Source organism: Schistocerca gregaria, chromosome 4 (assembly GCF_023897955.1).
Source record: "Schistocerca gregaria isolate iqSchGreg1 chromosome 4, iqSchGreg1.2, whole genome shotgun sequence".
Lineage (NCBI taxonomy): Eukaryota > Metazoa > Arthropoda > Insecta > Orthoptera > Acrididae > Schistocerca > Schistocerca gregaria.
Genome location: NC_064923.1, coordinates 386,740,791 through 386,884,969, shown reverse-complemented (window position 1 = coordinate 386,884,969; position 144,179 = coordinate 386,740,791).

Below are 144,179 nucleotides of genomic sequence, written 5' to 3'. Positions count from 1 at the left end.
ACTTACGCTAAGGACAACACACACACGCCTATGCCTGAGGGAGGACTGGAACCTCCAACGGAGGGAGCCGCGCTGACCGTGACAAGACGCTTCCGGCCGTGACAAGACGCCCCTGACCTCGCCGCTACCCCACGCGGCGCCTCGCAGGTTTTGACAGGTGCTCACATTGTGACTGGACAGTGTAGTCTGTTCTAACACACAGACTTTTCAATTCTTTTTTTTTTCGGTGATGTTATACTTTTGGCCGGCTGATGCGACCGAGCGGTTCTAGGCGCTACAATCTGGAACCACGCGACCGCTACGGTCGCAGGTTCTAATCCTGCCTCGGGCATGGATGTGTGTGATGCCCTTAGGTTAGTACTTTTGGTTCCATTCAGTCGAAAAGCGCGTTCTTTGTGGAAGTGGAGAAATTCGTAGTGTAGAGGAGAGACATTCGTTCGTTATTCGACCTCTCTGCTGAATGGGCTCTGCCAGGCGACACGCCATTGACCAGTGACAAGGCACCTGCGGAGCCAGAAACCGCTGACACCGCACCGGTCACGCTCCAGGTGTAAAAGAAAGAAAAAGGGGCCCATCACAGGAGGAGTCTGGCAGCACACATGCTTGCATTATACACACGCCGATCGAGCAGCGTGCCCGACTTCCCGCGTTCTGCATTATAGGCAAAACCGGGTTCACCGAGGCGACATGCAAACGCCAAACGCAAGGCTGGCGGCCACAGCGCTAACGAGCGCTGCCCACGATGAAAAGCGTCACCCCAACACACTGGAAAGTCAGTTAGACAAAATATCCACTTAATTTTACTAAACCATCCAATCTATCTGTTTTATTATGCTGCCGGGTGTGTTTACGTAACGGTACTAGTCGCGCGGGGTTTTCCCAACACCCCAAAAATGAGGTAGCTATACTTAATGAACAGCTCTTCAGAATGCTATCTCGCAGTATAAGAGTGTAACTTCTATGTTACTAAAGCATCAAATTACTTTTTTTGCAGCACATATAATATTTATTACAATTTTTTAAAACTATTTATTTATGGCATTCCGCATCCTAGTAAATAAATACCGCCGTACTTCTGTACAACAGGTTTAAGTTTTATATCTTCACTCCCATGACAAACTGCGCAGCGCCTGCGCTTATATATCCTTTGTTCAGAAGATGATACAATGTCGCTGTATTCGATTCACGCCACTTCAACACCTTTCTCCCTGACATGTTTAGGAGTGAATGCATGCTAACTTGCGCGCGATGGAGTTTACTGATGCTTTTCCTGTTTTACGTAAGAACTTTCTTCAGGAAATCCCCTCATCGTTGTTACTTGGATATATGATAAAGGTATTAATGGCAGCTATGTCAATCATTCGGAAAACCAGGACAAGTGGCAAGGTCTAGTTCTCCTTGAGATTGAATAAGTAGCACACATTTACTACATTGTGTCTACTCGTTCTGGTCTCATTGTACACTGTTAAAATTTTTGGTTTCTTCAGATCCGCAATATTAGTGTCAATGACATCGTCATGATGCAAAGATAAAACTGGGGGGTAGCGTTATGATTTGTCCTATCTTTTTCGCACATACGAAATTGTGAAACTACTCTTTCTAAAAGTTCCTACTTTTGTCAGTTTCTTCCTCAGGAGTTCTTCAGCCAGAGGGATGGAACAAAATCAGTACTTAAGTGTCACATTTCGTCCTGTCCCTTCGATAGGCCGTACAAGTCTGTTTAATGTTTCCTTAGGTGAGTTTGACTATGCACAGGGACCTTCTGGTTGTTTTACAATACAGACTTCCATCTCCACAATGTACCATGTTCTTGTATTGTACAAGCTGAAAATCTTCAATCAATATTTGGCTGCCTTGTTTCGTATATACTGGCGAGAATGACATTTGCCTCTAAATGCAATCAGTTGTTCATTACCGTGATATACTCAGACACAGTATAATTATTGTCACAGTTCGATAGACAGCTTGTAGTTCAAGCACTTCACTGAACGCAACTAGGCGTTAAAGCCCTTTGCGCTGTGGTTTGTTTCGAATATCATCCAATCTCAAACGGCACAACAACAAACGAAATTGTTGCAAACGCATTGATGGATGAAAAATTTGATTCCAAAGCCATTTCTATCCTTTAAGTTTTCCAGATTTTAGTGCCCTTCTGCGTAACGCCCGCCCGATAACAGCAGAGCCAGTAAAGATTTGATTTCCTCCACAGCGGTTAATTTAGCAACACGGTCTCTTGAGATATTTGATGCATTGTGCTGCATGTTAAGGTCTGTGTACGATGTAATCATTCTAACATTAACCTCATTTCTAAATTGTGAGAAACAGCCTACAGAAATGATTGCAGTCTTTGTGACAGATTTCATACCTGGAAGGCGAGTTACAAGATTTACACTTTCAGTTCAGACGTTGCGACTAGGAGAGTTTTCAGCCATCTGTTATCTTTACCTTTCCCAACAAAGAAATCACACGCGCTTTACGGTCTACTGTACTTAGGCTAATTGCGATTATAGGTTGTCTTCATCCTCTATTTCATGTGGCTGTCATGAGAGGGAACTTCTTAACTGTCTGTTTCTTCTTCTTCCTCTTACTCTCCTGTTCCCAATACGTCTTGCAAAAGCTTCCTCACTCTTTATTGTTCTAATTCGTAAGGGTCCATTACTGAATTAACCACACAGAGTGACAACAGACAAGTAGTTGCTACGGAATTCAAATGCCGTTTTTCTGAACGCAGGTAACGTAAAGAGGCTAGCAGCATGCAGATAACGCCCCAAGGCATACAGTTGCATAATTCGTTGGAACTTGAGATTCCATTACACATTTTGAGTGAGGAGGTGATGATAAATTGGGATATTACTTATATATATATATATATATATATATATATATATATATATATATACCAAGTCCTCATACAAAATGTTGAAAGTGCCCACATGCCGTGACTTTCTGTTGAGTGTATCCTCGACAGTGTTGTTTATTTCGTGTGTAATGGCCCCAGTAGTCCTTGGTCTATTTTTGTTCATTCGGCTTATAAAATACCCCTCACAATAAAAAATCAGAGCTGGTTAAGTCATGTGATCGGGTATGGGGAGGGGGGGGGGGGAGGGGGGGTCGGTGGAGGGGAGGGCAGGCATTTATTTTTTGAGATTGTTCTGTCACCAAAGAAACTGATTACAAGTTGCATGGAAGTGTTAAACGTATTACACGATGCTCCATGTTATTGGAAATAACCTTCGGTAACTTCGACGTCATCCAGTTGCTCCACAAATGTATTGAAGATGCCACATAAATTGTAGTGCGCACGGTCGTATCAAAGAAAAGGGGACAAAAATACTGGTAGCTGACTCCGCCCACTATGAACCAACTTTTTCATCGTGTAGTGGTGTTTCGTGGACCATACGTGGTTTACACGAGCTCTGTATCTGCTGTTTTGTGTGTTGATATACCCTGACATATGGAACCATGTCTCACCTGTAAACTAAGTTATGGAGAGAATATCTGGACATTGAATACGAAACTCCTGGAACCATCGACAGTAACGCATTCTTATATCAGGATCTGTTTCTTGCGGTTCTTGCATCAAGTACACTATGGTCGGAATGATAATTTCTTCGCAGCTCTCTGATATCTGCCTTATGAAGCACATATCATCTGGCTCAGTCGACGCAAAGAGAGTAGCCAAGCGCCTCCAAATATTGTCAGTAAACTCTTCATTCACTGATAAACTGGAGACTAGAAGTCTACTCTGTAGGAATCAGCAAAGGTTTCGAAAAAGACTATCGTGTGAAACCCAGCTCGCGCTATTCGTCCACGAGACTCAGAGGCCCATAGACAGGGTTCCCACGTAGATGCCGTGTTTCTTGACTTCCGCAAGGCGTTCGATACAGTTCCCCACAGTCGTTTAATGAACAAAGTAAGAGCAAATGGACTATCAGACCAATTGTGTGATTGGATTGAAGAGTTCTTAGATAACAGAATGCAGCATGTCATTCTCAATGGAGAGAAGTCTTCCGAAGTAAGAGTGATTTCAGGTGTGCCGCAGGGGAGTGTCGTAGGACCGTTGATATTCACAATATACATATATGACCTTGTGGATGACATCGGGAGTTCACTGAGGCTTTTTGCGGATGAAGCTGTGGTATATCAAGAGGTTGCAACAATGGAAAACTGTACTGAAATGTAGGAGGATTTGCAGCGAATTGACGCATGTTGCAGGGAATGGCAATTCAATCTCAATGTAGACAAGTGTAATGCGCTGCGAAGACACAGAAAGGAAGATCTTTTATCTTTTAGCTACAACATAGTGGGTCATCAACTGGAAGCAGTTAGTTTCATAAATTATCTGGGAGTAGGCATTAGCAGTGATTTAAAATGATATGATCATATAAAGTTGATCGTCGGTAAACTAGATGCCAGACTGAGATTCATTGGAAGAATCCTAAGGAAATGCAATCCGAAAACAAAGGAAGTAGGTTACTGTACGCTTGTTCGCCCACTGCTTGAATACTGCTCAGCAGTGTGGGGTCCGTACCACATACGGGTGATAGAAGAGATAGAGAAGATCCAACGGAGAGCAACGCGCTTCGTTACAGGATCATTTAGTAATCGTGAAAGCGTTACGGAGATGATAGATAAACTCCAGTGGAAGACTCTGCAGGAGAGACGCTCAGTAGCTCGGTACGGGCTTTTGTTGAAGTTTAGAGAACATACCTTCACCATGGAGTCAAGCAGTATATTGCTCTCTCCTACGTATATCTCGCGAAGAGACCATGAGGATAAAAATCAGAGAGATTAGAGCCCACACAGAGGCATAGCGATAATCCTTCTTTCCACGAACAGTACGAGACTGCAATAGAAGGAGAACCGATAGAGGTACTCGAGGTACACTCCACCACACACCGTAAGGTGGCTTGCGGAGTATGGACGTAACTGTAGTTGTAACCTATGTTTACCGCTATGTCTGTTTAGTACACCACTTGTCTACATATTTCTTACAGTTGATAAAATTTCTGTTTTTGTCTCCTGAATATCCGTTGTGTTGTAACCAGTCTGTCTTCCAGTATACTTTAATAATAAAAACTGGCTCTCTAAATGTTTCTCCAAGAAGAAGACCGCTAACTCATCAGTAAGAGGATTGTGAACGAACCAGTAATTTGCTGGTTATTGTCACGTGGCCCGAACTACCCATTCACAGATTTCACAAACCGCGACCGACATGGCTACGACCGAACACGAGCCGAGCAATCGAGACTTTATGTCAGACAAAAGACCTCATGTGCAGAAAGAGCAATCATGTAGCGAAAAACGGGCAGTAATTCTTATTCTCTGGGATAATTAAAACCACCGTCCCGCTTCTATGAGATTTCAGAGGGAAATTATGTCCCACTGAAGCAGTTTTGGTTTATATGGACCGACCATGGAAGTTCACGAAAGTGGTGTACTAAGACATTTTAAAATCTGGGTTTCTTCCGTACGTGGGACAGGAAAAGTTTGTGTATATCATTGATAATTGGAGAGGGCATCCACATCTTCGTGGGTGAGAGGAAAGCGTGTAACTGCAACGAAAAATATATCCCACCATAGTATATTCCACTTTGACAGATTTGTGACGTATATTTTTATCGACAGGTTAAAATTCTTACGAAGAAAATTCAGAAGGGTCCACATTTGTTGAAGACTAACAGAGAAATCGCGTCCAGGGACGAGTCCATAAGACGACACTAATTAATTTTGCATCAATTCATGGCACCTGCTTTATCGAATATGATCAAATACGCATGATTCGGATCAAAGTTAGCTAATGGAAGAGAAACCGTTTTGAATGTAAATGAATAATGTTCTCCGGTATCGCACTTAAGAACGCCGTGAGCCTGCAAGACAGTATTTTTCTGAAATGTGCTTGGTGCAGAAAGACATAGTGATTCGGTATGTTTTTACAACATATATCATCGGTATTTCTGTTGCCTCATGACAAGCGGTGCATGCATTTTGTAATAATAACGTGAAAATTAAATTACTACAGCAAAATCGAATATTTCTTAATAATTTCACACAATGAACACTGTTTGTTGCTATTCTGTAAAATAAAATTGAAAAATGTCGTACTATTCTGATTAAAAGAAGCAAAAACACATAAAGGACTCGAACCTAATACCTTCAGCGTTGTAGCTGCAGACCTAAATCGCTGCTCCACACTCACATGGCTAACGTCACACGTATTACAGCACGCTGTGAATTTCAAGATCAATTTTCTCGAAAACAAAGACCCGTCGCTAAAAAAGCGGATAGCTTCATCCTGAGGGCAGGTCCCTTTACAAAGATTCCGAGACCCCCCAAAATCCGTTATTTACATTTCTGATGGTCCCCTTGTAAGATAATGGTAAACAGGCAGCCCCTGCACCAAGGTTAGATTCTCAAGAGGCCTTCTTGCATATAACTACAATCATCTAACACTGCGTCTTTTCTATATGCAAGAGCAAAATCCGTGAATTGCTTCATGGGAGATCCGACGGTATGCAATGTGAGACGTAAGTTCACCGACAAATTTTCAGAGGTAGCAGTATGGGCCAACACAAGGAAAGCTATCCAGTAAACATGGGCTCTAGAATGCATAAGAGCTATGAGTACTTGTTCATTTCCGCTGCTGTGAAACGCATGTCTTCTGCTGAACACGTGGCACACTGTTCATAAGATAAGCTTTTCAGACTCCATGTTTGCTTAAAAAATTTTTCTTGATTCTGTCGATGCTACCACCTCCGAAAGTTTGTCGGTTGAGTTCGTGTTAGCCCTGTATGGTTGAATAGTGTGAAAAGCGATGGTACTATGCTAGGTACCATGTAAGCTACGAGCCACAGTTGGATAAATAAATGTCCTCTCCACCTTGACCTGCGTAGGAGACAGACAGCTTCCATGAACCCAAAAACATTTTTAGATTATACATAATGGAAACGCTGATTATTTTAGTGATAATTAATGGTTTAAGTGACGTCGAAATAGGCCAACTTCACTGGGTTCTTGTGCTTATAACCCTGAATTTACAATACCTAATATGGAATGGGAAAGACTATCTAAATATTTGAATAAAATTCCAGGTCCAGAAAAATTAGACATTTATTGCTTATATACATATTTATAAGATCAGTAAATTACATTAATTGGATATCAATAAATCTAACGGAATGAAGAAATTAATCAGAAACAAACAATGATACGGTTTATTAATACAACATAAGGGTGGCAATTTTTTTTTTTTTGGGAATTTTGGTAAGATCTTATATGACAAACACGCTGAGGTCATCGGTCCCTAAGTTAACACACTACTTACTCTAACTTAAACTGACTTACGCTAAGGACAATACACACTCCCATGCCCGAGCGAGGACTCGAAACTCCGACATGGGGAGCCGCGTGGACCAAGTGTGGCAAGACCATGTTGATAACGTGTGGACAAATGGACTACATCATAATGGATTTTAAATACAAACTCAAATTTTACCACTACTTGTTAATTGCGTGAATTATTACACGTAACTGACCACAATATCATACCTAGTCTGAGATACCATATATTCCATAGCGGGTCACTGGTGAGCCACAAGAAAATTTACATGAATGGAATGTCGATTTAAGATTGCGTACCACCTCTGATCAGAGCGGATCAACCACATATTTCATGTTTTCCTCAGAAAATCGGTATTCACTGAAACCCGCAGTACATTTCCCGTACCTGCTGGTATTTTATCCTGCTGATCGGTCTTTACGGAAAACGTACGCAGCTTAATTGCTCTCACCTCCATGATAGGCGAACCTTGCACTATTAGTTGCAACTATTTTCCCCCCATATGAAACTGTGGTGTCACCGCCACCGCTAGACACCACACTTGCTAGGTGCTAGCCTTTAAATCGGCCGCGGTCCGGTAATATATGTCGGACCCGCGTGTCGCCACTATCAGTGATTGCAGACCGAGCGCCGTCACACGGCAGGTCTAGAGAGACTTCCTAGCACTCGCCCCAGTTGTACAACCGACTTTGCTAGCGATGGTTCACTGACAAAATACGCTCTTATTTGCCGAGACGATAGTTTAGCATAGCCTTCAGCTACGTCATTTGCTACGACCTAGCAAGGCGCCATATTCAATTAATATTGATATTGTGAATCATGTACTGTCCACAGCGACGTTCATCATTAAGGGATGAAAGTTAAGTATTCCACCAGCTACGTCCGTTGTCTCTAAATTCTAATTTTCTTGTCTTGTTCCAGACCTCACGCCAGCCTGCGTGAGCTAAATCGCGTGCCTTTCTGCCTCCTCCAGTAACACGGTGTTGGCTCTCCTGCTAACCACAATATTGGCGACGAGGCACAACCACGTTCTTATCGATATTGCCCTGATTTACTTGTGTAATGGCTTCGCCACAATCTCCAGATGTACTGTCCGAATTTTATCGCTTACAGAACCAGCAGACGCAGGCATTACTGGATGCCCTTGGACAGCTCGTCCAGGGTCAACGTGCAATGCAAAACGATGCGGCAGCCGGCGCTCCACCGCTAAGGTATCCACATCACGCTGTTCCACCCACTTTTCGACCTTTTGATGTTGCACTGGAAAGCTGGACGGAGTGGTCACGCTAATTTGGATTCCATCTCGCCGTTTACAGAATTCAAGATAACGAGCGGCTGCCATTTTTTTTGTCTTCGGTCGGCGTGCAAACGTACCGTGTGATAGTCAAATTGTTTCCCCTACGCGACGTAGCAACTCTGTCCTACGAAGAAATTTTGTCTGCATTAGATGCATATTTCAAAGAATCAGTCAATGTAGTTGCCAAACGGTATACCTTCTTTTGTACAAAACGTACGGCAGGTCAGACTAATCGGGATGGGTTGCAACATTGAAAGGCCTTACTAGGGATTGTGGTTTTGAGTGTCAATGTGGTCTCCCTTATTCAGATACTATGGTACGTGATGCAATTGCACAGAACGTTTCTGATGTTCGTGTATGGGAACGTACACTCCTGGAAATTGAAATAAGAACACCGTGAATTCATTGTCCCAGGAAGGGGAAACTTTATTGACACATTCCTGGGGTCAGATACATCACATGATCACACTGACAGAACCACAGGCACATAGACACAGGCAACAGAGCATGCACAATGTCGGCACTAGTACAGTGTATATCCACCTTTCGCAGCAATGCAGGCTGCTATTCTCCCATGGAGACGATCGTAGAGATGCTGGATGTAGTCCTGTGGAACGGCTTGCCATGCCATTTCCACCTGGCGCCTCAGTTGGACCAGCGTTCGTGCTGGACGTGCAGACCGCGTGAGACGACGCTTCATCCAGTCCCAAACATGCTCGATGGGGGACAGATCCGGAGATCTTGCTGGCCAGGGTAGTTGACTTACACCTTCTAGAGCACGTTGGGTGGCACTGGATACATGCGGACGTGCATTGTCCTGTTGGAACAGCAAGTTCCCTTGCCGGTCTAGGAATGGTAGAACGATGGGTTCGATGACGGTTTGGATGTACCGTGCCCTATTCAGTGTTCCCTCGACGATCACCAGAGGTGTACGGCCAGTGTAGGAGATCGCTCCCCACACCATGATGCCGGGTGTTGGCCCTGTGTGCCTCGGTCGTATGCAGTCCTGATTGTGGCGCTCATCTGCACGGCGCCAAACACACATACGACCATCATTGGCACCAAGGCAGAAGCGACTCTCATCGCCGAAGACGTCTCCATTCGTCCCTCCATTCACGCCTGTCGCGACACCACTGGAGACGGGCTGCACGATGTTGGGGCGTGAGCGGAAGACGGCCTAACGGTGTGCGGGACCGTAGCCCAGCTTCATGGAGACGGTTGCGAATGGTCCTCGCCGATACCCCAGGAGCAACAGTGTCCCTAATTTGCTGGGAAGTGGCGGTGCGGTCCCCTACGGCACTGCGTAGGTTCCTACGGTCTTGGCGTGCATCCGTGCGTCGCTGCGGTCCGGTCCCAGGTCGACGGGCACGTGCACCTTGCGCCGACCACTGGCGACAACATCGATGTACTGTGGAGACCTCATGCCCCACGTGTTGAGCAATTCGGCGGTACGTCCACCCGGCCTCCCGCATGCCCACTATACGCCCTCGCTAAAAGTTCGTTAACTGCACACACGGTTCACGTCCACGCGGTCGCGGCATGCTACCAGTGTTAAAGACTGCGATGGAGCTCCGTATGCCACGGCAAACTGGCTGACACTGACGGCGGCGATGCACAAATGCTGCGCAGCTAGCGCCATTCGACGGCCAACACCGCGGTTCCTGGTGTGTCCGCTGTGCCATGCGTGTGATCATTGCTTGTACAGCCCTCTCGCAGTGTCCGGAGCAAGTATGGTGGGTCTGACACTCCGGTGTCAATGTGTTCTTTTTTCCATTTCCAGGAGTGTATTTTGAAACTAGTCAATCCCTCCCTTCAACAAGAGATGGACATATTGGTTCGGCAGGACACACTTGACTTTGCTCAGGAATCATTTGAAACTTTGCCATCAGTGTGTCAGGTTCACCGGCCCGCCGGGCGAGCTGCACGGAGCACTAAACAGCCTTCGCGCCCGGCCGCTGCCACCAGGCTCCCAGCCACGTGTGCCGCGCTGGCAAGCAAATGCAGTGATCAAATCATGCCCGCGATGAGCTAGTAAACATTCGCGCTAGAATTGCCCCTCACGCCAAGCTATTTGCTTTTATTGTAATAACAAAGGACATGTTCAGAGTGTTTGCCAGAAAAAGCTCAGATCAGAAGCTCAAAACCGTTCCAGGCCCTTTGCTTCGCGCCGGAATCGGAATCGAACCAAGGATACTCAGGCTCGAGAAACTTCGCGCATTGAAATTCATGTAGTTCATTCCACTCCTCCCTGTGCCACTCTCTCTAACAGTGACTGTGTTTGTCCCAGAAATAGTGTGCGTCGACATCGCCGGAACTCCTGTCAAGTCGCAAGTGATTATGTATCAGTGTCAGTTCACGTTGCACGAGACAGTCGCTCTTGTCGTCAGCAGGAGAATAAAATTTTTGTAGACTTGGACATTGACGGCAAAGTGACACCATTCCAGCTCGATACAGGAGCTGCCGTTTCACTGATTAATCAAGACACGTACAAACTGGTGGGCACACCTCCGTTGCGTGCCGCAGATGTTAACTAGCTATTCAGGTCAAGAGATCCCTGTGTTAGGACAGTGCAGCCTTCTTCCAACATACAAAGGACAAACAAAACGTGTGTAATTTTACGTCCTTCGTTCTCTGCAGTGAACTTGTTTGGTTTCGATTTATTTCAGTTGTTTAACTTCTCTATAGTAAATCAGGTCCTATCAGTGAACCAGACTGTGCATTCAGACAGTGTTTCTCGTCTACGTGAAGAATTTGCAGACATTTTTGCACCCGGCCTCGGTTGCGCTAAGAACTATAAAGCACATTTGGAACTTAAAGTAAACGCGAAACCGAAGTTTTTGAGAGCGCGCAATGTTCCCCACGCATTACATGATGAGGTCGCAAACACGATTTGGAATCAAAAGTTGTGATTGAACGTGTAGCAGGCTTCTCTCTGGGTATCACCCTTAGTAATTTTGCCAAAACGATCCGGAAAGTTGATACTTTGTGTGGACTTCAAGGCAACAGTGAATCCAAAACTAGTGACTGCAACTTTTCCTTTACCCCACCCGGAAGATCTTTTTGACAAACTGTGCCCGGGTAAATATTATTCGAGTTTGGACCCCGCAGATCCGTACTTGCAAATACCAGTGGACAAAGAATCCCAGCGCGTTTTGGTGGTTAACACGCATCTTCGGTTGTATTAATTCAAACGACTGCCATTTGGGTGTGCATCCGCCCCTGCATTGTTTCAGCAATATCTACAAACTGTTTGTGCGTCGGTCCCTACTGCAGCAAATTATCTGGGCGACATTGTGATCTCCCGAAAGACGGAAGAAGAACATTTGGCCCATCTCAGAGCATTATTTCAGGTCTTGCAACAAAATGGTCATCGCTTGCGAAAGGACAAATGTGTGTTTTTTGCTCGGGCCTTGCCATACATGGGACATGTACTCAATGCCCAAGGCATACATCCCAGTCTCACCCACCTTCCTGCCATACAAGACTTTCCTTCGACGCAGAATTTGAAGCAGCTACAGAGTGTAGAATAAATTACTACCACCGCTATGTAGCGCATGCCTCTTCGATTTCAGCTCCGCTTCATCGCTTACGCAGTAAGGGTGTTCCGTTCGTCTGGACGACGGAATGCGAACGCGGCTTTCGCCGGTTGATATCGGCGTTGCTTTCCAATACTTGCCTTACGCCATTCGATCCTCAGAAGCCCCTCTTGTTGATCGTGGATGCATCGGATTTCGGGATCGGTGCTGTGCTTGCGCACAAAGATGGATCGCACGATCGCGCTATAGCCTTTGCGTCCATATTGCTCTCGTCTGCTCAAAGAAATTATTCACAGAGCGAGAAAGAGGCATTGGCTCATTTATGCGGAAACCGATGACGTGGTCGAATAGTTTCCGATTGATTTTCGTCGTGTAGCTACAGCCACAGCTGCCGACCCTGTCCTTGCTCCCTTTCTGCGTTTTGTTGCTACGCAATGGCCCTTGTCAAAGTCACGGATCGGGAACCCTTTGGTTCGACAATTTTTTGCTCACGTGGAGAGACTTTTTGTACGACGTGGTGTTTTGTTGTTGAGTTCTGATAATGATCAGTCCAGGGTCGTGGTACCACGTTCGTTACAGTCCTCTGTCTTACAGCTTCTTCACCAAGGACATTGGGGTATAGTGAGAACGAAACAACTTGCTCTTCAGAACTGTACTTGGTTCGGAATCGATGCCGCGATTACGAATATGTGCTCTTCTTGCAGGGTGTGTGCCGAACAACAATCAGCACCACCTTGGAAATTCTTTGCATTGCCAAAAGCCACTTCCCCTTGGCAACGCTTACACATCGATTTTGCTGGTCCATTCTGGAATGCTCGATGGTTGGTAGTGATAGATTCATTCAGTAATTTTCCTTTTGTTGTCCGGATGTCTTCCACGACGTCATCTGCCACCATCCAAGCGTTATCCGCTATCTTTTGCATTGAAGGTCTTCCGCAGACTATTGTTTCCGACAATTCATGTCCGCAGAATTTCAGTCATTCTGCAAGGCCAATCGTATTCAACGTCTGACGTCCGCGCCGTTTTTGCCACAGTCAAACGCTGCTGCTGAACGATTGGTCAGGATTTTCGAGTCACAGATGTTGAAGTTGAAAGAGTCGCATTCACGGGAGGACGCGTTATTGCTCTTTTTGTCCTCGTATCTCTCTCAGCCCCGAGATGGGCGCTCGCCGGCTGAGTTGCTCCACGGTCTTCATCATCGAACCTTGATGTCTTTGCTATATCCGCCGCATCAGGTTCCTGTGCAGCGGCAGACACCTGCTTTTGCTCCAGGCGACGTTGTCTACTATCGCCACTATCGAGGTTCACGGCGTTGGCTCGAAAGGCGCATTCTTCGCTGCCTCGGCAGCGCTTTGTATCTGGTTTTGGGGGCGTCTGTTGAGGTGCGTCGGCATCTCAATCAGCTGCGCCTCTATCGTCCCACGGGATCTGCCGCTCGCCGTCTGCTTTCAGCGACGGTGCCGACCGGTCAGCGCCCCGAGGACCCATCTACTGGCTATCCTCAGCCCCAGGTGTTACCGACGCTGCCTTCCATTTTGCACCATGGCGACGCGCCGCCACCACCGCCGCCGCCGCCGCCTGTTCTCCCGCCGGCGACGCCCGCAGTGGACGCGTCGCTGCAACCACCGGGCGCCTCCCTGGATCACGCGCCGCCGATCGCTTCCCGTGACTAGTTGTCCTCCGACATGGAACTCTTGCCCGCTCCGGACCATATGTCGTCTTCGCCCGTCGGGTGCCCCTGCCCGATGGAGGTCGACCCTTCGGCCCCTCCTGTCTCTCTACGGGCGCATACACCGCATGTTGGCGTGCACCCTGGAGCAAGTTTTCAGGCGTTTCCTAGCTCCCCGCCGTCCGAATGGCAGGGTGCGGGTGGCACAGCCTCGCCTGTTGTTAGGCTCCCCACCTCGTCGCATTCGTCAACATGGGGTCCTCCTCACGGCGGGCGGAAGTCTTATGCCACAAACGTACGCAGATTTGCGGGGGAGGAATGTGGTGTCACTGCCAGACACCACACTTGCTAGGTGGTAGCCTTTAAATAGGGAGCTAACCCGTGGTCTAGTGGTAGGGTCTTTGATTCATAAACAAAACGTCTTCGGTGCCGGGTTCGATCCAAGCCACTGCCTACATTTTAATAAAGAATCAGCATTGGCGGCCGAAGACTTCCGGCATAAGAAGTCAGCCTCATTCTGCCAACGGCCTTGTCAAAGAGGGCGGAGGAGCAGATAGAGGTTCAGGGCACTCTCTTGTCCTAGGGGTGGGAAAATGCCCCAAAAGGCAGAAGAATCAGCAATGATCAACGACATGAGGATGCAGAAGGCAATGGAAACCACTGCATTAAAGACACGTAACGTGTATCCACAGGACATGTGGCCTGTAGTTGGAGAAGTGTCATGATGATCTCTCCATTGACAAAAGATTCCGGAATAGTCCCCCATTCGGATCTCCGGGAGGGGACTGCCAAGGGGGAGGTTACCATGAGAAAAAAATTGAATAATAAACGAAAGGATAATGTCGGGGCGTGGAATGTCAGAAGCTTGAACGTGGTAGGGAAGCTAGAAAATCTGAAAAGGGAAATGCAAAGGCTCAATCTAGATATAGTAGGGGTCAGTGAAGTGAAGTGGAAGGAAGACAAGGATTTCTGGTCAGATGAGTATCGGGTAATATCAACAGCAGCAGAAAATGGTATAATAGGTGTAGGATTCGTTATGAATAGGAAGGTAGGCAGAGGGTGTGTTACTGTGAACAGTTCAGTGACCGGGTTGTTCTAATCAGAATCGACAGCAGAGCATCACCGACAACGATAGTTCAGGTATACATGCCGACGTCGCAAGCTGAAGATGAACAGATAAAGTGTATGAGGATATTGAAAGGGTAATGCAGTATGTAAAGGGGGACGAAAATCTAATAGTCATGGGCGACTGGAATGCAGTTGTAGGGGAAGGAGTAGAAGAAAAGGTTACAGGAGAATATGGGCTTGGGGCAAGGAATGAAAGAGGAGAAAGACTAATTGAGTTCTGTAACAAGTTTCAGCTAGTAATAGCGAATACCATGTTCAAGAATCACAAGAGGAGGAGGTATACTTGGAAAAGGCCGGGAGATACGGGAAGATTTCAATTAGATTACATCATGGTCAGGCAGTGATTCCGAAATCAGATACTGGATTGTAAGGCATACCCAGGAGCAGATATGGACTCAGATCACAATATAGTAGTGATGAAGAGTAGGCTGAAGTTCAAGATATTAGTCAGGAAGAATCAATACGCTAAGAAGTGGGATACGGAAGTTCTAAGGAATGACGAGATACGTTTGAAGTTCTCTAACGCTATAGATACAGCAATAAGGAATAGCGCAGTAGGCAACACAGTTGAAGAGGAATGGACATCTCTAAAAAGTGCCATCACAGAAGTTGGGAAGGAAATCATAGGTACAAAGAAGGTAGCTGCAAAGAAACCATGGGTAACAGAAGAAATACTTCAGTTAATTGAAAAGAGGAAGTACAAACATGTTCCGGGAACATCAGGAATACAGAAATACAAGTCGCTGAGGAATGAAATAAATAGGAAGTGCAGGGAAGCTAAGACGAAATGGCAGCAGGAAAAATGTGAATACAACGAAAAAGATATATTGTCGGAATGACAGACTCAGCATACAGGAAAGTCAAAAAAACATTTGTTGACATTAAAAGCAACGGTGGTAATATTAAGAGTGCAACGGGAATTCCACTGTTAAATGCAGAGGAGAGAGCAGATAGGTGCAAAGAATACATTGAAATCCTCTATGAGGGTGAAGATTTGGCTAATGCGATAGAAGAAGAAACGGGAATCGATTTAGAAGAGATAGGGGATCAAGTATTAGAATCGGAATTTAAAAGAGCTTTGGAGGACTTACGGTCAAATAAGGCAGAAGGGATAGATAACATTCCATCAGAATTCCTAAAATCATTAGGGGAAGTGGCAACTAAACGACTATTCACGTTGGTGTGTAGAATATATGAGTCTGGCGACATACCATCTGACTTTCGGAAAAGCATCATCCACCCAATTCCGAAGACGGCAAAAGCTGACTAGTGCGAGAATTATCGCACAATCAGCTTAACAGCTCATGCATCGAAGCTGCTTAGAAGAATAATATACAGAAGAATGGAAAAGAAAATTGAGAATGCACTAGGTGACGACCAGTTTGGCTTTAGGAAATGTATAGGCACGAGAGAGGCAATTCTGACGTTACGGCTAATAATGGAAGCAAGGCTAAAGAAAAATCAAGACACGTTCATAGGATTTGTCGACCTGGAAAAAGCGTTCGACAATATAAAATGGTGCAAGCTGTTCAAGATTCTGAAAGAAGTAGGGGGTAAGCTATAGGGAGAGACGGGTCATATACAATATGTACAACAACCAAGAGGGAATAATAAGAGTGGACGATCAAGAACGAAGTGCCCGTATTAAGAAGGGAGTAAGACAAGCCTGTAGCCTTTCGCCCCTACTCTTCAATCTGTACATCGAGGAAGCAATGATGGAAATAAAAGAAAGGTTCAGGAGTGGAATTAAAATACAAGGTGAAAGGATATCAGTGATACGATTCGCTGATGAAATTGCTATCCTGAGTGAAAGTGAAGAAGAATTAAATGATCTGCTGAACGGAATGAACAGTCTAATGAGTACACAGTATGGCTTGAGAGTAAATCGGAGAAAGACGAAGGTAATGAGAAGAAGTAGAATTGAGAACAGCGCGAAACTTAACATCAGGATTGATGGTCACGAAGTCAAGGAAGTTAAGGAATTCTGCTACTTATGCAGTAAAATAACCAATGACGGACGGAGCAAGGAAGACATCAAAAGCAGACTCGCTATGGCAAAAAAGGCATTTCTGGCCAAGAGAAGTCTACTAATATCAAATACCGGCCTTAATTTGAGGAAGAAATTTCTGAGGATGTACGTCTGGAGTACAGCATTGTATGGTAGTGAAACATGGACTGTGGGAAAACCGGAACAGAAGAGAATCGAAGCATTTGAGATGTGGTGCTATAGACGAATATTGAAAATTATGTGGAGTGATAAGGTAAGGAGTGAGGAGGTTCTACGCAGAATCGGAGAGGAAAGGAATATGTGGACAACACTGATAAGGAGAAGGGACACGATGATAGGAATTGAGGACGTAGGTTGCAAGTGCTACTCTGAGATGAAGAGGTTAGCACAGGAAAGGAATTCGTGGCGGGCCGCATCAAACCAGTCAGTAGACTGACGAAAAAAAAAAAAAAAAAAAAAGGCATTTAAATCGGCCGCGGTCCGGTAGTACGGTCCGGTAGTATACGTCGGACCCGCGTGTCGCCACTATCAGTGACTGCAGACCGAGCGCCGCCACACGGCCGGTCTAGTCTAGAGAGACTCCCTAGCACTCGCCCCAGTTGTACAGTCGACTTTGCTACCGATGTTTCACTGACAAAATACGCTCTCATTTGCCGAGACGATAGTTTAGCATAGCCTTCAGCTACGTTATTTGCTACGACCTAGCAAGGCGCCATATTCAGTTACTATTGATATTGTGAAGCATGTACCGTCCAGAGCGACGTTCATCATTAATGGATTAAAGTTAATTATTCCACCAGCTACGTCCGTTGTTTCTAAATTCTAATTCCCTTGTCCTGTTCCAGACCTCACGCCAGCCTGCGTGAGCTAAATCGCGTGCCTTTCCGCCTCCTCCAGTAACACGGTATTGGCTCTCCTGCCAACCACAACAGAAACAAAGTCCAACTGAGTTCCACTGTGCGCTGCAATAGATCAGTTTTAGAGTGATGTTTCTAGAGCAAGTCTAGTGCGAGAATCGCTGAGTAAGCTTCTCCTATGCATGGCAACATGTCGATGCGTTTTCTGAACTTAGTTCACCCAACTGAAAATGCGAGTATTGCCCTACCCAATGATTCTGGATCTGTACATATGTCATTGCGTTTAGCTTACGGATTCTATCAGAGAACGCTTCCACAGACTCGTGGCGCCTTAAACATTTGGGCCGTAGTGCGGTGAAATTTGGTGTTAATGGGCTACGGAAGCAGACAACCGACGTGAGTGCGTTTGCTAACAGCACGACATCGCCTTTAGCGCCTCCCTTGGGCTTTGACCATAGACGACTGGAAAACATAGCCTGGTCAAATGAGTCCTGATTTCATTTGGTAAGGGCTGATGATAATGTGCTAGTGTAAGGCCGATCCCCTGACACCATGGCCAAAATGTTGTTAAAAAGGCACAGTGCAAGCTTCTTGTGAATGCATAATATTTTGGACTTTGTTTTCATAGAGTGTAATGGATCCTCTGATCCAACTGAACCGATCATTGGCTGTGAATAGTTATGTTCCGCTACTTGGAGACCATTTGCAGCCCTTCATGGACTTGATGTTCCCAAATAACGAGCTATTTTTATGGATGACAATGCGCCATGTCAACAAGGTCGTGATTGGTTTGAAGGACGTTCTGGACGATTTGAGCAAATGATTTGCTCTGTCACTGAACGTTTATGAAACATAATCAAGAGGTCAGTTCGTACAAAAAACCCTGCACCGGCAACATTTTTGCAATTGTGGACAGCTACAGCGGCAGCATGGTTCAATATTTCTGCGGGGGACTTCCAATGAATTGTTAAGGCCATCCCACGTCGAGTTGCTCCACTAAGCTGGGCAGAACGACGTCCGAAGGAGGTGTTGCATGACTTTTGACACCTGAATATATTTTGATGCTTCGCAGTTCAAGTTAGAAAATGGATTAGGCTTTCTGATAAATTCATGCCTTTTATGTTTGTAAGTATACTTTTCCAATAATAATTATTATTTTTAAATATTATATGCAATGAAATTATTTAAATTATTCATATTTGATTCTACCCTAATGTTCCAGCTAATCCGATACTACTAAATCAAGATTGCCATGTGCTATTACGTGCTCACATTTACCAATATTATGTTTCATTGTTCATCGAAATTTTCTGTTTGATTACGACAGAAAGAAGCGTACACTCCACGGTCGACACAACAAAGATTTCTTACATAACTTTTCAAGGCAGCTAATTAACGTCTATTGGGTACGCTCATGATGTGTATTGCACAGACTACGCCGCGCTACAAGATTATTTAACTGTATTAATACATTTTTGGGGTGACGGCAGTTTCACTGACGCAAAATTTTATATTATTTTATTTTTTGACGCCAGAGTAATAAGGGCTGATGTAATTTTGTGCTTAATAATGATGATTGCTGGTACTGAGTAGAGATTTATTTCGTCGGTAGTCCTAAATATGTTCTTCTTGAAGTTTAAGCAGTTTACACAGGTGTGAGTTATTGTTGCTTGTTTATGTCTCCCTATACCCACGATTATCGTTTAAAGCCATTGTTTCCTCATCCCGAAATACTAGGAATCCTCTGTTCGCTGTATACTTTTCACTGCTTATTCTTGTTAACTCAATGAGTTGAATCACTTGCCAAATGTGTGTAATAGACATTACACTGGTTCTGCTAATCTTAAAACGAATTACAATTTTAAAATATAAATAGAAGAAGTAAATAATGATGATGATATTTGGTTTATGGGGCGCTCAACTGTCAGTTCGTTTCTGGAGCCGCTGGTTTGAGTTTTGCGATATGGCAGGGTAATATTACATTGTAACCACTGTCACATTAGTACAAAATTTCAAAACATTTGGATCGCGTAAAGTGTAGTAAATAGCGATAAACATGTAGAAAGACGCACTTGGTGAAATGTGAAGTTAATGAGAATGAGATTTTCGCTCCGCAGCGGAGTGTGCGCTGACATGAGACTTCCTGGCAGATTAAAATTGTGTGCCGGACCGAGACTCGAGCTACTGGCAGAAGTAAAGCTGTAGGACGGGGCGTGAGTCGTGCTTGGGTGGCTCAATTGGTAGAGCACTTGCCTGCACACGGCAAAGGTCCCGATGTAGAGTCTCGGTCCGGCACGCAGTTTTAATCTGCCACGAAGTTTCATGAAGTTCATAACTTTGTGTTACTCTCGGGCTACAACTTTCCTTAGATGAAAAGAAGGATGTAAGTCCAAAAAAAATGTAAGGTTGGCGACCCATAAGTCCTAGCGTTTTCTTTAAAGTGAAAATTTTGCGAGGAAAAGAAAATATTTTGGCAAAGCTTTTTACGTTATGCGGCTGTATGTTCTACAGAACAGTGTGTTTAGTTTATTATTCTGCTATTATACTTCCTGTTCTTTTCAGGTCATAGAAATGACCTGTCTAGTTGGCGGAAAAAGAGAATTTCCGAAACCTTCTTTTTTTGCGCTTAATGAAGGTTGCAAAGCCATAGAAATTGCTCTAGAGATTTGTGAAGTGAATGATAAAGAAGCGATAGCTCTTAGCATGACTCATAGTTCGTTTAAGGGATTCAAAGACGGCAATTTCGACCTCAGAGACTCACCGGCGGCCCATTCAGTTCGATGAGACGCTACTGAATCAGCTTACTCACGAAGATCCACGCCGATGCCAAGGGACTTTTCAGAGATAATGTAGTGCCCCCACATTACCTTAGAGCATCAGGGAAAGGTTCAAAAATTGAGCGGCCGGGTTCTACAACAACAACAAAAATCAACGAGGAACGATCTCCACCGTTTGCTTGGCCGCTATCGGTCCACTCATGAACACAAGCAATTTTTCTATCGAATTGTTATCGGCGACGAAAAATGACACTTGTATGTCAGTATGAAGCAGCACAAAGAGTGGCTTAGCCCCGACAGACGGACGACACCCAGAGCAAAAATAGATCTTCTACCGCATATTGCGCTCATTGAGGGGCCGGGAAGGTGTGATACACCTTAGCTTAATACCTTTATAGGAACCATAGAGTGAATACGGAACCTTACATCCAAAAAAATGCAGCCCAACAGAAACGACTTGATCGGAGACATGGCGTTCTTCTGCAATACGACAACGTCAGCCCTCACAGTAACAATATGACCAAGGAAGAGAAACCATTCAGACGTTTGACTGTGAAGTGCTGCAATATCCTCCGTGTTCTCTTGACTTGATGCTTTCCGATTTCCATCTATTTCTGTCAATTTAGAAGGCAGTGCGTGCCCTTCAGCCTGGAACCGCGCGACCGCTACGGTCGCAGGTTCGAATCCTGCCTCAGGCATGGATGTGTGATGTCCTTAGGTTATTTAGGTTTAAGTAGTTCTACGTTCTAGGCGACTGATGACCTCAGATGTCAAGCTCCATAGCGCTCAGAGCCATTTGAGCCAGTGCTTGCTGTTTCGTTCAATAATGACGTGAATTAAAGGCTTGACTGAACAATTTCCTCCAGTGGAAGCCAGGTGATAAGTACCGTCGAGGCACTGAACAGCTTCTTGAACATTGGGTAGGAATACATTAATGGTTGATTTGTTGTCCATTTCTTGTTTATTTTTGTGGATACCTAAACTAATACGTAAGCACCTAAACTTAGGCACCAAACCAATGTAAAAATCTCTAATTACTGAATAATTGGTTATTGGACCCTGCGGCGAGATGTATAATATCTGTTAACAACGGGCAAAAATTAATGAATCTCGTAAAATGTTCGCAGTTCGCAGTCGTGGACATATTTGCAAGATAAAGTAAGTATCGTAAGTTCATTTTATCAGGTAAGTTTGCTGCCATGCTTATTTTCATTTGTCCCTGTATAAATGCTGTTATTTTTCTCATTTGTCTCGAATAAAGAGTTTGCTGACAAAGTAAGTACTATGACTTCTTGAATTTGAGATATAGATATTTATGCTCAGCCACAGGTGTGTGAACGTGAGATAATTCGAACAAAATTTTTCCGACAGTACAGATTCCGTTACTGGAACTGTCGTCTCTTTTCTGCTCTGGATTTCACTGTCAGCGTCATAAGACCACACCTCTGAACTGCAGAATCGATGCTGCATTACAATCGTTTGCCATAAATCCGCTCTGTGGTTTACGTGTGCGATCCGCAGTGCGTTTCCGCAAACATAGTTCAAGCACAAATCTCCTGCATGAAGCTGTCTCCTGTGAAAATGGCTGCCCGTTGATTTCACGTCCTGAAAATTAACGACCCTCCTCGATTATACAACACGCATGAGAAATAAGCTGCCCCCGTGTTCACAGAAGTGTTCTATTTGCGTCATTATTTTCTCTGTAAAAAATGAGTGCCAATAGCATTTCGTCGCATGTTTGTGTCGACAAAGCAGCCCTATAAGTTTGTTAGGCGTTCGCTGTTCCGTTGACATGAGGAGGTGTAATACTCGTATATTTGAAAAGCAATCATAAGTACTCAATTACCGAATTCATATAGCGAATATTCTTCTTAATAAAAATCGATCTTCAATAGATGACAATTACTAGAAATAGCTCATGCCTTATTGTTTCTTGTACACTCACGAAAATGGGGAATGCTGCACTATGAACACATTTAACGAACACTACCAAACTGTACTACAGCATTTCCATACGTCTGAGATATGTTGGTTAAAATTTTGTCCTTAAGAGATATTATTTTCATTACACAAAAAGTGTGGTTACTGCAAATGAGGGATGGCGAGAGTTCGTTATGGCTATTGGCTGTGGCTAACTTTTTAGTTGGAGATTACAACATAGCATGCACAGGTGACACGCACACCCAGTTTATTTCCATCTCTCGCTCTCTGAGAAAGATTGAATCATTGCCTTGAAGAGACACACGAAGGCCATACTGAGTGACTGCACGGACAGTTGACTATTGTGCAATTCCAGCAGAGTGCATGGTGAAATGGACTCAAGAGAACAGATTGCCAAGAGGCTTCCTGAAGGACTACACTACGACTCGACCGTAGGATTGTTGGACTGGCTCTGATGAGTAGTTAGATGACAGCTGAGGTTGCAAGTAAAGTCTCACCATGAATCGGCGCATAGAAAAGTACTGAAATTTGGGAAGAGATCTCGAGTAGCCATTCTTCGTTTACAACTGAAAGCGTACATGAGGCAACAGATACTTGCACAGTGTGGAGTCAGAGAGGACTTGGATACTGAGCGATATTCAGTGGCGTGATGTTCTGTGGTGATGAGCCGAACTTCTGTTTGTGGTTGGCATATGAACAAAACGTGTCCATAGACGACTTGGTTGAAAGTCACAGCAAAAATAATAATTGTCTAGACCCATACTTCTCTAACTGCTAGAATATGACATGGGGAACTATTCGGTGTGACCACAGGACTGATTTGGAAATAGTCGAATGGAGGATGAATACTTGTATGTGGATAGAATAGTAAATCATGTAGTGATGCCTCTCATGAAAGATATTCAGTACTACTACTACAGGACCAACCTACGCCACCCATGGTTGAAATTGTCCCGGCAGTTATTGCAAGTGGTCCAGCATGATTGTACAATTTAATTTAATTAAGATGTTGGTTATTTAGATGAAAATATATTTAATATAGACTGCTAGAGTTTCATGACAAAAACTACAGTCGTAAGTTTTATCATTGTTATAATGACAGTTGGAAAGAAAATTATGTCCAAAATTTTTATCGGTCTTCACCTGATCGCCATAAAGTATCTTCACAATTCACTCATAAAAAGTGCTTCCATCTAATTTTTCATAAACAGAAGATGTGGCCATAGCATACAACATGAGCATGGAATCCATTCATTTCCTGGATTGCTCTTGGAAAATGGTTTAAGACTTCCGATACGCGGGTAATCCTCGTCCTGATCCTCTTCATCTTGAATGATCTTAGGAATGCCAACTTTCTTTCAGTGCTTTATTTGAGTTCCGTCATGTGATGTAGTTTTACCATTGTCACATTTTAATTTGTAAATGTTATCTTTTCTGAATTTCTTCTTTAATTACTTCCTTTTCTGTCTGTCGAGGCTTGCTGTTTGGTTTCTATCACTGCTGATCCCATGTTGTATCAGAAGCATCGCCTCTTTCATTTTTGTTTTTATAACTTCGAACCATCCTAAAAACAGAACGGTACAATGCCAATCAGTAAAAGCCTGACGACATTCGAGGCGTTTAACATATCGCTGCGAACGAGGTCACTAGAGGATGACTTTCGAAGATGCATGTAGATTTGATAGTTGAAAGTATATGTCCTTCAGCGTCCCAAAACTAATATTTTCAAATTTACATCATAATCGCTTTAGTTGAATATCTGAACGTAACATACGTGTTTCGGAAGAAAAGAAAAACAAAAATCAAATGAAATACCTACCGGTTTAAAATTAATACAGGACACAATTAACTTACATAAAAACTGCGTTTCATAGGATCTAGACATTCATAAAGTTAATTGGCCGAAATATCCGTCATTATGAGTACGAAGGGATGTTGGGATAGCGTTGTAAAAGAAGCTACAGAAATAAAAATATCTGGAAATGGTTTGCAGCTCAGCAGAGCCTGGGTCCCAGCCATCGCATTGTTTGAAGCAGGGGAGACGGATGCGGGACGAAAACTTTACCGTACTTAGCGAGGAAGATGGCACCAGTGATGTCATATCCATATATCCATATAACAACGAGGTCACTGCGAGAGGACAGCCATTTACTACTTAACAAGGCCGAGGAGAGCTCGGTCGAAAGCTTCTGGGATTTTAATCACCTGAGGCGGTTAGAAGTCGGAGAAGATTTTATTAATGTTAATGATGGGTTACTTTGACCATGTGGACCGACTTGGCCCTATTTAAATGGCTATGCTGGCCCATGTGCATACTGGAATTATTTTAGTGAGTTTATGGAAACGTTTTAAGCATATACCGTCGTATATAGCGTAAAAATACTCTTATGGTTGTACTAACTGCTTTAGTAAAAGTGTTGTCGTGGAGTGTACAACGAAGTGTCTTGATAAGCGAAATTTACTTTCACTAACAACTTAAAGTGCCTGGCGTTTCTCACTCGACAATTTAAATGCACCGACGCGTTTTAGGAAGAACCGCGGTGCTGTTGCCTTCAAACACCAAGGTAGGTGGCGTATTCTTACGACAGTTTAACGAATTAATCGAGCCCCTCTGGTAAGTGTGACCAGGAAGCCCCTCTACTTCCGTATCAGCCTCCAGTCAACAATCATTGTGAACTGATACGACATGTGTTTCAAGAGCGGCGCCAATTTCCGTGAGACGGAATGTAATGTCTCTTGCAGCGGTCTCTCCGCGATATTTTCAGTAATTTTATAAATTATATAACTCAGTACATATCTCGAAATATCTCTTCTTATCTTATCGATTCCTAAACTTTAATATACGATTATTATCAATGCAAAGTAGTTTCAAGCCCTATTGTTCCTTGGAGCGTGTATTTACTCCATGGAATAGCTTCTCTGCTATCTATGTTTTCTCTTATGAAAAGAATGAAGGAGATCTTGGCGATTAGCCCTGAAAGAGGGAGGATGTATATGTATGTATTGTTGAGCTAGTCGCCATCTTGATGAGATTCTGTATGAGAAGGAATTTAATACATGAACTAAACTAAAGTAAGTGTGTTCGCGTATTATTTAACTGATTATTATTGACAGTGTCTGCTTACTACGCTGTGTTGCACGGGATCAGTGGGGAACGTCTGATTTACACTGGATGAACCTGCCGTTTTGTATGCTCAAGATATCCAGTTTATTACTTCAAATAGGCTAACACGGTCTTACCAGCAGATCCCCGGTCTTCCCCATGTGATAACCGAAAGTTAATAATTATTACAAATGTTTTCAGGAGATCGACTGACAATTTTCGTCGCACTGAGACTTTGAAATTGCTTCACTGCCTTACGGAATTTAAGTTAAGCTCAATTTAATCAGGATAGACAAGCATTGAACTGTGTGAATGTGATAAGCCTGCTTTTTGAATGAAAATTTCTTAATATACGCATGTTTTTGCTATCCTGATCAGTGAATCTAAATCAGGCCGGTGTGAGAGAGGTTCCTTAAATTTTTAGATCCCACAAAAAAAAAATATTAAAATGAACTGCGCAAACGTTTTCCTTCAAGCCACTACGAATATACTGGTGAGTAAGAGGGTTACACTTCATAATGATGTTGACGGTCGGCATCAGTTAGAATGAAAAGGAAGTTATATCGTTTAATTTCCGATAATTCTATGAATATCTGTACACAAATTGATAAATATAAGACGGGTGCTTCTTAATGTCTTTCCATTTTCGTCACAGTACGTCTCAGGGATGAGGCAAATGATGGTATCATTCCACGATTATTAGCACAGTCGCTAGATATTCTTGCTTAATATTTATGTCATAGGTTAAAGGCTCAGCCGCTGTACCGCGAAACTAAAGATAAATTCCTCAAGACACTCTACGCGTAGTGGAGGACGCTACCTGAGTCAGTACTTGAACCTAGCGTTCCTACCTTTGTGTTCCAGTTGCGTATCGTGGCCGAGATTAACGACTGTCAGTATTTCTCTGTTATGTTTAATTGATCCAATTTTACTGCGGTACTGAAACAACTAAACTCACCTGTGGCGAAACACAAAGTTCTTTGATATATTTCCTCTTTTGCACTCAAACAGGTAGAGATTCTCCATTGACAAGCAAGGATAATGCATCATCAGTGAACCACTACATTTGTGGCTGAACTATTCTTCTTTCTCCCTACGATTATTATCAACAATCTCAATATCATATCTACTCTGATGTGTTTGTTCCATACTCAAACAGCTGCTGAGTATGGCTGATGCCTGTATTGGTCGAAAATGACGTGATAAAACAATAAGATAGGTAGTAATAAGGTTTCAATTTTTAGCTCGAGGAAATATTGCTTTTTTGTGCATTTGCAATCCTGCTACAACTGTGTGTTTGTGAATCTACAGTTCCTTGTCTTCAGATCGACGACTTTTCGAAAAACCATTTATGAAACACAATGACACTATTGCATACACAAATTCGCCGATAACGGGGAGCTTCGGAGAACTCCGGGCTGCGTGCAAAAGAAAACAAGGTAATTAAAAGTTATTCCAGATTGGAGCTGAAAACTACCAGTTGCTGCAGGTATTACATGCATCGATGTAGAGTTACGATCATGAAACGACAGCCAATAAGTACCGAGTGTGCATAAATCAACTCCTGTGTGGAGCTGGTCGCAAGGACATTTTGAGGCAGTAATAATTATAAAAAAAGTTGAGGGTGTGTTAGATGATGATGATTTCGGCTTTAGGAACGGTAAAGGTACCAGAGAGGCAATTCTGACATCGTTGCTGACATTCGAAGGCTAAAGAAAAATAAAGACACTTCCATAGGATATTTAGATCTGGGAGAAGAGTTTTACATCGTGAAATGTGCAAGTCGTTCGAAGTTTTGAGAAAAATAGGGGTAAACCGTAGGGAAAGACGGGTAATATACAATATGTACAAGAGCCAAGAGGGTATAACAAAATTTCTGGGATTAAGAAGGGTGTAAGACAGGGAAATAGTCTTTTGCCTCTAGTGTTCAATCTGTACATCGAAGAAGCAATGATGGAAATAAAAGATGGGTTCACGAGCGGAAATAAATTTGAAGATGAAATGATATCAAAGATTCGATTCGCTGATGACATTGCTATCACGAGTAAAAACGAAGAATTAAAGGATCTGCTGAATTGAATGAGCAGTCTAATGAGTACAGAATATGGACTGAAATCGAAGAAAGATGAAAATAATTAGAAATAGCAAAAATGAAAACAGAGTGAAACTTAAGAGGATGATGGTAACGAAATACATTTAGTTAAGCAGTTCTTCTACCTAGAGAGCAAAATAACCAATGACGAACGGAGCAAGGAGGACATCAAAAGCAGACTAGCATCGGCAAAAAGGACATTTCTGGCCAAGAGAAATTTATTAGTACCAAAGATAGGCCTTAATTTGAAGAAGAAATTTCTGAGAATGTACGTCTGGGGAACAGCCTTGTATAGTAGTGAAACACGGAATGTGGGAAAATTTGAACAGAAGAGAATCGAAGAATTCTAGATGTAATGCTACTGAAGAATGTTGAAAATTAAGTAGACTGATTAAGGTAAAGAATGAAGAGGTCCCCGACAGAATCGGAGAGGAAAGGCATATATGAGAAACAATGACAAAGAGAAGGAACAGGATTATAGGACATCTGCTGAGAGTACAGGGAATGACTTCTATGGTAGCAGAGGAAGCTGTGGAGCGCAAAAGCTGCAAAGGAACACAGAGAGGACATCTGCTGAGAGTACAGGGAATGACTTCTATGGTAGTAGAGGAAACTGTGGAGTGCAAAAACTGCAGAGGAAGACAGAGAGGACGTCTGCTGAGAGTACAGGGAATGACTTCTATGGTAGTAGAGGAAGCTGTGGAGCGCAAAAGCTGCAAAGGAACACAGAGAGGACATCTGCTGAGAGTACAGGGAATGACTTCTATGGTAGTAGAGGAAACTGTGGAGTGCAAAAACTGCAGAGGAAGACAGAGAGGACGTCTGCTGAGAGTACAGGGAATGACTTCTATGGTAGTAGAGGAAGCTGTGGAGTGCAAAAACTGCAGAGGAAGACAGAGGGGACATCTGCTGAGAGTACAGGGAATGATGCCTCTGGTAGTAGAGGAAGCTGTGGAGTGTAACACTGCAGAGGAAGACAGAGACTTGAGGAAGTAGATGAAGAGGTTGGCACAGGAGAGGAATTCGTGGTGGACCGCACGAAAAAAAAATAACAAAGTCATTGGCGAATAACTCAAGGAATTTTTGAAACAAAGTGTACATCGTTGCCAAGCTGGAAGCAGAAACTTCGAACTATTACTGCAAAAATAGACTGCTTTTGAGTAAAATGTTTCTTCCTTCGCAGTCTGCTATTACTGATCTGCTTGTTTGGATATAAGGCCATTTGTGGTCCCCGAACAACAGCAAAACCTGAAAAAAAAACTTTTGGTTTCATTATCAACCGAATGTCCCTTTCAGCAATACATGTTGGATATCTCACAGCATTTAATGCTGCTGTATATTGAAAAATAATGGAATGAAATTGAGTCTAGTACACGAGGCTTTATAAATATCAGAGCAAAATCTCATGAAACGAAGGCCGCCATGAGGGAGAATTTAAAGGTTGCGTAGCTTTGATCACGCTGCTTGAACAATTACTTCAAGTAATTCAGCTACTAATGGCGATTTTTACCCTAACAGGTATTAGCTGAGCGAAGTTCGGTTAAGTGTATACACTTTTGCACCTGTGCACATTGCGCTTTTACAAGACAAGTATACGTCTAATACTTCATTTCAAATTACTGAAAAGAAAATCAGTGAATTTATACGAAATAATCACCAGGATCCCTATCACTTGCGTATAAACTGCCATCTCTTCAATAGCCCAAAGCTACGGTTCATTAATAGAATAACTTCCTCACACTGGGATGATTTTGGGCTCTAGTGAGTCAATAGATCTGTGACGCAAGAGTTTCTCAATGCAATGGTACTTTTTCTTTGTTTTGACAAACTTGCCCTCCTCGCTAGCCGCACGGTCTAACTCGCTGCTTCCCATGGAGCAAGCCGTACCGGTCCCAGGCACGAATCCGCCCAGCGGATTTGTGTCAATGTGCAGTGTGCCTCGGAGAATACGAACTGGTTATCCTTATTACGCCTCAGTTACACTATGTCGGCGACTGCTGCGCAAACTCTGTCTCCCCGTACGCCTGCATCATAATTACTCTACCGCGCAAACATTTGGGGTTACACTGGTCTGGTATGAGACGTTCCCGGCGGGGTCCACTGGGGGCCGAATCCCACAATAACCCTTGGTTCGGTGTGGGACGGCGGTGGGTCGGATGGACTGCTGTGGCCTGTTGAGTCGTTGTGAACCACTGAGGGCTACGGCGGAACGATGCCTCTCCGTTGTTTCTAGGCCTCCGGTTCAATACACAATACACAACGCACTACCAACATACCAGAAGAACTAACTTCCCCATTGTCTGCAAACGTAAAGGACGAATTTCCACTTGCTTCTCAGAATGGCCATAGTTTTGAATTTCTCTTGGAGTGCGTCGATAATTTGTGCTCGTTTGACAAACGCTGTGCGCGGTGGTATACTGCTTAAAATGTTGTATTCGTACTCTGAAGGTGATGGGCCTTTTCCCTATGGGAATACCCTGATGCACTTTGAACTAATGCCAACGTAATTCCTATTTGAAGGATATTCCACGTACGCGCCTTGTTCTAGTCTATCTGAGCTCAAGCTTCGACACTATTGACCATAACGTCGACTAGTCGTTAAATCCTATTCCTCCACGGCACACCCATTCAATGGGGTAGTACTGTGCTCTGTTAGAAGCAATTGGCAACTGCTGAGAGGAAACTAGGCCTTGAAAACTGAATCTCAATTCGACGCTTGGTGTCACAAAGGGTTCGTTTACGATATGGGGAACTCTACTCTGTCAGTGAACAGATTATTGCAACACGAGGAATAACAGTGAGATCAGTGGAACTTCTTGGCAGATTAAAACTGTGTGCTGTACCGAGACTCGAAATCCGGATTTTTGCCTTTCACCTCCTCCATTCTAAGCAAGAAACTATTGCGGCTTCATAACGTGCTCTGGGAGAAACGAGAGCAGTGCAGGCGCAGGACTCATAGGTAATTGCCATAATGCAATACCACTGTCCCTTCCACTTGCGACAGTGTGACTCATGACTGTGAGGGCGTACTTTGTTTGTTTGTTGGTGGACCTTGTTTCATTTTATTTCACTATGGACGCGTGGATTAAAACAGGATCTTGCCATAATAGACACACTTCATGTGATTACGACGAACCTTCCACACCCGGTACCAATGCATCATGTAATAAACATACTGGTGACTGTGTTAGTGAAGTTAATGAACTCAAGTCCTTCCAGGAGAAGGCAACATTTTGCTTTGTAAATACGATGATGATTATTTGAAATATGGGTTTGTGTTTTCTAGCACAAATCAATAGCCGCTTCTCCACTGTGTTGTGTGCTTTGAAGTTCTTGCTAACGAGGGTATGAAACCCTCAAAACTGAAAAGACATTTACGAAAGAAACATCCAGAATACGCAAGTAAGTCAATTGATTTTTTTCAAAACAAAAAAAGAGAATTTTTAAAGTCAAAATAAATGGACGACAAAATCGATTTCTGATGAACAAAATATGCAAGCTACAATCGCTTCGTATCGACTGCTATTGTTGATAGCCAAAAAGGGGCAGATCACACCATAGGAGAGGATATTATATTACCGGTGGCCAAAATAATATCTGATGCTTTTATTCAGCGAAAAGCACACAAGACTAATTGTAGAAATACCTCTATCACACACAACGGTAAAGAGAAGGGTCGATGAAATGTCAGAGTTTGTAAAACAGTCGATAATCACTGTTTTCAAATAAAGTGACTACTTTTCACTTCATCTGGATGAAATTACAGATATAGACGGCGAGGCTATTCTTTTAGCTTTGGTTAGGTTTGAATTTGATGGGAGTATGGAAGAAGAAATGCTCTTTTGTAAATGTTTTCCGATGATAACAACAGGGGACGAAATTTTTAAATGGGTTGAAGGCTTTATGGCAGAAAATGAAACAGAGTGGATAAAATGTGTTGCATTGACGAGTGATGGTGCCCATGCTATGTCTGGTGTTTACTCCAGTCTGACTGGCAAAGTTAGGGCAGTTGCCCCTAATTTTCAATGGACTCACTGTAGCCTTCACCGAGAGGCCCTTGTATGTGAAGGACTGTCAGAAAGCCTAAAGAAAATCATTAATGACGCAGTGAAAATAGTGAATTTCATTAAATCTAGACCTAAAAATTCAACATAGTTTGCCGTACTGTGCGATGAGATGGGCAGTGAGCACAAAACACTTCTCTTGCACTCTGAAGTAAGCTGGCAGTCAAGAGGGAAAGTGCTATCCAGATTATTTGAGCTTCGAGATGGAGCACAAAAGTGATGCGAAATTTGTGAGCAGTTTCTTGTACATGTTAAATGACAAAACTGGATAATACGTTTTTCATATTTAGGAGTGTTACTTAGTATTGATTTCCTGTAGTAGGTATCACTTTCCAAGGATTCCTGATGAACTGCTATGGGTAATAAATCCGTCTGAAGAAGACAACCTTAAAGGTTAAAACTGTCAGCATCTGCAGAAGACTGCCTGATAGAACTATCGTGTGAATCTTCTTTGGAAACTTTATTTGAAGAATTAAGCCTAATGCCATTTTAGATCAAATTAAAGAGAGAGTATGGAGTGCTTGCAAACATAGCTTTGAAGGAACTAATGGGATTCACAAGTGTTTACTGATGTGAACCAGCTTCTCCTAGCTTGTTTTTTTTTTTTAAGAAAAAAACAAATATAGAAGAAAACTCCGCGTGGAAAACGATTTACGACTAGAAGTAACAAGCTTTAGTCCAGAAATAGAAAGTGTCGTTAACACCAAGGCTTATCTATTCCACAAATCTCATTAACTTGACTATTGAATTTTCATGAAATAAATTTCTTATGTGCCAAAATATTGTTATTTTTTCTTTAACTATGCTCCCTTCACCATTTTCAAAATTATTACTCAGCAAAGCATATTTTCATACAATACTAAGTTCAGTTTCCCATTATATATAATATTTAAATTACTATTAACTAGTGCATACTGATTTCTTGTTGTAGTAGTAGAGTGCTCATACGTATAGACTGGGTCGCGAAAATGTTTCCAGAAAAATAGTGGGTCGCGTTACAAAAAAGTAGCTCATCGTTGGAAACTTCGTCGACTGCGAGATTTATGATCAGAATTAGATACCAAAAAATGAGAATTTTTAATAAGCGAAATAAATTTCCCGCCTGAGTCCGCGATCATTATGAGTATTTTATGAAGTAACGCAAATTAATTTCTAGAAAATGGGCAGTTAGTTAATAGAAAGAAGGTTTCCATGCCTTACTGGATGGTAGTGCCATCTATTTTACTGCAATTATTTTGAATTCATCCTCTTTAGTTTTCGGGGAAAACTATTATTTTGGCCCATTGGTGGCGTAGTCATGAGGATTTATGTGTTAAAGTTGCAATATAGAAAGCTCTTATTTGTTGAGTATATTGATTTCAATTACTTCTGATGAAATACAGCAAAGCCAACTACGTTTTAATCAAGAGAACTGTGCCCGACATGTATTTTCGTGAGGTACATATTTATTTGAAATAACTAAAACATATAGTCACATGTGAGTCTCTTTTCAAATTAATAAAGCATTCTATATCTTTTTAATTGAAAGTATTCTATTCTTTTCATGGCTACGAGTAACTAGCGTTGCACGATGGAATATCTAACCATATAAGTCCTTTGTACGCGGTTTTGGTATACAAACCAAACCTCCGGATTAACTTCCAATAACAGGGGAATTAGCGATTGCACCATAGGGACAAGTAGATTCGGTTAGCTCGTATAAATTAAAGGCAGAGCGTGTAATTTCCATTTAAAATGCATGTGACTGATTCGAAGCTCTATCAGCGAGAAATGTTGTTTTGGAACTCTGTTCCCTTCCAAACAAGTTTGCTACGAATAAATAACAAATGTTACGTATCTGCTGCATTGATAGGTATTTTTATGGTGATACACTGAAAACTTTGACGACATGTCCGAAAATCGAACAGTATTTTTTAGCTTTCCAATGAAAGACATTTTTAATGGTTTTGGTATCTATTGATTTTGGTACAAAATTTTTAACGTTTGAGAGATTCACAACAATGAAACTTAAGAGAAGTTGATTGCTTCATTTTTCATGTTATTCAGACTGATTTCCTTGTCTTTGTGACGGAGGGTCACTTTGACATGTGACTGTCAACAAAAACTGCTTGTATTATTTTTTTTATATTTATTAAAATGTTTGTGCCAGACCGCACTCGCTCATTATTGGTGAGCTATTCCGGCTTATACCTGTCCCTTATCGACTGTAGCTAGCTAACTAAAGGACTTACTATGTATGCGCAACGTCTGACAACGTTAATAATATTTTATAGCAGCGCAATTTTCGTTAGCTGAGCGGTCTATGGAGCTGCAGTCATGGACTGTGCGGCTGGTCTCGGCAGAGGTTCGAGTCCTCCCTCGGGCATGGGTGTACTTGTGTTTGTCCTTAGAATAATTTAGGTTAAGTAGTGTGTAAACTTAGGGACTGACGACCTTAGCAGTTAAGTCCGATAAGATTTCACACACATTGTTTTTAATTTTCGTTAGTTCCTAAAAAATACATACACTCTCATCTTATAACTTACTGCGAAAAAGCCTAATGGCCAAGTAAAAAGAGGCAAACCCATAAATAACAGTCAAACCACTGGTCACCGAAACATCTAATATCATTAAATACAACGTGACGCACGTTCTTAAGGAAGAAGAGTGTATCGCACACCCAATAAGTAAACAATACAGTGTAAAACGAAAGTGGTTAAAGTATGACAATAGTTCACATAACAGGCAAATCTGCGTACCTGAAAAATTTGTCAGGTTAATTACCAGTCGTGTCTGACATCTAAATGTTTCTAATACACAAATTTTCCTGATCATACGATTTATTTTTTTACATTACTTACTTACATTTAACACTGAAATTATGGTCAGCATATTTGATCAACCTAATAATTTATACTGGGTCTTACTTCAGGTCACTGAAAATCGATGGATACTCTGTGTGGCAGTGCACTTGTGTGAAATTCATCATCGCTAATAATCGGTCATTTAAAATTCGTTGCCGGATAAAGATGTCTTCTAGATTCTACATTAAATATTTTTTTCTGATGTAGTCCCCCACGTCCATGCTTCGAGTTACCTAACGTTATCTACACACCTACCAGTAGTTCGCCATCTTCATTTTCTCCTATCCCTTGTGATCCAGCAAATGTATACGCCTCTATACCATCTGTTGGTCCGTAAACATGTTCCACCTTCCTATATCACATTTTCATTACAGTTGCAATTTGCCTCCAACTCCACTCTGTGTAATACTTTTCCAGTTTCTTCGAGTAATTTTCATCAGATACTAATCACTTTTATTTTGGCACCATACACAATCATTAACCTGGCTCCAGAGACGTAGGATCCCCTTCCCTATCCCTAAACGGGGGTAATTCCTGTCTGGCGCGTCCATGTTGCGGGGGTGGGCATGCTACACTTCAGTATGCTGGACTGATAGAAAGGCTGAGTTCAGACAGGGGCCCAAGACAGTGGGGTATATCACGGAACTCATGCCCAGGGGGTGAAGACCTTAATGGCAGCGACGGCGGAGAAGATTTCAGAAAGGCAAAGCTGGCAGATGAGATAACCCCCCCCCCCCCTTTTTGTAGATTAAATGAGAAGGGAGTCACTGCCTTGTGGTAGAGGAGAAACTCCAAAGGCCAAGGGAGTCAACCCCAACAGAAAATCCTTTCTTGCGTTAGCCCTAGCAAGCCAGTAGGAAAGTCTTCATATATTGCTTTCAGAACACAGACGACCCTCAGAAAGAGCCACTCAGGATTTGACCTCACTGCTTCTTCAAGTACCGGTGCTAATGATGGGAGACCTGATGATATTCAACAGTGCAAGAGGATAAAACCAAATGGACAAAAAAGTAACTAAATATTGGCACTCTTAATATATTAACCGTCAGTGGCAAAATGGAAGTATATATATATATATATATATATATATATATATATATATATATATATATATATCAGATGGATCATAATTTTAAACCTGAGATACCAAGAAAAACACTAGAAGTTATCCAGATTTATGCACCTGAAATGGGATGTAGCGAAGAAGAGAAGATGGACTTTATAAATGAGTTAGAGAACCATAAAGAGAGTGCTAATGTAGTGATGGAAGATTTTAATGCAAAGGTAGGCAAAGAAAGAAAGAGATTTGAGCAAGTATTGGGATGTTTTGGCTATGGAGGCAGAAATGAGGAGGAGGAAAGAATCCTTGATTTGTGCCAGAGGAATGGAATGAAAGTAGCAGACAGCTGGTTTATGAAGAGAGAAAGTCATCTGATCATCAGATACTCTTGGGATGGAAGAACCAAGAGTGTAATTTATTATATTCTAGTATATAGGACAAGGAAAGAGAAAGTAACAAAAGTTAAGGTAACTCGAAGTGTGAGACCATAGATTACTGGTGGGACGATGGAAAATGAATCAATGTATGAAAAATAGAAAACAGAAGAATGTGATGAGGATAGAGCGGTGGTATCTGAAGGAGAGTGAAAGTGCTTAGAAGTAAAGAGAATTAATCACACAAAAATTTCCAAAAGAAGTTTTCTGCGATATAGGAAAAGAGTGGAATTTATTCAAAGACACTTCAGTCGAAACAGCACAAAAAGCATGTGGTAGAACATCTGGAAAGGAAAAAGTAAGACAGACTATTTGGTGGGATAATGTTACAATCCACGCAGTTAGAAGAAAAAATGGATCATGGAGAAAGTGGCGGAAATCTAAAAAAGCCGGAGGCCATAAAAGATATATAGAGGAAAAGAAGTGCAATGAAATAATGGAAACAGCAAAGAAAAAGGCATGGGAAGAGTTTACAAAAAAAAACTTGAAGAAGATACTAAGAACAATAAGAAAATGTTCTATAAAATGATGAAAAATAAAAGGAAGGCCTCTGATGCACCAGTGAAGATGGCAAACAGAGGATGGTACTTGGACTGAAGACCCAGGGAATATAAAAGATCTCTGGTGAGAACATTTTAAGAAACTGGTGAACGCTGAGGAGCAGGTACACGAGGAAACAACAAATAATGGCGACAATGAGAGAAGTTACGAAGCAGAATTAGGGCCAATTACATGGTAAGAAATAGAAATAGCTGTGAAGAAGATGAATAGGGAGGGGGGGGGGGGGGTTAAAGCACCAGGACCTGATGAAGTATCAGTGGACATGAGAAGAGCAGCAGGTCCAGTGGGAATGCAGTGGCTGTCAAGTGTATGGCGAAACAGAACAATACTAGAAAATTGGAGAAGGGGAGACACTGCTCCCATCGTCAAAAAAGTCAAGAAAAGACTGTGTAAAAACTACAGAGGAATGATCCTTATAAGTCATACATCCAACATTTTTGAAAGAATTGTACTAATTCGAATAAGTGAAAGGATGGAAACGGAGTGAGAGAAGAAGAGCATTGGTTTATGAAAGGAAGAAGCATGGTCGACCTGATATCTTCTATCCGTCAACTAATGCAAAAAAATTGGGAGTATAACAAAAGGGTGATAATGGGTTTTATAGACATCGAAAAAGCATATGACTCAGTCAACAGGGAAAGACTCTGGGAAGAAATGAAGAAGATAGGTATAGACGATGAATACATTAATGTAATAAAGAGACTGTACAGCGGATTCAACTGTAGAATTAGAACACCATTTGGGAATGTACACTCCTGGAAATGGAAAAAAAGAACACATTGACACCGGTGTGTCAGACCCACCATACTTGCTCCGCACACTGCGAGAGGGCTGTACAAGCAATGATTACACGCACGGCACAGCAGACACACCAGGAACCGCGGTGTTGGCCGTCGAATGGCGCTAGCAGCGCAGCATTTGTGCACCGCCGCCGTCAGTGTCCGCCAGTTTGCCGTGGCACACAGAGCTCCATCGCAGTCTTTAACACTGGTAGCATGCCGCGACAGCGTGGACGTGAACCGTATGTGCAGTTGATGGACTTTGAGCGAGCGCGTATAGTGGGCATGCGGGAGGCCGGGTGGACGTACCGCCGAATTGCTCAACACGTGGGGCGTGAGGTCTCCACAGTACATCGATGTTGTCGCCAGTGGTCGGCGGAAGGTGCACGTGCCCGTCAACCTGGGACCGCACCGCAGCGACGCACGGATGCACGCCAAGACCGTAGGATCCTACGCAGTGCCGTAGGGGACCGCACCCCCACTTCCCAGCAAATTAGGGACACTGTTGCTCCTGGGGTATCGGCGAGGACCATTCGCAACCGTCTCCATGAAGCTGAGCTACGGTCCCGCACACCGTTAGGCAGTCTTCCGCTCACGCCCCAACATCGTGCTGCCCGCCTCCAGTGGTGTCGCGACAGACGTGAATGGAGGGACGAATGGAGATGTGTCGTCTTCAGCGATGAGAGCCGCTTCTGCCTTGGTGCCAATGATGGTCGTATGCGTGTTTGGCGCCGTGCAGGTGAGCGCTACAATCAGGACTGCATACGACCGAGGCACACAGGGCCAACACCCGGCATCATGGTGTGGGGAGCGATCTCCTACACTGGCCGTACACCTCTGGTGATCGTCGAGGGGACACTGAATAGTGCACGGTACATCCAAACCGTCATCGAACCCATCGTTCTACCATTCCTAGACCGGCAAGGGAACTTGCTGTTCCAACAGGACAATACACGTCCGCATGTATCCCGTGCCACCCAACGTGCTCTAGAAGGTCTAAGACAACTACCCTGGCCAGCAAGATCTCCGGATCTGTCCCCCATTGAGAATGTTTGGGACTGGATGAAGCGTCGTCTCACGCGGTGTGCACGTCCAGCACGAACGCTGGTCCAACTGAAGCGCCAGGTGGAAATGGCATGGCAAGCCGTTCCACAGGACTACATCCAGCATCTCTACGATCGTCTCTATGGGAGCATTGCTGCGAAAGGTGGATATACACTGTACTAGTGCCGACATTGTTCATGCTCTGTTGCCTATGTCTATGTGCCTGTGGTTCTGTCAGTGTGATCACGTGATGTATCTGACCCCAGGAATGTGTCAATAAAGTTTCCCCTTCCTGGGACAATGAAGTCATGGTGTTCTTATTTCAATTTCCAGGAGTGTATAAGGTTCTCGGGCGAGACGTCGGATGTCATAGTGAAAACTCCACAATATTTCGTCACCGCAACTGGCCGACATCCACAGGTGCGACGAACACACTGCTAAGGCAGGACCAGAGCTCCCTATTTATGCCAGTCTTAGGCAGGAAGTGCGCATGCGTGGCGGCCCCAAGTTCGTTGCCCAATAGCGACGATATGAACCGATAGCTGGAAGGACAGCAACGATACCTACAGGGTGAACAACCAAAGTCTTCGGCACCCTCGCGTAGGGTGCCTCCGCTACTCTGCGCTGCCATCGGCGGCCCCAGCGACCTCTGTCGGAAGCCGAAAGCAAAAATGCGTGTCCACGTAGGCGCCTTGAATATCCTTCCGTTGTCAACAGAATATTTATGTTGGTTGGTAGTAGTCATCCGTCTTGTGACCAATAGTACTCCTCTCTGCTCGAAGCGACTTCAATATGGCCAGTGCTGGATCCCAAGCTGCACTATGCTGAAAGCCCGTGTCTCTGTTTACAAGATTCGTCGAGTAACATATTTCCATTGCTTCCTTAATAACACTGTCCCAGTACGAACTCGTCGATGTGGGAATTGTTGTACGTTGATAACTCATAGAACGGCCTGCACTGAGACAATGCTCGGCCACTGCATAGTTTTCTGGTTGCTCCAGACGGGTGTAGCGTCGGTGTTCAGTATATCTCCCTTCTACAGTGCGACAAGTTTGTCCGATGTACGATATGCCCATGGCATCGTTCCTCTCCTTCTCCCTCTTCCACCCCTCCCCCCTCCTCTCTCTTGGCAGGTCCCCGGACTCGTTCACGGTTAGTGAACATTCGCGCCCCGGAGATCATCGGCATCAGTGTCTCGTGTGTGTGCCTTCGTTTGTGTTTTGTGTTCTTCGCCGTCACACCACCACTGTTAACTTGTGCCGTCGCCGACATCCATGTTATGTACGCCGTGTCAACTAGTGCTAGTGATATTTCTCGTCCAGCGTGAACGTCTCCATGTTTTTTGTTTTTTAGTGTCTACTATTTCTTGCCCGCCGTTTTGATTGTTTTTCTCTGTGCCTCCTATATGTACTACTTTTTGTCAAACTCAAGGCTGAAGAGCGGCGTACTCTGCTGCTGACAGCCCGCCTTGTGTAAGGTGATAAAAATAACAATAAAGAAAAAAGAAAAAAAATCTGCCTTAGCAGTGTGTTCGCCGCACCTGAAGATGTCGGCCAGTTGCGCTGACGAAATATTTTGGACTTTTCACTATGACATCTGACGTCTCGCCCGAGAACCTTATATACAACATGTCCGTCGGGAAAGCCTCAAGCAACACATCCGATACCTGTACGGGGAGGAGATGGTAGCAGAAGTTAATAGTTTTGATAAACTACGGAACAAGAAGAGGAGACTTCTAGATGCCCTTACGTTTTTATTAAGATGCCGAGATCATCCGGTTATTCCGACGTGCGCTAAGGTGACGCACTTCATAACTTCTGCAGAGGCTAAAAGGATAAAAAATCGAGCAAGCCAAGCACTGCCAAGAGAAAGGATTCACCATACTCGGCGAGAACTGGACTTCGTATCCATAGAACTCTTGGCACTTCATTTGAAGATATCGTCAAGACTGTCTGCTGATTCTTGGACGTGTTTTGACAGCGCTACTTGGGCGTTCTCAGACTGGAAACGACAAGACGCAGCACGTCAAATTGATAAGTTTCATCGCTTCAGAGACCGTTTACCACAAGAAGAGAACAACGAAGTTCGTAGACGAACTGTGTACAATCCAGAGGACAAACCTTTGCTTGCTGCGGCGGTATCGGTCTTGGAGAAAGTATTGAACTTCGCACCCACTCCGAGTACACCACCTGTTCTGGACACCACTAGCTCCGTCGAACAAGGCATCCTAAAACTTCCCAGGGAATCTGCCGAGGAGATCCGGCGGGAGACTTGCTCTCACACCGGCTCAAGTATCTAAGAACAATATAACAGCTGCAGAAAGGTCAGTGGTTCGATGCTTACGAGAAGATCCTGATAACGTGATTTTACCGGCGGTTAAGGGAAATGCAACTGTTATCCTCTCCATGTCAATGTATCTGAGCAAGATGCACCAGCTTCTGGACGACTCTGCATATCGCACACAAGATAAGGACCGCACAGCGAAAATTCTGCGAAAAACTTTGGAGCTCCTCAAAAACAGCACGATCTCCGATGTGGTTGCTAAGAGACAACGTACACAGGCGCCCGTACCTCCCAGGCTATACGGATTGCCCAAAATTCACAAGGGTAATGTGCCACTGCGGCCTATTGTGAGTAATATCGGGGCACCGACGTATAATTTCGCGAAACATCTGGCAGCGCACCTGAGCCCTTTAATGGGAAAGTGTGAGCATCATATCCGTAACTCACAAGACTTTATTCGTCGGCTCAAGAACTTACGACTCGCACTGTCAGATATACTCGTGAGTTTTTACGTAGACTCACTTTTTACTCGAGTACCATTACAGGAATCGTTGTTGCTCATTAGCGAGAAGCTGGATGGGGAACTTTTAGACTTATTCCAACATATGCTCACCTCGACGTACTTTTTATTTAATGGACAATACTTTGAACAGACTGACAGCGTCGCAGTGCGTAGTCTCCTGTCACCCATTGTGGCTAAACTTTTCATGGAAGACTTCGAGGAGAGAACACTCCAGACGTCGGATTTGAAACCTATGTGTTTCTGGCGATATGTGGACAACACCTTTGTTATTTGGACTCACGGCATTGGATCGTTGAATGTTTTCCTTGAGCATCTAAACTCACTTCATTCAAACATCAACTTCACGATGGAGATGGAGCGAAACGGTGAACTTCCATTCCTGGACGTGTTGGTACGGAGATAAGAAGATGGCCCATTAGGTCACGCAGTGTACCATAAACCAACACACACGGACTTATAATTACAGGCCACCAGCTGTCACCATCCGTCCCAACGAAGTGGCGTACTGAGGACGTTGGTCCACAGAGCACGAGCCATATCAGACTCAGACAGCTTATCCAATGAGCTACTCCATCTGCGTACCACTTTCCAACAAAATGGATACTCCGAACTGGAGATTCGCCGTGCCTTACAACCGAAGCGGGTTACCCAACGTGAGGTAGTGGAAGAAGGCGAAGAACAAAGGGGAATGGCCATAAATCGGCGGTGTCTCCTCAAAAATAGGAAGATTACTGAAGAGGCATAAATGTGTCTTTCGTCCGCCGGCAAAACTCAGAGCTCTCTTGGGCTCATCTAAGGACAGCCTTGGCCCTAGAAAACCCGGTGTTTACGAGATTCCTTGTAGCTGCGGCATGTCATACATCGGACAAACTTGTCGCGCAGTAGAAGAGAGATGTACTGAACACCGACGCTACACTCGTCTGGAGAAACCAGAAAAGTCTGCAGTGGCCGAGCATTGTCTCAGTACAGGCCATTCTATGAATTATCAACATACAAAAATTCCCGCATCGACGAGTTCGTACTGGGACAGTGTTATTAAGGAAGCAGTGCAAATACCTAACTCGACGTATCTTGTAAACAGAGACACGGGCTTTCAGCTTAGTACAGCTTGGGATCCAGCAGTGGCCATATAGAAGTCGCTTCGAGCAAAGAGGAGTACTATTGGTCATATGACGGATGACAACTCGCCACCAACATAAATATTCTCTTGACAACGGGAAGATAATCAAGGCGCCTTCATGGACACACATTTTAGCTTGCGGCTTCCGACAGAGGTTGCTGGGGCGGCGGATGGCAGCGCAGAGCAGCGGCGGCAGCCTCCGCGCGGCTGCCGATGTCTTTTTTTCTTCACCCTGTAGGTGGCATTGCTGTCCTTCCAGCTGTCGGTTTATATCGGCGCTATTGGGCATCGAATTTGACGCCTCCACGCATCCGCACTTTCTGCCTAAGACTGGAATAAATAGGGAGCTCTGGTCCTGCCTTAGCATCTCCGGCGGTAATTCGCTTGAATACCGCCCTTCGATTGTGCTGTTGCGTTACCAATCGAAGTGATAGGTGTTTCAGGTTGCAGCCAGCCAGCCAGCCAGCCAGCCCGTCGACGTGCAGCAGTCCAGCCAGCAGCGGTCCCAGCCAGCAGCGAGCAGCCAGCAGCCAGCGGCGGTCCCCGGAAGCAGCGGTCCCCGCCAGCGCCGGTCCCCGCCAGCCCTGGTCGCAGCCAACAGCCAGCAGTGGTCCTAGTTTTTGTTTTTTAGTGTCTTCATTTTTTGCCCGCCGTTATGATTGTCTTCTCTGTGCCTCCTTTATGTAATACTTATGGTGAAACTCAAGACTGAAGAGGGACGTACTCTGCTGCTGACAGCCCGCCTTTGTATAAGGTAATGAAAATAACAATAAAAAAAACTGCCTTAGCAGTGTGTTCGTCGCACCTGAAGATGTCGGCCAGTTGCGCTGAAGAAATATTGTGGAGTTTTCACTATGACATCCGACGTCTCGCACGAGAACCTTATATACAACATGTCCGCCGGGAAAGCTTCAAAAAAATGTCTCTGAGCACTATGCGACTTAACTTCTGGGGTCATCAGTCGCCTAGAACTTAGAACTAATTAAACCTAACTAGCCTAAGGACATCACACACATCCATGCCCGAGGCAGGATTCGAATCTGCGACCGTGGCGGCCACGCGGTTCCACACTGAAGCGTCTAGAACGGCACGGCCACACCGGCCGGTCTCGTTTACAGTTACTTCCTGTATATTTTCGCTTTGCTTACGCCAAGTTCTTCTTCTATGAAGCTTATGTTGGGATTTCTTGGCTCCCTGTTGGTGCCCCCGGGGGTTGCTATTGTCTAATGCTAACTTTATGGTTAAATTGGGTTCTAAAGTTTCGGAATTCAGTTGTTTCTTACGGAGGGCTGGAGCCGTTGTAACCGCAGCTCGTTTACGGGCTTTCTTATTGGAGGGTACTATATTTTTATTGAATTATTACAACTGATTTTATTATTTTGTGTACTGAGCTATCCAAGCACGACTGACGCCCCGTCCTGACAGGTGTACTTCTGCCAGTTTGTAGAGCATTTGCCCGCAAAGGTCCCGAGTTCGAGTCTCGGTCCGGCACACAGTTTTAATCTGCCAGGAAGTTTTATTTTCTCTGCATCTTACGAGTGTGTGATTACTTTAAATTACGAAGTGATTAGTAGTGCCACAGCATGTACTATTTCTATATCAACACATATTACAAAAATGAGTGTACATATACTTATGTATGGACCACATTTCCTCGTAAATTTTTTCGCCGTTTTTGCAGTAAAATTACCACATTGGGCAAGACGTTGACAGTTATTGCTTCTTTGTAATTGGCTCTATTTTCAAGACGTTTTAATTTATTACTTCTTTACAATTAATTATATTCGTACACATTTTGCAGACAGTATCCACATATGCCGTTGTACGTGCGTGCCACATTATATCACCGTCGTATGACGTCATAAACACTGAAATTCGTTAAAAACTGCCGCGTGATGCATGACGTTCAAATTCGTTTCTGATCTGAGACTACGTCTATTCGCAAAATATTTCGCAAACAGTATCCACATATGTTTCTGATTTTACCTAAAGATAACATTGTACCACGCATAATTCAGACTATGTCACGTCATAAATGTTGAACTGTATGAAAACGAAACTGCTGGGCGAAAGTAACTAGAGATGCTGATCAACTGTCTGAATAAAGATGGGTCAAATATGTTAAATATTTGTGAAATAAGTGTCTCATGCGGGTACACAGGCTAATAAACGGGTAAAAAGCTCCTCCGAAACCCCAGGGTCGATTTCAATCAAACTTGGTACATATACTCCCTACTACTTGGAAAGAAATAATGCGGTGGTAATAAGGAGCAACCTACCGCTGGTATAGAGGTAATAAAGTCGAAAGAAAAGGGATTCCGAGGAGACAGACATACAGCGGGAAGGCGGAGATGGACACAAATAGAAGGGACGATGGACACAGATAGGAGGGAAGAAGAGATGGACAGCGTAGAAGAGAAAATGGACAGAAAGAGGTGAGGAGGAGAAGTACAAAGATAAGGTAGAAAAGGGCAAGCGATGAAGGAAAGAGGAGGAGACGACAGAAAGATAGGGAGGAGGAAGAGATAGACGGCGAGAGGAGGGGGGGAAATGGACAGAAAAAGGAAAGTGATGGACAGGAAGAGTGGGGAGAAGGAGATGGGCAGAGAGAGGTGAAGGAGGAAATATGTACTGCGAGAGGGATGTACTAAAGTGGCAATAGGAGATGAAGGTTGGATAAGGATAGGAGGGAGGAGATACGGGGGAAGGAGGAAATAAATGAGGGACGAGGATATAGGGGGGGGGGGGGGGAGGAGACCTACTTGGACGGCGGAAGGAGATGGATGGAGAGGTGAAGGAGCAGGTTGACAGAGGGGGCACAGCAAGTGGACAGAGAGAGAGGAACAGGTGGATACAAAAAGGGGGAAGGAGGAGAGGGACCGATAGAAGATAGGAATAAACACACCGCCACTAAATGGCGGGTACTCAGATAGTTATTTAATAAAATCAGATTTCTTTTTAGTTACTTTTGGTCGCAACCTAGTCCATTTTCTGCTTGTACGAGGAAGTTTATCAGGAGAAATGGATCCACCTCGGCAATTTCTACTGTCGTATGACCTTCGTCATATCTGTTAGATTATATATACACACATTTCCACTGAAATCTTTCTTTACCTTTTTGTATTACTTTCGCCTGAGAAGCCTTCATTATTATTTTGTAATTGGACGTACTGCCTTTTATGAGCTTCTGTAACGCTTTGTAGATATAATTTACAGCGTCATCAGAATACAGACATGAAGCTGCATAATTTAAATGATCCCCACTCAGATCCTGTTCTTACTTCTAAACATGTTCTGTTATATCGTCTGAATTTCATTTCATTCATTCTCCTCACCCCCCCCCCCTCCCCCGCCCCCACCATGACAGCCGGCCGATGTGGCCGAGCGGTTCTCGGCGCTACAGTCTGGATCCACGCGACCGCTACAGTAGCAGGTTCGAATCCTGCCTCGGGCATGGATGTGTGTGATGTTCTTACGTTAGTTAGGTTTAAGTGGTTCTAAGTTCTAGGGGACTGATGACTTCAGAAGTTAAGTCCGACAGTGCTCAGAGCCATTTGAACCACCATGACACCAGTAGTAACACCGTTATGCCTCTCCAAAACATTCTAGGAATGGAACCTATCCTCCGATCGCTAACGATGGTCTTCCAGACTAGTGTAGAACCCTGAACTAAAAACGAACGCAATTCCAGCCCATTCATCAGCAGTCCCTAATTTCCAATCACGGCACCACTTCAAATGCAGCCGTTAGTGTTGTGGTGTTAGTTGCAGTCTACGCATGGGCGGTAATTCCCTAGTCTAGTCTCTGACCAGTGGTGCTGCAGGACATATAATGTTGCATGGAGCCCATTTCTTGTGACTGTATGCCAGGCACAGATGTGAATTGCCTACAATGTGCTTAGTGCACAATATTGCAATTCTCATTTGTGATGGTTACATGTGGTCAACCGGAAACTGACGATGAGTATGTCTCCTTTCACATTACCATGCAATTTGACATTGGGATACTGAACAAACGAATGCCCCTCAAACCTAGTTATTGCACAATTCAAAAACTGACCAAGCACAGACCCTCAATGAGCCTTCTTTCGAACTGTGTCAGCTGCTGATAACTCTGTTGCACACAAGTATGTCGTATCTCCGGAACCTTAAAGGGGTCATTGACTCTGTTGACGCTCCGTAAATGACCATCAGGTCTACTAATATCACTAAACCTGAACGACACTAACGCAATCTGGTAGCTGTTATATTTTTTATTTAATTTTTGACTCATATTAAGTGTAAAAATTTCACAATTACGCAGTACATTCACATACAGATACAAATTGTACGGGAAGACATTCAACAAAGGACGGCAGTACACTTACCAAAAGTATGTTAATGCCCGTTAGACCGCGTAGCATGCAGCAGCACAACACTTAACACCGAGACAGCTGCCTAACCAACGCCAACGCTGTCATTTGGTCTTAGTGCTGAGTAGAAGACGGTCCTCTGCTGACTTGGGGCCCAGATCCCTCTCCAACTGGTGGTGGCTGAAGTGACTGCCACCTCCATAGCAGCTGGACGGGCAGTATGGATTGCCTGATGTATGGCCAGGGTGTTGCATTAGGCGCTCGTCTCCAAGTGACGTTTTCCCAGGTCGTGGTAGTCAGCAACTACCTGAGCATCGATGGTATGTGCTTCATCACAATGCAAGGATGTCTGGCTTCAAGAGCCCATCAGTGGTCCTCAGAAGGGTCTCAATACTGTCTTCAAACCCCTATTGATGTAAGCCCCAAGCCAGATAATTTACCGTGACATTTTGCTTCTTGACCTGGGGCCCACTGTTCCGGAAGTACTTCTGGATCGAAAGGTTGGAGGCTTCCTTGGCACCTGCTGTCACTTCTGCCCGTTTGTTGCAGTCCCGTATGTTTGTGGAAGGCATTGATTTGGGCCCGGAAACACTGTATGAAATCTCATCCACAAAGAAGCTAGTAGAAACGGACACCCATCCATGCTGTCTTGGTGTTCTGGCCGACTATCTGTGGACCACTCCCTCCACCGACGAATGGACGTTGTTGGCCGATATTCTGTCCACCTGCAAAACATAAGAAAAGGATTTGCCGTTGAAAAGGAGGTGCTGATTCAGCCTCATCAACTCACGCTGTACATATTTTGAATCCCTCTGTCCATCGGCACTCCCGAATGCTTTCAAACACATGAAACAGTTCCTTTTGGGAATGGGCCCAAGTCAACAGACCGCCGAAACACCCAAGTTCTCTTAATTAACAGCAGCATCGATGTACGTCAGGGGTGTATCCACTGGCAGCTGCTGCCATGATTGAACAGTTGCCTGTAGCTTGTTATCGAACGCCGAGAGCGCACCGGGACGAGTGCGACCCAGAACTAGCCCATGATGTAATGCAGGCACGACATAAGTCATAAGAGAGTGGAGCCGTTGTTTCAAGGGATCCCTCGTCAGTATCTCCAAACAAAATGCTGCCTCCTCTCGCATATTAAACTAATTTTTCCATGGTGTTGAACTGCAGTTACAACATATTTATATGGAAACATTAATTACCAGAAAGTGACATCTGGGGCACTGAAACTCCTGGTTAAAATGTTGGATCATGAACGATATTGGCCAAGGGTTAGTGTAGGTTAGTGTCGTGTGTGCTATGTCACACATGAAACTGTATTGGCTGACTTTCTTCTATGAAGAGATTGTGACAGATTTCTCTTTCCTTGATACGTTTTCAGCTGTGGTTGTTTTCACAACTGAGTGCCTTATTCCGAGAGTTTCATTTCCAATAAGTCGGGGCATCCCGGCATTGGAGCATCGATGTCTGTCGCGACGAACTTGAGCACGCTGCATTGATGGTGAAGATGAATCAGCTCTGTTTCCTTGTCCCCTCCCCCCTCGCTACTGCCTCCAAGGACAGTGGCCTGACCTAGCATTTTGTGACTTTTTCCTATGTGGATGCGCTGCCAAGATCACTGGAATAGCTCAGAGAACGCATCAACGCTACTGTGATATTCTTCGACAGGAGATGCTACATAAGATATAGAAAGAACTTGACTACTGGTTGCGCGTGTGTTGTGTGACCTGAGAGGCTTTCATAGAGCATTTTTAGAGTGCAAAATGCAGGCTTGGTGAGATAAAAGTGCTATTCTTACATACGTCATATATACACCTTACACTCTGGAAAGCACAGAGGTTTGAAGACGAATGAGTCATTTCTAATAGCGCTGTGTATGTCAGCCCTGTGTGTGCAGCGTAACAGCGAGTGTCCTCTGTTGTTACAATGTACATGGCGGAGTAACAGGGAGTCGAATACTACCTAACAAAAGATTTTGACTTCTAATACGAGTAAAAATGTGTTCTACTGAACAGACTGTTCCAATTGTGTCTCTTGATAAATGTTTCTTTTTTATATAGAAACGTTTTTCTTTGCTTTAATTCTCTTCATCCTTTTTGTCCTTTCTCCATTTGATTCTATGTGTATCAAGATGGTACGAGCATTTTTAACAGTTTATTTACATAACATGAATGCATTGAAGACTGAACTAAAAGATAAAAATAGACTACATCCAGTAAACGAGCAAAGGCAGAAATTAATGTAACAAACTGACTCAAAAATGTTAAAAAATTATTTAATTCGTTGTCAAAAACTGCGCCGCAATAATTAATCTGGGACCACTGTTGGTGACAGAATGCCCAGTGTTTAACAAAAATTGGTGATCAGGGGAACCGGTATGAAAGAATTTGTTCTCGTGCAAGAAGCTTAGTGATAATTTATACCGATGTATGAAAAACTTACCAACATAATAAAGGATGAACTCAATCATTTTGCGGACTGGACAGGAGTAATATTTCACTATACAACACCAAGGTTTGGATAGAAAGGGCCAGATGAGAAATCACTTTCAAAAGGCAGACAGTGTAGATAACGAGTGAACATGTTGCTTAAGTTTTTTATGCTATTATAAGTTGATATATATACTTTAAGGTTTGCAACGTGCTCTAGAGGATGTACAACCACTACAATAAAACCATGGTTTCGTTGATGAGATTTTACTACGACTACTGCTATTTTATCTTAGTCACCTAATTAATGCTATTCTCTAAAATGAAGGTCCTATTCTCTTGTCACTACTAATATAATGACAAAAGATTGCCCCAGATTCTTCTCTTTGTGTTCTAATACCGTACTCCGGCGAGCAAAAGTCGAGATAATTTAGAGCATAAATGGGAAGAGCGTTTTTAAAGAAATCTTTAATTAAAACCGTGCGTTGGAGGAAAACAGTCCGCTATATGAACCAACCGTCGTTCATAAGAGCAGCATTTATGCTGTGAATGCTGTATTAAAGAGATAGCGCAAAGGCCCTCGTGTAATATTCTCCGGAAGTCCTGATCGAGCTTCATTAGTATTCAGGAACAGTGAATTATTACCTTGCAATATCAAGCTGTCGGTGACTATTATGTATTATATATTAACAAAAAAAATTGTCTTTTCTTAAAGATAACCGTTCAATACGATAGGTCACAGAACTGCACGTAGTGATTCTAATGATACTTTTGATACGTTTAACTTTTTCTCTAATTCTTCACTAGGAACCACGGACCTTCTAGCAATATTGGTCTGTACATTTTATTCGACTGAAAGTATATTTGCAGTTTGTAGGGAACATTAACTATCCCACCTCACGTAGGTGAGTATCATTGGAGGCGTATTTCTCACTCAAAGTGGTCATGCTCTCTTCCTTTGTGCTTTTGTGTCGCCAATAATTATCACCATGGTGTGTTCATAAACTTATCTCTAAGGTAATTAACTTCCAGGTGCAATTCATTTGAATGCCACAGTCTCGTAATAATTGAACCCCACACTCACCACGGTTTGAGATGGACTTATTTAACAAAGTCTGTTCCCTTGACAATTTCTTTGCTTTCTGATAGGTCTGCTGAGAGATTAGCATACAACGTCTTAGAACTGTCTACTAATAAATACAGTTTCTCTGTCTGTATCTACATATTTATCACTCTATCGTCTTAAGTTTTTCTTGGAAGTAGGAGCATTATTAATAAACTGAAGTCATTGGTTTCTATTACGAGAATGGTAATTACGTATCCTAATACATGACGAAGATGTCTAAGTCCATTATTTCCAGGAGAATGTGTCCGTATGCTTCTGGCAAGAGCCCAATGAATTGTAAATTTCTAAGGTCATCTTGGGTCAGCCTTAAATATTTACTGTTTGGACAAGATTCATAACATGTGGTGTTAGGAACCCTTTTTTTGCATGCATAATGGCACCTACTAACTGCTCATATTCTATAATTAAATCTATAAATAATGAGGCTACTAGTAATTGTCATCTGTTAATTAATGCAGATGAACGTGACTATTCTCTTTATTCCTCCATCTGTCGTCTTTAATAAGTACGTACTGAACTGGTGCGACTTATTCCTACCACACTTTAATATTCTCTCGTGGATCTCAATATACTCCATCGAGTGACGCAGCCCAGACAATGTTTCTATCATAAGGTAATTTCTTCCTTTGGCAGTTTTAACAGACATTCTAGTCGAATTTGCATTGTATCGATGAGTGTTTTGTAATATGTATCATCTGCTTCGTCCACACTTCTGAGTAGTATTTTTCTGACTTCGCCAGTGAAAATGAAAATTCCCCTCTTGGATTAGGAACTATGTTTCGTTAACTGCTATATTAAATTTTTAGGGTGTTCTAATGTGTTTTTATTACTATCATCTCCATTACTTAGAAGGCTGGTTTCTGTTATACTTTTAATTTACCTAATCTCTCTCTGCACCACTGGACAACCGTGTTTCCTACTCATGGCACTTTATACAATTTCTCCACAACTGTTGTCAAGTTTACATACGTCACAGTTTTCCATGCAGTATTCATGATCTCTACTTTGCTCTGATGATGGTAGTAAGTCCCATGAGAGTCTTCTATCCTTCGGTTTTCCACTGCAGCTTCATGTGATTTGGCACTCCGCCACCTGCTTAGCAGGATCAATGTCCATGAGATCTGCTTCGCCTGAACCACGGTTCCAGTAAAAAAAGCTTAGCTGTCGTATTGCCTCCTCTCAGCTATTATACTCATGCATGTACTTTCTCCTGGTTTTTTCTAGACATTTTAATTATAACGCTTGGCAGGTCTACTGCCATCATTTCATATTGTCCCCGAAATTAGGCTAATAGTTTCTTAGAACCTCCTCTCACCATATAAAAGAATCTTATCACATGTCCTAAATACTGTTAGAATCTCCATCTTGTCACAGTGAGCATTACTGATTTTATTCGCTATCCGTATCTTCCTTGTGCTACTAGGTATGCTTCTTGCGACCTAGTTCGCTCCTGATAATCATATTCCTCACAATTATATCCAGTAGCCCATCCCTTTTTCTGTAGGGTCACTGGTATGTTTATTGTAATCCCAAAACATCGTGTACCCACTGCTGCTATGTGGAGTTGTATTTATAAAAAAAGTTACTTAGTGGCACCCATAGGTTCCAATTGAATGGACATATTTTATGAAGTATTGTAAATGTTTCACCAGCAACCTATGATTTCTCTTTAGTGGCCGATTTGTCAATGGGTGAATGAAACGCTGTGGTCTGGATCTTCTGGAACCTTCATAATCTGCACACCCTCTTCTCCTAAACAATTCGATACCTTGGCAGTCAACATTACTGATGGAATTCTATGCCTCAGTGAATTTTTTTCACGAAATTTCACCGCTGCAGTCTCGGCATCGTGTCTCTCGATTCGTACTGCTACTGTAAACTTGCTCAGGTCTTTTTGGAACTTCAGGATATATCGATTGTCCACCGGTGTTTACCTTATGGTCCTACAAAGTCAATGTTATATTTCTGAAGACTGTTGTTACTGTGTATGTAATTTCTAGCGACATATTTTTCCTGCTCTGAGTGAATTTATTCATTTGGAATTTCTCGTACCTGCTGATGTATTATTCTACATTTGCTTTTAATGCCTTTCGACTGCTTACAATACTTCGTTCGGACTAAGGTCTTTTTCATCCCTTCATGTCGACCTAACACTTTGCCATTTCCTGCATGATTTTTCCTCTCCACTAACATTCTAATTTTCTTTTTCTGGTCATCATTTTAGCTAGATACTCTTATGTGTCCCGTACTTTCATTTATATCCTCTTCACCATCAGACTACATTCGTCTTAATGCATATGAATTTGCACTGAGCTTTCCAAGTTTATACATAATGCAATAAGTATTCTTCTCTAGTTTCAAGCTCCATTTCAGTAGCCTAGACAATGGATCTTTGACGCTGAAATTTGATGGTAGTGACTTGTGATCTGTTTCTATGGTGAAATGTCTCCCAGATACGTATGGCCTAAACTGATTTGTGGCCTTCACTATCGCTAGGCACTGTAAATCAATTGCGGAATAGTTTTTTCAGCTTTATTTAATGACTGTGAAGCATGGGCCAGTATATTTCGCCTTTTGGTTTTCTCTGCCGAGGGAAACGGATCTGTCAGACCCCCGTAGTGAATTAGACCACATGAAACTTTAAGTTTCTGGTTATTGGAGATATGTTCACGTGTGCTGAGTGGGTTTGTGGGATCCCAAATCATAACGCTGTGATGATTCAAACGTCCAGAACTGTGGAACGATCCTTCACCTTAAAAAAGGTACTTTTTAAGGTCACCATGGAACACGCGAATGCATACAGCAGAGAACGATTATTCGTACGTAATGCTTGGACACTTGCGCTTTTAACGCAAAAAGGTGGAAATGTTTGTGACACTTTATGGACAAATGACCTTGCTTCCTGTAATTCGCTTGACGCATGGCAAAATGACTTCTTGGACGTGTATTCAAAAGTATCTTGTACTTTGTTAACAAGTGCTTTAGTCATAGGGGCCCATCCTCTTTGAGGACGGTCTTTGACATTACCTGAAACATCTGGTTATATTTTTGCTACTGGTTCTCAGCTTGCTTTTTCCACATGATATATTGCGAACTTTGGATGAAGGGCAATTTCTAGACATCTGGAAAGCATTTAATAATGTGGCCCACTGCAGGTTGTCAAAGAAGGTGTTAGCATATGAAATGGGTTCACAGACGTATGAGTGGCTCGAAGACTTCTTAAGTTACAGAACACTGTATGTTGTTCTCGACAGAAACTGTTCGTGAGAGACAGGACTACCGTCGGGAGTGTCCCTGGGAAGTGTGATAGGACAGCTATAATTTTCTATATACATAAATGATTTGGCGGACAGTGTGGGCAGCTATTTGCGGTTGTTTGCTGATGATGCTGTGGTGTACGGCAAGGTGTCGAGTCGAGTGAACGCAGGAGGGTACAAGATGGCTTAAATTAAATTTCTAGTTGACACGATGAGTTGCAGCCAGGTTTGAATGTACGTAAATGTAAATTAAGGTTGGTAAGTAAGAAAAACAGATCCATAATATTCGGATACAGCGTTAGTAGTGTTCTGCCTGACACAGTCACATCGTTTAACTACCTTGGCGTAACGTTGCAAGCCGCGCGGGATTAGCTGGGCGGCCTGGGGCGCTGCAGTCATTGACTTTGCGGCTGGGCCCGGCGGAGGTTAGAGTCCTCCCTCGGGCATGGGTGTATGTGTTTGTCCTTAGGATAATTTAGGTTAAGTAGTGTGTAAGCTTAGGGACTGATGACTTTAGCAGTAAAGTCCCATAAGATTTCACACACATTTGAACAGTTTTTTAACGTTGCAAAGCAATATGAAGTAGAACGAGCATGTCAGGATTGCGGTAGGGAAGGCGAATGTCGACTTCGATTTATTGGGAGAATTCTAGGAAAGTGTGGTTCATCTGTAAAGAAGACCCTAGTGCGACCTATTCTTCAGTACTGCTCGAGTATTTCGGATCCATACCAGATCGGATTAAAGAAAGACAACGGAGAAATTCAGAGGCGGGCTGCTGGATTCGTCACTGGTGGGTTGGAACAACACACAGGTGTTAGACACATGCTTCAGAAGCTCAAATGGGAATCCCTGGAGGGATGGCGTTGTTTCCGAGAAACACTATTGCGAAAATTTAGAGAATCGGAATTTGAAGCTGACTGCCTAACGATTCTACTGCCGTCAACATACATTGCGCGTAAGGACTCCTAAGACAGGCTACGAGAAATTAGTCCTCAAATGGAGGCATATAGTCAGACGTTTTCCCTTCCCTCCATTTGTGAGCGAAACCGGAAAGGAAATGAATGGTGAAACGAAACTTCCTGGCAGATTAAAACCGTGTGTCCCACCGAGACTCGAACTCGGGACCTTTGCTTTTCGCGGGCAAGTGCTCTACCACTGAGCTACCGAAGCACGACTCACGCCCGGTCTCACAGTCTTACTTCTGGCAGTATCTCGTCTCTTATGAATGGTAGTTGCACGGGGTACTCTCCGCCCACTGTCGTTTGCGGGGTATCTGTGCCGATGTAGATGTAGATACCAAGTCATAGTGGCAATACCGTTGTGACAGATGTGAAACCTAACACACTACATCTTCTCTTGATCTATTACTGTTTTGATGAACTGCAATGCAGTCAAATTTACGACAAATAAGTAAGGAAAAATACCTTGAGTACTGCTAAAATTTTAACAAGACATCATGATTCTTCAATAATTTCAAAATTACGATTTTTTTTAAACGTTAGCTGGACTTCACGGGCACACTGATTGCTTAAAGAGGTTTTCGAAAACATGAAAACGTTACTTTGATTTTATCCATACTGCATGAGAGGTCGTGGTTGTGAATGTCAATGTTAAAAAATATATCGGCTTAACCACTTGTTTATAGTCTAAAACACTTAAGATTGACGCCTTTCGAAAGTCAATCCTCCATCATCAGAATAATAAAAAGTAAACGGACCTGTTAAAACTCGCTAAAATGGAACAAGGTGCATCTCCACATAGTCGTGGAGATGCACCTTGGAAGACACGGCTGCAACAAGGGAAGTGGACACGATGTTTGAATTTTACTATCAGTTTTATTGTGCCTGCTGCATGTTCCATTTTAGCGAGTTTTAACAGGTTCTTTTACTTTTTATTATTCTGATGATGGAAGCTTGACTTCCGAAACGCGTCAATCTTAGTGTTTTACATTATAAACAAGTGGTTGAGCCGATATATTTTTTTACAATGAAAACGTTAGACCGATGTGATATGCTTAGACAGTAGCGGTACAGCTAAGAAGTAAGATAAACGAAAGGAAACCGTGCAGAGGAATGTTCGTTCCAGTCATTGGATATCAATGTCAGCTATCGTAGGAAAAATGTCAAATTAGTGACAGAATGACCCACCACAATGCGATACGACCCGATTTTTGTGATAGTATTGCTACCAGCTAGAGCCTACCGGTAGGTAATATAGCTGCTGACGGGACACAGTATTCCAGGTGGCAATCAGAGGCGTGTGTGTGTGTGTGTGTGTGTGTGTGTGTGTGTGTGCGTGTGCGTGGGTGCGTTACTAATACTGCGGAAAGGCGTACGTTTAGCGAAATGAGAACATTATAGAAATCAAATGAAGTGTTGATATCGGCCGCTTCCCCTGGTTATTTGCTCAGTCAAAGCAAACAACTGTGATATGTAAAGCAGTTGTATGTCGGTATGGGGTACTCATTCACTTTTGTACGTAATCTTTTGTTTCCAGTTTTGCCCTTCTCGTATTTGCTCTGATCTGAATTACTTATTTTATTTACGGTGGGATGTAGAGTACATCTCGCCATTCTCTGAATACGGTACCTAAAAACCCAAGTAAATGGGTACAGCAAATGCCAATAATTTCCTGAGATGTGTAGTTTCCTCTAGTTGTATTTTCAGAACTGCAGTACAGTGTAGTTCTGTGAAATCTAAATGCTAGAAAAAGAGTGACTGTAATGTATTGCAGCAGTACTGAGTCGTGCTCCATGGAGTCGGCTGAGTATCCCATAAGGATAAGTAAGAAGCTAAGCGCACCGTTCGCTGAGATACGCGTGCCGTGTCGCGGTGAAGATAGCTTTCATGGTAAAGCTTTCCTCCACGGCTGCCGAAATCCGACCCATCCGTCTTGCTTAGTCGGCGGAACGCAACTAGCGCATTCGCTGAGGATCTGAAATCACATTACGTTTTTTCGTCTTTTTGCACAAGTCCTTATTTCGTTCCAGATACAGGAAAACTCGTACGTTCTGTAGTTGCTTACTGTAAATGCAAAGAAAAATATATCTACCGAGAAGAAAGCAGGCCATAACACGGCGGTATTACGCTCAATTCAACTTTCGAAGAGTATTCTGTGCTCGACCATCACTAGTTTAATGTAAATTAATGTAAATAGAAAAGAATGAAATTCTCCAATGTAACTCTTTGTATCAACAGTAAAATCACCAGTATCTTGTGATCAGTGTGATACATATCAGTAACAAACAAAAAACAACTCTCGAATCAGACTAGCTGTACCCAGCTAGTTTTGTCCATCTCTTCCTCTTCCCCTTCCAATTTTCCATTACATCCTCCCCTCTCTCTCTCTCTCTCTCTCTCTCTCTCTCTCTCTCTCTCTCTCTGCACATCTTTGTTTCTTCCTCTCACTCCATCTCCTCCCGACCCTCCCTTTATCCATCTCCTCCTTTTCGCTCTGTATATTCATTTCCTTCTACTTTTCTGTCCATTTCCTCTCCCACCCTATCCTTTCTGACATTCAGCCTTATTTATTGTTACTGCAAATTCTGTGGTAGTATTGTACAGTTGAAGGTCAATTAGCTAGAACTACAACATTGATATTTTCTGTGAAAATCGTCTGGCTGGAAGGAAACAAGACAGAACATTGTGGTGTATACAATTTATGTTTAAAAATATATACAGGGTGAACATTAATACAGCCAACAAACTGCCGGGACATTTTTCTAACTGGAAATGGAGGAAATAATGCAGTATAAAGATGTGTCCGGAATTGAATAGAGAGCATGCAACGACAACAAGTCATCCTGGAACACAATACAGAGCTGCATCACATACACGTCACAACAAATGTTCTAAGTGGCCTACAAGGGATGTTGACATAGTAGCGATTGTCATGCAGGATACACGTAACTGTCCGTGGGCTTACACCACGAAAGCGGGCCACTTGCTTGGAGTTTGTGCTAAGATTGGTCTTAATGTGTTGTGGTACCCGGCCATGCACATTTGGTGTATGCATATTCCGCTACTTTCCTGCAAGAACCTTGATCGCAAAATGACCGAAAAGGAATTCAAATGTCGTGATTGATGTCTGTGGGAGTACGTCTTCTGATATAGTCGTTTCCATCTGCTGGCCGTTAACAAACACCATGTCGGCTTCCTCTCGATATGAGTAACGGGCCATTCTGCTACTTACAGTCAATCGCACAGCTTGCAACACTGAAGGAACACACGGCATGTGGTCAGAGGAACTGTCAATCTTCAGCACCATCTACTACAGCAATTATGCATTCCCGGACACGTGTTCATAGGACCTTCTTTCCTTCATTTTAAGTCAGGAATCTGTCTCTCAATTTATCGTTTTTATTGATATTCACCCTATATAGTGAGGAAGAATATATTTATGAGAAACAGTTTGTCAAATGGTTCAAATGCCCCGCTATCGAAGTTAAAAGTGGCACAAGGGAAAGAAAACCGCACGGTATTACAGCAGAGCATTTTATTTCTTTTAGTCGGTTGTAGCAGACAACAAGCATTCGCCAATTATGGGTGGGCACTCCACAAGGATTAGTGTTGTCTCCCATCCTTTTTAATATCAATGTGAATATGTCGGTCATACCAGAATGCCTCCTGGCGCAATATGCTGAAGACACCACTATATATCACTGGCGGTATTACTGACAGCTGCGCGGGATTAGCCGAGCGGTCTAAGGCGCTGCAGCCATGGATTGTGCGGATGGTGCCGGAGGAGTTCGTGTCCTGCCTCGGGCATGGGTGTGTGTGTTTGTCCTTAAGATAATTTAGGTTAAGTAGTGTGTAAGCTTAGGGACAGATGACCTTAGCAGTTAAGTCCCATAAGATTTCAAACACATCTGAACATCACCTGTTACTGACCGGTGGACGCCACCATGACCTTGTGCCGGACAGACAAATAGCCCTCAACGTCGCCAAAACTATGGCCGTCTATTTCAACAAACGGCGCCCAATCCTCCTCCGCAATATTTAGATTGCAGGCGTACAGTTGCCCTGGTCCCCCCACAACCACCTATGTAGGGGTCCGGATGGAACACAACTTGCTCTTACTCTGTCATGCGGAGTATGTCGCCAACGAGGGGCAAAAGCTGAGCAGGGCCTTGTACCCCATCTTCCACAGTAGGGAATTTACCCTGCATACCAAGCTCGGGATCTTCCTAGCAGTTATGCTTCCTTCATCACGTATGGCTCCGCTGCATGGACCTTATTAGTGTCACCAGGATGCAGACGCTGCAGCGCCTGCAGAACAAGGTTCTCAGGTGGAGCCTGCACGCCCCGCCACTCATGAGAACTGCGACTGTCCACGAGGAAGCGGATATCGTCCCCCTCAAGACGATCACAAGCAACAGCGAATGGCGTCTCTATGAGAAAGTGGATGCCCTGCGGGACACTGTCTATGGGTTACTCCACGTTGGGACCACACTTCCACGCCATCGGCATCGACATACGGTTCCTCTAACCATCCTAGAAGAATCGGATTCCGACCACGGTTAACGCCTGGCCTGGCAAGCCCAGCGCTGATGCATCCTTTGGCAGAACTGGACCCCCATTCTACGCCCACTTCTTTACCTACCTGCCCAAGTTGGGCTACGTTTTTCTGCCTGACTGATGTAGTACTGTCACCGTTGGAGGGTGGTACGGGACTCAAAGTCCCACCGCCACATCTCCAAAGTGTATAGCAGCGACGCAGCGCCACTGTCCTGTGAATGAATTTCCTCCCTCATCAACACAGTTAGGCCGCCAACAACCGGTGATACTGTACTATAACATACTACATATGAAAAAACGGCCAATAGGTACTTTATGGTTTAAAGAACTGTACAGTTCGTATCCGCCTGAATGTTTAATAGATGAATATTCATAAAAACGATGTGCACATTCCAATACATCGGTCAAGAACTTGTAAAGATTTTCTCTAGCAACATTTCTCCTGTATTGTGGTGAGACAGAGAAACTGTGTGTTACAAACAAACAGGACTTAGCTGTATTGTTGCTGTACGCGTTGTGGTTCGGCGGCAGATAAACAATTTCTGTTTTATCCAACGCGACTTTTGCTGCAGTCTTATGTTAATTACTTCATAGTGACCTGCTTCTTCCTCTAGTATTACTATATAAAGGGTGAAATGGTTAAAACCGACAAAGTTTTGGAGATTGCATGGGACACCAAAACAAACATGGATATCTAGTGTCATAATTACCTTGAGAAATTCTTAATCTGGTAGTGGTGGTAAGCACTCTTGCCACTCCTGCAATTGCACGTATCATGGAGACGAATGAGACGAATGTAAGAGACGTCCTGTTAATCCATTTGACTTACAGCATGTGCACAACGCGGAATCAGATAATAATCCACTCATAACAATTGTGTATTACTACCTGGAACAGCGTCAAACGTATCTTACATTTCCGTCCTCTGCGCTAGTTACAGATGAAGCAACGTTCGGGCGTGATGAGGTCTTGAACATCCACAATTCGCAATTTTTGATTGAGATTAATCCATGTGTCATATTAACTCGCTCTCATCAAGTTTGGTTCTGCGAGGATATGTGGGCAGGCGCTACACCCATTGCTGCACAAAGCTTCAGTTTGTCTGTCTGCCGGTAATTTCTATTTATTGTTTAAATTTTCATTAACGAATATAAGCTACGTTTTCTTCTCCAGCAGATCTTCTGTTTACACCGTTTCTGTCACAATTATTTGGACGCCTCACTAGAAGCAAGAGGGGTAATGGACCGTTTCTTTCTAGACTTAATAGATACATAACTAAAATACGAAAAAAGAGCAAAATGTCTCAAATATAATTCTGATTAAGTAAACCCGAGCTTTCAGTTAACAACTTCCAGGAGATCAAACAATAAGTCGTTCAACAAAACTACGGCGACCTTTTTCGCTGTTCTTCTGTAATAGCACTATTGTAATTACAGTGAAAACTACCCCGTATAGTAGTAGTACTACAATCACCTTTATTGTCTTTTTGACCGAACTGGTACTCTGTATAAACTTGTGTACGTTAACTGCATGACAGTTTGGTAATACTGTGCAAAGCCACTTACGTTGGCAACGTCAACGTGTCTAGATATTACTGATTACACGCGATGGAATGTAAATGATAAAAGGTGACATATACTCATTTTCATAATTCGGAGTTCTAGATGTCTTAGTTCACCTTAGACAGTATAATCTATTGATTAGAAGTGGTGTGTTGTAACTTAGTAGAACTCTGCACTTATTGTTTCTATAAGGGTAAAATACTGTTGCAAGTAATGTATCCAATATAATTGCCGTCGCCTACAATGCTCTGTAGCAGGTTGGGCAAAAGAAAGGCAGCGTACCAGGCTTCCTCGAGGCACAGACGAGTTAGCATATACAGACTGTTTCACATTTTTACGGTGTTAATTTGTGGCACACAACATTAGCAACTGATTTGCATTTTAACGTGTTTGTATGAGGGAGAGTTGATCTCAGCCTCAATACCCCTCTATCCCACATTAGAAATAAACTTTTTAATGTGTTTGTACAAAGGAGAGTCGATCTCAGACTCCAATCTACCAACCTCTCAGTGACTCCCAATATCTCTCAGTATCTGGCAGTCTCAAATCTCAGTAAACAGTGCTCAAAATTAATGAAGTCGGCATTTGTAATTTAATACTAGAACAACCCTCATTCATAATAACAATAAACAAATGTTCTGGAATCAGTGGGACTCATCTGTCAAGAGAAAGAGGAACCCCACTATTGTAATCGACGAAAAATCCTCAAAGTTTGTTTACTATACACACGATGACACATTACTTCTTCTTGCTTTATAGCTAAGCCAACGTGGCTGATATATTACGAACTTAAAAGTCCTACAATCTTTCTCCGGCAGGTGGTAATAACTGATACAGGTATGTTCCATGTGAGGACTGAGCAGCAAGAAATGTTCTGTCATATGTGGGTGAATTTACAACTACGCCATACTGAGTCAATTGATTGTGAAAAGCCGATGATTAAATTTCACTGTAATGATTTTGAAGTATTAGTAGGACTCTATGAACCAGTAATGAATGAGGATGATCAAATACGATTATGAGAAACACTATTAGTTCAGTTAGTACCTGTTTTGATGATTATATATGTGAAGATTATGCAGACTATACTTAGTCAAGTACAAAAAATATTGACTTGTTCAGTGATAATGTACACGAAATTCATGGTTTTAGAGAAGGTCTAAGGGCTGAGTTGCATAACACATTGCTTAACAACAATGCATTATTTTATGATGAACTGTTGTGAGTGTAGAATTTTAAATGTTCTCTGAATATAAAGCCAAACACTCCAATAAAAAAAAGTAACTAATTTGAAATGTTACATGTGGATGGTTGACTGAGGGAAGTAACCTCAGGAACGCCATTGTGAACCATCATTTCTGAACCATCTGTGCTGTATTTAACTTCTACTATTGTATTGATCTATGCAATTGTCTTTCAATGTCATTGCTATCTCTTGCATTGATAGATTTTTATAATGTCATACATAATTGACTAAACAGATGATATCTTCAATGTGTTGCCAGTATGTAATGAAGATCTTACGTTATTCAAATTTTGAAGACTGTAAAAATTTGTCTATGAAGAGTTCTGCGAATTTTAGCTTTATTCTTACATGTAGTTAAAGATGAGGAATGTGATTTTTTTGTCTGTGTAAAACTAAGTATGTATTTTGATTTCACATAGAAATTTTGGCACACTTAGTAAATTATTTACAAATGGAGTTGGTACATGAGGTGAGAATGAGGCCAAGAGTGTAGAAAGAAGATAATGATTAATTGCACAAAAGTCAATTATGTAAAGTGTTTGGTGACTTACTGTACCACTGAATTCTTTAAATGACTATGTTCCTGAGTTTAAATGAGATAAATGTGGAAGAATTATATGGATCCTTTCAAAGAATAAGTTTATTTGCTATGAAGTAATATTTTACAGTGGTTGCTGTCTGTATAGGGTTGTGAAAGGACTAGTCAATACTGCTTCTGTACTTTCGGATATCGTTATACCAAGAGTCATTAACAAACAAAATTATTCATTATTTGACAATATGATTGTTTTTCTTATAAATAACTAGGAACAAGGAAAGTACAAATGTTGGTGTGAGTGAAAAATAGTATTAACTGAATTATTTCTAACATTGTAAAACTGTGTTGAAACTGTGAGGAATATTGAAGGCTGCAATGAGATTTTATGATGAATTATAATCATACATTTTTGTGTCAGCGAAGCCTGATAGCAGTTTGTTTCAGAAGAAATGATGTGGTAACTGAAATGACTGACATATAATAAATGTTTGAAGTTAAGGACCAAGTGACAGATGAGAGTAGAAAATAAGCTTTCAGGGAAGTCATGAGTATGAAGTATGTTCAACTGAAATGAGGTTTCAAGAAGTATTACTGAGCTTGTGTTACATGTCTAGCAACTAGTAAATGACCACAAAGTTATACAAAAATAAGGAGGTTAATTTCAGTTAACTGTACAGAAGAGTAAAGTACCAATTATGAGATCTGACAAAAAGCAGTCAAAGGGTCTTCCAGGAATTAAAAATTGTAGTAATGTATATAACTGATAAACATTGTTCTAAACATTACCTTCATTTATGTGAATGAGGAGGCTGACACAAGACATTGATTTTACATTAACTTCGATTACAACGTAATTTATTCAGTGTGAACATAAATATAAAACTAATATTTTGTAATATAATGACTCATTTTTTCTACTATTCAGTTCACAATGATGTATTAGTTTTCACATTGCTAGTACTAAGACTCTTCAGCGACATTTAAAAATGCATTCTTATCCTGAAACAACAATCAAGAAGGAAATTCTTTAGTGTATAAATACAAAGAAATTTCAGATGTTTGGATTAAGTTTTTCATTTTTCTTGTAAAGCTATTTAACAAATACCCATTTTTTTTTCTTAGATATTGATGTGCTAACATGTGTATGATATAAGCACAGCTATTTTATTTTCACTCGTGAATTTGCATTCTTCAATACTTTATGAATTTTGGTGAATTGTGTTATTGCATGTTTTCTATTCAATTTCAGGACTAACTATTTCTCTTTATTATTGAGAAATGTGTCATATTTTACACTTTTTTGTATATATTTCATTGAGTAGTAACTATATAAAAGTTTGCCTTAGGGCAATAAACAAATAAATTTCTAGGGGCACATGTAAAACAGTGAAAGAATAATGGTGATTTAGTCTGGCCATATCTGCACTCTCATCACATCTAGATTAGCAATGCAACATTAAATTATTTGTAGAAAGATTTCCAAGAAATAGAATCTATCAAGTAGATGTCATCTCTGTTTTATAGTGTGACTAGATAATTTCTCTACATTATTTGTTAAAGCAGTACAGGCAGTTACATATTTCTAGTTTATTCTCTAACATCTTTATAACATATATTCACTGTCTGAGATATTTCAGCGAGTGTTTTGTGTTGAAAACCTGTACTGATCTGGTATGTTTAACGACACAGTTAGTTATAGAGATTAATGAATATTTTAAGACAGTCACTTTAGAAACATAAAGACATAGCACTGTTTTGATTGATGTATTTGTTAATTTCAGTTGGTAAACCAGTTTCTAGTATTTCGAAGTATGTGCCAATATTCTGTAAATGTAGCAAGTAACGCCAGTTGTTAATAGCATAGGTAACTGTTCCCATAAATATTGTCATTTTTCTGTCTGAGAAATGTAGTATACACGGATAATTTTATTTTGGTGACTAAATCCTTCAAATGTTGAACAACTCAGAAAAAGTGGAATTTGAAATAAACACAAATAAATATTTATAACATTTTATCATACTTGTAAGAGAACTGGACTCGTTGGTCAGAGACTTTCTTCACTGTACCAGCATCAGGAGTAGAAGTCTGCGACAGTCTGTTTGTTCTTGTGGTATGTACTGTGACTTCAGGTGAACGAGGAGAAGTTTGTGAAGAAATATCTATAATATGGCAATACAGGGTGAAAAACATTTAAACTGACAATTTCTGAGAAGTTGTGTAAGACACCAAACAAATATTTTTCTTTAATGTCATATTCTCCGGTGAGTTTTTTTTTAAAACTGTTAGGAGTATTCTCTGGATGAAAATTAATTAAGCGAAGAAACTCTGGGAGGTTGGTTGCACAATGAAAACACTTATATGTGTTTCCTGCGATGACAAGAAGAAACAGAAACAAGCTTGAATACTTTATTACCAACGGACAACACCACTAATACAATACAATTTCTTCATTTAGAGTAGAGGTTCAAAAATGCTTTCATTGGCTTGCAAACAGAGGTTACGCTGGGGTGGGTCAAAGGCTCCAGGAGTGTCCTCTATTCCTACTACTGCTGCTGCTACTATCTGGGCAGTCAGATCCTCTTCTGATGCGACAAGAGGTTTGTAAATAAGGCTCATCATTACTCCTCACACAAAAAACTCCAAGAGTCAAAACAGAGGATCGAGTAGACCGTGGTACAAGACCATCTCTGACAGCCCACTTTTCTGGAAACTGTCTGTTCAAGAATCAACACACAGGACGAATGAAAATGTGCCAACGCCCGTCCTGCTGGAACAACATGCGCTGTTTTGCAGCGAGTGGCAAATCGTCCAACCGCTCTGGCAATGCTCTGGCGAGAAAACTGTAATAACGCCTCGGTAGGAGACATGTTCCAACTAAACAGTTACAACACCTGCGCACATATTCACATAGAACAGCGTTGGCCAGCGCTAGAAAATGTGGTGTATGGATTAATCGAACTCAAAAGATGCTAATTGTGGATGTTGAAGACCTCACCACCACCGAAAGTTGCTTCATCTGCGTACAACACAAAGGACGGAAGTGTAGGATGCATCTCATACTGTGCCACGTACCAGCGCGAAAACTGTGTTCTGAATGGATAATCATCTGGTTCGAGATCGTGCACACGCTCTAAGTCAAATGTATTAACAATTGCTGATGAAGGATGTTTATTATATTGGTCCGATTCGTCTCCCTGTTGCATGCAATTGCAAGAGTGCTAAGAGATTAAAAAAATTCTCATAAGTAAATACGACATTAAAGAATAATGTTCGTTTTGGTGCTTTGTGCAGTCTCCCAAACTTTGGCGGTTTAAGTCATTTTCACCATATGTACAGTGATGCGAGAAGAAGACGTTGCTCACTAGGAAATAATCATCATGAGACTGCAACAAAAGGCACGGTGGAGAATATGGAAATTGTTTGCTGCCACTGAAACATGACATCTACAGCAACTATTCAGCTAAGTCCGGTTTCTTTGTACATTTCATTTTCTCGATAACCTCGTTCACGGTTTTAATTCCAGAAGTAAATACGGTGCAGGTAATTTAGTTCTTGTGTTAACTATTTTTACAAAGCATCACCATAAGGTGTTTTGATTGTTAAACAAATTTTGGCACTAATGTGTTACGTTTCTTTAGCAACGTACTCTGCCTCCAGTATAGTAAATTATATAAGTATTTAAATGGGTTAGTATATGATTAGTAGTCTTAATAGTATTAAGACGTTATTATGTGATTCAGTGATACAGAATATTATATTATTAGCGGACCCATGTCAACCTCCCAGATGTCGTAATTGTTTTATTTCTTTCTTATTTCCACTCATCAACGCATGCCAGTAAAAGTGAAATATTATTAAATTGTATACCTAAATTTCTGTGACAAGAAGGCGTTTGATGGTTCAATGCATCCATAATTATAATTTAGATAAAGCACGCTGATTAAGTTGTAAATCCTGACGGGCCATGCGTTACATGTTTCTCCGTAGAAACAGGCTACAATTAACCACGGCCTTAGCTGGCTGTGGCCCCCTTGTTGGTAAAAGAATCAACGGAGGTTATACAAAATAAAATGTTGTGTGGTACTGTTGGTTAGGATATCCCGTGGCAGCAGCCTAGCGAGAAGGGTGGTCTTCTTCCGCGCACATTGGCCTTTTTAATTGAGGATCCGTGAAAGGTTTGTAGTACTTACGTAATTTTGTGGAATGTAATGAAGGCGTGTATAGAGCAGTGTTGTGATTGTCTTGGGGGATGACGGTGGGAGAAGGAATAGGTGACACCAGGTGCTGGCACGTATTCGGCTCCTCTCGAATAGCAGTAAGCGGGCCGCTGAGTTTAACGTCACCATATGACTGACTTACCACCATCAACAGTGTCACATGTACTTACCTCATGAGACACTGCGGATACTGTTTTGTTCTAATCCAGGACATTGGAGTAAACCCGGTAGTCCCAAAATTTGCACCATTATGTATCCTCCGCTGGCGTCCAAATACTAGCAGCGAAAATTTCGTCCATAACGAGGATTCGAACCGGCTTACATCCGAGTCGGGCGCCACTCGGCATGCAGTGCGTTACCGACCTTTTTCTTGAGTTTCTAATATGTTTTTATCTCTTTTCAGCGATCAGCATGAAGCTGATAGATACAGGGTGGACTGGGATCGCACACCCGAGATCTGCCCAAGACGCGAGCCACTTGCTGTCCCTGAACTGCCCCTCCGAACATTTTTCCTCCCTTCAATCGCAAAATTCAGGACATAATTTTAATACAAATTGTTTCAGTAGTAGAGATTAGACAATAACCACAGCGTGGAAGGAGGATCAAAATTCGTGCTCGAGATCTCACATGCGCGTCCCATCTGCGGACGGTGCTCATTGGAACCAAGTCGATAACCACTTTACCTCGCGCCGAGGCCCGCTATGGGTGTCGACCTGTGTTCGGTACTGTGAAGGGGATTCACGAAGTCACTACACAAATAATTCGCAAAGAGTTATTGTTAGTGAGGAGCGTGTGAAGTGGGTGATGAATTTTTTGGAGATATTGCCACCAGTAAAGAACCCTCGTCTCATCATCTCGCAATAGGTAGTAAATAGACATGAATTTAAACCATGTTGAGTTGAGTCTACGCGGTCGGGAATCAGTTATCGTCTGGGAATATGAGGAGCGGGGGTTAGTCATAAGGGGCGTTGTGTGAATGCATGTATATATCTATATCTACGCCAAACACTCTGCTATTCACAATAAATCCCCACCTTCAAGCTGTCTCTCTACCGTTCGACTCTCGAATGGCGCGCGGCAAAGGCAAAAACGAGCACTTAAATTTTTCTGTGCAAGCCCTGATTTCTCTTACTTTATCGTGGTGATCATTTCTCCCTATTTAGGTAGGTTCCAAGAGAATGTTTCGCAATCGGAGGAGAAAACTGATGATTAAAATTTCATGAGAAGATTCCTCGCAACGAAAAACGCCTTTGTTTTAATGATTGCAAATCCAATTCACATATCACGTCTTTGGCACTATCTCCCCTATTTCGCGATAGTACGGAACGAGCTGCCCTTCTTTGAACTTTTACGATGTCATCCGTCAGTCCCACCTGATGTGGATCCCACACAGCACAACAATACTCCAGAACAGGGCGGACAAACGTGGTTCCATGGGCACGCAGTTATGTTAGAAGACGCTTGCGAGGAACGGAGTCGAAAACCTTCAGGAAAAATAAAAATGTGGAATCAATTGGACATCCTCTGTCGATAGCACTCATTCTTCATAAGTATAAAGAGATAGTTGTGTTTCACAAGAAAGATGTTTTCTGAATCCGTGCTGACCACGTCTTAATAAATCGTTTTCTTCGACGTAATTCATAATCTTCGAACACAAGATATGTTCCAGAACCTTTCTGCAAACTGACGTTAGTAATATGGGCCTGTAATTCAACAGATTAATCCTATTTCCCTTTTTAGGAATTGGTGTGAATTGAGAAATTTTCTAGTCTTTGGGTAAGGAACTTTCTGTGAGCGAGCGGGTATTTATAATTGCTAAATATGGAGCTATTGTATCAGTATATTCTGAAAGACACCTGACTGGTATACAGTCTGGACCGGAGGCCTTGCCTTTATTAAGTGATTTAAGCTCCTTTGCTACACCGAGGATATCTACTTCTATGTATCTCATCGTGGCAGTTGTTCGTGATTGGAATTCAGGAACACTTACTTCGTCATCTTTGGTGAAGGAGTTTCGGTTTATCGTGTTTAATAACTCTGCCTTAGTGGCAGTGTCATCAGTGACTTCATCGTTGTTATCGCGCAGTGAGGTACTGATTTCGTTTTGCCACTGGTATGCTTTATGTATGACCCGAATCTCTTTGGATTCCGAGACAGAGTTTCGTTGTGGGATCTATTAAATGCGTCTCGCATTGAAGTACGAGCTATATTTGGAACTTCTGCAAAACTTTGCCAATCTTGGGGATTTTGCATTCTTTTAAATTTGGCATGCTTTTTTAGTTAGTCCTGAAACAGCGATCTGACTAAGGTAACAGGTGAGCAGGATCTTCTGTACCAGCATCCATAAGTGAGATCCTAACGCATATGTTAAACGATCATCCTCATGTAGCGGTTTTGCGTATCATCAACACGGACAAATGCAATGAATATGGATGATATGATACTTTATGGTATTATGCGGTTTGAATTCACACTATTATTTAGCAGTTGCATTGTTTTGATTTGGAAATGATACTGACAATATTACACACATGTACAATGCATTATTCATACTACAACTTCTCCCGGATAATTATTTTGTTCAAATTGCACAAGAATTCCACCAGATGTAGTGTAATAATGTTGACTGTAAGTTGTGTTCATATCACTAAAATTACAGATCGTACATCAGAGCTTTTATAAGTTTGGTCTTCGATGGATTTAATTATTCTTAGCAAATCGACCATGAAAAGGAACCACAGAATACCACCCGCACACAACACTGACGTATGCTAACAGAAATAGTTTTCTCCGTGATCCGTGCGTACTTTAATTTTGGCCTCATACATCAGCAATATAATCATGTTCAACAATAAATACCATCAGCACTGTTCTTAGAAGATGCAGTCGGTTTCTAATAATTTTTTTTTTATAAATAGAGTTCAGTACCACCGGTCCACATTTATTTCTTACACATCGGAATATTGTTTGCAGTTTCATGTAATTTAAATTTGCGGCTGAGGTAAAAGTTAAGATGGCGGCCCACAAAAGATGGATGACTTCTTTTTTAATTAAGATTTTCCTTTGCTCAATAAATAATTAATCATTTAAATTGATGCCACCAAAAAATTATTAATACTGGTTTGCAAATTAGTTTCACACAAACTCTTGATATTTCGACCAGAAGTACAGACGAAGTTGCTATATAATCGCAACTAAAAATGGCTGAGCTTCTTGCAGCTATGATAAAAGAATTAATACAAAATTATAATGAAAAGAGAACTGATTTTTCAATAATTAATCATAGTTTTAACGAATTTTGCTCTTTTTTTACCAGCAAATGAACATAAAATTACAGTAATTTCACGTTACATGTTTTTCATTCAACAGACCTCAAATCGATTCGCGTCTTGTGTCGGCGACGTAAATCAGAAGAAGACGACAAAAGGGTACAAAACAAAAGAAAATAATGACATAGATTAACAAAGAATGTGAGACAGTCATTGTCTCTGTTTTACATAATTATCATCTTTTTAAGAAACAATTACATAATTGAACGAATATTATTGAGTTACGTAATTTTCCACACGTTCATATTCCACTCATAATAAAAAAAATATGTATACATCGTGGATGTTATAATCAGTGTCAGAGAGCTGGCTGTCAACGGCAGAGGAGAGAATCCGCCAGCTCGATAGCGATCAACTTGTGTCTCGTCGCGTTTTTCCAGTTAACATGGTACCACGTTGTTTGCAGAAAGGGCTGTGGGCTCTACTCTACACCGCAACCATATTGTGGTGGGCTACAAACTCTCCATCACGTTGCGAGAGGTGGATCTCAGCAGCGAACACGACGTCGGTCGACTATGGAGGCTTGTAGTGGCTGTTATTATTAACAAAACATGAGCGCGTGGGCGTCCATTCTCGCCGGCGGCATAACCTGTATGTCTCAGCATCGGTGTCCAAATTACCTTTACTCCGTTGGATTTTGTTGCTGGCTCACATTTGGTTCAACACCCAACACTGAATCTGTTATTATTGACGCAGATTCAGCGGTGATAGGGTGTTTTTATTTTCAAATTCTCTCTGTGCAGCAATGTAGCATCGAATCCTGTGCCTGACAATGACAGACAGCCCAAAATTGTAATAGCATAATAAAAACAGCCATAATCTTGAGCGGAAATGACTCCATTGAGACAATATGGAGACTGTAGGGAAGCATTACAAGATGTTACTATGTTACGAGCTAACATAGCTGCCGGCGTCGTCAGAAATCTCCGAAGAGGCCATGAAGGCCCAACGGTACCGATCGGCCGCCGTGTCACCCTCAGCCCACAGGCGTCACTGGATGCGGATGCAGAGGGGGCACGTGGTCAGCACACCATTCTCCCCGCCGTATGACAGTTTAAGAGATCGAAGCCACTACTTCTCAATCAAGTAGCTCTTAAGTTTGCCTCACAAGGGCTGAGTGCACCCCGCTTGCCAACAGCGCTTGGTAGATCGGATGGTCACCAATACAAGTGCTAGCCCAACGCAATAGCGCTTAAATTCGATGATCTGACGGGAACCGGTGTTACCAATGCGCCAAGGCCATTGGCCGACGTTGTCGGGGTACTTATTTATTCCAATCTTCTGCTAGTCCATCTCATCCTTTCCCTGTCCTCATGCATGTTTTCCATCATCAACTCTATGTCCATCTCCTGCACTACCACCTTCTCCACTAGTCACTCTCTGCTCACGTCCTTTTGCCCCTGTCTCTCTGGCCACGTCCTCTTGCCCCTTACTCTGTTCTACATCTCTCCTGTCAATATACTCCTCCCCCCCCCCCACCCCTCTGCCCATCTGCTTCTTCTGTATCTATCCATCACGTCCTCCTCCTTCCCTCCCCTCTCTATGTACCTCCTACTCCACCCTCTCTCTGTGCATCACTTCCCCCTCTGTCTGTTCCTCTTGCCCCCTCTCCCTGCTCATCTCCTCCTCTTTCCTTGCTCTGTACATCTTCTTCTCTTCCTCTGTCCGATCCATGCTCCTATGAAGTCTGTTCATGTCCTCCTCCCACCTCTCTCTGCTTATCTCATCCACTCACTGTTTCTGACCATCTCCTCTTTTCTTTCCCTGTTCTTCTCCTCCTCTTCGATCTTTCTGTCCATTTGCCCCTCCCCTCACTATGTCCCCTACCTGTTGCCATCTCTTCCTACCCTCTCGCTGTCTGTCCATCTCCTTCTCTCCCCCTTCTCACTCCACGTTATCACACTCGTCACAATGGGAGGCTTGTGATTCCTAGAGTTACAGTTTCATGCAGCTCAATGTTTAGGCCTATGATGTTTATGTACAACGATATAATTTTACAGGTACATCTAATGGTATACGTGGCTGTTGTCTCAGAATGTGTTTTGAATCGTTAGCAGTAAAGAAGCAATGAATTAAAGCGTGATGCATAGTGCGAATGTTTCTCACGAACCTCAGTATTTATGATGTATCTCCTGAACTATGTGTCATAGAATGATGTAATTTTCAAGGCCTGCAAAGTGTGTTGCAAATAGAGTTAGTATTAAAGAAGTAAAGAATTAAAAAATGATACATGGCACTAGAGTTTTTCATGCATCTAAGTATTTGACATTATATCTCGTGAATCATGTGCCGTACAATGTTTGTAGGTGCAATGAGCGCTGTATATGGGTAATCTCCATTTCATCACTCGGAGGGGGGGGGGGGGGTCGCTAACAAGAAAAAGTTCGTTACATATTTGGAATTATGAGTTAAGTTTATTCCAAATACCTATGTGCTCTCATTCTCAAATACTGTTTTTACCGATACGTGGACGACACGTTTGTCATCTGGCACCACGGACCTGATCACCTACAGACGTTTATAAAACATCTAAATTCCAACCGCGACAACATATGGCTCACCATGGAGATCGAGAAGGAAGGGAAATCACCCTTTCTTGATGTACTTGTAAAGCGGAGATCAAATGGCACACTGGGTCATAGCGTGTACCGCAAGCCTACACATACGGACCTACATCTACATGCCTCGAGTTGCCACCATTCTGCACAACTCAACGGGATGCTCAGCACACTGGTTCACAGGACATACTCGATATCGGACAAACAAAGTCTGCACAAAGAACTGAAGTGTGAATATCTGTCCTTCATGGGCTCCTCTGCTCCTTTACCCTCAGCCCATCTCCTTGGATAAATAGATCGTACTTACTTCCACAGTGACTCCTTCGAGACAGTGATATGTGTGCCAAATTTGTTTGCAAATGGGACCAGTGTTTTAGGAGGAGATGTCGAAGATACATACATACATATAAATACATGTTCATCCATATTTATAATATGTGTGGATTGATGAGTAGCAGTTAGTGTCTGTTATGTTCTTTATTTTTGTGGTGTCACCGCCAGACACCACACTTGGTAGGTGGTAGCGTTTAAATTGTCCGCGGTCCGTTAGTATACGTCGGATCCGCGTGTCGCGCTCTCATTTGCAGAGACGGCAGTTTAGTATAGCCTTCAGCTACGTCATTTGTTACGACCTAGCAAGGTGCCATATTCATTTACTGCAACTGATTACTTCAAGGCTGTATTCTGAACCAGTAATATTGTGAATCATGTACCGTCAATAGCGACGTTCGTCATCAATGTATTAAAGTTAAGTATCAAACTAATTCCATCCGCTTTCTGAATTCTGATTTCTTGTCATGTTCCAGACCTCAGGTCAGTATGGTCCTTCCCTCCTCACGCCAGCCTGCGTGAACTAAAAGGCGTGCATTTCGGCCTCCTCTAGTAACACGGTGTTGGCTCTTCTGCCAACACAACAATTTTAATCCTCAGCTGGTTTCAGCCTCTACATTTAAGCTATTTCGTAGTGAAACTGAAAATGACGTGAAGGGGCACTATGTCAGAAAGCTCCTAAAACCACTGTCGCTTCTTACCTTACCAGGACGAAAAATTTTTACAACGCCATCATAGTCTCGAGGAAAAACGCGGAAAGAGAAAAAGGTGTGAATGTGACCCTCTGACAACCGTAAAGCGTTACTCGTCCCGTTCCTGACTCAGCAGACCTCGTCGACGAATGGCACCTTGGTTCATTTGTCCCGGTCAAAGATGATCCGCGGTGGCACGTCCCTGGACTCCTATGGCGTCGCCGCCGAAGAGGAACGGAGGGGCGAGTAAGAAGAATCGAGTTAGCGGGATGAGGCGGCAGGTTAGTTTGTCACGGACCCGGTGGGGGGGGGGGGGGGGAGGGGGGGATCCAGGAGGGCGTGCGGACCGTGGGTGGCCAGCGACAACGAACGCGTCGACAAAGGAAGGCCCGCCAGTGAGTGCCGCTGCGTGGGAGTCTCTAGGGCGGAGAGCGCACGGAAAGGAGAGGCGAGGGCGAAAGAGAGCGGAGCGCTGATGGAGATAAAAGCCGGAAAGGGGCCGACCCCGGGGTGTGGGTTAATCAAGCCGCGGGCATGTGGCCCCCCATTGTCGCGGGCGGCATAACCCACATACCTCAATTCCGCTGCTCAAATTACTGTTGCTTCGCGGGGCTTTGTCGCAGCAGTCTGCTGCGCTGGTCTCACCCCCATCTCGCCCCACCCCCACGCAAACCCCTGCCGTGCACCGGGCAAACGGCGGCGCCGCCCTGCTGCACGCGGAAACACCTGCGCCCTACCAGCCGCTCTCCGTCTCCGTTTCGCCTCTCCGCAAGGGGGAATTGCACAGTAAAGAGCTGCTGTAATTGCTCGGGCCGCGCCTATAAGTGCTGACGAAACGCAGTGCTTGAAAACAGTCGTGGAACGGAAGTGGGGACAGCTCGTAGCTACGAAACGAAATTGAGTAACGTCACAGATTAAAATGTCCTTCCATTTTGTGTGTGTGGGTATGGTATGTCAACGTGACCGGTCAGGGGAATGGCCACCCTCTCTGATGAAAACAATGTTTTCGAAGAAGAACTTTGCCGGGAGTTGTGGCCGACTGGTTCTAGGCGCTTCAGTCTGGAACCGCGCGACCACTACGGTCGCAGGTTCGCATTCTGCCTCGGGCATGGATGTCCTAGGCTTAGTTAGGTTTAAGTAGTTCTAAGTTGTAGGGGACTGATGACCTCAGATGTTAAGTCCCATACTGCTCAGAGCCATTTGAACCATTTTTTGAAGAACTTTATGAAGCGCCATACGGACGAAAAATGAGGAAACAGCTACGGAAAAATGGTGGTGTAGCGGTCAAGAGATAGCGTGGTAACCGAGGGTTCGTGGGATCGAATGCCGGATAAGCCACTGATTTTTCAGTCTGCATTTTAACCCTAGCAATACCTACGCCTTTTTCATAACGCATAACACCAGCCAGTAGGGGGTGGTGGTGATAGGGGGGGTTAGGGGAGGTAGAGAATTTTTGCACATAACTAAAAGACAATTTTTTTGAAAAAGGAATTTCGTTTAATGTGATTAACTTTTATTGGCAACGTGCTTTTGGAATAGGTAGTGACATGTAAGTACAGTACAGAACCTCTAAATGTCTTTTAGGACAATCTTAACAACACCAGTGCCTTTTCCATAATGTTTTCGGCACGTGGAGAGCAAATTTACGACGACCACAAAAAGTTCATATACGGAAATTTCACTAATTGTCGTTGATTTACATTCGCTATACACTTTTTAAAGTTATGTAGGTGTGTTAGAAGGGTCGTGAGCTTGAAAATGTGAATGTGTAATCCACTTCTAAGACTTAAATTTCTCCCAGGTACACAACTCTGGTAGGTTAGGGACGCAAAACTCGTTGAAGTGGTGTTCAGTTGAGAGACTTGTGACAGGCTATTGAGTCACAAGAAACTATTGTGTTATTACTTATTTTGTCCTCTTCGCTACTGCAGAATTCCACCTATATCGTCGTGTTCTAAGGACCACTGTCGATGCTGGAAGAAACCACTCGTGTGAAGCATAACGGGCTTTATCAGTACGTAACAACAGATGGAAGTGAAAAGGCATATTTACGCATTTTTGAAAGGTGTTAGCGACTGACACCATAGGGGCGACTAATAAGCAATATACGATCATACTGATTATCTTCGCAAACATGTGAGTGGGTAGAGGGCTATTTGACCAACAGAACGCGGAATGTAGTAGCAGACGGCGAATTTTCTGTAAAAACGCAAGTAACATTGGGTGTCTCCCAAGAACGGTTAACAAGACCTCTACTGTTCTACATGAACGATCTATCAGATGGTGTGAGTAATGTGGTGTCACCGCCAGACACCACACTTGATAGGTGGTAGCCTTCCAATCGGCCGCGGTCCGTTAGTATACGTCGGACCCGCGTGTCGCCACTATCAGTGATTGCAGACCGAGCGCCGCCACACGGCAGGTCTAGCACTCTAGCACTCGCCCCAGTTGTACAGCCGACTTTTCTAGCGATGATTCACTGCCTACCTACGGTCTCATTTGCCGAGAAGATAGTTTAGCATAGCCTTCAGCTACGTCATTTGCTACGACCTAGCAAGGCGCCATTATCAGTACTATTGATATCATGAAATATGTAACGTCAAGAGCGACGTTCATGATTAATGGATTAAAGTTAAGTATTCCACCAGCTACGTCCGTTGTTTCTAAACTCTAATTTCCTTGCCTGTTCCAGACCTCCCGCCAGCCTGCGTGAGCTAAATCGCGTGCCTTTCGGCCTCCTCTAGTAACACTGTGTTGGCTCTCCTGCCAACCACAACAAGTAACACCACGAGATTCTTGGCTGGCGCTCCTGTTACGAACAGGAATGTATCGCCATTGGACAATCATTATAAAATGCAGAAAGATGTCGACAAAATTTCCACTTCGTGTAGTCATGGGAAGCTATAATTAAATGTGAGGTGACACCTTTATCAAAGACCAGGTATCCGATGGTAATCTTATTAGAAAATTAATAATGGAGACACTTTGCATCTCAAATGGCATTAATATTTTGGGATGTTAGTAAGTAGCGATATGAAAAGGAACTTATCCATTTTTCTAGCGTTATTCACAGTCTTCACGGGACCAATGTGTTATTTTGGATTTTGTAATTTTTGTCGTAGGCGAAGATGTCCAGATGCTCTTCCGCTCCCCCTTTTTCACCCAAACTCTCACTCTCTCTGGAAGGGATTTGTACACACCATCGGTCTGCTTCTCGTATTCTTTATGTTAAGGTTGCTTATTATCTTCGTAAATTTTGATTCATTAAAACTAAAACTCTCCCTCACTCCCCATAGGGTGGTGTTTGAGAGAGAGGAATTAGAGTTATACAAATGTTGACCCAAGTACAGTATTAATTTTTTCCACAGATTCGAATAAGTTTTGTTTGTTTCGTGGTCCTGAGGACACGAAACTTTTAAGTATCAAACAAATCATCTGACTAGCTAACTAACCAAACATCCTACTTATTATTTATCCTTAACCATTTTCCACGTAAAACTGAGAACGTGGATTTTCTTGAATTACAGCGACAACTACCAAAAATCAAAATAAATGTTGAAGACAAACTGTACGTAGTTATTTTTTTGTTTTTGTAGTATCTGATTCTGCAATGAAAAATGGGGGTTCCCATTTGAAATTTTAAAGTTGGCTCCCACCTCACCCACAAGGGGCTGGGGTGACGGGCTAATTTTAGCATCAGCAGATGTCCCCCTCAAAAATAACCAGCTTTGATTTCAACACATTTTTTCGTGAGAAGCTTATCTTTCGAGTTATTCTGGTTTGTCAACTTAAAATTTACACTTTATAGAAGAACGTTGAAAATTTGGTGGACTGATAGGAAAAGGAATGCGGAGGTCATTGTGACGGTACGTCACATAAATATTGACATTTCTATCGGTTGTAAACCGTAGTTCATGTATTTTAAGAATATAATTAGTGTAAAAGATACAGTTAATGTTCTTGAAACAAGTGATATGCAGCGATAATTTAAGGAAACATCTTTATTTAAAATATATTATGATTTAAAAAAAGGATAGTAAAGAAACATGATTGTACGGCCGAGTAGGAAGGACGTACTTTATGGTACACACGCTGTTTTGTTTCGCGTTACGGAAGGCAGTCATTTAGCGGCTACACGTATTTTTTGTAAGTTAATCGGTATTCTGCTAAAATAAACTAATTATTGTTATCACAAAATGGAGTTCTTTGTAATAGTTGTCACCTCAAATGGTCGCAGCTGCTAATTATTTTTAATAAACATTATTTCAGCAATTTGGGCTACGGTCGGCAATTACGCACCGAAGTATTAATTTATTTCTCAAAGTGTTAACAGTAACTGTAAATGGGAGAGATTTCGTTGTAAGAACCTTTCTAAATTGCAACAAAATGGTTCTGAGCACTATGGGACTCAACTGCTGGGGTCATAAGTCCCCTAGAACTTAGAACTACTTAATCCTAACTAACCTAAGGACATCACACACATCCATGCCCGAGGCAGGATTCGAACCTGCGACGGTAGCGGTCGCGCGGTCCCAGACTGTAGCACCTAGAACCGCTCGTCCACTGCGGCCGGCTAAATTGCAACAGATAATTAATTTACGTTGAAGTTCATTTTTAAAATTATACAGATTTCATGAGTTCAGTAAGTTTTATCTTGGCCGCTCCACGGCAACAATCGAAACTCTCTCGGGCCTTGATTTGCAATCAAGATCCCCGTGGTCTAAGTGAACCGGCACCGTAGCTCAGCGTGTTCGGTCAGAGGGTTAGCAGCCCTCTGTAACAAAAAACTGAGTCAATCGATCAACAACGAACTTAAACAGATGTCTTACGACGTCCGCCCTGACCAGATGCAACCAACAAAAGCGAACAAAATGAGATTTAAAAAGAAAAGGGGGTAGCGTCTTTGATTCATAATTAAAACGTCTTCAGTCCCGGGTTCGATCCCCGCCACTGCCTACATTTTAATAAATAATCAGCATTGGTGGCCGAAGACTTCCGGCATAAGAAGTCAGCCTCATTCTGCCAACGGCCTTGTCAAAGAGGGCGGAGGAGCGGATAGAGGTTCAGGGCACTCTCTTGTCCTAGGGGTGGGATATTGCCCCTAAAGGCGGAACAATCAGCAATGATCAACGACATGAGGATGCAGAAGGCAATGGAAACCACTGCGTTAAAGACACGTAACGTGTATCCAAAGGACATGTGGCCTGTAGTTGAAGAAGTGTCATGATGATCTCTCCATTGGCAAAAGATTCCGGAATAGTCCCCCATTCGGATCTCCGGGAAGGGACTGCCAAGGGGAGGTTACTATGAGACAAAGATTGAATAATCAACAAAAGGATAATGTTCTACGAGTCGGGGCGTGGAATGTCAGAAGCTTGAACGTGGTAGGGAAACTAGAAAATCTGAAAAGGGAAATGCAAAGGATCAATCTAGATATAGTGGGGGTCAGTGAAGTGAAGTGGAAGGAAGACAAGGATTTCTGGTCAGATGAGTATCGGGTAATATCAACAGCAGCAGAAAATGGTATGACAGGTGTAGTATTCGTTATAAATAGGAAGAAAGGGCAGAGGGTGTGTTACTGTGAACAGTTCAGTGACCGGGTTGTTCTAATCAGAATCGACAGCAGAGCTACATCGGCAACGATAGTTCAGGTATACATGCCGACGTCGCAAGCTGAAGATGAACAGATAGAGAAAGTGCATGAGGATACTGAAAATGTAATGCAGTATGTAAAGGGGGACGAAAATCTAATAGTCATGGGCGACTGGAATGCAGTTGTAGGGGAAGGAGTACAAGAAAAGGTTACAGGAGAATATGGGCTTGGGACAAGGAATGAAAGAAGAGAAAGACTAACTGAGTTATGTAACAAGTTTCAGCTAGTAATAGCGAATACCCTGTTCAGGAATCACAACAGGAGGAGGTATACTTGGAAACGGCCGGGAGATACGGGAAGATTTCAATTAGATTACATCATGGTCAGACAGAGATTCCGAAATCAGATACTGGATTGTAAGGCGTACCCAGTAGCAGATATAGACTCAGATCACAATATAGTAGTGATGAAGAGTAGGCTAAAGTTCAAGACATTAGTCAGGATGAATAAAATACGCTAAGAAGTGGGATACGGAAGTTCTAAGGAATGACGAGATACGTTTGAAGTTCTCTAACGCTATACATACAGCAATAAGGAATAGCACAGTAGGCCACACAGTTGAAGAGAAATGGACATCTCTAAACAGGGCCATCACAAAAGTTGGGAAGGAAATCATAGGTAAAAGGAAGGTAGCTGCGAAGAAATTATGGGTAACAGAAGAAATACTTCAGTTAATTGAAAGGAGGAAGTACAAACATGTTCCGGGAACATCAGGAATACAGAAATACAAGTCGCTGAGGAATAAAATAAATAGGAAGTGCAGGAAAGCTAAGACGAAATGGCTGCAGGAAAAATGTGAAGACATCGAAAAAGATATGATTGTCGGAAAGACAGACTCAGCATACAGGAAAGTCTAAACAACCATTGGTGACATTAAAAGCAACGGTGGTAACATTAAGAGTGCAACGTGAATTCCACTGTTAAATGCAGAGGAGAGAGCAGATAGGTGGAAAGAATACATTGAAAGCCTCTATGAGGGTGAAGATTTGTCTGATGTGATAGAAGAAGAAACAGGAGTCGATTTAGAAGAGATAGGGGATCCAGTATTAGAATCGGAATTTAAAAGAGCTTTGGAGGACCTATGGTCAAATAAGACAGAAGGGATAGATAACATTCCATCAGAATTTCTAAAATCATTAGGGGAAGTGGCAACTAAACGACTATTCACTTTGGTGTGTAGAATATATGAGTCTGGCGACATACCATCTGACTTTCGGAAAAGCATCATCCACAATTCCGAAGACGGCAAGAGCTGACAAGTGCGAGAATTATCGCACAGTCATCTTAACAGCTCATGCATCGAAGCTGCTTACGAGAATAATATACAGAAGAATGGAAAAGAAAATTGAGAATGCGCTAGGTTACGATCAGTTTGGCTTTAGGAAAAGTAAAGGCACGAGAGAGGCAATTCTGACGTTACGGCTAATAATGGAAGCAAGGCTAAAGAAAAATCAAGACACGTTCATAAGATTTGTAGACCTGGAAAAAGCATTCGACAATATAAAATGGTGCAAACTGTTCAAGATACTGAAAAAAGTAGGGGTAAGCTATAGGGAGAGACGGGTCATACACAATATGTACAACAAGCAAGAGGGAATAATAAGAGTGGACCATCAAGAACGAAGTGCTCGTATTAAGAAGAGAGTAAGACAAAGCTGTAGCCTGTCGCCCCTACTCTTCAATCTGTACATAGAGGAAGCAATGATGGAAATAAAAGAAAAGTTCAGGAGTGGATTAAAATACAAGGTGAAAGGATATCAATGATACGATTCGCTAATGACATTGCTGTCCTGAGTGAAAGTGAAGAAGAATTAAATGATCTGCTGAACTGAATGAACAGTCTAATGAGTACACAGTATGGTTTGAGAGTAAATCGGAGAAAGAGGAATGTAATGAGAAATAGCAGAAATGAGAACAGCGAGAAACTTAACATCAGGATTGATGGTCACGAAGTCAATGAAGTTAAGGAATTCTGCAAACTAGGCAGTAAATTAACCAATGACGGACGGAGCAAGGAGGACATCAAAAGCAGACTCGCCATGGCAAAAAAGGCATTTCTGGGCAAAAGAAGTCCACTAATATCAAAAACCGTCCTTAATTTGAGGAAGAAATTTCTGAGGATGTACGTCTAGAGTACATCATTGTATGGTAGTGAAACAAGGACTGTGGGAAAACCGGAACAGAAGAGAATCGAAGCATTTGAGATGTGGTGCTATAGACGAATGTTGAAAATTAGGTGGACTGATGAGGTAAGGAATGAGGAGGTTCTACACAGAATCGGAGGGGAAAGGAATATGTGGAAAACACTGATAAAAAGAAGGGACAGGATGATAGGACATCTGCTATAACATGAGGGAATGACTTCCATGGTACTAGAGGGAGCTGTAGAGGGCAAAAACTGTAGAGGAAGACTGAGATTGGAATAGGTCAAGCAAATAATTGAGGACGTAGGTTGCAAGTGCTACTCTAAGATGAAGAGGTTAGCACTGGAAAGGAATTCGTGGCGGGCCGCATCAAACCAGTCAGTAGACAGATGACACAAGAAAAAAAAAAAAAAAAAAAATAAAAAAATAGAAATTAACAAAATTACATTCAATTTAGTTAACGGCAACTATTTTTCAGTCATCACGTTCAAAATCTAAAGTTGGTACATGAATAACAGTAGCCCTTCAACAACCCGTTTCATATTTACTTATGCATGTAAGTAAAAGTGATAAGAAAAGATAATATCCCTGAGAGAAAGAATCATGCTCTAACAAAAGAAAAATTCTTGCATATATACAAACACGTAACGTATGGTAACGTAACATCCTCCGCAGAATCGGAGAAAAAAGGTAGAAATGGAAAACGCTGACATGAAGGATGGACAATATGACAGCACTGAGCCGCGCGGCTCCCTTCGTCCTCCTGACTGCGCGGTCGTACGTGCACCACTTTTCCATGGTGCGGCTCGGCTGTGGTACAACAGGGCATCCTCATGCCAGTCGAGGAAGAGTGCTTCTAACAGCAAGGACTGACCGAAAACGCGGTTTGAGGCGGAAGAGCGGCCTTAGTTCTGGAGAACTGTGTTCCTGTTGGGGTAGGAGCATGATTTGGCTGGCCGGTGTGAGTGAAATGCAAGCTGCACATCAGGCACTGAGGCGTCTCCACTATTTGTGTCTGGCAACCTGTGTCCTGGGAAGCAAGCATACGAGAGACCACCTGGACTTCGCATTTGTTAAAATTCCCTGCCAGTTAAGAACGAGTGGTACCCGTTGTTACGCATTTGGTGAGCTGTTTTAGACTCCGTTTGACGTCGTCAGCTTCAGGTACCTTGTTGCAGAGCTCCTGTCTGATCTTTCTTGCAGCCCTTTTAATACACGGTGAAATAGAAAATTTGTGGTAAGGACTATGGGACCAAACTGCTGAGGTCATCGGTCCCCAGGCTCGCACCCTGCATAATCTTACTTAACCTAACTTACGCTATGGACAACACACAAATCCAAGACCGAGGGAGGACTCGAACCTCCGACGGGGGCAGTCGCGTGGACCGTGACAAGACGCCCTCGACCGCTCGGCTACACGGTGACATTCGTGTCTTAACACGAGTGCTTGCTGTCGTTAATTCTAATGTGTGAAACCAAGTAACTTAAAGGTTTCGAAATAAAATGATTATCTTGTAATGAAGTTACGTCCTCCCGGATGAATTAGTGGAAAATTAAAGAACGGAATCTCTAAGCGCCGGCCGTCTTTGGCCGAGAAGCACACGGCTCCAGACTCGAATCTTGCTTCGGGCATGTATGTGTGTGATGTCCTTAGGTTAGTCAGGTTTACTTAGTTCTTAGTCTAGGGGACTGACGACCCCAGTGCTTAGAGCCATTTGAAACTTTTTCGAACATCTAAGGAGTTACGGTACTTTGGTAATAGCTCCTTTTGTTGTTTCAACTGCCTGAGTAGCTTTATTGCTATTTTCATAATTAAGAAAGGAAATACCTTTACATTTTTTTGCCATATAGTTATATTAAATAAACTGTTAGATTTTTCTAGAACTGCGAGTGACTCTGTTTACTCCGTGAGTCAGACATCCCACTCCAAAGTCGAGTGTGCTGAACCTTAGCGTCGCCTTTTAGAATAATGCCTTAAAATCTGAAGAAGATGTGTTACGACATCAGAGTATACTCTCAAAGATTTTAAAGGGAAATATAGAGGATAAAAACTGTAAGGGAAGACAGAGCTTGAAATACATCCAACAAATAATTGGGGACCTAGGGTGCATTTACTACTCTCAAGTGGACAGGTTCGCCCAGGAGAGAAATTCGTGGCGGGACGCATCAGGCCAACTAAAAACAAGAATTATATGGAATTAATGTATTACTTGTGATTTTGAATGAAAATAAATATAGTATGCATATTTGTGCCACTTAACGTGTTTTTAATGACATTCCGGATTATCCGGATATTTCAATATCACGGTGACCCATTATGCCACTTATTGCGGATAAACAATATTTCATTGTAGCCTAAAACACATAAGCAGCAGTAGAATAACCACAGATTATCGTATAATGTCACTGGCTCGTCACTGGACTCTTTGAATTGATCAAATATCAGAGAGTAAATTTACATTCCAATATCAAGCGAGATGAATTTCTGTAATTAATTGGAATGATTGTTCGTAGAAGTAATGATTGTAGCGTAGTGCAGTAAACGTCTTACAAAACTCTTGTGGGACCTATTTATGAGTATTGATCACACGATTAGATACTCACTAACCGTGAAGTGATTGAGAGGCATGTGGTATCAGAGCGAGAGTGCATGTGTATCCCTGAAAAAAAACTTATTTATTTGTATTTTATTATTCGACAAATTTAAGTAGATTCTATTGCCCATATCGTATATGCTACTAAAACAATCTGCGGTATGAGAAATGTGTAAGGGACATATAGAGAATTACTTTCATCGGTGTTCTATGGCCGCGTTACACGGGTCAGGGGTGTACAAATAGTGATAGATTGTACACTCCAACATGCAGTACACAGAATGGTTTTGACACACGTCTGTGCATTCTTACCATTACTGTGCATGATCGCAATTGATGTAACCGCTTGCTTGTTTTGTATTCATTTGCATCTTTTCCCTTCTCTCTTCCTGGTCTTGTCCGTGTGTTCAAGCGGTTGTCGTGTCAATATCATTTTGACTTTGTTAGTGGTAGACCGTGGTTGGGTGTCCTGTCTGTAGCCATCCCTCTCCGTCCCCCCCCCTCCCCTACCTTCCCACCTCCCACGACGACATTAGTGTACACTACCTGTTTAGATCTTGTGTTATGTGAAGATTCCAGAAAGTGTGCGAAACGTTTTTGAGTCTTGTAACTGAGGCGGGACGTGGGTGCCAAACCGGCATTCATCTAAATGGATACGCATAATTGCCTAAAACAAACATACAGGCTGCATTCACTTCGACCCTCATTGTTAGCCCACCGGGGGGGTTCAATCCGAAGCCAACGCGGCTCCCCGAATCACGCAGTCATCGTGCTAACGCGTGCGGCTAGTCGAGCTTGTCGGATTTCATTTCTATCAAATGCACCAAATGATAATGATAATGATAATGATAAAAGGAAAGAAATCATACCTCATGGATACCTTGAGGCAGTGGAGCCATAGTAAAGTGATGGAAGCAAGGAAATTCTTGACACTCACATCTTGTGTGGTTTTAAAACATGTTAAGCGTAATAAAACAGGTCTCCAAGTGGCCGCAAATAAATATAGAAAGTGTGGAGAAAATAATGCCCGAATTACCCTAGTGAGGCCATTAATTCTAGCACAAATGATGATTTCACAGTACCAGCAGCCCTAGTTCCAGCATTTAGGCCCCAAGTCCTTACCACATGTTCTGTTACGTTTTGTAAGCGTAAGCATTAATCCTTGCCAATCGATTGAGTTGGTTTTGGGATACGACAAAGACTATCGAGCACAAATAATCGGAAAGGTTGAGAGAGGACCAGTTACTCTCACCTATTTTTCGCATACAGAAAATTATTAAAGATTTTATTACAACCTGACGCACCTTGAGCGAGAATCTAGAATGTTAGGTGCTTGAGCAGACATTGATGGGGCCCCATACGGCGCCAAAATATGAGGTATTGTGATGGTTCGTAGCTCACAGAAACGGTTTATTGAGAGTTGAAAGCAATTGGCAGTGAGCCCATCCCACAGTAAATCTTGCTGGACAGACCGCAGCTGTACAGGGCACACAGGGCAGCCCCTCTTCGAGACAGGGCTCCAGCAGAACAATGCTGCGATACCTGCTGCAGAGTCAGCAGATGCCTGGGCAGGAGTGATGGCCTAAAGGAACAGGTCTATCCAGTGCAGTCGTAAACTGTCAGAAGTTTTCGTGTTCACCGATAGTGTAAGTAGGCCAGTAAACCACTTCCCTCAGCTGCTGCAGTCGTATAAGAAAACTCTAGCATCTGGGAAATGTCTAGGGATAGAATTTTTATTATAAGTCATAGCTAGGACTAACAAGCTCCAAGGTACAGGCGCTTTAGATAAAGATATTTGAGACTGTATCTGTTCACTTGTTGCTGTGGGAAGAGACATGAGATTGGAAAAAAATCATCTCTTCCCCCTCTGTGAAAACTTAAAAAAGCCAGTAATTGGTGGTTTCTTTTTTTTTTCAGAGATGCAGGGTTCTTAACTCTTGCCCTGGTTCAACATGAGTTTGTGTTGTCGTGTGGGATGGGAGATTTAGCGCCTCTAGAGCCTTCTGATTGGCTCAAAATGAGGTGAAGGCAGTGTTGTCGTGCACTTTGTGGGAAAATGGAATTTTTTTCTGGAGATGTGCAATGCACTTGGATACAGGACTCTGGTCTGGTATTCACTTCTAATCGAAGCTCTGGCATTTGTGGTCGGTACTTGGGACCTGTCCTGAGACTGACTTCACTTGCGAGTAGTTTAGACTGGGGAGCCTGTGGCGAAGTTCATACTTTACCGACAGTGTGACTTCAAACTCTTGAACTATTCCAAATGATATTTGGTATCTTTGTGTGCTCCGTCGTATAAGTGAGCCAAATTGGTCCTTCGTATGATCAGCGAATGCGTGTGTCACAAACTAAAATCTACCTTAATTTCAGGGCTCTGGTAGAGAGTAAATTTCGATCTGTCTGATTGATCGCTAGACCGTGAGATTTTAGCATTTCGGTCCTCCTATCTGAGCAGGTGGTACGTGTTGTAATTTGGAAGCTGTTGTCTTAGCTGTGCCGTTACATCGTAAAGAGGTGGCACTCATACACCACATGGTACGGGTTGCCTGGTGCGGCCCCACAGTGACACGTTGGTGTAGTACGCTTCCCAAACCGGCATACACAGTAAGGACATGCAGCAGTTCTCTTGATTGCTTAAAGTGTTGTAGCTGTAATCGCTCCGTAATGTTGGCCGGCAATTCATATGTTCTACGACCCGTTTCATCGTTGTCCCACTGTTACTGCCATAGCTCCGTCCCCTAATTTTAAATTATGATTTGTTCCTAAGGTGAATGCCCGTTAGTTCGATTATTCCAACAGGGTAATGTACTGCCGCTCCGACATAGTCAGGGCGTACACATCTTAATCGCCACTTGCTCTCTGCTGCACCTATATGGAAAAACTTCAGTAGATTTGATCAATCAAAGTCTGATCAGCGCCAGATCAATCCAGCTTGCATTAACCACATTTTTAGGGCCAGAATACTTATCACCTCGTTGAACTGTCTTTGCTAACCAGGATCCACCCAGTGGAGACATAAATCACCTGTTAGTTGTTTAGGATATTCAATCTGTAACTTGTCTAGAATAATTTATGTCTTGGTGGGGAAAATAAATGTTGCTAGTACACTAAATTTTGCCAACATCCTCAATCAGTTAAATAGCCCAAACAAGTTACCGTTCAAGGTAAATTAGCATTGGCATAATAATTACAAACAAGGCGAAACCCAGGACGTCTCCCACTCCATGCCGTCTCCGGGACCCTGAAACAGATCAGTACGTTTTATCGGTAGAAAGTTCGTTGAACGTACCGGACCACTTGACCTTGCTACGCTATGGCACTGTCCCTTCAAACATTTTATCAGAGGTTAAAATACCGCCTCAGTTGTAAGCTTCTTTTTATTTAAAACACGACCGGTTTCGGGCTCTTTCATTACCATCGTCAGGTGTTACGACTTCGTGCTGTGACCCCGAGCGGCGCGATGGACGAGCAAAGAACGCGGCGTATCACCAGCGAGCGAGTGCAGAGCTCTACCACTGGTGAAATACCGCATCCTGTACTCGTCCACCTCGGCGCTTGGGATCACAGCACCAAGTCATAACACCTCATGACGGGCATAAAAGAGCCCAAAACCGCTCGTGCTTTTTTTTTTTTAAAAAAAAAAGAACCTCACAACTGAAGCGGTATTTTCAACCTCTGCTATAATGCTCAATTGCGGATGTCCCTCCTTCAGGATTGTTTGTCAAAGATTGTAATATGGTAGCGTTAGACATTGCCAAACCGAAAGAGAGAAGTAAGCTGCGGAACGATAATTTATGTGTGTGACGAAAACACGTGAGATGTTCATAGGAAATGAAACAGATTCCCGTAAGACGCAATACTTGTAGCACGAAATATTATAATTTGCAATCCGTGTGCTCCAGGAATAGCCATTAAATGTGGGGCTGATCTCATAAAAACAGTTTGGACCACGGAGTAGGTTCAAATGGTTCAAATAGCTCTGAGCACTATGGGACTTAACATCTGTGGTCATCAGTCCCCTATAACTTAGAGCTACTTAAACCTAACTAGCCTAAGGACATCACACACATCCATGCCCTAGACAGGATTCGAACCTGCGACCGTAACAGCAGCGCGGTTACAGTAGGATTAGGATCTGGGAATAAAACTTCAAATGGGATTAGTACCATTTACTTTTCATTAATCTCGAAGACTAGCAAACGACAACTAAGTAAGTGTTGTTTGATTATTAAATAATATATTCAGACTTCTCGTAATTAAATTGGTCAATAGAGATGAACTTCCACTAGACCATCTATACAGTTCTACAAAAGGGTGGCTACATACCATTTGCATGCGCTTCTTTGTATTGGCAGAATCTAACCCTCTACAATGGATACATATCTTCGTGATTTCATATGTCAGATGGAAGCTACTCACTGAATTACGACATTCTGCACTGACCGGAAAGAAATCGCAACACTAAAAAAATTATTAATGTAGAGTAATGAAATTTGGGGAGTCCATTTTCCTAGGTAAAGCATTTAAGTGATTAACATTGCAAGATCACAGGTTAATGGCTTTCTCTGCTGAGCAACATCTACCCACCAGCAATCCGTAGAAGCGAGGCTTTCTTTATGGAATACCACAAACTACAGGGGACCTTGGAATTACCCTTACAGGAAGACATACCAAATCTACCAGGAAATAGACCCCGTCCAAGAAACCCACCGTTATGGCAGGCAGAACAGCTGGATGCCAGTAATATCTATGCGAAAGAGGTATGGGATCAGAACTGTAAACTTATATAAAATTCTGAAGAGCGTGAGTGGTTCCGAAATTGTTACTATGATACTGCTGAGACAGACCTCGACAGGGATCTATGGGTCAAACTGAACTGAGCTCACGCTGGCCATGGTAGGTGTGCAGACTCACTGTACATATGGGGTGCTACAGTCTCCGGTTTATGACTGTGGGGCTCTGAACCAGACAATCGAGCACTTTAGAGAAGAGTGCCCCATGCGTTTCTGTCAAGGGAGTTGGAGCGACACCCTGAAAGCTGATGATACACCTCTCATATGGGTTACGAACTTGGATTTTGGTCTGTATTCCTGTTAGTACGCATAATAATGTGATACGCCCGTATTTTAACACTGCATATGAACTACACGAATAAGTAAAATATATGGCCTAGCGGTTCTAGGCGCTCCAGACCGGAACCGTGCGACAGCTACGGTCCCAGGTTCGAATCTTGCCTAGGGCATGGATGTCTGATATCCTTAGGTTAGTTAGGATTGAGTAGTTCTACGTTCTAGGGGACTGATGACCTCAGATTTCCCATAGCGCTCAGAGCCATTTGAAACATCTGAAGTAAAATAAATAATAATACGTTAATTTAAGCCCAACATAAGACATCGCAAATGCGAAATGCTAGTAAATTAATAACCGGTGTAACCGCCTAGATGTTTTCACAGGCATGCAAACATGCATGCATTGTGTTGTACAGCTGCCGGCTATCAGTTCGTGGGATACAGTCCATGGCTGTTGTTCTTGATCGGCCAGTACATTGACGGTAAATGTTGATTGGTGGATGACGCTGGAGTTGTCGTCCGATGATGTATGGAACATGCCCGACTGCAGACAGATATGGTGATCGAACAGGCCAATGTTGTATGCTAGGTTATAACAGCGGTATGTACGTGTGCGTTATCCTGTTAGACAACCACTGGATTGCTTTTCATGAATGGCAGCACAACAGGTCTAGCCACAAGAGTGAAGTTATAAATGGCGTTGGTTTGGTGTCAGTGGAATTCACGCTACAGGGCGTCTGATTTGGAGCTGTCCTTGAAGTAACCGATTTTTAACACGTCTGTGTGTCACTGTGGTACCAACTGCTGATCAGATTGCTGCTTCAGATGCAGTATAACAGGTTAAAGCCATACGCAGAACAAGATGATCCTCCCTCTCGGTGGTGCCAAGTGGCCGTCCGGAGCCCAGTCTTCTTGAGACCAAACCATCTGCTGACCACCGCTGCCAGCACACCACATCCAATCCCAAAGGTATTTAAAGCAAATTTGGTTCACATTCTCATAGTGGTGCTTCTAGCGCCACTCTTAGGCGTTTGTCACTATAGTTAAATAGATATCAACTTTCAGATTTAGAAACACGCCTACCAACTTTTGTTTACGTCGCACAACTTCTTCTTGGTGATGCAAATTCTTTTCTGTCTGCGCGTTCTACTAAAACCTAACAGTATATTTTCCACTCCCGATGAAAGGCAGAAAATATACAAGATGTCACATTCTTTCCATTGCACTAGAAGATATGTTATCCTATTACATTCCCGAGGCTCTCGTTAGGCCAGACTATCCTCCATACGTAAGAGTTGCTACTCTAGCATGGTAGCAGACAGGCATCTGTAGAACTTGGAAATTATGGAAAGGGACCAATGGTAAAACATTTAATAAAAGAAATGATAGGCTGGAGCCAAGGCGCGTGCTCATACAGCTCTGTTGGTAACGCTCTAAACTCCGAAGTCTGGGATATGTGTTCGAGTCTTGATCTAAGAAGAACTGTCAATATCTCCACTAATGTTAGACGTGGTGTAACAAGCAGTAACTCAACCGGAGAAATGAGCAGCTTGTTGTATTTAGTGAACACGGCTCTGTACCTTCCTTTCTCTTTTGTTTGTAGGTCGTTTAATACAAATAACCGTGACTGTTCTTGGTAGCCTACTGGAGGCTGAAAGGTGGGCGTCGGTGGAGAGTAAATCTTCATTTAAGACCCACAAAGTGGAGAATGGAGCTGCAAGGCGCCGGAACGTTCAACGACCGTCCGCTGTTCGGCGCGACATTGCAGAGAGAACGACGCCATAGGGAGATCATTACACGTACAGAGCAGAATGGCCTCACATGCTTTTTCATTACAAAGGCGGTGCCAAGAGTTGTTGGCTCCACGTGCAATATCGCAACACCTTGAAGTGTCATTTGGAAATCTCAAAGAGCGTTTCACGGAGTGGGTTAGATTTCGACAGTCGCCTTCGCCAAATATAGCATTGTCTTGGAAAAGGGTTGTGAGGGCTTGAAACTACACATTTTCCCCAGTGCATTTTTTTCCATTTTCTTTAGCACTCTACGTTATTGTAACGCTTGATTACGTTTCCATGTGTTACTGTGTGGAATTACGGCTGACGCTTTTTCTCCCAAGTAATTTTTTTCTAAAAGTGAGGCAACTCTATTTTTCTAACTGTTAAGAATGAAGTCGACTTTGTTCATTTCGATTTATTACTTATGGAAACGAAACAACTGAATTTCTCAAAAAGTACAAAACTATTTTTCGACTGCTACCTCGAAAATTGTTATTAATCCTGCTGTAAGCAAGAGAAGTCATCATGGAAATATACGCATCCTGGTGACCCCCCGGGATTAGTCCCTGGACCATTTCTTGTAGTATATCCGTGGTATCTTAACTGTGCTTCAGTCTTGTAATTACCACATGCGATATCCAGTTGTCTCTGAATGCCAACCTTAAGAATCTTGCTACTGCCTTATCATGTATGAAGATCTTTCTTCAGCAACATGATGGGCGCGAACTCTTGGTCTTAGCCTAAGAAGTCACAGGTCGACATCTTTACGCACTGTGTCTGAAGCGGCTTAGCTTAAATTGAGAAACAAAGGATTTTATTGAGATCGGAAATCTCAAATGTTTCAAATGGCTCTAAGCACTATAGGACTTAACATCTGAGGTCATCAGCCCCCGAGATAGGGAAGCAACAGCCGGAAATACATCTTTATGGTGTTATGAACATACACAGCGTACACCGCATCACAACACTGTAGCTCACAGTACTTTTTCAGAGTGTCGACAGCCAGTCTCAGCACGTGTGCAGCAATGGCGCATGCAATTCTGCCGCACGCTCGCAAAGATCCTGGTTGTCAGTTGTACACTTGAATAGGCAGCTCGTGATAAACAGAGAACACCCCTGACAATCAGATGTATTATACACAACTCAGTTCATAGCACGTTTGATATAATGACCGCAAGCACCGCATCGGCGCAATACAGTAACCTGTGGTGCAAGTGCACTGCTGTCCCGGGTGTCAGTGGTCCGTTTCACCTGACAGATAGCGATGGGTCCGTAATCAGGCGTGTTACTGAGTAAAGTGCACGGTGCGCAGTCAAAGAGGGAACTTCCTCGTCACGTGAGATAGCAGACATGCCTTTAATGTACAATGAGACAGGATGTAGAGCCCGTAAACCAGCACGAATGTATAGAGAATGCTTTCTCAACAGGCGTCATCCTAACTGGAAGAAGTTTATCTCCATGGATACCGACTTTCGAGAGATGGAATCATTCACCTCATAGAACAATGGTCAAGGTTCCCGTCAAAGACCCGCCTGAACACCATAACGTCAGCAGATGTAGTTGGGTTGTGTGGCTGACCACCCATCAATAAACAACTACGAACTGGCCCATGAAACGCACACTTCGAATGATAAGGTGTGGAGAGTACTAATGGAAGGTATTAAACCAGTATCATAAAGAACGTGTTGAAGCACTGGGACAAACGAATTTCGAGCACCGCTTTCGCTTTTGTCAATGGATTATCCACCGCAATGCTGTAGAATCGAACGTCGTACAGACTGTACTGTTCACGGATGAGATCTCATTCCCCCGTGACAATTTTCAACAGCCGCAACTGCCATGTCGGGACTGAGGACAGTTCCCATTCCATCCACATCGGAGGCCACAAGAACGATGCTCTGTCAACGTATGGGTAGCTATTATGGAAGTTAACCTAATAGGACTTTATTTGCTGCCACCCTGTTTGAGTGGTCCATCTTGCGTGGTGTTACTCAGAGATGTATTGCCACAGTTGTGGAGACTCAACCCTTGTTATCCACGAAAGGATGCGGTTTCAACAATACAGTGCAGCAGCCCGCTTCGATATTATTTTCCGCGAGCACCTGAACGATACGTACCCTCATCGTTTTATTCAAAGGGGAGGTCCTGTACCATTGCCAGCACCACTGCCGGATCTCAAACCTCTGGTATTTTCCCTCTGGTGTTACGCCAAGTCGCTGGTGTACAAACCCCCGTAGCTTCCTAGGGTTCAAACTTGTTGTCTCCTCATGCAAGACACCACGGGTCTTTGACAACCGTTTCCATGCGTGCGTTGAGACTGGCGCTCGTCTCTTTGAACTGTTGCTGTGAGCTACGTTGGTGTCATGCGTTGTACGCTGTTAAGATCCATAACAGAGTAAATATGCATTTCCGACCTCTGGTTGCATACCTCAATATAATCGGTTGTGGATCCACTGTCACCTGTTTCAATTTGACCAATGAAGTTTGAGACACCCTCTACAGGGGAGGTATTGTACCTTTCACCTAGACTTTCACTTCTGTCCAGCCTTCAAGTGGATTATTAGTTCTTTTCTTTTGCATTCTGAAATGACAGCAGTCATTTTGGTGTCCTGCAGTCGTTTTCAGAAATTATACATATCAGTCAGGAAAAATGAGATTTTTCCAAATGTGAAAAATTGTAAAAAGGTAGTCTTCACGTAAGTAGGAACAAATATTCTATTCAAATTGAAACGTGTTACTATCGAGATAATCTTGTCAGTACCATATTTAGTAGTCTTTGTGTTACATTATTACTCTACTACATACCAGTAAAATATAAGTGGAACCCAACTAAGAAGATGTTATCTAAAACCCATTACAAGTTAAATACATTTTAAAATAGAATAGACTAATTTACAGTTAATTCGCAAATATTACATACTCAGTGCTAAATAAATTTGAAGTTTCAAGGTACCAGATGGTGTGCATGACAGTTGAGTTAACCGTCGACAACTTAGGTAACTAAAGAGTGGCGCACGAAATGTTTACCATTTTGTTTTTGAATGTAAACTTTATTGTCAATACAATCTGAAAGGAACATATACTACAATGAAGAGCCGCCCATGCAGATTTCTTCTAACTCAACACATGCTCAATATGTCCACCATTTCGTTTCCTAACTTCCTTCAGACGAACATTGAAGTTAGTGATTACCCTACGGCACATATCTTCCGTAATTTCACGGCAAGCTTGAAGAATAAGTCTTCTGAGCTCCATTAAAGCACGTGGACGTTTCGGGAAAAAAATTTTCTTTAGTTATCCCGAAAGAAAAAAGTCCTATGGATTAAGGTCTGGACTATTGGGGAACCAATTTTTTCCGTCATTGAAGCGACCTTGAAACCTGAGTGAAATGATGCGCATGTAGAAATGCTCATGTAAAAAGTCCAACACAGTGTTCGCAGTGTGTTGCTAGCTCCATCTTTTTTTTAAATTTCTTTATTCTATCCAATTACACTCCTGAAAATTGAAATAAGAACACCGTGAATTCATTGTCCCAGGAAGGGGAAACTTTATTGACACATTACTGAGGTCAGATACATCACATGATCACACTGACAGAACCACAGGCACATAGACACAGGCAACAGAGCATGCACAATGTCGGCACTAGTACAGTGTATATCCACATTTCGCAGCAATGCAGGCTGCTATTCTTCCATGGAGACCATCGTAGAGATGCTGGATGTAGTCCTGTGGAACGGCTTGCCATGCCATTTCCACCTGGCGCCTCAGTTGGACCAGCGTTCGTGCTGGACGTGCAGACCGCATGAGACGACGTTTCATCCAGTCCCAAACATTCTCAATGGGGGACAGATCCGGAGATCTTGCTGGCCAGGGTAGTTGACTTACACCTTCTAGATCACGTTGGGTGGCACGGGATACATGCGGACGTGCATTGTCCTGTTGGAACAGAAAGTTCCCTTGCCGGTCTAGGAATGGTAGAACGATGGGTTCGATGACGGTTTGGATGTACCGTGCACTATTCAGTGTCCCCTCGACGATCACCAGAGGTGTACGGCCAGTGTAGGAGATCGCTCCCCACACCATGACGCCGGGTGTTGGCCCTGTGTGCCTCGGTCGTAGGCAGTTCTGATTGTGGCGCTCACCTGCAGGACGCCAAACACGCATACGACCATCATTGGCACCAAGGCAGAAGCGACTCTCATCGCCGAAGACGACACGTCTCTATTCGTCCCTCCATTCACGCCTGTCGCGACACCACTTGAGGCGGGCTGCACGATGTTGGGGCGTGAGCGGAAGACGGCCTAACGGTGTGCGGGACCGTAGCCCAGCTTCATGGAGACGGTTGCGAATGGTCCTCGCCGATACCCCAGGAGCAACAGTGTCCCTAATTTGCTGGGAAGTGGCGGTGCGGTCCCCTACGGCACTGCGTAGGATCCTACGGTCTTGGCGTGCATCCGTGCGTCGCTGCGGTCCGGTCCCAGGTGGACGGGCACGTGCACCTTCCGCCGACCACTGGCGACAACATCGATGTACTGTGGAGACCTCACGCCCCACGTGTTAAACAATTCGGCAGTACGTCCACCCGGCCTCCCGCATGCCCACTATACGCCCTCGCTCAAAGTCCGTCAACTGCACATACGGTTCACGTCCACGCTGTCGCGGCATGCTACCAGTGTTAAAGACTGCGATGGAGCTACGTATGCCACGGCAAACTGGCTGACACTGACGGCGGCGGTGCACAAATGCTGCGCAGCTAGCGCCATTGGACGGCCAACACCGCGGTTCCTGGTGTATCCGCTGTGCCGTGCGTGTGATCATTGCTTGTACAGTCCTCTCGCAGTGTGCGGAGCAAGTATGGTGGGTCTGACACACTGGTGTCAATGTGTTCTTTTTTCCATTTCCAGGAGTGTATTTTATACATCATAACCCACCACCTTATACATTAGTGGGTCTTAAATCTACCTTAAATTTAATTAGTATTAGCATTATTTTTACTTCTATTTCTAGGTATTAGTGAGCTTACTTTCTGCGGGAAATGATGAGTTAGTTTCTTAATGGGTAAGATCTAATGTCTAGGCTTAACTAACTAATATAGGAGCTACTTTCTGCAGCGTTACAGGCGTGCCAGTTGTTGTATATAAACTTACTATGTGGGCGTGTCCACTGAGCTAATCCCAGTGGGCATGCCCCTGGCACCGGGCTGGACTTTTAGAAGATCGCTGCAGGTTGTGTTTGGGGTGTTCTTTCTACTATCTACGTAAAAGGTTAAATACCTACTAGGTCACTGTGCGCAGTTGTCAAATTCCGGTGTTGGCGCTCCCTCTCCCTGTTCCAGAGCGTGGCGGATTCCTACCGTCACGGCGATTGGCCAGTCCACGCCCGGCCGAATGGGATAGGTCGCCTTAAGTCATGTCATGTCTGGTGGTTCATATATTCTCCCTTCGATGTTCTCTCAGGACCTTTGCTGATACCTCGCTGCCAAGGCGGTTTATTATGTCGAATGTGGTAGGATATCTGATTAACTGATATGTGTCGTTGTTTGGTAGCTGGTTTCTTAAATCACTGGCTACATCATCGAAGATAGGGCACTCGTAGATCACGTGATCCGGAGTACCCTGTTCGGTTCCGCAGTCACACGAGGGGGTAGCCCTTTTCCCGAATCGGCCGAATTGGCCTTTCAGTAATAGATATGTCGACTTGTTAGACGCAATAATCATTCTCTTGTTCTAGCACCACTGTGTAAGAATTGCTAGTGTTCTATTGATTTTGGGTTCAAGGTCTTCGTGACTCCAGCCGCCAACCAGCAGAAGGAGGTCGTCTGCGTAATCTATCGCCTCTAGCACATCCATACTGTCCTCCAAGCTCTCCAGGAGAGGCTCCATATTTATTTCCCAAAAGAGTGGCCCCGGGACAGAGCCCTGTGGACACCCCTTCGTGATTTTCTTACCAATTCGCCCGCTAGGGGACGATAGCCAGACCTCTTTCCATGCAATAGCTCCTAAGACAACCGTATAGCGGCCCTGGACACACCTCCCCCCGCAGGCAGGAGAAGAGAGAAAGCCACCACAGGTTGTCAAAGGCGCCACTGATGTCCACCATGATGCCAACTATGTACTTGTGCGGAGACGACCCACAGACCTCGGACGCGAGTGCAATTGCGTCACACGCAGATCGCCCCTGCCGAAAACCGAATTGTCTGTCACTCATCCCGTACAGCACTCGGTGTGCTGTCAGTCTGTCAGCTAGTAACCTCTCCAGCAATTTGCCTAACAGGCCCAACAGAAAGATAGGTCTATAGGACTTTACTTGTTTCGGGTCTTTGTCCTGCCCTGTTTTGATAATTACGACGTTGGCCTGTTTCCAGATTGTGGGGAATGTTCTGAGGTGCAAGGCCTCATTGTAAATTCTTGCTCCATCTTGCATGAACCACTGCGTGTTGAAGGGCAAGGTAGTAGCAAGAAGCTGTGGAATGAAGCTATTGCGAAGAATGCTCAAATAACCCTCGCTGTTCACAGTTTCTTCAAAGAAAAAGGGTCCTATAAGTCCGTGACTGGAAATTGCTGCCCACGCTGTAATCCTCGGAGCATAATATTGTCGTTCATGAAGCACTTGTGGGTTTTCAGTGGCCCAAAAGCGTACATTTTGTTTGTTAACCACACCGTCTAAATAAAAATGTGCCTCGTCTGAAAACCAAACGTTGTTGAGAGTTTCTTCCCTATCCTCCGCCCACTGAGCAAAGAGTAGTCTCTGCTGCTTGTATTCTTCAGTGAGCTTTTGTGCACACATCATCTTGTATGGGTACATATGGAGGTCACTTTTAAGAATACGTTGAACGGAGCGTCTGGATATTCCCAGTTGTACTGCTGCATTTCTACACGATTTCCCGGGACTTCTCTGTACAGCAACTCGAACCGCTTCAATATTCTCCGGCGAACAAACAGGCTTAGGCCGAGGTCGCTTCGCTTCCAATACTGTTCCTTCCTGTACAAATTTATCGTACAACCTGTGGATGGTCTTCTTGCAAGGAACCCATACTGTGTTAAACTGTTGTCGAAAACGCCTCTGAGACACAACAAGGCTTTTCGTTTCATGAAAAAGTAACACAATTGGCGATCGTTGCTGTGTCGTCACTATCTACTGCCTACAGGAAAATTAGAGACCTTTAGAGAAAATAGAACCACTTGTACGAATATCAGGAGTCCAGATGGAAACCCAGTTCTAAGCAAAGAAGGGAAAGCAGAAAGGTGGAAGGAGTATATAGAGGGTCTATACAAGGGCGATGTACTTCAGGACAATATTATGGAAATGGAAGAGGAGGTAGATAAAGATGAAATGGGAGATATCATACTGCGTGAAGAGTTTGACAGAGCACTGAAAGACCTGAGTCGAAACAAGGCCCCGGCAGTAGACAACATTCCATTAGAACTACTGATGGCCTTGGGAGAGCCAGTCCTGACAAAACTCTACCATCTGGTGAGTAAAATGTAGGAGACAAGCAAAATACCCTCAGACTTCAAGAAGAATATAATAATTCCAACCTCAAAGAAACCAGGCATTGACAGATGAGAAAATTACCGAGCTATCAGTTTAATAAGTCACGGCTGCAAAATACTCACGCGAATTCTTAACACGCGAATGGAAAAACTGGTAGAAGCCGAACTCGGGGGAGATCAGTTTGGATTCCGTAGAAATATGGGAACACGTGAGGCAATACTGACTTTACGATTTGTCTTAGAAGTTAGATTACGAAAAGGCAAACCTACGTTTCTAGCGTTTGTAGACTTAGAGAAATCTTTTGGCAATGTTGACTGGAATACTCTCTTTCAAATTCTAAAGGTGGCAGGGGTAAAATACAGGGAGCGAAAGGCTATTTACAATTTGTACAGAAACCAGATGGCATTTATAAGACTCAAGGGGCATGAAATGGAAGCAGTGGTAGGGAAGGGAGTGAGACAGGGTTGTAGCCTCTCCCCGATGTTATTCAATCTGTATGTTGAGCAAGCAGTAAAGCAAACAAAAGAAAAATTCGGAGTAGGTATTAAAATCCACGGAGAAGAATAAAAACTTTGAGGTTCCCCGATGACATTGTAGTTCTATCGGAGACAGCAAAGGACTTGGAAGAGCAGTTGAACGGAATGGATAGTACCTTGAATGGAGGATATAAGATGAACATAAAAAAAGCAAAACGAGGATAATGGAGTGTAGTCGATTTAAGTAGGGTGATGCTGAGGGAATTAGATTAGGAAATGAGACACTTAAAGTAGTAAAGGAGTTTTGCTATTTGGGGAGCAAAATAACTGATGATGGTCGAAGTAGAGAGGATATAATGTAGACTGGCAATGGCAAGGAAAGCACTTCTGAAGAAGAGAAATTTGTTACATCGAGTTACATGTCAGGAAGTCGTTTCTGAAAGTATTTGTATGGAGTGTAGCCATGTATGGAAAAGAAACATGGACGATAAATAGTTTGCACAAGAAGAGAATAGAAGCTTTCGAAATGTGGTACTACAGAAGAATGCTGAAGATTAGATGTTCAGATCATATAACTAATGAGGAGGTATTGAACAGCATTGGGGGGAAGAAAAGTTTGTGGCACAACTTGACTAGAAGGGATCGGTTGGTAGGACGTGTTCTGAGGAATCAAGGGATCACCAATTTAGTATTGGAGGGCAGCGTGGAGGGTTTTTCGTAGAGGGAGACCAAGAGATGAATACACTAAGCAGATTCAGAAGGATGTGGGCTGCAGTAAGTACTGGGAGATGAAGGAACTTGCACAGGATACGGTAGCATGGGGAACTGCATCAAACCAGTCTCAGGACTGAAGACCACAACAACAACATAATTTGACTCGTCATCAAAATAGCTTTCATAAAATATTAAACAGGACTTAGACACGCAGAGGTCGGAAAATTACAAATGGTGTACGAAACACAACTTTGTGTCTTACGCCAATAAGAGCAGTAGAAAATGTTGTAGACTTCTTATGGTGGTGTATAGTGGGCATTTCTTTACGCGATCCCAAAACCGGTCACTAGATAGAGACACCGAACAAGAAAGATCATGTTTTCCTCCAGATACAACACTGTCCACTGCTGAAACTTGACAGGCTCGTGAAACAGTTTCTAAATTACGCTTTTAGAAATCTGAAAGATCTCGGCATAATCCTGGATGAGTGTCTCTATCGGAAAGAATAAAATGTTACAGCTTTGCTTCCAAGCAACACGCAAACTTAAAAACCATTTAAACCTCAAATAAAGTAAAAAGTAGTCCATTCTTTAGTTCCGCGAAATATTCACCAATGTGATGTAGTTGAGCAGGCCACCGATAGTGATAGCCTCAGTTGACTCAGACTAGCCATGAATGCTTGATTAATGTTTGTGGGTAACATAGGTTTGTTTGATCATCTCATCATTCCTTTATCCACATAGGGTGATACTGACAGATGGGTGGGTATCAGCAGACTTTGTTTTCTTCATCGATTTCTTTTTAGCCACTGGTGCACTCTACACCTCTCCTCAGATATTCAGTATCTACCATAGAACCATAGCTAAAAAACTAGATCGGATATGTACAGCAATTTCGTTATCTTTCTTGATTTCCATTTCAGCTGTACGTCTGTGTCAGTATGTTCCACTGCCTGTAAGAGGTTAGGGAGTACCTTTATTATTTTGCTGCAAAGCACTTAAGTTTATTATAGAATTATTCGTTTATTTGAGAAATCATTAATGAATTTCTCCAAGGGACGTTATCGTACACTATCAGAGTGAGCGGAAAAATTTCCTTGTTAAAATGAAGTTTGGACCTACACTGGTAGTGACGTGATTACTGATAAGGCCTCTAATCCTTCCAGGTCTTAACTGAAACCAGACAAAGGGTTCCACGATCGAAGCAGTCTTCAGTTTGGTAAACAGATAAGAAGGGCAACTATCCAGCCGCGTCAGAGGCAATGTGGAGAGATGATATATGCGGCCTTTCAGACCGACTATAATATTTTTTGTATCATGAAACTAACTGATTGACACCTTGAGTGTCATGACAATATGGCCGGCCGGAGTGGCCGAGCGGTTCTAGTAGGCGCTACAGTTTGGAACTGCGCGACCGCTTCGGTAGCAGGTTCGAATCCTGGTTTGGGTATGGATGTGTGTGATGTCCTTAGGTTAGTTAGGTTTACGTAGTTCTAAGTTCTAGGGGACTGATGACCTCAGCAGTTAAGCCCCATAGTGCCCAGAGCCACTTTTTTGACAATATGATTTTTTGCTTGCACATGTCCAGAATGAGAACTCATCTTGTAGATGTCCGTCTTCGACCTCCAGTAACAGCTAGAGATATGGAGCAACTGCTGTGAGTCGTCTTCTGCCATGGTTTATCAGCGTCTGTCTCTTATGCACTGGCGGGATGGTGTAGCACGAGTACGATAACCCTGGGCGTTGATGCTATGTGTACGATTGTGTGATATCGGTGCCACAGATTGGGGCAAAGCATATTACCTTAAGTGTATTGAGGGAGCTCAGGCAGTGTATTAACAATACAGAGAACGCCCATCTAATACGAAGTATGATTAAAAATAAATATCGTTATTCCCAAAAGCTTGGTTGTTTCTACTGAAAAGGACCCAGAAGGCCTGCCGGTATGGACCGACCGTCGTGTGATCTTCGTCACAAAGGCATCATCGGATAAGGATATAGATGGGCGTGGGGTCATCACAACGCTCTCCCGGAGTGGTCAGTTTTCTGTGATCTGGTGCCGCTACCTATCAATTAAGTACCTCATCAGTTGGCCTCACAAGGGGCGAGAGAACCCTGTTGGTCGACAGCGCGCAGCAGGCTCGGACGGTCACCCATCCAAGTGCTAGACGATGCGTAACTTCGGTGATTTCATGGTAACTGGTGTATCCGCCACTGCAAGGTGCTACACTCGATATGGAGCAAAAAACGCAGAACACTTAGGACCTAAGAAACGGTACTCCAACCGGAACTAAATAATATTAAGTAGAATGTCGGGTATTCAGAAGTAGGTTTTAACATTAAGAAGAAAATTAAATACTGAAGGATTGTCAAACAGAACAACAAGAATAGATCTAAGATTAATTAAAATATACTCATTCGAAATAGAATACATTCATTCTTCAGTAAACTCAGACGCTGTCGATGAAGTTCAAGAGTTATAAAAACTGTTCAAAAACAGACATTCACCATATAGAAATGTAATGGATGACGTTAATCCAGAAATGGGGACAAAGTATAAAAATAAACTTTCAGTGGGGAGTTCCGAAATCTAAACCAGGAACAACAGAGGATACTTACCGGTGGAATTTACTGAAAAGAACCTAATATACTTAAACCTTATTTTTATTCAAGAAAAACCTTGGCACAATGTGGACGTTGAAAGAAACTAACGGAATTGAAGATGAGATTGGCTATTGCCAGACAACAAATAAAACGAGCAGGATATGTTTGTGTTAAACCCGTTTAGGATATCTAGTGATTACGGGATAGTAAAATACAATATGAAACTCATTAAAAAACCAGTTTAATCGATTAACAAATACGAATAAAAAGCGAAGCTGCAATTACAAATAGAAAAAGGGATTGCTCCTCTATATAGTGAAAAACTGTAGACTTAAACAAAAGAAGTATAATAATAAAAAGAAGTATAATACTAGATTTTCTGGAGCGGAGAGGAACGAATCAAAATTTCAGAGGACATAACACAGTTGATGAAGAAAAGCAAATCTTTAAAAGTATATTATAACTGAAGATACAAACAATAAAGTGAACTAAAGATAACTTTTCACATACGTTTAGGAGAAGATTTCAGACAGTAAATTGAGAGCATTTTAAGGTTACAATTAGAAACTAGGAAAATATAAAAATAAAATGAAAAGGCTGTTAACCTGGGTAGACATCTTATAGCACCAGTTATCATGTTTCTAGGGTTCTTTGGTGTCCAGCTGGAGGCGATCGTGGAAGTACAACGATATTTCGGCGGATAACCTTTCGGCCATCATCAGTTGGTTCTGATAGAATGATCTGTCTGCTCAACACCGACAATGAGCAGACAGATCATTCCATCAGAACCACCTGATGATGGCGGAAAGGTTATTCGCCGAAATATCGTTGTACTTCCACTATCACATCCGGCTGGACACCCGAGAAACCTGGAAAAAACACATACGCCGGGAAAGCCTCCGATCACATATCGTTAGAATATTAGATGGTAATGTTACAACGTAAGGCGAGACAATAACAAAGTTGTCTGTAAATTTCCTAAATAATTATGCAGTGCGTCGGAGGAGACGAACACTAAGATGATATACTTTGAGTGTGAGTAAATTCTGGTTGTGGAAAGACCGAAAGAAAGTAAGTGGGCTGGCAGTTGTGGCTGAGCTGCTCCAGGTGCTTCAGTTCGGAACCACTCGAACGCTACGGTCGCAGGTTCGAATCCTGCCTCGGGCATAGATGTGTGTGATGTCCTTAGGTTAGTTAGGTTTAAGTAGTTCTAAGTTCTAGGGTACTGATGACTTCAGATGTTAAATCCCATAGTGCTCAGAGCCATTTTAACGAAAGCAGGTGGAGCGCTGGTAAATGCTACAATTTGGCTGTCTACCACTGTTTTGATACGTAAGAGGCTTAGACCAGGTAGCTGGAACAATGCTGTAAATGGAAGCCATAGCGAAGATAGCAGGGAAAACGAGAAGAACAGTAGACCCATTAGTTTTAAGTGTGTGGTATATGCTTAGAGCAGTTCTTACTAATTGTTTTGAAAAATGTTCATAGTTTAACCAGGGAAAATACGAAGGTGGCCGGGCGTCTGAATCGATCGCGATACTAAGGGAAGTACTGAAAAACAACACTTCAGAATTTTTTATATGAAAACTCTTAAGGCTTTTTATATAAAACAACCGCTAATAATCTTATACATCTTTATTCTTCACGCCTACAGATATGAAGCCCTCTGCCGCTAGAGTTTTCCGCATTGTAGAATGTATGTTGGAGGTGTGTGAGAAACAATCAAATACATTGAGCACCCTCTCCTTCAGCATTACAAGGCCAGACCAAACACGAGTGCTACGACATCGGCAACAGTCCGACGCCGAGGCTTCCCTCACGTCCATCATTCTCCATTCAATCCGGCTTAGCTGCATACGATTTTCACCTGTTTCCGAAACTTAAAGAACGTCACCGAAGACTTTACTCTGATACTGATGAAGCGGTTGGGGTTGTGGCTCGGTCAACAAGGAGAACAAATATACAGTGACGGTATCCGGCAAACGGTCTCTCGTTGAGAGAAATGCGTACATTGTCAGGGTCACTACGTTGATAAATAAATACACTACTGGCCATTAAAATTGCTACACCACGGAGATGACATACTACAGACGCGAAATTTAACCGACAGGAAGAAAATGCTGTGATATGTAAATGATTAGCTTTTCAGAGCATTCACAACGTGCTGACATGAGGAAAGTTTCTAACCGATTTCTTTTACACAAACAGCAGTTGACCGGCCTTGCCTGGTGAAACGTCGTTGTGATGCCTCGTCTAAGGAGGAGAAATGCGTACCATCACGTTTCCGACTTTGATAAAAGTCCAATTGTAGCCTATCGCGATTGCTGCTTATCGTATCGCGACATTGCTGCTCGCATTGGTCGAGATCCAAAGGCTGTTAAGAGAATACGGAATCGGTGGTTCCAGGAGGGTAATATGCAACGCCGTGCTGGATCCCAACGGCCTCGTATCACTAGCAGTCGAGATGACAGGCATCTTATCCGCATGGCTGTAACGGATCGTACAGCCACGTCTCGATCCCTAAGTCAACAGATGGGGACTTTGCAAGACAAGAATCATCTGTACGAACAGTTCGACGACGTTTGCAGAGGCTCGGACACCATGGCTGCGGTTACCCTTGACGCTGCATCACAGACAGGAGCGCCTGCGATGGTGTAGTCAAGGACGAACCTGGGTGCACGAATGGCAGAATGTCATTTTTCGGATGAATCCAGGTTCTGTTTACAGCATCATGATGGTCGCATCCGTGTTTGATGACATCGCGTTGAACGAACATTGGAAGCGTGTATCCGTCATCGCCTTACTGGCGTGTCACCCGGCGTGATGGTATGGGGTGCCATTGGTTACACGTCTCGGTTACCTCTTGTTCGCGTTGACAGCACTTTGAACATTGGACGTTACATTTCAGATGTGTTGCGACCCGTGGCTCTTCCCTTCATTCGATCCCTGCGAAACCCTACATTTCAGCAGGATAATGCACAACCCAATGTTGCAGGTCCTTTACGGGCCTTTCTGGATACAGAATATATTCGACTGCTGCCCTGGCCAGCACATTCTTCAGACCTCTCACCAACTGAAAACGTCTGGTGAATGTTGGCCGAGCAACTGGCTAGTCGCAATACACCAGTCACTACTCTTGAATAACTTTGGTATCGTGTTGAAGCTGCATGGGCAGCTGTACCTGTACATGCCATCCAAGCCCTGTTTGACTCAATGCCGAGGCGTATCAAGGCCGTTATTACGGCCAGAGATGGTTGCTATGGGTACTGATTTCGCAGGATCTATGTTCCCATATAGCGTGAAAATGTAATCACATGTCAGGTCTAGTATAATATATTTGTCCAATGAATACCCGTTTATCATCTGCATTTCTTCTTGGTGTAGGAATTTTAATGGCCAGTTGTGTATGTACACATGAAGAATAAAGATTAATAATGTGAATAACATATATTTTATTTTGAAAGCCATAAGAGTTTTCGCATAAAAAGCTCTGAGCCATTTCCTTCTAGCTTACCCTAGTATCTCTGCTAGCAGCATTTGAGAAAAAAGAAACAGTACCTACGTATAGGAGTACATGAAACACAGGTTTAGCTTCGGCTTCCTCTTGAGTACATTAAGAGTGAAAAGTTCTAAATTGGGAGAGGTGTTAGGCAGGGATACTCCACTTCACCATAATTATTGACAGCAGTTTTGGAGAAGTTTTCAAAACATTAAGCACGTATGCAGAAGGGTTAGGAATGAACGGATATCATCTGGACCAAGTTCTGTTTGAAGATGACATGGATACGTTTGCTTCAAATCGAGAAGAACTTAAGAAAAATGTGGGGAATGAGAACAGAGCAAATCTGACACAAGCCTGAAGATTGAGTACAGTAAGAACTAAATTACGTACAGTCAGTAGTAAAGAAACAGTTCGCGAATTTGTATACTTAGAGAATCCGAAACAAGCGGACTGAAATTAACAGAAATAAATAAGAGTCTAAAAACGGCTTAGAGTTCATTTGGAAACCTGAATACTGTATTCAGAAGTAAATTCTCAAAGCGCCTTGAACGAAAAGCCCATAAGCTGCGTTTACTGCCAGCATTTACCTACGAAAGAGAAGCTTGACTATTTTTAATTTAGGGTCTTCGGACACGATACACTCAGCTAGACTCTGATTCATGAAATGACGCCAATTAAATGACACGTATGTCACACTCTTGGAACACGTAGAAAACTGACAGTTGTTGTTAGCATAGGAATTATATTCTGATATGCTCACCACTGAAAAGAAGTGTATATTTTTTCAGGGACACATCGTGCGTTGTAGTAGTGTCGTCGTTCTCGTTGTTGTCCATAAAGCACCAATCACGGCAGAATGTCCGTCGTAGCGTGGTGTCGCAGCGGGCAGCCGAAGACAGTATGATTGATGTCCTCCGCTCCACAGTCACATAGGGGTGAGACAAGCAGTTGTCGCCAATATAGTTGCAGTCGAAACCGTCCGCGCTTAAGGCGAAGATGAAACATGGTGAATTGAAGACGGTTGTGCAGAATACTTGGTAGTATGGTTGCATAATGATGTTCCAGTAGCTGAGACAGTAAGTGCCACTTGCAGTTTTATAACTGATCGCCAAATTGCAGCACACAAAGTATTCGTGTGACCCGCGGTCCTAAGCTGTATTTTATAATTATATTCGGCTGCAGAATCCAAAAACGTCAATTAACGTTAGCAGCATCTTACGAGTATAATGTTCTTGCTCAGTAACAAACAAGAATACTTAAAGACACAATAATATTTCAAAATTTGCTTTATTTTAATTGATGTGGATGAATTCGGCTGTGAGATGGGTAAAAATGGCCGATTGCCTCAGAGCAGAGTGGTAAGAAGGGGGTGCACTGCGGGGTTAGATGTTGTGAGAGAGGTAATATTTTATTGTTTGCCTTCCAGTGATAACTACTCAAGGACGTGTCCAACTCAGACAGATGCAGATTTTAACGCAGAAGTAACGTGGGTTCGTGAATGCGCATAATATAGACGATCATCATTATCTGTGGCTTGTACTTGCAGCAAGGAATGTGAAATTAAATTAAAACTGTTGTAATACAATGCTATGAGAAGAAGAGGAGGTGGAGGAGGAGTGTGCTGTTTTTAACGTCCCGTCGACAACGAGTTCATTAGAGACGGAGCACAAGCTCAGATCAGGGGAGGAATGGAAAGATAATCGCCGTGTCCTTTCAAAGGAACCGTCTCGGCATTTTCCTGAAGCCGGACGTGGGTTTGAACCGTCGTTCTTCCGAATGCGAGTACAGTGTGATAACCACTGGGCCGCCTCGCTCGGTGTGAGAAGAAAAAAAAAATTACATTCAAAAAGGTCAGTAAACATACACTGCATAATGCACTTAAACATAAGTACAGTCAGCGTTATTACCCAACTGATCAGTTGCGCATATAGACAGCACAACGGCACTTCGTTAGGCAATTACTGTGTCACAACTTTATGGTCATTGGGCAAGGTGGCAGTCTAAAACAGAGAACAGTCGAGACGAAGTGTGACAACTTTTAATGGTCACTATTGCGCTGCGGCAGCTAACTCATCTTATCCTCACTACAGGTAGTCTTTTAGAGAGTTCGTAACATAACCAGTTTCGTTTCACAGTGAGTCGGTCATTTGCGGCTCCAAGAGCCGGACAACAATGGCAGTATTGTGTCTTGAGGAAAATGGCTTGACAGCCACGTACTGGCCATCGCACGTTTTGCAGAAAGTCTGTGTAAGGAACATATTCACACTTCTTCTTCCCAGGCAATGTAGCACTCTTAGCAATAGAGTTGAGGACATTTATTGCTCCTGATACCTTCGTGCAGGTTGATTTTCTTATTACGGGGCTGTAAGTTCAGCAGCCCAGTGTGTATCGCTGGTGTTACTGATCACAAGTAAGTGTTATCAAAACTGGCAGGTGGTTCGATCCGAAGGGTCTCTGCAGCACTTTCCAGGTGGCAGCTGTCGCAGTGGTAGGCGATGAGAAGCAAATGTCCACAGGACTGGAACATTGTACTGGGCCGGTGAGCCAAGGAGACGTTCCATTGTTCAATATTGTAAGATCGACCTCTACTATTACTCCCGCGAGTAATCTTCCTGTTCTGTCATTACGTGCCGGATGCCAAGACGAGTGATGTGCATTGAGATCACCTATTATGACCTTTGGGTGTTCAATAGCACTGATCCAATTATGCCATTGTTCACTATTTACATTCCTTTCTGGTTAATGTTTTGTCTGATACTCTTCAAAGTCACTCCTCCTACCTAGACAACCTCAGAGCCAAGGGCTAAATTCAGGAGCTTGTAATCAATTCCACGTACTATTCCATGTCCTGAGGAAGCTAAGCAAACTCACTTTGTTTGATCTAAGAGAGCGCATTATACTGTAATATTCGACTAATAGTTTTAGCCACTAAGGACAGAGGATGAATTGAGCGTTGAAAGAATGTGTTCTTTGATACCCGTATCAAATGTGGAGGATTTAAGTTGTTGCGGCGGGCTGACTCACCGAAGCATCGTCAATCAATGCCTTAAATATAATTCATCAGTTGGTTTGTGATGGGAACCTTGTCTAGTAATCTACGGGATTGCGGCGGAAAGGAGTTACCGGAAATTGATGTGACATCATGTTGGTTTGGTAATAAGTAGCATTGTTAAAGAGCTGCGTCATTGGCGCTGGTGATTATGGCACCCTGTGTAACGAAACCTACGGTCGGAGCGCAACTGCAGGCTTCTGCAGGTCTAATGCAGATGTTTGATGGGACAGTGGCTACGGCTGAGGGGCAGGTGTCACTCACGAGGTCCCTTGAGCTGAAACGTCAGCAGCTTTCTCTTCAGTTCGAATATCATATCCTACCAGGGGAACGTGCTACAAGACGGGCGGCAATTGTTCCTGTACTCTCGTAGTTTATTCAGGATATGGCACGGCGTGGGAGTGGTCCCGGTTCTGGTGTTGATAGACTACAGAGAAATATCACGCATTAGCACGACCTATTTACTGTCCGACCATTACTTAAATTGGAGGCAGTTCCAGTCGGTAGAACTATGGTTCCAAGGACAGTGGGCACACCGTAAGGTAGTGCTCTCGCAGACTGGCAAATCGTGGACGTTGCTGCATTGCCCACGACTCTTAGAGCTTCTGTGGTTATGCCTTAAAAACCAATAGCACTGGAGAACTACTAGACAAACGGTTGGACAGGGGAACACGTTCCCAGAACTGCAACGTATTGTGGAAGGAGCTGTGCTCCAAAACCGGTTATGATTTTATCATAAAAAGCGATTGTGTCGAAAATAAGTAAAAAATAATTCTTTTTTGTGTACTGCCTCACATGTATCACAGAGGCAATGCTTTGCTTTTATTGTGATATTTCCGCCTCACTAAGTGAGATGCCAACATAACTGATACACCCTTAATTTGTGGTGGTGGTAAGTTCCTATGGGATCAAACTGCTGAGGTCATCGGTCCCTAGGTTTACACACTACTTAATCTGTCGTAAACTAGCTCACACCTACGTCCAAGGGAGGATTCGAACCTCCGACGTAGGGAGGGAGGGGGGGGGGGGGGGGGGGGTAGGGGCCGTCGGGGGTAGAGCAGCGCGAACCGTGGCAAGGCTTCTGAGACTACGCGGCTAGCCCTGGGGCGTGTGGCCCCCGTTTTGTATATCTTTCGGAAAATGTGTTTCTAAATGACTGTCAGCCCACATTTTGTTATCAAGTAGTTTATTCGCATTTAAATCAGAATTTTTTTCAATTTGTACACTGTTTGTCCCTGATTTGGTAATGTCCAGCATGTACTGTTTGTCTGTTACATCTGCACTGGCTATTTATATCCCATGTGGCTGTTGAATGTAAGTTGCCAGTTGATTTTTTCAGCATTTCCCGAACAATTTGATACGGTCCATTTCTCTGTGTTACTACATCTGTTGCTCTCGCTAGATAGATTAAATTTCTATCTACTGTTGTCTACCTCCCCAATATTCTGGTCACAGATTTCACGTGACTGGGGTGCCCCAGGATTTTAAAATGTTAGATTATGTGAAGTGTACACATGAACCACAGGTATACGCGTAATTTTAGGGCTAGTTTCAACATGAATCTTTTCTAGCCAGCAATGGTTGATAAAAAGCTCACAAGTATGGTGATAAGAATGAAAGGACACACTACGCTTTATAGCAAAGGTTTCGTTACCAAAATCTACGCCTAAACTTTCTGGATGACTTTGGTGACTACGAAGGTCCACCATGTGTTGCACAGTCTTCTTTCCCTCTCTATGCTAAAAAATATTATTGCATGTATTTAGTTCCTCTCGTGCTTAGAATTTATTACTCACATGTTTCCTTACTGGTTATTCGCATAAATACTATGATTTGTAAAACTCAACGGAAAAATAAGTCTTGTTTTTAATGTTTGCAGTCAACAGGAACGACAAGAATACTAAACAAATCAAAATCAGTTTGTTAATTCAAAATAGATGCATTAGCTGGTCAGAATCAATTTACATATGTCAGTAGCTATTTTTCCCAGTATCAGGAGGCTGTGTCTTTTCTATACATTATTAGAGTCATCTAAAATGAAATATTAGCTACACATTGATAACCCAGTAAGTTAATCGCTGGCTGTGTCTCTAAAACCATAGAATTTTAACTTCTCTTGCTGGAGTTTCTTTGTAACTCAAAGAGGAGTTTGGCGTTATGTCTCTTAGCATCGAACAGGTTTATGACACTTCTGAAACAGAATGCTATATTAAGTCTTTTCTTCTGTTTCCTTTCATTAAAGTTCTTTGCTGCCGAGGTGAATAGCTGTAACACGATGTGGACTGATTAATAGAGTTCTTTACACGGTTACTCTTTACTCTGCCATTGGAAAAAGTGTATTATAACAATTTAAAAAGAGCTAATGGAAGTGTCTGAATGACGCCATCAATCTCGTTCTGAACCAGCCTCCCTGGACCTGCAAAGAAATCCACCCATCAGTGCAGCAGCGGTGTAGCGAAGTCTTAAAGCACTGAGAGACAACGGCCGGAAAGTTGCACTTCAGCAATTTACAGAATTTATTACTCGCCTCGCTATTGATAATTCATCACCAGTTAAGCGTAGCAACTCAAGTTTGGCGGCTCGCGTAGAGATAAGGTTCTACCTGAAAATGATTAATGCCCCCATCACGGCAGCTGGAGTCATCCCGAAAGTAGGGTGAAGTCGGTTATGTGTCAGGAAAAAATCGCTTCCTGTCATAAGTGATTACGTAACAAAATGATGTTGCAGGTAACTGCAGCCCAAAATCAGAGACTGGAAACAATACGTAATTACCTGGTGAGGTAAGTGAGGCAGACTTTCCGAAGTAAAATTTATTTCATTAATTTCCGTATTCTGAGAAAGCTTTCAGGGTTTCGCCATATTCGAAAGTGATTCCACAACAAAATGATTTTTCAGATAATTCCAGTGCGAAACTAAAGACTGGGAACAATGCATGGTTACCTAGTGAGGTAAATGAGACTGGCTTCCTGATGCAAAATTTAGTTTATTAATTTTTGTATGCTGAGAATGCTTTGAAAGTTTCGTCATATATTGTTACTCAATGTCGGTGTCAATCGCAGATAATACTACCTAGTAATTATCTACAAAGCAAAACGGCCTTTGGTGTCTAGTAGGTAGAGAGATAATTTCTTCTTCTTCGCTTCATGTGGTAGACAAATTGCCTGTTGTCGCACTCCATCTCTTGTTTAGCCTTCCTACGTTTCTTCATCTACTGCATTTATAAGCGACAGCTTTTACCTGTACCCTTACGGCCTACATGTTCGTTACATTTTGCCAATTTCGCTTTATTTTTTCGATTAGGTTATATATTCCTATTTCTTTCCCAAATATCCTAATTCCTTTCACGATCTATTCGTGTGAATCCTTCCACTTTTCTTACAAGACAGGTTTCTTCGTATAGTAGTTCACTCCCTTTGTGTTTTTTTTTTTTTCTCATTCACATTCCACTTCCATCAGTAAGGGTTGATAATGCTACGGGTAAGTAAAATTTCATAGGGTTTCCTTCTGGCTTCATCTTGAAAGTTTTTCACGGTCTTTCCACACATGAAAGTAAATTTCTTCAATTTCCGATCCACATCATTATTATATTAATTTTTGATGTCCATACTACATATACGTTGTCAGTATCTAAAAATACTTTTTTATTCAACGTCTTCCGTTTACCCATCACTTCATTTGTGCACATGGTAGTTACAGTTAAACTTTCGCTACTTGAACCGGGGTAGTGGTAAACGATTTACCGGATGGATGCCCAACATTATAGGAATGATGTTCAGACTGTACGTTGCAGGATTTGCGTTGTTAGTAGTGTTAATGTCATGACTTACTGTTAGGTGCCTGTATTGGTACGGAGACGTAGGGTTGAAACACAGTTGTCAGTATGCATTACAGTTGCCGGCAGTCAGAATGGGTCTGGACAAGGTGAGCAGCGCTTTACTTTCTTATGGCTGTTTTGTCAAAACAGGAATAGTGTTGTTACTGTTAGTGATTATCGACGCATTAAAAGAATACCGAGAAGTCATCTTCCCAAGCCAGGGTCGAAGAACATGATTCGGAAGTGAGTATTCCGAACTGCGTGGCCACAAACATCGCCACATTTGAAGATCACCAGTTTTGGACCCGTGTGATTTCTGGCTTAGAGGTTACCTGAAGGACACGGTTTTTCAATAGGACGAAAACATTCGTTGTAGAGCGAAAGTCAGTGTAGCGAAGGACGTAGCTAACATCCCACCTGAGACGTTTCAGGCAACAATACAGCAACCTCTAGTGCTGTTCGAGGCTGTCGTGAGTGCAGATGTTTCTCGCACTGAGCAACGTTTGTAACATGGGTCGCAAATATGGTATACAATTGACAAATGTACACTCTCATGTGAAAATTAAGGTTTTTTATTTCAATGGTATATTACTTATTTCTGTTCGGCATATCCTAACCAATGATTACACAAACTTTCATTGTCCTACCATCAACAGTTTTCATGGGAGGCCTCTCAAGAAGTGGAAGTTTGATTATAACCACCCTGCGTATACTGAAGATGTCCGAGAATTACAGCAGCCTTGTCTTACTCTTTGTGTTAATGGGTTATATTACCCATATTTATAAAAAATTCGGTGTTTGTCTACTGACTCTTAATGGAATTCTTGAGGTGCGATGGATAACCGTTCAGCCATTATATTCCATACCAGTTCACTGTTCACGTTATCAAACACCTTTCCAAAATTAATAAAACCAAGATGGCTTCTCCTACACGATACACGTCTCTTTTCTATAACTTGTAGTGTAAAAGCATTGTCAATAGTAGACCCTCCGTTTCTGAAACCCGGCTGTTCTTCAGAAATCAGTTTTTCTATGATTTTTCAGTCTTGCGTTCAGAATTCTGAAGTAAAATTTATACTTTGAATCCTAAGGGCTTCGACTTCTGTAGTTATTGTATCTATTTCTATCACCCTTTTTAAAGTCGTGTGATACTTTGGCTTTTGGCTATATTTTTGGAATCTTCTCGCTCCTCCAACATTGATTGTACACGTGAAATTGCAGGAATAATCTTCCATATGCCCACAGACTCATGTTAATACTATATAAACAAATGGTTTTCCTATTCTTTGTGGGTTTTTTAATTTCCACCAGTTCTGTCATATCAGTACTGTCCAGGCCTTTTGTATCATTAGATCAGGTAATGTCTCAATGAAAGTATCATCGTACCACATGTTTTTATAAAGAGCTATACAATAATGCTCTCCTGTATTGTTGACTCGTATAGGGCTCTTTTTTTGGTCTATTGAGTATTTTCCACACCTTGTAAGTGATTATTTATCTGCCGTGTAAATCATACTCTATATTGCCAATAAGGTGTTCCGACTATTCTGCGCGTGTTCTCCGTCTCATTTCTTTCATCTTTATACGCATTATAGTTTTCTTCCTTGGGAATATTATGTAGGCCTTGAAAGCTTCTTGGTTTTGTTTAGCTGCTGTTTTCCTTTCTTGTGTCCAAATCCTGATTCCTCTACGTTTCCTGTATTTCCTTTTCTTCACCAGAACATCATTAGCTTCGTCTGATACGATTGTCATTAAGTTTTCCGATTTTCTTTAAAGTCTTCTACCGTTTTCCAATTTGCTAAACGTCATCAAAGTTTGATAGATATTTCTTATACTGATATAACCTACAAGTTATGCACTAATACTGGTTTTCCCTTTTGATTCTTAACTGGTTTCTTTGGTTTTCTCGAATTTGCGTAATACATGTGAATCATTGACACCAATAAGAAGTGGTCTGATCCAATATCCACTCCTTCATAAACTCTGGTGTTTCTAAGGCGACCAGAAATCCCTCATTTATTATTATTATGATGTACTCTATAATAGATCCTTATTCCCTTGCTGATAAGGTTAATTTCGTATATTTCTTTGTTCCTAAAAATACAATTGTTAATTTTCAAATAATTAAAGGTAACAAAATTTTGAAGCATTTGGCCATTTTCATTAAATATATTTTCTCCAAGTGTGCCTATTGTTTTGGGAATTGGTATACTTTCACTTCTGACACTGAGATGTTCCACGAGTAAAAGACGATTTTCATTGCACCTGTTTAATATCATTTAACTCTTTGTAAAAGGGCTTGGACGCATCAATTTTACCTTCTTCTGGGGCATATATTACTATTACTCTTAGTATTCCTCTTGGACTTTCAGTTCCTGCTAGCACAATACTTCATTTACACCCAGTATTTTATCTCCCTATTCTCTGCGAATGTAGATGGTAACACCTTTAATTGCTCTTTGTTCCTGTTTTACTCCGCCGTAGATCGCAAAAGTCATCTCCACATTTCATTCAAGAAGTTTTCTTCTTGTTTCTGTAATCGCCGAAAAAAATATTTCCTTTTCTTTAAGATGTTTAGTTAATCCGGCTTCCCTATAAAACACCAGCGTTCAAAGTCGAAACCTGTCTAGCTTCATTAAAACACTCACTATTGTACCTGCAACTCGCCCCTGTCGTACCCCGTTAATCCATCCTGTTTGCAAAGCTGAACTGAGTACAGCAACTTCGTAATTTACATTTACATCTACATCCATACTCCGCAAGCCACGTGACGGTGTGTGGCGGAGGGCACCCTGAGTACCTCTATCGGTTCTCCGTTCTATACCAGTCTCGTATTGTTCGTGGAATCATGACGCACCATGCGATAATCATTTCAGGAAACCTCTCATACACGTGTTATCAATTCTACTCTGCTAAGGAAACGAGTTACACCGGCCGGCCTCTTGTGTCCCGTAATGCATGGTTTCCATACTAGAGACCATTTATTCAGTCACACATTGCTACAGACACAAGGTATAAAACGCTCTGTAACAGGCAGCCACCGAGTATGTTGTGAATGGTTTCCATGTGCCTCAACGCATGCGTGTAAGCACCGTAGAATGTTCTGTCTCACACGTTCACATCGGCCATGCTGCATCCAAACACTGTCAAAGACAACATGAATACACTGCTCCAGTGTCTCCATATCTGGAATGGGATGTGCATACTCAATACTTTAGAGATGACCCCATAACCAGAGATCGCACGGGTTGAGATTCGGTGAACGAGCAGGCCAGGCAAATGGACGCCCTCGTCCCCCCATCGGCCAAGGAGGACACGACTGAGATGCTTACCGCCGTTCATGGCGAAGTGGGCTGGAGCACCATCACGTAGCAACCACATAATCCTTGGAAACATCCATGGCACTTCTTCCAGCAAGGGAACCAAAGTCACCTGCAAGAAACGCTGATAGTTCCGCCCTTTTAGGCGACGAGGAAGAAAGACTGAACTCAAAATACAGTCGCCAATTATCCCGGCCCACATATTCCGGCTGCACTGATACTGATGATTTGCTGTCACCATTCCATGGTGTTTTGTATATTATCCCACAGATGACTATTATGAAAGTTGAAAATACCACTTCACATAAAGGTGGTTTCATCTGTGAATAGGACGGATGATATAAATCCCTGAATCGTAGTTACCTGGTGAGGAAACAAGTGTCAAATACTGCTCCCTATGTGGAAAATCTATCGCTAGTAATCCCTGAAATCGCTGTAAGTGATAAAGGTAGTAATAACTGTCTTGGGTAATGTTCCACACTGCCGTCTGTCTTACCCCATAATGGCGGCCTAACTGCCTGATACTGAGGCGGCCCAGCTTCCTGGTACTGAGACGACGGTCGCCATCCACAGTTTGCTCCACGTCTACTATTCGAATATTTTGGGTACGTCCTTCATTATTTCCTGCTTTCTGAAAACGACCCTGTCTCAAACGGCGAAACAATGTTGCAAACATTTAATACTGTGGTTGTTGTCGGTGGGGTAGGTCTTCTGATACAACTTTGCTGCCCGCCGCCCGTTGCCATTTGCCTTTCCGGAAGTAAACAGCGTGTTGAAAACTTGTCGATTCGAATACGGAGCCATTGTGTTCGACACTGTATCACATCTGCTTCAAGTTGAGTCATCAGGAGTAGGAATCGGAATAAACATTACCAATTACTAAGGCAGGAGAGGGCGCTGGTCCATTGGCTATGAGAACAGTACCACACTCAAGGAGAATACCATGTATACTGTAACTGTGGCTGCATGGTACAGTGCGTCTTATACCACACTCTCTGTAACAATGTATGATTGAATAAATGGTCTCCAACACGGAAACTATGCGTTTCCAGACACAAATCCATTAGATCTTTTTTGTTCATATTCTCTCATCGATCAATCCCTAGAGTATTTATCACCCTTTATAAGGTAAGTGAGAGTAAGAACACGTGTGGGACAACACTACGCATAAAGTTTCCAGGTCACTAAAGCAACAGTTTGCAATGCTCCCACCAGGCAGCGCACACATCATCTCCTCAGTTCTATTCTGGAACCTAGAGGCACTCGGATGCTTACAGTTGTATAAAATGTGGTAAGTCCCCTTTGTACTTTTTCAACTAAAGATTTGCATAATTTTGACTGGGGGTTAGGTGAACCTAAATATATTCAGAAATTAGATAAATGCGTAACCGGAAATGGCGGCTACAAACTTCCAATATCCTCTTTAATCTTCAACACTTTCGTTGTTAGTGTTATCTGTAAACTGCAGAGAAAGAATATAGTGGAATGGGGTAAAAGTACGCAGGCTGCTTGGAGTAGAAGTTCGCAAGGTGAACTTTTACCACATCAAGAAAGTACTTGCGAACTATTTCCCATAATCCGTATTTTTTAACTCGTGTAGTCCCTTCTGCAGTATTCAGATATGGGTTTTTGGTGTTTATTTATCATATACACCTCATTACTATTCAAAACAACGCCAATGAACAGGGAATCTGCATTTGAAAAGCAGTAAATGCGCGAGGCTGCTCCCCTGAAGGCAACAGTAGACTCCATTGTTAAATCGCTGGAAGAGTATGATGACACTTTCCAGCTCATTTCATGAACTAACCCAGAAACTTGAGTCTGCAAAGTGCCGTGAAAACTGGTCTACAACAGTGAAATATTTATACATGTATTTTTATTTTGGCATTCAGAAAACTCCATGTAAGGTTCAGTTCATAGTTATTAATTGAGTATCAGTGTTTTATATGGGGCCAAGAAATCTCCTTCGAAACTACTGCAAAAATACTAAGTACTATTCCTGATGTAGAGGACATTACAAAATTTGCAGAACGTTTTATACACATTCAAGAAGAAAGCCAACTTTTTGATTTTATTCTTGAGTTTCTATGCAGTTTACAGTGTGATGACACAGCCAAGATTTCCAGTGAGTTTATAAGAAGTAAACTTCAATTCAGCTTTTTGGCTCCCAAAGGACATAGATGCGCTCCCCGTCAACTAATTTTGGCATCTTTATTGTATTTTATTCCAAGTCATGCTTACAAGTTGATAGGTAGCAGTGTTAATATTATTCTACCTCATCCTAGCACAATCAGAAACGTTTATGATAATGGTGATGTTAATCCCAGTAATCAAACATTTTAACGTGCATTGCTGCTACATTATGCTCCAGAAATTAAAATGTACCAACTGTGTTCAGTTCATTCAGTGGATACAGCAATGGTACTGCAGAGCACAAACTTATTAAAAAGGCTGACAGAGGTAGCTGGAAATATCCTCATAAAATTACGTTACATGGTTTAAACACAGACATAGAAACAGATATGTCCATAATTTTATATGTTTCTTGCCAATTTTGTCAGTGCCTATTAAGTTAGGTTATCCACCAGGTAATCAGGTTCAAAATCTCATTTCATCAGAGTCGAGGCTCCTTAAATTACAGTAGACAGGGTGTGTATTGTATGTGGTACTGCTTAACTGTTATTGTATGACTTTCTCTCTCTCTCTCTCTCTCTCTCTCTCTCTCTCTCTCTCTCCATGTGTGTGTGTGTGTGTGTGTGTGTGTGTGTGTGTGTGTGTGTGTGTGTGTGTGTGTGTTTGTGTGTGTGTGTGTGTGCGTGTGTGCGTGTGCATGTGTGTGTGAGTCTCAAGAGAGAGAGAGAGAGCTAGCGTGTGCCTATACTGAACTGATTGTCTTGATGCCTGTACAGGATTTGAACTGTAGCACCAACTCCCACAAATATACCAATAATCTAATGCGTTTGAAAATGTTGCGGAAACTGACAATGCTTAAATACTCTAAGTTACAACGTTTTTTCTGAATATGTTATATTGAGGTAATGTTCTTATATCAGGGTGCATCGTTGTTGTAATTGTCTTATGTGAGACAATCGGCATCCTCTATGTAAATGTACAAACATAATCGTGTATGTAAACATTAATAACTTTCTTCAGTTCCACAAGGAGTAAAACATACGAAACTATTGGTCCTCTACGCTCATACAATTTTTCAGGTAATGTACAAATTTAAATGTTTGATCCGTGACGAAAAACGCTTAAATGTATGACGAAAAACGGAACCTATAGATAAGTACCATATGATATATCCAATTTTATGATGTATTGTGTGTATTGAAAGGGATAAATGTGCAGTACAATGAAGCTCACTGAACTTGTTCCAAAGTTTTTTAATAACTAAGTGCTCCTGTTTACTGTCGGTTTACTGTACGTGTCTGTCCCTGTGTGTGTAAGAGAGAGAGAGAGAGAGAGAGAGAGAGAGAGATAGATAGAGAAGCAGAAAGTGAACTTACAACTATATTGGACTGTAAATATTTGATTAATCTACAGAGAGACAAAAGCTTACATTCACTAAGCATCAACCGACAGTCTTAATGCCAGAGATATACCAGTATTATCAAAGTATTTTTTAAACAAATGCATAGCCTGATTTTCAGAGAGATAAAAAGGTTAGTTGTGTTACTTTTGTCCGCATTTTTTTCTCTGTTTGCAAGAGTGGGAGACAGAGAGAGGAGCAGTTTCTATATTTAACAGTAAGTATTGGAAGCATCTGATTGATTTACTGGAGCATAAAAGTTTATAAACAGGCCCTACTGCGTTGATGGCCAACGGCCTTGCCGCAGTGGATACACCGGTACCCGTAAGATCGCTGAAGTTAAGCGCTGTCGGTCGTGGTCGGCACATGGATTGGGGACCATCCAGGTCGCCATGTGCTGTTGCCATTTTTAGGGGTGCACTCAGCCTCGTGATGCCAATTGAGGAGCTACTCGACCAAATAGTAGCGGCTTTGGTAAAGAATACCATCATAACGACCGGGAGAGCGGTGTGCTGACCCCACGCCCCTCCTATCCACATCCTACAGTGAGGATGACACGGCGGTCAGGTGGTCCCGGTAGGTCACTCGTGGCCTGAAGACGGAGTGTTTTACTGCTCCTGTGGAAAGATGACCGCCTCATGAATATGGCTCATTTGTGGATCATTTTTTACCATTCTACTACTTGCATACACCCTAATTTCCGTAATAAAACAAGAATTAAACAAAATACTTTCCATAACACAAACGACACCTGCTCATTTCTTCATTTTTGACGCAAAACCACATATACTATTCGAAGATTTTGACGCAATAAACATTACTAGTCATACTTGTTATAAGTATTCAGATGAATTGTCGTAAGTTTTTGTAACTATAAAACGTAAATTTTAGCTTTCTGTAAGCAACAGAATTATTAAAGAAACAACTTTAATAGTAAAATTAATTGAGCATAAATTATACCCCAGCGTGTAGATAGGGCTCTATTATGCCATACAATCATTTAGTTTCATTTTATTGTTCTGAAACTGTCTTGCAGAAGTATGCCTGAAATTTGTAGCTGAAAGCTCGTAATTATTTATTCACTTCCGTTATTTTCCATCTGATGTTCTTCGCAAAACAGCTGCTTGTTCTTAGTTTATAGTAGTGACAGTATAATCATCAACAACGTCTTAATTGCACGAAATTCTTTGTACCCTTGACCGCCATAATGCGTCTGGGTGACTGTCGTTTTTAAACTTCAGAATCGTTCCAGTGGAACGACCTCCACGCAGGTAGCGTCCGTCGAAGCAATGCTTGCGACTCTAATCTCCTGAGACTCATGACGTTACAGTCCGGTTATGCGGCGTTGTCATCTAAGCGGCGTTGTTTTAACGTCTACAACTGCGTCGGTGATGAGAGCAGCAGTTCTTCACTTGTATCCACTTTCGTAGCATACATATCCCCCCATTAACCAGCCGCTTAAACAAAAGTCTAATGGAGTTAGGTTCTATGATCTGGCAGGCCATTTAATTGGTCCGTGACGGCCAATCCACCGTTGAGGAAATGCGTTATTTGCATACATAGATGACTGGTACAGTGAATCGGTGATTCATCACGTTGCAGGTAAATATGCCGTCGTTGCTCTAGTGTCACGTCTTCCATTAGGAAATGTGAGTATACCGTGGCTGTCTTGCCATTTTACAGGAACGTAGGCCTGGAATCTTGTTTCCGTAGTGTCAGGATGGGTTCTCTGCCGCCATTGTATGAGAACTGCGGGTGTTCATGATACCACTATGTGTAAATGTAGCCTCACCAGCAAATAAAGCCTGTTGGACTATGTCTCTGTGTACAGACAACCATTTAGAAAACTGCCATCTGCTTACGAAGCCACCTGGAAGTAGATGTTGCATGGGCAGCACATGGAAGGGGTACAAGTCCTCGGAGTGTGACGTAGGCCACACTCATGTTTAAGGAATATCGAGTTGACGGCTAATGCGCCATGTACCGTTGATGTAACTCCGTTGTACCATTGCAATAATGTCCTCCCTTTCCTCAGCAGATTGGGCAGTATCACGTTCCAAGGTTACGTATGCAATGCATTGTCTTCCGGTCTCAAATATTGTTTGAAAATCAATGGAAATACCCGGACACAGGACGTTTGTCCACCAGATAAACGTCTCCGTTATTCTGCCACTGCCCCTCATGCACTGCGATAAGGGTACCAGTACAGAGATAACATGTCTACGTATTCTGAATGAGTGAATGTATGAGGCATATTGGTATTCATGAACACAGTGGACTTGCTCAATTAAACAGCAGTCACATTCACATCCTCCCGCCTGACGACTGCACCCACCCTGGGTACGCTAGCAGTTGTAGCCTCGGTGTGACTTCACAGTGCCGCCATGTGTTGCAGAACAGTCTCACCTCTTGTAAGATCTACCAGTCAACTGTGACACTACTATTTTGTCCACCACAGCACCTACACGGCGTTTCCGTAAATACACTCCTCGAAATGGAAAAAAGAACACATTGACACCGGTGTGTCAGACCCACCATACTTGCTCCGGACACTGCGAGAGGGCTGTACAAGCAATGATCACACGCACGGCACAGCGGACACACCAGAAACCGCGGTGTTGGCCGTCGAATGGCGCTAGCTGCGCAGAATTTGTGCACCGCCGCCGTCAGTGTCAGCCAGTTTGCCGTGGCATACGGAGCTCCATCGCAGTCTTTAACACTGGTAGCATGCCGCGACAGCGTGGACGTCAACCGTATGTGCAGTTGACGGACTTTGAGCGAGGGCGTATAGTGGGCATGCGGGAGGCCGGGTGGACGTACCGCCGAATTGCTCAACACGTGGGGCGTGAGGTCTCCACAGTACATCGATGTTGTCGCCAGTGGTCGGGGGAAGGTGCACGTGCCCGTCGACCTGGGACCGGACCGCAGCGACGCACGGATGCACGCCAAGACCGTAGGATCCTACGCAGTGCCGTAGGGGACAGCACTGCCACTTCCCAGCATATTAGGGACACTGTTGCTCCTGGGGTATCGGCGAGGACCATTCGCAACCGTCTCCATGAAGCGGGACTACGGTCCCACACACCGTTAGGCCGTCTTCCGCTCACGCCCCAACTTCGTGCAGCCCGCCTCCAGTGGTGTCGCGACAGGCGTGAATGGAGGGACGAATGGAGACGTGTCGTCTTGAGCGATGAGAGTCGCTTCTGCCTTGGTGCCAATGATGGTCGTATGCGTGTTTGGCGCCATGCAGGTGAGCGCCACAATCAGGACTGCATACGACCGAGGCACACAGTGCCAACACCCAGCATCATGGTGTGGGGAGCGATCTCCTACACTGGCCGTACACCTCTGGTGATCGTCGAGGGGACACTGAATAGTGCACGGTACACCCAAACCGTCATCGAACCCATCGTTCTACCATTCCTAGACCGGCAAGGGAATTTGGTGTTCCAACAGGACAATGCACGTCCGCATGTATCCCGTGCCACCAAACGTGCTCTAGAAGGTGTAAGTCAACTACCCTGGCCAGCAAGATCTCCGGATCTGTCCCCCATTGAGCATGTTTGGGACTGGATGAAGCGTCGTCTTACGCGGTCTGCACGTCCAGCACGAACGCTGGTCCAACTGAGGCGCCAGGTGGAAATGGCATGGCAAGCCGTTCCACAGGACTACATCCAGCATCTCTACGATCGTCTCCATGGGAGAATAGCAGCCTGCATTGCTGCGAAAGGTGGATATACACTGTAGTAGTGCCGACATTGTGCATGCTCTGTTGCCTGTGTCTATGTGCCTGTGGTTCTGTCAGTGTGATCATGTGATGTATCTGACCCCAGGAATGTGTCAATAAAGTTTCCCCTTCCTGGGACAATGAATTCACGGTGTTCTTATTTCAATTTCCAGGAGTGTAGTATTTACACATGTCTTCACATTCATTCTTGGATGATTGTAGTCTTCAACCAACTCCATTTCTGCAACTATCGAAAATCGTAGACATGTTATTAGGACTTTTTTGAGCTATATTCACATGTCGGATTACCTAACACATTATGTGACATTTCTACTGATCGCCCTGTATACAGCTCTCACGTTTCAAATCGTATTCACAGTTCTGTGTAAGTTGTAATGCAACCAGAATGGAATAAGGTTCCGTAAAACTCCTAATTTCAAACATAAAACTGCCATTTAAGTGCGGGCATAAACTTGACAAAACAGAAACTTGTTCCATTAGATGGTTCTAATTGCTCTGAGCACTAGTGGACTTAACATCTGAGGTCATCAGACCCCTAGAACGTAGAACTACCTAAACCTAGCCAACCAAAGGACACCACTACATCCATGCCCTAGGCAGGATTCGAACCTACGACCGTAGCGGTCGCGCGGTTCCAGACTAAAGCGCATAGAACTGCTCGGCCACAACGGTCCGCCGTTCCATTAGAACTAAAGTACTGAATGTGCGTACTTATCCAAAATAATTAACGTAACAGCAGCAACAAAAGTTTTCTGCGTGCTGTATCCATCGGCAGTAACACAGGAATGTTTCCGCATTTGTTTACTGAATTCTGTAGGCTTTTCGTAATAGTATAGAGTCTGCAGTAGAAGAGATGTGTTGCGCAGTGGCGAAGATGAAGAAGTGCTCATAAGGTACGCATGTTGGAGGCCATGCTTACCAAAAATTTTCTTCTTCTTTTGATTCTTACCACCACCTATGCAAGACTTTTTAACACATTTTGTGCATATGGTTCTCAAAAGACATTTAATCTTCAGCACTTTAGTTTGACCTCTTTTACGCCGGCCGCTGTGGGCGAGCGGTTCTAGACTCTTCAGTCCGGAACGGCGCGAATGCTGCGGTCGCAGGTCCGAATCATGCCTCGGGAATGGATGTGTGTGATGTCCTTAGGCTAGTTAGGTTTAAGTAGTTCGAAGTTCTAGGGGACTGATGACCTCAGACTTTGTCCCATAGCGCTCAGGGCCATTTGAACCATTGTTTGACATCATTGAGAAGTGTTGTGTTTTAGAAGATACCTGATATTTAAAGCTGATTGTGATCAGATACAGACAACGGTTCAAAGTTAACGATAGTATCAACGTTTTGTACTGTATTACAGTTGTGTATCAAGAATGATTATAACGCCTCTGTATACTTAAACGTCGACTTATTTACCTGTCAGATTTCCATCTTGTTACTTTTTCATAACTCAAAAGTACCTCTTCACTAAAATTTTTTTCATAAACGTTGTTGAACATATTAGAAAAAACTAGATATGCATTAAATGCTTTCATCAAAAGATCATGGGGTACATTAAATTATTTTGGCCTAGTTTATATACATATTGTCTCATAGAAGAAGGTGTAAAAAGATGAATGACGAGCACTAACTTCACTTAACGAAGGTTTATTCAGCACTTGCGCATACAAGAGCGCGGAGCGAACTGCCTCCGGCCAGAACACATAGAGTATATATACAGCTACAGAACATTCCATTACAATGATTGTTCACATTTGTGGATACTTCTAGTATGTATTCGAACCGAATATAAAAATTAAAACGATATAGTCCAGTATCGAATTCACGACTGTCCACGCAACAGTTTAGTATCATCACCACTACACCACGGTGCTACGCAGATTCATATATATTACGACGCATGACGTGCGTCACCTCAGCAGCTATTTCCAGAGTATAGCCCAGTAGTGCCTCGGCCTGATGCAGTTGACGCTGGTCGGTTGGAGCCGCGGGCTGCCACAGGCAGTAGACGTGCATCGATCGTCTGCGCCGGAGGCCAACAGAGCCGGAATAATGGTGCCAATTTTGATTCAAATGGAGCGTTAAAATGCATTACATTTCCCAGCCAGTAAACACCACGAGATTTATTACCGTGGCGGGATATCTGATTTCGGAACTCTGGCTGCCGCTGCGCCAGGCGACGACTTATCCGTCACGGTTGCCGCTGCCTCCTCTTGCCGCGCACCTGCAGCAGGAAACCGGGATAACCAGACGACCGTTTACCTGCACCGAGCTACAAAGCTCAACTGCAGTTTCTGCCCTTCTCATGTGATCACATGCCGTGTTCCCGAAAAAAGGTTTAAACGGTAATGGTTTCCATCATTTCGGTTACTTTCGCATGGCGTAACACGAAGACGACAGAAGTCGCGGGATACCTCCTAATATCTCCTGACATCGTGGCGGACCTCCTTTTGTCCGGCAAAGCGCAGCAGCTCCAAGTGGTGTGGACTCAACAAGTCGTTAGTAGTCCCCTGCAGAAATAGCTTACTGCCCGTTTAGCCATCCGTAATTACGAAGGTGTAGCCCGTGCAAGAGTTTGCGCATGTCCTGACCTCCTGATTATATTCCATAAAAGGTCGATGGGATTCTGGGTAGCCAAATCATTCCCTTCAAACCACCCGCGAACAGTTGTGGCCTGGTGGCATGGTGCATTGAGATGCATAAAAAATCCATAATTTCTTGCTGCAAATGGTCTCCAAGCTGCCGAATATAACCATGTGCGGAGGATGATCGGTTCAGCCGGACCAGGGAATCCAGTCCATTCCATGTAAATACAGCTCACAACTTGCACAGTGCCTTGTTGACAACTTGGGTCCATGGCTTCGTGGGGTCTGAACAACAATCGAACCCTACCATCAGGTCTTATCAACTGAAATAGGGACAAATATGACCAGGCCGCGTCTTTAAAATCGTCTAGGGCCTGATCGAGATACCCAGAAGAGGCGGTGCTGGCGATTTCGTGCTGTTAGTAAAGGCTCTCGCGTTGGTCGTGTGTTCTCATAGCCCATAAACGCCATTCTGTACTAACGCGATGATTGTAACCCCTCTATATACTTAAACGTCGACTTATTTACCTGTCAGATTCCATCTTGTTAATTTTTTATAATTCAATGGTACCTCTCCACAACAATCATTATCTATAAACAGTGTTATACATTATAGGAAAAAGTAGCTTGCATTAAATGCTTTAATCAAGATATCAGGCGGAGCTTTAAATTATTTTGGCCTACTTTTGTGTTTTTCGTCCATCGCACATCAATTTCTTAGATCATTTCAAGCAGTGTTGCTTGCCTGTTACAAATGACAACTTTGCTCAAGCTCCGGTTCTCTCGGTCTTTAAGTGAAGGCCGTCGGCCCCTGCCTTGTCCTTGGTGAGAGGTAATGCCTGAAATTTAGTTTTCTCGGCACGCTCTTGACACTGTGGTCCTCGCATTATTAAATTTCCTAACGACTTCGGGAATGGAATAATCAGTCGCGCGGAGTGGCCGCGCGGTTTGAGGCGCCATGTCTCCCGCCGGAGATTCGAGTCCTCCCTAGGGGATGGGTGTATATGTTGTTCTTAGCATAAGTTAATTTAAGTGGTGTGTAAGTCTGGGGCTCGATGACCTTGGCAGTTTGGCCCTTTAGGAACTCACACAAAAAACGGTTCTACTGGCTCTGATCACTAAGGGACTTAACATCTGAAGTTATCAGTCCCCTAGACTTAAAACTACCTAAACCTAACTAAGCTAAGGACATTGCACACATCTATGCCGGAGGCAGTATTCGAAACTTCGACCGTAGGAGCAGCGCGGTTCCGGACTGAAGCGCCTAGAACCGCTCGGCCACAGCTGCCGGTGAATTCATACACACAATGGAATATCCAACACATAGAGTTCCAACTACCTGTAACGCATTCAAAGTCTTTTATTTTCATTCGTGCGCCCATAATAACGTCGGAAATCTTGTCACCTAAAACACCTGAATACAAACGACAGTTCCGCCAGTGCACTGCTCTTTTATATCTTGTGTATGAGTACTAACGTCTTCTATGTATATGTGAATATCGCTATTCCATGACCTTTGTCACCGCTGTTTGCCGGCCGAAGTGGCCGAGTGGTTCTAGGCGCTACAGTCAGGAACCGCGCGACCGCTACGGTAGCAGGTTCGAATCCTCCCTCGGGCATGGATGTGTGTCATATCCTTAGGTTAGTTTGGTTCAAGTAGTTCTAAGTTCTAGGGGACTGGTGACCACAGCAGTTAACTCCCATAGTGCTCAGAACCATTTTTGTGCAGGTCGTTGGGTGCATACTACCAGTTACTATCAGACGCCAGGCTGCAGTGTCAAGTTTGTGACACTTGCACTGAACGACACTTGTACAGAGAGGGAATGTGCTGACATTTGACGGAGCCCAGGTAATTATAGGTAGTGAACAGGATGTTCCTGAAGCAGACAACACCGGCCGTTCCGCCGCTGCAGGCGGCGTATTCTGGCCATAGCTCATTTCCTGAGCAAAGTCCCCTGTTCACACACTAGAAAGTAGCAGGTGTGGCTCTCTCCTGTACTTCAGTACTGCAGTTGAGCTCTGATTGGCAGGTAGTGATCCGTGTTTCAGTGCTGAGATAATTTTCACCGAGACCACCGGTGGAAGCCTTTATAGCTTTACAATGGGCATCAGTACACAGTGGATTATTCGAGAAACAAGGAGTGACTTACTGGATTTGGGTAAAATTTAAAATGAATGAATGCAAAGGAAAACTAGTCACAAAAAATACAGTTTTAGAGGAAAGTCGCCATGTTTGTATTCCAGATGATTCAGCAAATGTGCCGGCCTTGGTGGCCGAGCGGTTCTAGGTGCTTTAGTCTGGAACCGAGCTAGCGCTACGGTCGCAGGTTAGGTTAGTTCGGCTCAAGTAGTTCTAAGTTCTATTGGACTGATGACCTCAGATATTAAGTCCCATAGTGCTCAGAGCCATTTGCACTGTGGCTGGTGATAATCGTGTAGTAATGTGCGGCATTTCGCTAAAAATAGTCTGTAAATGATGTAAATCGGCATCCCATGTGGTACGTCGTGAACTAAAATACTGATGACACCATGTTACAATAACCTTCATCGTTCGTTCTGCACAATTGGCGCTTGTTTTGTACTTATATATGAAGAAGAATTTAATTTTATGTCTTTTTAAAGTCGCCAACCAAGGATTACATCCGTATTGGGGCCCAGTATATGAAATTAACCTTTCTATATGCCCTACCTGCTTGAGGAAATCACGTTGTAGTGCCTTACCGATCATGACACAGTTTGCACGATTCAAAGGGATGAAAGTGACACACTTTGATGCTAACTCTAAAACTACGAAGATAAACCTGTTCCCATTCCTTGTTCTTGGGAATGGTGCCATCATATCAGTTGCTGCTAGATGATTTAACTTTTTCGGTAATATGGGTGACAATGGTGGTCTAGTCTGAAAAGTAACGTGTTTGGCATTCTGGCAATCTTCGAATTTTTTGAGTACTGGCCGAATAAGTCTTTCCATGTTGCGGAAATGTGCGGTCTCTTTAAGTTTCATAAAAATTTCTTCGCCCTAAAGTGCCCATTACGTAAGTGAGTGTACCATATACATTTGTTCACGAGTTCAACAGGAACGCATACTGTCCACAGACTTGTACTTGTTCTCGTCTGTTGAAGAACGCGTCATTCTTCAGCAAATAATTCTCACGATGTCAACCGAGTTCTTGTTTTTCCACTTATGTTTGAGCCTTAGTACCTCTGTGTCTATGTTCTGTTGGTTTGAAATGTATAGGAAAGCTGTTGTTATGTAGTTTTCAAAAAGAACTCCTGTTATGTAATATAAAGGGTGTATATTTTAAGATGACAAACCAGAATAACTAGAAAAGTAAGCTTCAGACAAAAAATTGTAGAATCCAAAGTTGATTATTTTCTAATGGGACACGTGATGGTGCTAAAATTAGCCCGTCACCACAGCCCGTTCTCCCCATAGGGTGGGGTTCGAGAGAGAGGAATTAGATTTTTACAAATATTGACCCAATCTGCGGAAAAAAATTATATGTGGGTGAACATTTGTACAACTCTAATTCCTCTCTCTCAAATCACACTCTATGGGGAGAGAGGGAGAGTTTGTTATAGCGAATCAAAATTTACGTAGTAAAGAAGTATTTTTTACTGATAACCATTTTATTCATAACCATTTTCCACGCAAAAATGAGTACATGGATTTCTTGAATTACAGCACCGACTACCAAGAATCAAGACAAAATGTGCGTAGTTTTTATATAGAATCTTACTCTGCAATTTCAAATGGGGTTACCCATTTCAAATTTTAAAGTTGTCCCCTACCACACCCCCATGGGGCTGGGGTGGTGGCCTAATTTTAGCATCAGCAGATGTCCCCCTCAAAAATAATCAACCTTGGATTCTACACATCTGTTCGTGAGAAGCTCATTTTTCAAGTTATTCTAATTTGTCAATTTAAAATTTACACCCTGTATACCGATTTGGTCTTCATCGAGATTTTGGGGAGAAGTACTTCCTTTTTTTAAATTGTCCAGCTTTAGTCTCTCTGCTTCTAGATCAGCTTCTAAAGTCACCAGTCTAGATTTTAAAACCTCATTTTCACACATTGCTACTTACTTTAAGTTTGTCTCCTCGTCACACATCCGTGTATTCGTGTTTAATTTGGATTTTAGAGCCTGGCAAGCATTCTTTAAGTGTGACGGTACTTCACACTTAGATTCTGGGGAGTCGTCAGATTCTACGTTAAGTGTGTGTGTCCTCGTACCCTGATTCAACTCGTTATCATATTTGTTATCCTCCACTTCAGATTTTCAGCTGTGTCGTCATTTATTTCGACGCTGTTTTCTGTGTCTCGTGTGATGATTACATAGTCTCGGTAATACTGCCGTACTATGTCCTCGTATGTGTCAAAATTGTATTTATTTGAATCTGATTTATCAGACTGTTCACATACTTTATAATCTGTTTCGTTTTCCGATCCCGAAGGGATATTTTCCGTTATTTTCCTTTCCATTATCAACTTGATCTACCTGATTTATTCGAGTCCCGCGATCCACAATGCCTCAGACTCCTTCTGCTTTTCTTCTAAAGTTTTGTGGAAGGATTTTAGTAGGTCTTATAGCGTGTCGAACTTCTTTTCTCTATGACCTGTATTAGCCATATTTTGTTGGTTAATACTATCATCTTGATCAATCGCAGCGTCACAGGTTACAGTGGTATTTGTATTGTCCCGCTGAAAATCATTTTTCGTCTGCGCAAAATCAAACATCTGCACCATACGCATTAATGCTTCGTCATAATCAAATGGTTCATTACTAAGTAATGCTGGGAGTTCCTCATCGTCAGTGTCAATTAAACCTGTCTCGTCCCAACACTTCAGTTGTGACTTCCTCTTTATTTGTAGTATCTGTGCGGAAACCTTTCATCATCTTTCTGTCGTTCCTGTTCCCATTCCGACTCTTGGAGGTCACACCTTAACCTACTTTTTGTTGCGGACGCCTTGTCATCCGTTTCTGCAGAAATTGGGTTATGGGCTTGAACTACTGCAATGCCTAACGTCAGTCAATCCTCACGCTTCCCAGGGTGTGGTAGTCGTAATTCAACCTCCATCTGTTGTTCATTTCTCCTTTAATTACCCGTAGTATTTGCCTGTGGCTGCGTTCTCGCACCACCTGCCCATCTGCTTTCTGTCCTGGAGATCACTGATTAAAGTCAGTCTGTCTGTTAACCGGAGTTCTCCAGCTTCCGTTCCTGTTTTCGTCTATATTCCACCTGTTCCAACCACTATCAAAACCATATCCACTACGCTTTGGTCTCCTGTTTCCACTACTCCCATTTCCGTAACTATTCCCATTTCGTCCAAAATTCAATGCCAATACTGGCCTACCATCGCTTCCATTATTCATATTCTCCTTGCTATTATGTGTTCTTTCTGAATTACTCTGTCCTGAATCGCATCGTCTTTGAACGTCGTTTTCAAACATGAATTCTACTTCTCCCCAAACATCTTTGAAAGTTTTTACATTATCGAATCCACGTCCTAAGAAGGCTTGTTGATACGTCATTGGTAGCTTCGTTTTGCATATTTGAATCAATTCTCCATCGCTAAATGGATTATCTAAGTATTGGTTCCTTTTAGCCATATTCTCAAAGAATCTGATTGCTGTTTTCTCACTCGAATTTTCGAATGGGACATTTTGTAATAATCGATATTTTATTCTCATCTGAGCCTATGAAAACCAATGTTTCGCTATAAAGGCAGCTCTAAACGAATCATACGAGTCGAAAGTTTCTGCTATCTTCTGCATAGTTTCAGCAACACTTAACTCCATATGTGCACCAATAAATGTAACTTATGTTTCAATGGCCAGTGAATCGGTATTCCTACTTTAAATTGGTCAATAAATGTGCGGAGGTGGAGAATATTTGCATCTTCCTTATAGTGCTGGTATTTCGGCACTGTAAGAAAGTGGTTGTCATCGAAACCTCTCGCTTCTGTCTGTAAGGTATCTGCCGGGTTTTGAAGACTGGAATTCTTCCTTGGTTTGCGTCAAATCTACGCAAACGTGTGTAACTTAGTTCATTCTGTGACATTTGTGCCGTAGAATCAGTTGCATTTCTCTTGGCGTAATATGCGTGCATAAGGCCGTTACCGGCTCTGTATCCTGACGTGTAAGCAGTTCTGGCTCCTTAAACGCCATACTGTAACCCGTCAGTATTCGTCCTACAGGTTGTGGCGTTGCGTAACGTGTCACTACGGTTTGATCAGCGTATGTCACGCTTTTTGCTTGACGCACTAAACCTTGCTGCACACCAGGTTCCTGTATTCCACTTTGACCTGTCATTCTTTCTTGAACAAGTGGTCGCTACCCAAACTGTTCCCTACGGTTACCGTGATAGTGATGTTTGGGCATACGCTGGTTTGCACTAAATTTCCCGCTCGCGGTTTGCGGTTTCGGACTGGCATCTACATGTGCCTTTCCGTTTTACGTCACACATAAATTCGGGTACTCTTACTGTCGTATTATCGGAAACTGTTGACTTTGCAGTATTCAAAGTAGTTTCTACCGACACTAAAGTGGATTCTGTCGTCTGCGACTCCTTACTAACGCTTTCGATCAAACGTTAAACTTCCAATCTGTGCCGTTGAAATTGGTGGTCTTTTTTTGTATTTTTAAAATACTAGCATCGAATTTCTTTAATGCTGCCATTGTCGCTCTTTTGTGAGACGTCTTCTGAGCAATGCCATGTTTCGCCTTCGTTGTCGCTTTGATGGCAAAAACGTCGACCTGATGTTCAACCTTTGTTACACAGTTGCGTATCTTCACGTAACGTAAACATGTATGTTCGGACAGTGTCAATGTCTGTTTTCAAATGTTTGTGCGCTGTAACGAGCGTTTGAAGCGTAATTTACGCATTTGATATAACTGGCCTTGAATATTATCAAGTGTTTTTTGCATTTCCTTGTCAGTATCTTTCAGCCTCAATATTATGAGCCCATCTAATTCTTTTTGGCCTTGTGTTATGCGCCCTTCTACAAGTAATTTCTGATTCTTGAAACTGTGTTGTTTGTTGTGTTATGCGCCCTTCTATGCACTTTACTGATTTCTGAGATTTTTGTAATGAACGCTGCCACATACCAAATTTGTTGGTGTTATCATCTAAACCACTTTCGCCATTTCCCACATACGTGCAACCGTTCGGTATCTCGTGTTTTGTAAATCGTTTCCTTGACTACCGAACATATTGTAGGAGCACCAACACTCGTTCTTTCATGCAAATGCAAGCCTGAATGATTCAATATGATTACGATTGGTTCAATATACTGTAAATCATCATCTACTGACTCAGCGTCTGATTTATTAACAACGCCGTTCTCATGTCAATTCCTTTTACCATGTCGAACGTCATGCGTTGCATTTTCGGACTCATTCGGTATTTCTACGTGTTCTGTTTCGTGTTGATCACACTGGTTCACCTGCTGCGTGTCCAAATCGATCCTATCAAAATCTTTCATGACTTCTCTTTGTCTTAATTGATTATTTTCTGTCATTTTTTAGCGTTCCATTAAGCGTTGCTGTTGGGGAATGACACTTGGTTCTATCCCAAAATATCATCCACGGTCCTATATTCAATATTTGAACCAGTTTCTTCGTCTTTTATACAGCCTTTTGGTTACTGGAGTTGAGTCAGAATTCAACACAACCCAATTCAACAATGTAGTGCACCAGAAGTTAAGAAATACATGAATAAAATTATATCTACACTTACTAAACAGTTGAGTCACATTTACATTTACAATATTTTCACTCCAATTTGCGTCAGATTATTGTTTTGGAGGCTTATGTGTTTTGTAACTATCAAAAGCAAACCCTCAATCCATCAGAATGCTATAATCGCATCCTGGCAGGGTCGTCATTTTGTCATACCTCTGACCTTTGTATCTGCACAGTGAGTGTATTAATGAATGGAGACTTAGCTTACCACTTAGCGCGAAACGGACAAAATATCTGAACTGTATTCTCAAGCCCAGGGTGCCAAACAGACATTCTAAACAGATACGAACCTGGTCCTGTAAGGCAGCTAATATCAGGTGTGGATCGTAAAAAAAAAAAAAAAAAAAAAAAAAAAAAAAAAAAAAAAAAATTTGAAATGATTCTGTCACGTACCAAGAATACATGAATTAATAAAAGTGAATATTTGGGGTCTATTCTTCAAAGACAAAACAACTGTTCCCTTTTTTATTCTACATATAGTTTATCAACCACGTTTTCATAGGTCAAGTGATACACAATAATCATGCTCAATTACTTTTGACACTCAATAACAAAATATTTAATTCTTGGACATACTGAAATGACGATTATTAAAATCGTTATCTCTACACATGAAAAGAATGATTATTAAAAATCCTTATCAGCTCATTTCAATCTATATTGTAGTAGCTGGTCAATGCACTGAGTTGGTGGAGAATAAATTTACTTGTTCAACCAATGAAAAAGTTTGAGTGAGCAAAATCTAGAGTCAATATTTACTGTGGCATAATGGACAATGGTACTTTACCAAGCTGCATGTGAAACGGCGATGTTTCCGTGCTGGATCTGAAACGCTAATTCCCTACTCTGGCCTTGACTGAATTCACTCAGTTGCAACTTTCCTGCATTCCCTGGAACATTAACCTTTCCCTAGTCGAAATAATGGGTACTGCATACTCGCTATGTGTTGGAGAGACGTGCACAATTTCTTTGCCCTCAAAAATTCCCGCAGGAATAATGAACTACCACTTTGCTATCTGTCGCCTCGATACGTGAAGCGTATCGTCCTCACTTCGCAGGGACCAAAGCTCTCAACGTCTTCCGTTATTTCCACACACTTCTTTGGTCTGCAGCGAGACGAGAGAGAGAGTGATAGAACCTTAAGGTTACAAAATGCCTTTATATAATGGGGATCTCCCCATCGTGTAGCGTCTGCACCACCAAGTATGGCTTCAGCCAATCACTGTCTCGCTAGAGGTGAATAGAGATTTTTATTTTTCCTTCTGGGTTGCAGCCTAGCTTTGGTAATGACGTGCACCCACTTACCCCAAGCCCCGCCTTATTTTAGTTAAAAGGAATAACGTATTGTTCTGGCCTTGTCCTTTTCTGAGCTGAAGCTCGCCATTCTCTTGCTAAATGGGAGCTTTACGATATCAATAACCAACAGCTCGGTTCATGTCCAAAACCCGTTTCGCTTTAACTTGTTTGTGTCATGCCATTGTCCATATTGGTAGAGATTTTTTGTTAGTTTTCGGTACACACGATAAATTGCAATTACCTTTTGTTGATATAATGTAATTATTATTTTCTGAGGATCTCGTATCGTCCTGTCATTATGGATCAAGCTCATGTGAGATCCGTAAAGTCTGGACGCCTTACAAGTGTTATGCTATTCTCATGCAATAACCTTTACATCTTGGGAACGGCTTCTGTCTCGATCTGACGATCCATGATTAGATGCAATTTGTTGCTCATAAATAGTTATCTAATAAAATATACCACAAGAATGAAACAAGAGTCGCCAGAGGATGTTACTTTCTGAGCCATACAAAATTTTTATGTGAATACATCAAAGACACTTTAATGTCCGTGCGTAATGTAATATTATTGTAATATTCCGGATGCGAACACCAGCGGTGTTGCGCTACTGTAACTAAGACGACAACGCTCTTTGCTATGAAAAAAGCGTATCTGTGCTTTTTGTAATTGTTGGAGGTAAGAAATTCCGATTGGACATTGTTTGTTTTGGGGGTCAGATAAGTTTGTGTATAGACGTTATTTGAAGTACAGAGGAGATACAACTTGTAATCGCATTTATCAAGAATAAAAAACTTTGTTTGTGAAAAGGAAGGTAAATATCGTCTACGAACTTTTATTCAATGTTGGATCCCCAGACCTTCATAAAACGATTAGAGTGTTTTGCAGTCCTCTGCAGAGTGATTTCTTCACAAATTAACAACACTGGGCGAATTTGCTATTATCACGGTCTGAACGACGGGAAATATTTCGCCGTCAGCTTGTGTGTTAAAGATGTTCCCTAAGTGACCAGTTTGTTAGTAAGAAGGTATCATAATGCCACTGTTGTTTAACCTCCTCATTCTGAAAGTGTTTCCAGAAAATCTTACGGCAACTGTGAGTACTTTAGCTGCAGTTTTTTTTATATTACACAGGTAAAAACTTTTTAAATCTATGCATCTAGGCAATAGAATGGAAAGAGAGTTTGAACGCAGTACCTGTCTTATCTGTGTCAAAGTCAAAGGTCAAGAAAATCAAGTTTTTCTTTACAACGTAGCAGTTCATTACAACACTGGAAGTATTTCTTAAAAGACATCATAGTAGCCGTTGACTGTATGAAATATTTATTATTACAATTGCAATTTCGGCCTTAGGGCCATTTTAAAGTAACACTGCTAAAGTTACCTAAATACAAAAAACACAAAAATGAAGCGCAGGGTGTATATACATAATTAAACAAACATTTCATTAAGATAGTAGCGTAATTATAAAAATTGGTGAGAATTATACATAACTTACATTCTGTCAGAAATTAAAACTATCTGATTTGAGTACATGTCGTCGTCAAAATGCAGCGTTTTTACTGCGAGAGTGGCACAAGATCCGTACTCATAAAGGGTGATTCAGCTGTCCCCAATGATCCGTTTTATCCAAACCGTGCTTCGTTTCTATCAGGAACAGTAGGCAAACAGGTGACAACCAAGTAATCAATATAAGTTCCCTGTTAGAGCTTTGAGGCGACCGTTAGCAAACGGAATCATACCTTAAAAATACAAAATGGGAAATTGGAACTAACAACTCTGCAGTATACAGTATAATCCAATGAGAAGATTAATTTATAGTGTGATTCATTTGCTCTTACCTATGTCGTTTTATGCTACCCCACATTACAGTACAATATTGGCCAGTTCGCTGTGGAGATCAGAAGCACATCATAAAAATCTCACAGTATAACTGGTAAAGCAAACGAAGACATCTTAGAAGCTGTATACAAATTTTGTTTCTGAAATAATTTTAGCACATTAATGCGGTGAGTCGTATATTAATCTATTCACTGGGTTATATAGACGAAAATTATCCACGCTTCCCGTTTTGAAATCTCCTGTTTAATACTTTGTTTCCGAAGGTGAAACTCACTTAAAGTGCAATTTTTCTAAGTAATTTACGAATGATGAAGTACGATGGACGGAATAAACTGACAGAGGCATCAAAACACAGTATGACTAGACGCTAATTCCACAAAGAAAGATACTTGGAAAATTATGGGAGAAGTCAGGAAAATAAAGGTCCAAAAATACCTTGTAGCTCATGTCCAGTCCTCACTTCTAATTTTTTACAGTATGATGCCGTTTGCTAACAGTCGCCCCAAAGCTCACAGAAGGAATTTAAATTAACTACGTGGCTGTCCCGTGTATGGATACCGTTCCTGCGTTGCATTAAACGCATAAGTATTGGCAGCTGAATCACCATGCATGGCGCTGTAACACACAAACGCAATGCTAAAGTGGGTCTTCCCACTTTCAGCAGTAGAGGCACAAAATATTTTGCACTAAATTTGGAGTAAAGCTCCACCCATATACCAATTACTAAAGACTGTTGCGACGTCACGAGGTACGTTAATGAGAACCGTGGAAAGAGATGCTGAGATCGAAACAGCTTGGTCGATGTCAATGGCAACGGGGCTCTGAAAACACAAGAGCTAACCAGTCGGTGATGCGAATGTCTTGTATATTCTGTATTTTACAGGGTCCAGTTACTTACCGGACAGCTTGTCTGGTACACCTCCTTCAATTTTTTAAAATTATATTTCATGTTGCACGTTTCAGATTTTTGTGTATTCTCCTACATAAAAAGCGGAATACACTTTTGAGGTGTGTGAGAAAACTGATGAGACATACAACACTGTGATCGATCTGGTCATTTTGTGTTTCTCTACCTGTACAGACCAGTGTGTTCATCCCTTCCTGATGATCAGTCGGAGTTTCAGTTCCGAACAGCCATCGTTTAATATTTGAGAGCGCCATCACTGAAGTTGTTTTTTTTGTTGTGTGTTACGAAAATGGAACAGTGATATATAGAACAACGTTATGGAACCAAGTTTTGTGTTAAACTTGGGGAATCCGAGAGTCTAATGTTTGACAAGTCGAAACAGGATCATGGGGAATATTCCTTATCAAGAGCATAAGTTTTTTGCTGCCACAAATTTTTTGTAGGTCGAGAACACGTTGAAGGCGAATCTCGCTAAGGTAGACCTTCAATTTCAAAAACCGCCTAAAACGTCGATCCTGTGCATGCGACCAAATTTATTCCTTCAGAACAAACTGTCAGGCAAGTTATTTACAAAGTTGCCTTTGAAACGCTCCGAAAAAGTTTGGAGTGATAACAGACATTGCAGACAAGCGGATGCTGTATAGTGACTCCACCCTTTGTCTCACGGCCACTTCCATCACATTTTTTTTTACCTAAAAAGAAATTCCTTTTCTTTCCCCGAAACTGAAAAATGACTTAAAAGGATCTCAGTTTTGGACTCTGAAGAAAATTCAAAGGAATGTGACCGACGGACGGATATGTTAAAGACCCTAGCGCTGCCACCAAAACTGGGAACAGCGAATCCACCGACGTACATCTGCCGAAGGGAAATATTTTGAAGGGTACGATACTTTCGCTTGAAGAAATAGAAACTTTAGTAGAAAAAAAAATTATGTCATAACTTTTCTCACGCACATCGGTTTACGGCGAGCTACCTACATAGGTCCATGCCAAATAATGATGTCTTAAGTCAGCCTAAAACCTACGACTCTCCATCTGACGGTCATTCGGAATAATCAAAGTTACATCTGGGTCTCCACACAGCCAGAACTCATTCGTAAATCGTTACAAGTCTCACAATTAAATACGTATTCTTTAGCTCCCGGAGTTTCCTGCTTCAGGAATATCGATATTGAAGTGGTCTTTTTTTAAGTTGGTACTTAGAGATGATTGACGAAGTACTAGAAGTGTGATGAAATTGGAGTGATTAATATAGAATTGTGAGACACTCTGCTTGTTTGTTGTTTTTGCTGCTCATCATGCTAAGAATGGAATCTGTAATATTGCCTTTTCATTCCCACTTCTTACGTTAGACTATATTACGTAGATGATATTTAAGATTAAAGTTAATCTAATATAATAGAGAACAATCACCTTCAATCACAGTCTTGATTTTAAATTAATGCACGATGCGCTTGGAGGCTTATAGGGAAGTGGGGGGGGGGGGGGGGGGTTCAGTTTCAGGTACTTTAGCAATCTACGTCAACTTTTTTCAGGTTTCGGTTAATTATGAACCTGATAAGATGACAATACTATAATAGAAAATGACACATTGTGAATATTATTTTACAAACTAAGACAAAACGAAAAATAGCCTTTGTTTACAGCAGCGAATACATCGTTTTGAAGCACAATATGAATAAACATGTTTATGTCCATACATGCACTTCCCATTCTACAGCACATTTCTAATCACAAGCCAAAACAAGTCAAAAAATTGGCAACGCAAACTCCCTTCGTTTCTGTAGGTGCGTATGAGTTATTATTTCAGAGACGATACAGAACTATTACACTTTTACGTTATACAGGATATCAACAATACAAATATTTATGAGTATCTCAAATGTGGCTGAATGTTTTCAGATGATTACACTATGCAATTATTTGTTTCTTTAGGAAAAAATAAACTTTGAAAATTAGGTACTGAATACACTCTCGCTGCTAAACTATGTTTGTTCATTCAACATGTGTCCAGAAGATTTTTCTTTATTTAGCATTGTTTCTAATTGCTCTAGTAGATCAAGTTTTATACCAAAGTTTACTGTGTGCAGCGCAGTTAGGCTGTTGTGGATGTCAGTCCATATCTACTAATGAACATGTGGTTGGCTATTGAGTATTTGTATAACTGGTGAAGTCTAAAAGCATCAGTATATACTTTGTAATGTGTGTGGAAAGTTCATCCTGTTTGGCCTATGCAACATCCTGCACACCTAACAATTTTATAGCGTTGTATATTCTTTGCAATAATATCACCAGTATATCAGTAGAAATACAGCGTCTTCATGATTGAAATTCTTTGACTTGTGTTTACAAATGTGTTGCCGAATGGAAATCGTATGTACGTACATAAAAATTTTCGTTCATACTGTGATTCAAAACGATGTATCTACTACTGATGGAAGAGGCTGTTTTTCGATTTGTCTCATTTTTGTAAACTTAAATTCACAGTGCGTCACCTTATAATATTTCATTGTAATCTTACCAGAACAAGATTTAACCTAAATGTGAAAAACAAAAAAATCTGTGTACACTGTGGAAGCACTTGAAGATGAGCCTCGGGGCTATAAATGCATCGTGCTTTGAAATAAAAGCATGATTGTGACTGAAGGCGTTTGTTCTTTATTTTACGAAAATGATACAATCACGGAAGAAACAATGACAGCAGTTGTTAAATTTAAGTAAATATTATTCTATTGGTAGTTCTATTTAACGATATACGAGGCTACAAAGAATGCTTTTGATCGTTTCATCCAGATTATGTCGGAAGATAAGGAATTCCATTTATCCTAGAAGTCGCCATAGCTGAATGCCGTTCTTTGAGTGGAACAAATTATGGAGCACGATGCCCGCGTTGGAATAACAAGCGAAGCTTCTGGCGGAGAAGAGTGTGCGTATCACGGCGCCATTTTCTTTCTGGCACTCGAGGGGGAGACAGTCAACTCGCTCTCCCTCTTTACGACTCGTGCAGAGATCTAGAGCTTTGCAAATATGGCCGCAGTGTTTTTACTGACGTCAGATCTCTCGAGGTCTCACTTGTGCGACGGCCTGGCGCCTCTCCAGAAGCACTCAGAGCGCGGCGTCAGCTTAAGCATCGCTCGTGAGCGTCGGACACACACATGTAAGAGCGCACGCTTTCATTCGTTTCGCTTCTCCTTCGCGGTGTGTATTCCTGACACTTTATTTGTATTCTACTTTTTTCAAAAAACGTTATATTCAACAAATTATTCTCCAGATTACAGCAGCGACTGCATTACAAAGCACTTGATATACGAATTTCTTCGCTTCAGTGTGGAAAATTTGCTGAATGTGATTACACCATCTCATTTAAATATCTTGTTTTCATGTCCAAGTAAATTCTCTCATCCACATTCTACTCAAGTATGAGTTTTGGAATTTCGTTTGGTCCTTCTCAGATAATTGCAACAGAGTTTCAAGTCAATTCCGCTATAAACAAAAGTTTCCCATGTATAATTTCTATTACATCGTAAAGGCTTTTATATAGCTCGTGCTCACTTTGCAGTACAACGACTGCAATGGTTTTTTAAATATGGCATTAATATATATATAAGCGAGAGGACATTTGGACTAAAATTTCGATTATTTACAATTTATCTTTTACATTGGTTCGGGAGGTAATGCGTTTTTCTTTTCATAGTGGCTAGCTCGGGAACAGGTGTAAATACAAATCCGTTTAATTTGTAGTTCTGTTATTCTCCAATAGTCTTCCGTCTTTCCACCATAATTTTTCTTTCCTCAAGCTTCACAGATATTCTCTCTCTATTCCTGTAATTAAACCCTTCTGATATAAACACCTTCCTTACAGAAATAAATTTTCCTTTTTCTACTTTTCCTTCTATTGTTTGCATTACTATATCTTTTTTAGGTCCAGATTATCAGTCGCCTATCCAAGAGGGACATGAGGATGTATTTTGATTGCCTATTGTTATTCATTCTGCATAGATTCCCAAAAAATATCTGTCAACTTCTTCTGGATGGTTTTGTTATTTTCTGTATTTTGACGTAAATCGTTATTACCTCATAAGTTCTATTCTTTGGTGCTTCTAATTGGACTCTAAACTTTCATAACAATTCTTCCAATACTTTTACTCAATGGAATTTATAATTTGGATATCTCCAGTCACTTACTTATAAGCATTTTAGTTTCGCTATCATGTTGGAAAGACATATTTTGGTGTTTCTCGGTACACACTGTCGTATTTCAAATATTGTGAGATGTTTGATATGATTTTCTATTCGTATTATTATTAGTGACAGTGTTTCTAATCCTTTTTCCAGAATTTTCGCTCATAGTTACTTGATATTTTTAATCTTTTTTAAGCACCAAATACTCAACAATTTTTTCAGTAAAATTTGGGTTTCATTTCAATGATTCTTAAATAAGATCTACTGTCTTCTATTTCTACGTCTGCTAGAGTTCAAATATCATAAAAATCACCATTTAAGAAATCCAGGCTGTGTACATCAATTCATTGTACTCTACTTTCTAGTTTCACTCCTGGAATTTGAAATAAGAACACCGTGAATTCATTGTCCCGGGAAGTGGAAACTTTATTGACACATTCCTGGGGTCAGATACATCACATGATCACACTGACAGAACCAAAGGCACATAGACACAGGCAACAGAGCATGCACAATGTCGGCACTAGTACAGTGTATATCCACCTTTCGCAGCAATGCAGGCTGCTATTCTCCCATGGAGATGATCGTAGAGATGCTGGATGTAGTCCTGTGGAACGGCTTGCCATGCCATTTCCACCTGGCGCCTCAGTTAGACCAGCGTTCGTGCTGGACGTGCAGACCGCGTGAGACGACGCTTCATCCAGTCCCAAACATGCTCAATGGGGGACAGGTCCGGAGATCTTGCTGGCCAGGGTAGTTGACTTACACCTTCTAGAGCACGTTGGGTGGCACGGGATACATGCGGACGTGCATTGTCCTGTTGGAACAGCAAGTTCCCTTGCCGGACTAGGAATGGTAGAACGATGGGTTCGATGACGGTTTGGGTGTACCGTGCACTATTCAGTGTCCCCTCGACGATCACCAGAGGTGTACGGCCAGTGTAGGAGATCGCTCCCCACACCATGATGCCGGGTGTTGGCCCTGTGTGCCTCGGTCGTATGCAGTCCTGATTGTGGCGCTCACCTGCACGGCGCCAAACACGCATACGACCATCATTGGCACCAAGGCAGAAGCGACTCTCATCGCTGAAGACGACACGTCTCCATTCGTCCCTCCATTCACGCCTGTCGCGACACCACTGGAGGCGGGCTGCACGATGTTGGGGCGTGAGCGGAAGACGGCCTAACGGTGTGCGGGACCGTAGCCCAGCTTCATGGAGACGGTTGCGAATGGTCCTTGCCGATACCCCAGGAGCAACAGTGTCCCTAATTTGCTGGGAAGTGGCGGTGCGGTCCCCTACGCACTGCGTAGGATCCTACGGTCTTGGCGTGCATCCGTGCGTCGCTGCGGTCCGTTCCCAGGTGGACGGGCACGTGCACCTTCCGCCGACCACTGGTGACAACATCGATGTACTGTGGAGACCTCACGCCCCACGTGTTGAGCAATTCGGCGTTACGTCCACCCGGCCTCCCGCATACCCACTATACGCCCTCGCTCAAAGTCCGTCAACTGCACATACGGTTCACGTCCACGCTGTCGCGGTATGCTACCAGTGTTTAAGACTGCGATGGAGCTCCGTATGCCACGGCAAACTGGCTGACACTGACGGCGGCGGTGCACAAATGCTGCGCAGCTAGCGCCATTCGACGGCCAACACCGCGGTTCCTGGTGTGTCCGCTGTGCCATGCGTGTGATCATTACTTGTACAGCCCTCTCGCAGTGTCCGGAGCAAGTATGGTGGATCTGACACACCGGTGTCAATGTGTTCTTTTTTCCATTTCCAGCAGTGTACTTTAGAGAAACTTGATACTCTTCTCAAAATCCGAAATTCTTACAATTTATTTGCATACCTGAAGAGGACTGGAGCTAAACCGTCATCGTTCTTACATTTGTCCTTATTATAAAGTGCTTAAAGATTTCGCTCCTGAACTTTACTTATTGTCTGCATCAACAAGAAAATAAAGTTTGGAACGTAGTTCTGTTAAAGCAGGATCGGACTCAAGAGAGCCTTTCGTGAGTTAGGTTCCACCGGATAGGGCCCTTCGTGGCTCTTAACTGCGTGGTTGCTAATAAGCATGGAGTAAGTACGGTTTAACGTTGTGGCCAGCTAGACAGGCAGGAACTGTTGCGTTAGACAACATTTTCGGCTGTTAAGAAACTGTTATAAACATTCGCAACACTGCAGCATCATATCATCTATATCGCGTTACTTTAAGTGGTAGCTGTAATTACAGTGTAATGTGCATACATGTGTCTGCATGTATGTGTGGACCCTTTTGAATTTGTGTGGGATGACCTAAGGCGTCCAGAGATTTAGGTATTCCCTTGTTATGAGCAGCTTTTATTTCGTGTTTGCTGGTCGTTCATCCCTAGTGTAGACTAATTAATATATTGTGTGGTATTAATTGCAATGCAATGCACCACAACAAGGAAGCCACAGCCTCTCGTTTTATACTGAATAAAGTATGGGGTCTTGTCCACTCGTCCTTTAAAGGTGCCTACTGGATGCAAAGTTTTCGA